The following is a 143,526-nucleotide window of genomic DNA, read 5'->3' on the forward strand; positions in this document are numbered from 1 at the left end:
AAGCTTCTGCCATGAGCGGAGAAGATACATGATTGAGCGAGATGGCTTTATGGGAACTTTCGGTACCCGCATGATCAGAGAAGATCCAGGCCAGAACCGCCGATCCAGCTTTCCAGGAGGCATCGGTATGACAGACGGTGGTGAAGGTTGAGATCATCGAAGGTCGTGGCAGACGTGAGATCAGAGGCGGAATTGGGGTCGCTGTTGGTCGATTTGGGTTGGCCGCCTCCCACTCCTTCATCGCACATATGGATTGGAGAAGAACATCTCGAGGGGCCGACGAGCGATTATCAAACAGGAGCTTGTTTCTTGAGATCCAGGGATGCCAACAGATCCAGGGGAATAAATTCCTTACAGTGCCCACAGGAGGAAGTATCTTCCATAAGTACGAGGCACAGAGTGAGGGCTTGCTGAAAGACGTCTCCGCCGTGATTGAGAAAGCATTGGTCCATGGTCCCATCCTCCAGACTTCTTTTGCGATGTTGCAGTGGAAGAGGATGTGATCGATTGACTCATGTTCTCCACATCGGGTACAGGCTGTGTTAGTTGAAAATCCCCTGTTTTGTAGATTCTCACACGATGGCAAAGCATTTTGTGCTACCTTCCAGAGAAAAAAAATCAGTTTGGGAAGAAGCGGTGGGTTTCAGATTTGTTTCTTCCAGTTCCGGTCATTATTCACAATAATGGGGAATGTGTGTTTTGTCTGGTGTAGAGAGAAGTAGCCAGACTTGACAGTGTAGGCTCTGTTCTTTGATAGCGGCCAGACGTAGGAGTTTGGGAGTCTAGAAGACTTGGTTGGATGGATAGGATGTGAGCTGCTAGCTCCGGGAGGAGGGAGTTTATCCATTGGATGTTCCACTCCCGAGTTTCTCTTGTGAGGATGTCGGAAACCATCAGATCTTTATCAGCGATGAATACTGGGCCGTAGGGCTTCAGGTTTGTTTCTGGATCAATCCATGAATCATTCCAGAGACTTGTAGTTTCTCCGTTACCAATAACTTTGCCTAAATGTTGTAGGAGGAGGTCGCGGCCTTTGAGAATTCTTCTCCACGTGTGGGAGATGGATGAGTTCTCTGTGACTTTCAAGAAGGACGTCTTGTGATAGTATTTGCCTAGGATGATCTTTGAGAAGAGGCAATCAGGAGCAATGATCAAGTATAAATATAAAAACAAAATTGAAGAAGCTCTTAGTCGAATTAGTATGCTCTGTTGTTGTGAGCCAAGCAACGACTTGTTTACAATTATTGATTTTGCAAATAAAAATTAAAGATTAAAACTGTTTGATTAAAAAACTAGAGATTTGCATGCAATAAAAACGGTGAGATTTTACTGAAAATATAGTTAAATTTTCGATCTGACGAAAAGAAAATAGATTTGACCAAAAAAACATAGTCAAATTTTTGTTTTCTTTGAAAACATACTAATATTTTATTTGGATTATATAGTTTAGGGAATATAATTTTTCAATCTTTGTAGATAGTAATGTTTTGTGTTATTTTTATTTTATTTATATATTATGTTGGTATATATATATATATTATTTGTGTAATACAACACTATTGACGAATCATTATTAAGTTATCAAGTTGGTTCGCATAGTCTTACCTGAGTTTATATGTTGATGACAAAAAAAAAACAAATCATTATTTTGAAAACAGAAAATTAAAATTGCACATACGTGATTGACATTGACGAAGTGTAGTTTACTTTCTAGATATATTTTTTTTATAAACAATAGATAATGATGTATATATTTTACGCGTTTTGATTGATCTCACTTTTTCACTATCAGTTTTCCATGTTCTTAAGATCACAATTTAAAATCTAAATCTTTTAAAATCTAAATTAAGATTTTTATTAATAACATTTATTTCCAAAAGTTAATGGAAGAAATTATAGAAATTATAGATAGTATAGGGAGGGAACAAAAAGAACCCACCACCCATGTGCACCCATCTTCTCCTCGTTAAGTACCCAATGGACCTTCTTTCTCCATGATGTGACTCGCTTTATCTCTTTTCGATTCTACCCTTTTCTTTTCCGCTTTCTCTATTTTTCTTATATACACATATAAACTAGAACGCTGATAGGAACATGAAAATGTATTGTCTCATTTATCAATTATATATACAAATAAATAAACGCAAAAGCTATAAAAATAAGCAGTATAAATTTTGTATTGGATGGTATGGGTTTGGCCGAGGGAATAAGACATCAACACATTTCGTAAGTATCTGATTGCTTATGTACAAAATTTCACTATCATCTGTTTTGTTTTAGCCTTTAGGCTTTTAGAGGTAATGCAAGGATTTTTATTTATTTATACTATCCACCCAACCTTTTTCATAGATAACTTAAATATTTTTGACCAATCGATTAATTATTTAGTGTTATTTTCAGGTATAATAATAACCAATAATGACAATAAAGTAAACGTTACAAATTGAAAAAATGGGTCACCAGTCAAAAATGTGAAATCTTTTTGGTGAATTTGCCAGATGAATGTAGGAAGACTTTTCTTTTTACGCATAAATATAAAGAGAACTGTAAATATGTTTTTTTTTTGGCAACTGCAAATATGTTATATGTTTCTTTTGCATGTAATTTATAAAATAACTTAGTAATAGTGTATAATCGACTAAATGACATCTTATTTTGTAAGAACTCATAAAATTTATCCAGAAAACACACATAAAACAATTGGTATCTCTTTTTAAAAAGGCATGCATGATAATAATCTGATTTTATTCAAATAAATAATTTAGTGAATATACTCAAAATTAGTTTCTTTTCCTTTCCCCAAAAAAAAACTCGTTTAGTGCCAAACTTTGGCTGTAGCAAACCGAGTTGGTCTTACTTTTCAGAAATTAAAGATATTAAACCATAACATACCCAAATCTTCATATATATTACAATATGATGGTCTACGACTACAAGAAGCATTACAAACTGATATTACTGCTTCTTTACTATAACAGGCTTGACAGCAGAACTCTTAGCATCCGCTTGACTGCTTCAGCTCCTACTTTCAACAAACTTCTAATCTAACCCCAAAAGAAAACTCATTGAACATTGAAGACCCCACACGCTAAAAACCACCAGCCATTCACACACCCCAACGAACACGGTAGAACAAGACAACAACCCATCAGAGGTAGAATATTGGAATTTCAAGTGGTCTTAGAAACATGAAAAATAATATATTTATATATATAATTTCTCAAATTACTAGCTGCCTTCGGCTTAGTAATCAGAATAAGTAGGATTAGGAATACTAATAAAACTGATATTTTGATAGTGAGTTCCCGAAATTGCCCTTAGACTCTGAAATTCTTTCCCATGAAAGTCTGACCAAACTGCCAATGGGTCGGAGCAATGTTCCATGACGTGGATGATCTACGGTCACTGGCTGTGACTCTAAACGAAAGTGCCTGACCAACCAGAACAGAGTTCGATTGCCAGTTTTGTCCCCAGTTTCGGCTCATGCTTATCCACGATGTTCTTGTTCCCTTCACGCTCAGCCGCACGATGTTTCCGGCGCCGGCGACGTTTGTAACCAGAACCAAGTTAAAGTAACGGAAACCGTTGATCGTGAACCTCATTCCTCCTCTCTTCCGGCATGGCACTCTGAAGTAATTTAAAAGAAAACAAAAGGGTAGTGTCGTCATTTAAGGTTTATGTAATAAAAAAGCTAGAAAACGCGTGTTGACTAAAAACACAACATTCATTATTATTATTACCCCATTACTTTTATTATTTACGACAGTAGTACTGATAGTTGTTTAAAAAGGAGATTGTGTGAAAGACAGATTCGTTCTTTTGTGTAAAATAAGATCTTTAAGATTTGGTAAATTTCTGCGTACGAACCCCAACATAAATGCTGCACCGACTCGCGCCAATAATCAAAGCAAAAACACTTTTCAGTTGTAACCGGATACTTCTATAATGTTGAATTTAGACCCCCAAACTTTTAGTGAACTCGACATTAACCCAATCCAAATGCAAGACATTTCATCTGGACTCCCTATTATTCTAAAAATGTTAAGTTTAATACTATTTAAAGTTTTAATTTGGGAACAATAGCCCTAGTTTTGCATACGCAACTTCTCGACCTAAGCATTAAACCCTGTACTTCAAAAATGTTATGTTTCATACCCCAAACTTTTGGTTGTGATGACATCAACCCAAGCCATCAGAATCTTTAGACGTGGACTTCTTAACTAGACCCCTAGATTTCTTAAATGTTGAGTTAGTGCAGCAAAACTTTTAATTGACCGACACTAACCCTAATCATTCAGAATCGAGAATTAAGACTTCTCAACTGCACCCCGAAACTTGTACAATATTACATTTCACACCCCTATAATTTTGAACCTACCAATCGAATTAATTTTAGAGATTATCAAGTAAACAAATAAATTCATTTATGTTGAACAGTGCAAATTGCTTCTCTTACCGGCGGAAAGAGACGGGGACGATTCCGGCGCGATACTCGGCGATCTTGAGGAACATAGGCATCGCGAGATCGAAGTGAGGCCTAGGAGGGTTGCACCATCCGCCATTGTCACTTGGCTGAGCAAAGTTTGGAGGACAGAAGTTGGTGGCAGTGACGAAGATGGAAGGGCTACCTGAGTGGCACCACTTAGGATCACTCGCGCATTTGAGCTCGAAACAAGCACCGCAGCTGAAACCGTTGTTGAACAGAGCCGTGCTTAGAGCCGCCGTGTTCACACCGTAGCCTTGGCTGTACAAGTTCCCGTACCCACAAGCACCTCCTGGTTCAAATTAAACAGAGCAGGTTTTAGATTGTCTTAAAGTTGAAAGTTGAAACCTTGGAGGGTACATTTAAAATCAAGAACCTACAATATTCAGATATTTTAACATTTTATAGAAACGTTAATTTAACAATGTGGTAAGTTTTTTTTTTTTTTTTTTTTGCAACTAACAATGTGGTAAGTTTCGTTAGTATAGATGAACAAAATTTAACAATGTGATGTGAATATGAGAAATAAAAATAATTTTATTTGGTGATTTTGGTGGAAGAAAAGAGATTGATAGATTACACATACCCATGGTGCCAGAAGCATCAGAACCACCATAGAAAGTAGCATGAGCAGTTTCCCAACCACCTCCACTGTAAACTCCTGGGATTCTTGCTTCAGAAATTGTTGTGAAATCAGCAAGAATTGTAAGAAGACATAACACCAAACCCAACATTGCCATTTTTTAGAGGGAGAGATGGACGCAAGAGGAAGAAGAAGAAACTATTGGAGTTTTCTCATGTGTGCAGGGAAGGGAAATGGAGGTGTTTATATAAATTACATTATGCATAAATAATGTTTTTATTTTACTTGACTCGTAATATTCTCTATCTTTATCGTTACAAGAGTTAATTACATTCTTTGCTATTTTCCTCCTTATTCAAACTTATTTATTCAGTTTCTTTTTGAAACTTTTGTACCTTCGTGACTTGGATCATTGACAACCTAAGAAAAAATTAAAGTTTTTGTATGTAAGTGTAGAATATGGATCATACTACAAAGTGAGTATGTTTCATGTACAAAGTCCTTTGCCCCAAAAAAAAAAGTCATTGAGTTCAATACAATAATTATGTTTGGGTATTGCTCTAAATGTCTATTGCCAATGCCACCCGCGGGGTAGATAGCGTGAATCATATCACCCAATCATACTAACTGTGGATGGATAAAGCCGATGTTGCTTGCTCCACTCAGATTTAATAAAGCTATCTCTACGCTCCCCTCAAGCGCGTTAGGACGACCACTCTCTTGTTGCTATCAGTATTTCCCCCTCTAAAAATGACAAGTTTATTTTCACTCGCTATGGACGAATCTATCATAAGTTCATAACTATTGATATGTATATATTGTACTGAATTTCTTGTCTCTTTTTTTTTATAACTGGCAGGATTAATTTATTAAATTGCAACTGTAATTGCTAGGTTAGTTAACAGCTGGAGCTATAATCATGATTATACCATTTTTTGGCGGGGCTATAACTAGGTTAAAGTTTTTCTTTTTTGGTCAAGTAGGTTAAAGTTTTAAATATATTATCAGTTAGTAAAAGTGAATAAATTTATATAAGTAGAAATTTGGACATGAAACACATTAACAGACAGAAAAACAATAAAAGTTGAATATGCATCTGAAATAGCACGAATACTTTTCTAAACACTAAACTAAAGAGCAAAGTTAAAAACTTTTTTTTTTTAAACTTTAATAAATTTTAAACATTTTCTGGCTCTAACGATGATAATGATGATGAAAATATTACGTAATTATGATGATATGTTTATAATGGTCACAGGTTTGTGTATAAATACATATTTTTCTACACGATACACTCATAAATAGTCACCAATATACTTTCAATACTTTTCTATTTTAAATCATACATTATCATAAGGAAAATGTTATCGTTTCTTAGATCATAAATTAAAACCAAAGACAAAATTATTGTTTTAGTATCAAAAATAATACCTTTCTTAAGCATAATTTCCCCTTAGTTGCAAGACATATGATTATTAGTCCGTAGGTAACGGACATAATCAAATAAAAGGTATTTGTTACTTGGAAGCTAAAGAAAACACAATTATCAAACTTCATGAACGAAAGCTTGTTACCCATAGTTTTTAAAAAGGAATTTTGTTAATAATCCATTATAAATAACAAAAGTGAATGTTATTTCGAGAGATAATTCATTTTTATTATGATAATTTAAGAAATTTTAAGCTTTATATCAACAAGCTTTTCAAGTTAGATAAATCTTTGGTAACATAAGTAAAAAAAAGAGTGTGATTGGTAAACAAGTGGCGTAACTAGGTGGAAGCAGAAAAAAAAGTGGAAATGGAAAAATGTGTCACGCTCCTTTCCTCTTTATTTTAGTAGAGAGAGCTAGTTCATCAAAACCAAGACATTTTTTCTTACTTTTTATTTTCACTTGATTGGTGAAGAAAAGTTGAAATGAGAGTAAATATCAAATTCAAAGTAAAATTTTACTCTAATGAGTGCATCATAACCGGTATATCTACAAGACTACAACTAGACATGTGCGAAGTTTGGTATAAGCAGGACTCCTACATACATATAGAAAATAAAATTGACATATTTGATATAAATAGATGACTAACGAGAGAAGATAACCTAAAAATATGCAAACAATGTCAGTAAAGAACGAATCCATTTTTGACCAATGGAGCCTCAAGCAGTCGAGTGAGCAAGAAGCGTTTTTGGTGTTCTGAAGATACATGATTGAAGGCTGGGATTGGAGGATGAGTTATGACTAGCATGGGGACCACCACATGGAATCCTGTGAAGTGTAATTGTCCGACGTAGAACTCTGGGTCCCATTTGATTACCGTAATCATCGGAGCATGTAAACCGGCGAATCTGTTAAAACTGAAAAATAATTATAAGCTCACATCACAAGTCACACCTGAACTAAACATAATATATTGTTCAATAGTTTAATGTTTCTTGATATACTCGAGCCGCACGCGCCAAACAATATACAGTATATGTCCCGTGATCGTGGTCGTGGTCGTGGCACTTCTGTTGTTGGGTTATAATTATTGTTTTGAATTTGTAAGGTTCTTTTTAATGGTTGCTGAACATGTTGTGGAGCCTCACTGTGAATTCAGTAACAGTAAGAGGACTATAGTAAGGAAAATCACATGACTCTCAGGCGTTAGAGCATTTGCAATGGTTTGTCTCTCAACAATGAATCTCTCCTAATATAATATTATTATAGTTAACTATGAAAATTAAATGTTTAAACATAAATATATTAGACTATGGAGACAAGGCCTAGGTAGGTAGTGACGTCTCTTGCTGGGTAAGTTCAACTAAAGGGGCGTAGCGGAGTGACTCCTCCGTAAAGTTCATGAGACCGCGGCGGAGTGGGCGACACTCTTTTTCCTTAGCTGAATACTCTCGACAGCCCTCCGCACTTTAGCCTAAAAATCTGATTGCTCGTCCCCCCGGTCATTACCGGGTACCCTTCCGCAGTCCAACTGAGCAAATTAGGAGCGCGATGCTTCTGATCTGCCGATTCCAAGGTCAGGGATGAAGATGTTAAATATCTCTCTGATGGCAGTGTGGAGAGATACAAAGCTCGTTTGGTTCAGCTGACTTGAACTGATAGACCCCTATTGTATTGGAGACAAGGCTTGCATAACTTTTAGTCGACTAACTGGATAGTAATAAAACAGTTGTTAGAGCAACCTCTCAGAATAGCTCTCGTGAAAGAGCTACTCTCCTCCTTCCATTGTCTCATTCTCTCTTTACTTTTTTATTTTCTTTGATTATTTTAATGAAATGAGCTTTATTTAGAGCTTGTCGATTATGATGCTCTAAAAGCATTTCAATGTAAAATTCAATTTTTTCCTTTAAAATGGGGTAAAAGTGAATATGATGTAAATATACTCAAACCCTACTCCATTTCCTACTCCATAATGAAGTGATGAAAAAAAAAAAATAGATTACTCAATTTATGGAGTAAATTCCATTATGGAGTGAGATATGAAGTTGGGTTGGAACATTCCTTACTCCATATTTATTTTTACTCTATTTTAGAAGAAAAAATGGAGTGGGGATGGAGATGTCTTTATGCGTTCATAAAATTAAAACTATATATCTCCTAATGGTCTAAATTATACACTTTTAATACTATACGAATTCGAGCACAACAATGGGAAAAGCAACTATACGAACATTGCTCTTATTTTCTCGACCGAAAAATAATTGGAGGTTTGGATCCGAACTTCATGGTCATTAAGTTTATAAAAGGAAAAAGAAAATATTGCAGTGAAAAAACCCATATGGTTAAATAGGAACGTGTATTACAGACGGTAAGTAGTGAACTTTTGAAGGTCCATCAGCCCATGCCACTCTTCAAGACATCAAACCTCCCATGTGATCATCTCCACAACCCTTAAATCTCACCTCTTATGAATTTATCAAAGCAATAACGTGGAACACTGACATGTAACCGCGTGTACATAGAAGATTTCTTAGGTGAGGTTTACGAATCCAATGCAGTAGTCCCCACAGTATGAAGCTGAATGCCATGTGATTATATCCAATCATATCTGACGTTAACCTTGCTTCATCAATCAAATTTTATATTACTATCACTCTATCAGAAATCATCTCGTTATTGTTCTACATGTTTTCTATTTGTAAGCTTGTTTCAAATGTTTACTGGCTTAACAGTTCACACCAGACAAAAATGCTGACATGGAAAAATAGAAAGATATAAGTAATAAACAAGTTTAAGAGAAGCTGATTAGAGTAGTGGTTACTAAAACTTCATATATGTAACTACAAAATAAATTGTCAAAAAAGTAGACAAGACATCAATGATTTTGTTTGTTTGACTATGTTATACGTACCACGAGTATGAGAAGAGTGATAAATAGATAGAGAATTCACTAATTATAATTAATTGCGTTAGTTACACTTAATTTTATATCATATCTAATTACTTCCGTATATCATTATGCGATCACATGTTTGTTATTTCAACTTTACAAATTGAACCCACAACTTCGATTGGATTTGTTTCTTTAATGTCCTCAAAGAAAAAAAAAACATCATGTGAAATGTTATCCAAACTACACTTTTCACATTTTGCTTCTTCATTCCACCTCTAATTAACTAATACTATGATAAGAAAAGAGATATTCAGTTTCTTTTTTTATAGTTTTGTTACAAGGCATTAAGTATGCTCGAGACGTTAACTTATCCATGCATTTTCAACGTGTTCACACACATAACCCTTTCTCAGTACTAGAAAGTAGAAAGAATACAAAATAGACATACTAGGAGATATTATACATTGAACTGGAATCCAGCTAGGGGACACTTATCAAGGACATATATAACAAATAAGAGAAGTTACAAATTTTGTATATGCAACGTTACCGCGTGACCGTCCATGTTATATCTGGGAATGAAACATAATTTTTATTCACCTTTCGCTTTCATGAACTTTGATTATCATATATTTGTGAATTGGGTTTGGCTAGTGGATCTGTGGATGCAATGCATGCCAGCTTTGAGTAAATTCATAGGCATGTACGTAGTTAGGCGAAAACTTATTATATTGGACACAACGTAATATTAATACTGGTCTATTTACTAAACCTCTAACATTGATATCCGATGGACCTGCAAGATTTTCATCATAAGTAAGTTTCGTTTCTAGCTAAGAAATTAGTTTGGAATGTGGCGTGACCTAATTGTTTTCCTTACTTTCTATGATTATGAATCCTAAATGTTTGGTCCAACCTATGTTAGAGCACCTCCATTGATAAAGGATGAGTTGAGTATCAAACAATATTATATAGAAGTATTGGGCTGAATGAATATTATTAGAAGTATATGAGACAGTAATTATACTGTATGTACAACGTATTCTAGGTATTATACAAAGACTGAAAGACCCTTATTATACATTATCTTGACACACCCCCTCAAGATGGAGGGAGCTTGATCACTCCAATCTTGGACATGAGTTCATTGAATCTTGAACGTGCCAATGGTTTGGTAAGAGCGTCGGCGAGTTGATCGCAGGTGGAGACGTGTTGTACGCGAAGAGCACCTGACCGTACGTTGTCACGAACGAAGTTAAAATCTAGCGTGAGGTGTTTCATTCGCGATTGGAAAACAGGGTTGGCGCTTAGGTACATGGCTCCTATGTTGTCACAGTACACTGTGGGCGTCGAGGGCTGTTTGACACCAAGTTCCTTGAGTAAGGAGGAGATCCAGCATAGCTCAACGAATGTATTCGCGACCTAACGGTACTCAGCCTCCGTTGACGATCGCGCCACACCACTCTGTTTCTTAGAAGTCCAGGCAAAAGGAGCCTTACCCAGATAAACAATGTATGCGTTTGTAGACACAAAGTCGTCTGTGTCACCGGCCCAGTCGGCGTTGGAGAATGCGTGAAGGTGTAACGGCGAGCTGGTGCTGATGAAGACTCCGTGAGAGAGGGTGCCAGCAAGATAGCGCATGATACGTTTCGAGGCTTGCCAATGAACGTCCGTAGGACGATGCATAAACTGCGATAACCTATTGACACTATAAGCAATATCCGGACGTGTATAAGCTAGATACTGTAAGCTCCCAATAACCATTCTGTATTCCTTTGGATTGTCAAGAGCAGTACCCGAGAGCAGAGAGAGCTTAGGTGAAGTCGCTTGTGGCGTAGATACTGGTTTCGCATCCAGCATATGCATCTTGGTGAGAAGATCGACAATATACTTCTTTTGCATCAAATGAAGGCCTTTGCTTGTATGTGTGACCTCGATGCCAAGGAAATAGTGCAAGTCGGTAGGTTCTTTGAGAGAGAATCGCGAGGCGAGGACATGAATGCAAGCGGTGACCAAAGATGAACTACTCCCCGTAATGATGATGTCGTCGACATACACCAAGACATAAAGAATATGAACGCCATGAAGGTAGATGAAGATTGATGTATCAGCTGTGGAGTTATGGCATCCCATCTGAGTAAGAAATGTCTTTAGCTCGTCGTACCACGCCCTCAGAGCCTGTTTGAGGCCATATAAGGCTTTATTCAGGCGGCATACATGAGTTGGACGATCTGGATCTACGAAACCCGGCGGTTGCGAAACATACACTTCCTCGTGGAGAGTTGCGTGTAAGAAAGCGTTGTTCACATCAAGCTGTTTAAGTGGCCACGACCTTGTTACAGCAAGGTGCAAGACAATGCAGATGGTGACAGACTTGACAACCGAGCTAAACGTTTTTGCGTAGTCCACACCATACTCTTGATTATATCCACAAGCGACCCACCGTGATTTGTACCTGTCAAGTTTACCATTAGACAAATATTTTAGTGAATGAATCCATTTGGAGCCAATAACATTTTGACTTGGCGCTGGAGGAACCAAATCAAATGTCCTATTTGCAATCTGAGCATTATACTCTACACTCATGGAACGTCTCCAATTCTCATCTCGCATGGCCTGGTGGATAGTGGTTGGGATTTTGATGTCTGAGTTGGTGGTGGTGACAACCATGGTGAGCTTTTTACTGGGTTTAGAGATGTTATTTTTGGACCGGGTTCGCATAGGGTGAGCAATTTGTGGTTCGGGTTGAGGAGCTGCGGGTTCCAGAACATGGTTGTTTAGAGGTTGGTGAGCTATCAGGTTGGTCATTTCTGGTTCACTGGTTTGTGTTTGAGGCTGCGTTGTCTGCTCTGCCTGCGCTGTCGCCATTGAAGACTGTCCTAAGCCCGTTGCTGGACTCTGTTCTGCGGTAGTAGAGTGAGGAGTCACAGAAATTTGAGGAGAAAAATCTGAATCCGGGGGAGATGGAGCAGGCGAGTGTACAGTGGTGGCGTTCAAACTGGAATAACCATGGGAGGAGAGAAGACCAGCTGAGTTGCTTCTGTAGGTGGAGTATCAGGTGGGGAAGGAGTTGCAAAGGGAAAATCAGACTCCACAAATGTCACATGTCTGGATGTATAGATGCGGTTTGTTGGCAAGTGTAGACATAAGTAAGTACTATGCATCAGAGAATAGCCAAGAAAGGCACACCGTAAAGAGCGAGAGTCCAACGTGTGAGCCGTATATGGCCTGAGCCAAGGGTAGCATGCACAGCCGAATATGCGCAGCTTTAGGTAGTTAGGTGGCTTGCGGAAAAGCATCGCGTATGGGGAGCCTTTAGTGAGGACATATGAGGGTTGCCGATTTATCAGGTATACCGCGACGGCAAAAGCATAGGTCCAATACGTAGTTGGCATAGACGCTTGATGTAAAGAGTCAGTCCAGTTTCTACGATATGGCGATGTTTCCATTATGCAATGCCATTATGCTCGGGTGTATGGGGTGGTGAGGTGAAATGGGAGATGCCGTGAGTGGCTAGAAACTGGCGAAGGGTGATGAACTCTCCTCCATTGTCGGAGTTGAGATTTCGAATGGGCAGGTCAAAGTGTTTCTCGACAAGGGTTTTGAGCTGGATAAAGGTTTCTCGCACTTGAGATTTCTGTTTCAAGGGATAAAGCCAAGTATAACAGGTGTAGTGGTCAACAAAGATGAGATAATATTTGTAGTGATCAACTGAGAGAATGGGAGAAGTCCAGACATCTGAATAAAGATATTAGAGAGGTTGAGAGGATGAGATAGTGTTTGTGTAAAAAGGAAGCTTGTGACTTTTATTAATAAGACAATGAGAACAACGTAATTGTTTTTGAGAAGCAACAGAAACTGGTAAAGAAAACTGAGAAACAATAGTTTGTAAAGTAGAAAGAGATGGGTGTTCCAAGCGAGAGTGCCAGAAGGTGAGAGATGTTTTTGGTGTAGGTGAGGCGAAGAGGGTAATGGTATTACGGGATGAGACTGGCCACTTGTACAACTCGTCTTTAGTTTTGCCTTGGAGCAACCAGACCCCTGTGCTCAGATCCTTCACCTGAAAATGGGCAGGAAATAATTCAACAGAGACATTATTAGCATTACAGAAACGATAAACCGATATAAGATTTTTCTGTAAGTTTGGGACATATAAGACATCATTTAAAGAGTAGGAACGAGTCGATGTAGTAAGGGAAGTGGAACCAGTACGCGAGATGGGAATCGTTGAACCATCAGCGATGGTAACTTCTTCTCCTCCAGTATAAGGCTGGTGTAAGGATAGGTTGCTCAAGTCAGTTGTAAGGTGATGTGTCGCGCCACTGTCGAGAATCCAGTTGTTTGGATTATACACCTGCGTCGTCGCCATGTTTGCTCGTGGATGCCACGAAGTAGGCGCAAGAGTGTCATAGCGAGGCGCAGACTGAGAACCAGAGGACAATGCTTGTAACTGAGGGCACCGTCGAGCATTGTGGCCATGCGCTATACACAGCTGACAACGTCCTTGGTATCCACGCGATTGTTGAGCAGGCCGGGGTGAGAACTGTTGCTGTTGTTGCCAGGTTTGGTGACCTCTGTTGGTGTTGTTGTTGTTACGACTCTGGCTCGAATAGGAGTGGCGATGGTTATTGTTGGAGTTGCCTCGAAACTGAGCTGCATTCGTTGTAACTGGGGAAGCCGGAGGGGTGGGATTCTTGGTTAGAAGCTTAACCTCAAAGTTGAGAAGTTTCTCATGGATTTCGGTGATAGACGGAGATGTCTCACGGCTTTCGATCTGATCAATCACTTGCTTGTACTCTTCAGGTAACCCTTCGAGCACGTAATCGATTTGATCCTCCAACTCGTAAGGCTTCCCAAGCAATGCTAGCTGATCAAAGCGAGTGGTGAAACCTTACAGATACGCATCAATAGACATGGTACCTTTCTTCCAAGCTTTAACTTGTTGCCGTAGCTGCTAGATGTGGGCTCGGCTGGGCTTAGCGTATGTAGCAGATATAATCTCCCAAATCTGAGCAGAGGTCGTCGCGGTGGATAGGATGGGCTGGATGGTCACCGTGATTGCGCCAAGAAGAGAGATGTAGATCAATCGATCTTGTCTCTTCCAAATAGCAAAGTCAGGGTTGGGTGAAAGAACGCCATCGTTATTGAGCGTCGGAGACGGTGGAACATTAGATCCATCTATGAATCCGGCGAGATCGTAGCCATCGAGTAGAGCGTGGACTAGACGGCTCCACATCAGGAAGTTTGACGATGTGAGCTTGGGAACATTCGCCATGTTAACATTGAAGAGGTTCTATGAATCAGCCGAGATGAGGACTTTTTCTGCATTTGAAGCCGGAGAAGTCGCCATTGGTGTCGCGAAAAGATAGAAGAAGAAAGGCTACGCCTTTGAATTTTGTTTTTAGCGGCTAAAGAAATATTTTGAGATCCCTAGGTATCACTGCTCTGATACCATATAGAAGTATTGGGCTGAATGAATATTATTAGAAGTATATGAGACAGTATTTATACTGTATGTACAATGTATTCTAGGTATTATACAAAGACTGAAAGACCCTTATTATACATTATCTCTACATATTATAATGATAAAAACAAGTAAGTTGGAAGAAAGAGAGAGATATAACATCTCTGTTCCGATATGATAGAAACGTTTTAGGATGCCCTTAATACAAATGGCATTGTATCATTGGCGGTGGCGGAGCTACGTTAGTGGAGAAGGGGGCAGCTGCCCCTAACAAAATTTAATATTTATCAAAATTGTTAGTTAATCACCAAATTTTCACTAGATTAGCTGCTGTAATCCCTGTTGAATTTTTTTTCCTGCCTCCAACAAATTTTTTCTCTTCCTCCGCCGCTGATCATTGGTTTAAAACTATTAAGAAAAATAAATATTCAAAACTTTTAGAAAACTGTAAGAAAATATTAATAAAAAAATAAGAACCTATTGTCAGTTTATCACCAATAAGCTTGCTCTGACATCTCAATATAAAAAAAAAGAGAAAATCTCAATATCTCATAGCAAAAGCCAACTATATGATATTAAGAATTGAACTATGCGAACAACAAATTTATATATTTTTACGAGGTTATTTAGGTCCAGAGGCAGAGATACTCTAATGAAAAAAACTGTGTTAGTGACTCGCCAAACTGATTGGTGGTAACAACCAACTTGTATGATAATTATTACACAATGCACATTTTGGAGGACAAAGAAAGACCAACTGTTACAGCTTATTGTGGCTGCAAAAGCCAGTTTGCACAATATGAATTAAGAAAACTTCCGATTTTTTCTTTCTGTTAATATATTTTTACAATTATTTTATGTGAATTGGAATAATAGGATAGAGACAGACACTGTAGGTCATAAGTTGTGCAAACTGGCTTTAAATGTGAATTACAAACTGGAATTATATGAGAAAATATAAAAGAAAAAAAAAACATGTGAATGAATGATTAGTTGACTTTCAGGTCAATAAGGTTTGGGCCTTGCAGAATTGATTGGGGGAAGAGAGCTAGAGAACTATTCGAAGCCCATAAGGAACATGAGAGAGGAAGCTGTTAAGTTCGTTACAAAACAGAGATTTTCATTATCAGTCTTCACATCTTCTTCGTCTACTACTTTTCCGTAAAGCTTCATCTCTAGATTCACGACTTTTTCAGAGTACCCTTGTATGGTTTTGGTATGAAGCTTATACAAAGTTCTTCTAAACCCCCCCCCCCCCCCCCCCCCCCCCCCCCCCCCCCCTGTGCTAGGGTTTGAGGTGGTGGGTTCTAACGCCGTGACAGACACCGGGGAGGAATGAAAAAGAGGACACTTTTATCGGTTGCTTTATGGCACTCGAGGAGAGAGAAAGTCAACTTTTTTTAACCAATGTATATATTTATGTAATATATAGAACTACGTACATTTTGATTAGTTTGATTCTGAAGTAATATAATGTGGCATGAATGACCACAAATATGGGCTAAACAAGTTATAGTTTTCGTATCTATTGGGACATGTACTGATTGTATTATCATTAGAGGCTCATTAGTTGGATTAGAACGTTTAGCCGGTTTACTGCGATGTCTTTCCTGTGATTTACTATGTTCGTTTTGGGGTCTAATCTTAGGGTTCAAGAGCCGGTTTATCTCGAGTCGTGAGATGAACTCGGTTAGATGTGGTGAAAGTTACAGCGACAATTCCAATTAGGTAGCGTAGAATCCAACTTAGTGATTCTAGGTGTTACTAGATTGCGTCGGGTGAAAACTTGTGTGGTTGTAATCCCGTGTTCACGAATTGGATAATGAAAGTTGATGTTGAGTTAAAAAAAAATAAAAAAAATAAAGAAGAATAGGTCCATACGAAAGAGAAGAGTTAGCCATGAAAGGAACCTTGTCATATCTTCGTGCCTAGAGTGTTCGTTTACTCGTGGCTGGCGACTAAATGATGACTTACCAAATATTTGTTTTTTATTACTCAAGCATTTTTAGCAGAGTCGAAGTATATAATATATCAACTGGAGATTAACATACATTAGTAGTACAGGAAATATTCCTAGGCATAACGAGTCTCCACTCGTACAACAGTAGATTCAACACCAGAAGGACTGGATACACGATCTTGTCGTCGTCGTGGAATGTGTGTCTAGCTATGTTTTTTTATACAACTCTGCATTATTTAATTTTCTTGCCGAATTTGACTTTTCTTGATTATTTCGTCCAATCGTATACATGATGTATATCTTATTTTCATATATGCCGAAGTTTTCACTAAGCAAGTTTTGTATTGCTCTTGATTTTATAGAAATTTGAAAGTCAGAGACAACATGAAGATTCATCTTTTGTTGGTCATCATTGGAACCTATGCCGCTATAGTTTTAGCCCAGACACAAGAAGGTACATACGTCGACAATAATCTTCCTTTGACTTTATTAGATATCTAATATATGTATCAATTTTCCAATTTTTCTCTTCTTTTTATTAGGATTCATCAGTTTGGATTGTGGATTACCTATTGAAGAATCTCCTTACGATAATGAATTCAATGGATTGACATTCACATCGGATTCCACATTCATCCAAACAGGGAAAAGTGGTAGAGTCCATAAAGATCTCAACGACGTATTATCAAAACATATTTGACTCTGAGATACTTTCCTGAAGGAAAGCGCAATTGTTATAGTCTAGATGTCAAGCCTGACACAAAATATCTCATCGCAGTTAGCTCCGTATATGGGAATTATGATGGTCTTAATCTTGATCCAAACTTTGATATCTATATTGGTCCTAATAAGTGGATAAGTATAAATTTGAAAGGAAGACCAAATGGTACTCTAGATGAGATCATACACAAATCTATGTCAAACTCTTTGGATATATGTCTTGTTAAGACAGGAACAACGTCGCCAATAATTTCAGCCATCGAAATACGGCCACTCAGGGACAATACTTATGTTAGCCAATCTGGTTCACTGAGGCTGTCTTTCCGGGTGTATCTTAACAATTCCGATGGATTTATAAGGTAAGTAGCTCCATTTGAAGTATTCAATGTGATTTGTGTGTCGTACTATTCTTTTATCCAGTATATTCGGATATCAATCCAAAGTTCATATAAAATTTAAGATAAAATGGTATAATATATAAGTTATCTACTCCCAGTTAGTACAAAACTAGAGAAGGATAAACATCCAGTTTGAATTACACGAATCCAAAATTTGAATATGTATCCGATCCAAGATGTAAAAATACTCGAATACATGATCTAAGGTGGTCTAGAACATATTTGAATCCAAAATGTTTACTAAAGGGACTCGGACTCGGACTCGAACGGATAACCAAAAAACTCAAAAATCCGAATACATATTTAAAACCTAATAAGTATTTCAAATTAAATACTTAATTACATGTTTATTTGCATATAATATCCAAAAATAAATATTTAAAACTTAAATAGTTACCTAAAATACTTAAATCCATATCTATTTTAATATGATATCTAAAAATACCCACTCTGAAACGCAATAACCCGTAGACAAAAAAATGGTTACAAAATGAGTTTTAATTTGGTATGAGCTACAAATTATTTCTGATCCCAAAGTGTTATTATTAAATCTCTTATATTTTAATTGAGAAACATTACAACATTTAAGTGTAGTCACGTGTCATCACCAGAATCAAATTCAGAATCCTTAGAAAATATGTTGGTCCAATTAAGTATATATTATACTTTTCATTAAACTAATTATAAAATTAATTAAAGTGTACAATTACTATTTTCTTTTCTTTCCTTAAATAAAAGCTACGGAATTACCAAATATAACTAATATATATATATGAAAATTAATGATTCTAATAATAAAGATTTGATAACAATTTATATCGCATCCATCGTTTTTGTCTAATTTTATATTATTAAAATAAATTAAACAATCAAATTAGCTATAAAATTAAAATATAGTTTTTTTCCGTATATGTTATATTTTAAATTAAAAAAACAAAAAAATTACTAAAACTGTTAAAATTATTATGTTAAAAATTAATGATCAATGGTTTAACATCCCCTATATATTAATAGAGAAACATTTAAAAGTTTAAAACATGTAGTTTGTACTAATTAAAATTGTGTTATGCTGAGTTGTCACGTACAGTAGAAGCTCTATAAATCAATATTCGATAAATTAATAATCTCTATAAATTAATAAATTTTGCTGGTCCCAACTTAGGCTGGTTCAAAATTTGACACATATCGATAAAATAATAAGATGCTAATTTCTTAAAAAATTCGATGTAAATATATGGTCCCATTTAAATGATTAATAATTTATATGTATACATATTTTATATAAATAAGAATCTATTATTATATTGCTTGCTTTATATTCACAATGAAACTATCTTTATATTATCTTAAATCACATTTAAGTTCTATACAATATATATTATATACACCAAATAATGCAATAATATTAATATAAATGTCAAATTAAAAAAAAACAATTAATGTGTATACATTAAAATCGGATATTTTTCTTATCTTAGAATAAATATATTTAAAATAAAAATCTAAATAAGGAAACTTTTGTAAATTAATATCTCTATAAATTAATAAATTTCAAAGCCCCAACATTATTAATTTATAGAGGTTCTACTGTAATTGGAATGTTAATTTGTTTACGTGGCGGATTGAAAATCAATTGAGAATTTTGTTAATCCAAAATTAAATTGTTAGGGAATGTTATATTACATAGTATGTCCATTATGGACCATTCATTTATAAAATTGAAATTTATTATATATTATTTCCTTAAATAAAACCTACGGAATTACTTAATGTGATTATGATATATATAGTAATTAATGAATTTAAATAATGAAGATTTGCTAATAATCTGTATACTTTCTATCATTTTTGTTTAATTCTTTATTATTAAACTAATTACACAATTAAATTAATTATATATTAAAAAATTCGATTTTTTGTATATGTTGTATTTTGAATTTTTCAAAACGAGTATAAATTACTAAAACTGTTAAAAGTCTCACATAAACTTTTGTGATCAATGTTTAATTTTTTCGATAGTAAGATACAATGATAATAAAATCATATAAATAAATAATTTTATTTTAATAGATGTTTATGTTAATATATATATACTTCATATCGTTTAAATTTAATTATATATCATATACGATAGATAAGATTGATTGTTTTGATTTATTTATCCTAAAATGATTGCGAATAAACAAGAGAGGTCATTTGATTTATATGTGCAAGCCAATTTATTACATAATAGTAATTGATTTCTTAGTTATTTAATATATAATTATTATTTTATTATTCCATAATATGCAGAAAAATATAAAATAAGTAATAAATATAAAATATTTATTCTGCACAAGGCGCATATCTTAACCTAAGTATGTATCTCTTTAATAATTTTGAATCTTAAACATTTTCTAAATCTCACGCCAAAATAAAAGAAAGAAATGAGAATAAACTAAAAAATCAATACTTATATCGAGCAATAACTAAAATGACACAAAAATGAGAAAACTATCGAAGATAGATAGGATTGGCACGTAAACGTAAACTTCTCATAACCATAATTAACTTTTAAATTGCTAAATCATGATATAAAAACGATCTGGCATAGTTTCATCGTTACCAAATAGTAGGCATGAGATTCTTCGGCCTAAACGTTAGGTTTTTATGCGATAAATAATTTTTTGACCTAAAATATTTTTAAAAATGAGATCAGTTCATTAGTAAACAAATTATGCAATTAACAAATTTTTTTTAAGAAAATGGTTTAAAGGCCAAAAATATTGATTCGATTAATAATATAAATTTTATTTTTCATACGATATTTCTTAAATAATTTTCATATAAATTTACCCTGTGCAAGGCGCAGGTTTTATCCTAGTCCATATTAAAATGAAACCTAAATGGGACTTACTAGTTTGAGTCTGAAAATCCAAAAAGCCCAAAATATATAATCCAAACTTCCAGGCCTATACGAGAAATTTTGAAAATGACATCAAAAACAAATCTTTCCCGGCTTTATTTCTTTAACACAAAATGGAAAATATAGCATACTAACTCATAAGTGAGAAAACCAAGGCTCAGTCTGCTTGAACTGACCATCCGCGCACTCTCACGTATGGGAGTTTTTTCTTTGTAAATAGTGAATTACCAAAGAGACAACCAAAACTTCTGGTTTATTAGATTTCTGGCAACCTGTATCGGTCTTACCAACAGACACATTCCCTTTTTTTAATACCCATTCAGTATTAATTGTCCAACCGTCTCACATGCTTGGTACATATAGTACAGTCCAAGACATCAACCATAACATTTGGAAGATGATTACAAGAAGTGTTCTCATTCCTTGTCAAATGTGACAAGGACTATAATTGTTATGAGTATTTGTTATTAAATTTTATCTGTTCAATTCCTTTTGGCTAATACAACTCCGTGCAGGTACCCTGATGATGTTCGTGATCGTATTTGGAATCCATTTTTTGGTTCTTCATATTCACAAATAACAACCAATCTCAACATAAACAATTCAAAGGCATATGAGGTACCAAAAACTGCACTCCAGAGTGCTGCCACGCCTAGAAACGCCAGTGGACCGCTGGTCATCACTTGGAATCCCAAACCCTCTAATGCTCAAGTGTACTTGTACATGCACTTCGCCGAGATTCAAACCCTTGAGGCCAACGAGATCAGAGAATTTGACGTTATCTTGAAAGGGAACTTTAATCATTCAGGTTTTAGCCCTACCAAGTTAAAGGTATTTACATTATTCACAGAAGTACCTATGCAATGTGATTCGGGAGGTTGCCGTTTAGAGCTTGTAAGAACTCCAAAGTCAACTCTTCCACCTCTGATTAATGCTCTCGAAGCTTACACGGTTATCGAATTCCCAAAATTGGAAACAAGCCCAAGTGATGGTACCTTGCATAGCTTTCAATTATTACAAGAAAGTTATTTATATTCTGCCATAAGATATACTGACTCCTTTGATTAACATTTGTGTTAGTTGACGCTATCAAGAACATCAAAGTTACTTATCGACTGAGTAAAATCAGTTGGCACGGAGATCCGTGTCTCCCTAAAGATTGGTCGTGGGAAAATCTTAGATGCAGTTACGTAGATCTCTCCACTCCACCACAAATTGTTTCCTTGTAAGACCATTGACAAACACATTTTCTAATAATTAAAATTATTGTATCCAAATATTTCTAAAGTGTTTTTGTGCTTTTATAATTAGAAACTTGTCAGAAAGTGGATTAACTGGTAGCATAGCTCTAGCTTTACAGAATCTCACACAATTACAAGAACTGTAAGTATCTCCAAGTGTTGAGTAATTAAACCAAGAATGATATATTTTAACACATGTAAGCCAATCATTTGTATTTTCTGCATGCAACTGCAGGGACTTATCGAACAACAATTTGACTGGACCAGTGCCTAGTTTTCTTGCCAGCATGAAATCGCTGACCTTGATGTAATTTTATAGAAAGCATAAATCCTAAACATCTTTTTCAATGTATTTTTGTTGGATTTGCGTATGTTTGTAATTATGATAATTTTTTGTACAGAAACTTCAGTGGGAACAATCTCAACGGTTCAGTTCCTCAGGCTCTTCTTGATAGAGTAACGGAAGGACTTGTATTAAAGTAAGTTTTTTCATTCTCTGTATCATTTGCTAATTATATAGAAATGGGGTAGAAATGGTAGTTCTTGTACAGAAACTACAAAGCCTAAAAATACTCGGTCTGAAGATAAAACATAATTTAACATCTTCCATTGCGTGTTCCTTAACATCTTCAATATATCGCATGTACTTTGTAGACTTGATGGAAATCCAGATTTGTGCAAAACTAGTTTATGCAATCCAGAAAAGCAGAAAAAGAAATTCTTGATACCTGCTTTTGCATCAGCTGCCTCTCTGCTTGCTATACCGGTTGTGGTGGCTCTTATTTTTGTTTTCCGAAAGAAAAAACTGCCTTCAGGTACGTCTTGAGCCATACAATCATCAGAGAAATTTCATAAAATTATATCCTGCAAAACCAAGTATTTTACTGTGTAGATTCACCTGCTCCACCAAGTATATCCGTACCGGATGTTGGGCATACTAGCCAGCCGGAATCGTCATTCGCTTCGAAGAAGATTAGGTTTACTTATACTGCGGTTCAACAAATGACAAATAACTTTGACAGAACTCTCGGTGAAGGAGGGTTTGGAGTTGTTTATCACGGTTGTGTTAATGTTACCCAACAAGTAGCTGTCAAATTGCTGTCCCAATCATCATCTCAAGGCTATAAGCATTTTAAGGCTGAGGTCCTCTTTGGCTCAGTGATTTAATTGAAACATATCTCTTGTTATTACTCTTAGCTGATGGATGGTTGGTTTAGGTGGAACTGCTTATGAGAGTGCACCATATAAATCTGGTGAGTCTAGTTGGGTATTGTGATGAAGGAGACCATACGAGTACATGCCAAATGGAGACCTAAAGCAACATTTGTCAGGTAATAATAGAAGCATAATCAGTGATTACAGCAAATATTGGAAAATAATATGATGTCTTAGCCTTTCTATAGAAAATATCGTATTTTGAGCAATTTTGCACTAATGTCTGATTAATACAGGGAAGCGTGGTGGATTTGTTTGAGCTGGGAAAACAGACTAAGAATAGTTTTGGATACAGCTCTAGGTATGTACTGTGTACAAAGTTACTCTCGAGTGAATAAACAAGGAACCATTACGTTTCCACTGGCGCACCTAATTTTTTGACCTCTGGCGTATGCAATTGATACTAAACCTAAGGCACTATATGAATTACTTTAAAATTTGCCAAGAAATTACTGGATTTTTAATTTGCAATGAAGGACTGGAATACTTGCACACAGGATGCATACCACCAATCGTTCATAGAGATATAAAAAGTACTAACATACTTTTGGACCAAAATTTCCAAGCTAAACTAGCTGATTTTGGTCTTTCAAGATCTTTTCCCACCGGAAATGAAACACATGTGTCAACTGTTGTTGCTGGCACTCCTGGATATCTTGATCCAGAGTAAGTATTGTTTCACTTCATATAGTATAAATTTACAGTCCCTTTTGATACTTGATCATGGTCACAAAGAATATTTTATGTTTTAATTTCTATGCCATGCTTTTCAGGTATTACCAAACAAATTGGTTGACAGAAAAGAGTGATATATACAGTTTCGGAATAGTATTACTGGAGATCATTACAAACCGTCCTATAATTCAGCAGTCCCGCGAAAAGCCTCACTTAGTAGAATGGGTCAGCTTTATGATAACAAAAGGAGATATTGGAAGTATTATGGATCCAAATCTCCATCAAAACTATGACATTGGTTCTGTCTGGAAGGCCATTGAAATAGCAATGTCTTGTCTGAGTCCTTCTTCCATAGGAAGACCAAACATGTCTCAAGTTGCTAAAGGTCTAAAAGAGTGTCTAATATCCGAAAATTCAAGGATAAGCGAAAGCCGAGATGTTGAATTAAGAACTTCTATGGACTACAGCAAGGACATGTACACCGAGGTGATCCCTGAAGCTCGTTAGCTCGCCAAATATATCCTTGCTAGTTTATTTTAAATGAATCTTCCCATTTGTATTTTCCAAAAGTTTGTTGTCAATGATCGCTAAGGTTTTTTTTCACAAATAACATGTGATACTGAAGTTGAGTCGTCGTCGTTTGATAAATATATATGTTGTGATGTAAACGCTTCCACTCCTTATGAGCTACCACAAGAAGTCAATAACAAAACGTGAGCGAGAATTAATATTTACACTGAAATGTTGATACCGATGAGGATCAAGCACTCATATAACTTTATTTTGCTGCTATAAAAACACTTCGAAGCAAAAACACCAGAGAATTTGACATTTGATGAAAAGAACACGATGAAAATGAGGTACAAGCTTGCAGCTTTGCTTTGGCTCGTGTAAATGGTGTCGCTGTTGACCTAAGGAAAATGCAGAGATTAAACTATAAGCTTCATTTAATTTAACTTCATTGTCACTGTCTTTTTTTTGCCAACTAGAGAGAGAGAGAGAGAGAGAGAGAGAGAGAGAGAGAGAGAGAGAAGGACAAGAGAGCAAGAGTTTATGACTTTTAGTATGATATCCTAACCATACACAACCAAAGATGTTACACAATAATGTTGTAACCAGTTTCTGATTTAAGGAATAACTTTTCCAACAAGGTACTCTTGTTTATGGTTATAATACATTACATGTCTATTTCTGTCACAATTTTATGCTGTTGTTCAAACATAGGATTGCAGTTAATTAAATAACCTGTAAGCACGTTGTGAGGTCATGGTGACCAGTTATCCCGGTTGTTTCTCTTCTGTCAACAACCTTTTATAATCAAAAAGTCAAAGTAAGGATCAACCATAATCTTGACTTAAACTGAACGAGGAACTAATCCGAGAGGCGAAAACTGTTTTCTATTTTACTTAAAAACTGTCCAAAAAATGGAGAATCTTCAAGGTCTTTTGCTAGCTCTGATCATTGTGTCTTTTGCCACTACTGCACATCTAATTCAAGCTCAATCTGATCCCAAAGGTACACTCTCTCAAACAATTTAAATTCCCTTTTAAGAAGTCTTGAATTTAAATTCCCTTTGTTTCTTATAATATGTTTGACATGAATTTATGTGCAATCTCTTACCAGAATTCATCAACTTGGATTGCGGATTACACCCCGCAGCATCTCCTTATACCGAACCGTTAACTGGAATAACATACACATCTGATTCCAACTTCACGCAAGGTGGTGGTCAAAGTGGTAGGGTAGAAAAGTTTTGGGAAGAAGCCTCTAAGGCATTCAACGTACTAAGATATTTTCCAGAGGGAATACGAAACTGCTATAATCTTAAAGTCACTTCAGGCACCAAATATCTTATCAAAGCTCAATTTCTCTACGGGAATTACGATGGGCTCAATGATGGCCCGGAATTTGATCTTTATCTAGGTCCAAATAAATGGACAAAAGTTGATCTTTCTTTCTCTTCTAAAACAGAAGAGATCATACACATCCCAAACTAAGACCCTTGAGAGATACTACACCAATCATTTCAGCCTTGGAACTAAGACCCTTGAGAGATGACACTTACATCACTACAAATGGCTCCTTGAAGCTCATAAAACGAGAATACGCTGGCGACGATTCTCTCGGTCAATCCGTCCGGTATTTTTTTCTTACGGGCTGTTTGTTTCACCATCCAAAAGGAGTCATTTGGATTGTTTCACCATCCAAAAGGAATCATTTGGATGGAGACAAGAATTTTGTTTGTTTAGGCATTAATAAAACAAGTCATCTCAATAGATTATCAGGATGAGTTTTCAAAATTTAGGCTTAATTTTGAAAATCAACTGGCTGATCCAAATTGAACCGTCTAGATGGTTCCGTCAAAATGGTATAATATCTATTATACCCCTGATATAATTCACAAATTACAAACCTAAATCTAATATCATTTTGTCACTTATGAAAAATGACAAAACCACAAAAACGTATTTTTCTGTCAAAACCTAAAAACACATTTTCCCGTCAAAACCACAAAAACACATTTTTCCGTCAAAATCGCAAAAACGCATGTTTTCCCGCTAAAGCCGCAAAAACACATTTTTCCGCCAAAACTGAAAAGTCTTGTTTTCCCGCTAAAACCAGAAAATCACCTTCCCTTCGTTTTCCCGCAAAAACAGAAAATCCCATTTTCCCACCAAACCAGAAATCTCATTTTTTCCGCAAAAACCGAAAATCTTATTTTCCCACCAAAACCAAAAAAACTTGTTTTTCCGCCAAAACTGAAAAATCTCATTTTCCCACCTAACGGGAAAACCGGAAATCGCGTTTTCTTGACCAAAACCAGAAAATCGCAATTTCCGTCGAAAAAGAAAAATCACGATTTCCGTCGAAAACGAAAAATCGCGTTATCCACAAAAAAATGCAAAACTAATTTTGGATATATTTATTTGAATATTTTAATCAGTTTATTATTAATCATGTTTTAGTTTGAAATTTCAAAGTTTTTTAAAGTATATGTTTATCAAACTTTTTGTTTATTAGAAGTTATTATTGTAGTTAATTTTTAATACAAATCTAAATAAAAATTTATAAATTTATGTGAAATAATAATTTATGAATTTCAAAATGCTAATTATAAAATAATTTCAGTCTAAATATATTTTAGACTAAATAATAAAATTTAATATAGTTAAAATTAACATCAAACATATGATTAAAATAAAACAAGAGTATTTTAGTAATTTATTTACTACTCATCTGGATGAAAATGTAGATAAAGAAACAAACATAAGATTCATTTAGATGATTCATCTAGATGAACCATTTGGATGGACAAACAAACAGTCCCACAAAATTTGGATGGATCATTTGGATGGATCATCTAAATGGAATTGGATCATCTAAATGGATCAGCTGGATGGAGATGATAGATGGTGAAACAAACCGCCCTTACTTTACTTCAGAAGCAAGCAAGTTTTGTAAAACATTACAAATATTTGAATAGGATTTATATTTATTTCAGGTATCCTAAAGATGCATATGATCGTGAATGGAATCCAAGAAGCAATTCTGGGTTTAATTTTATAAACACAAGCCTCAGTGTAAACTCTTCTGCTCCTTATGAGCTACCACGAGATGTAATTTCAAAGGCAGTCGTTAACAAAAACGTCACTGAAAATTTATCTTTTTATTGGAGTGTTGATAACCGTGACTATCATGCACTCATCTACCTTCATTTCGCTGAGATACAAACACTTCAAGGCAACGACACAAGAGAATTCGACATTGTGTGGAAGGGAAACGACCAAAACATTACAGTTTCATCTTATCGCCCTCCGAAGTTACAGCTAGAGACTCTATACAACACACCCCCTTTGAAATGTATGTATAGTACTCAATGTACAGTGGAGCTTGTTACGACTCAGAGCTCAACCCTCCCACCAATGATTAATGCTATGGAAGCTTACATCATTATGCCGTTCCCAGACGCAGGAACTAATCCAGAGGATGGTTAGTCAACTCAATCATCATTAGTATCGATTTCATGCACGTGGTATTAACATTTATGTTTGTGTATATCAATTTTGGTTTTATTTTTAGCTGTGGCGGTCCAGAATGTTAAAGATACTTATGAGCTGAATAGAATTGATTGGCAAGGAGATCCATGCGTTCCTCGACAGTTTAAATGGGAGGGCGTAAATTGCAGCTACACAAATGCTTCTGTTCCGCAAAGAATCATATATCATTGTAGGATTATACAATCACAAATTAAACTATATATTTTGTAAAGTTTAACACCTGAAAATGTGTGTGTTTATATTACCAGAGAGTACTTATCATCGAGTGGACTAAACGGCGTCATAGCATCTAGCATACAAAACCTAACCTATCTACAAGAACTGTGAGTTCATAGTATGTTTTTTTTTTTGAACCTATTAGATTGCTTCTTAACTTTTTTATCTTCATCAAATACTAGGGATTTGTCGAATAACAATCTATCTGGAGGAGTGCCAGAGTTTTTAGCCAACATGGAGTCATTGTTGATCATGTGAGTATATATATTTCTTGGAAAGCAATGTAACACATTTTCACCAAATATATGTGTGAATGATTTCTATATAATAATGTTCTCTGTTTCGACAGAAACTTAGGTTGGAATAGCTTAGCCGGTCCAATTCCTCAAGCCCTTCGCGATAGAGAAAAGAAAGGCCTGAAATTGACGTAATTAAGCTTCTCCCTAAAAAATTAATATTTTCCTAACAATTTTTGTATATTTAGTAACGTTCTTGTTCTATAGTACTCAAGGAAATCCAAATCTTTGTCTCTCCGGCTCATGCAATAATAACAAGAAAGTCTTAGTACCAGTTATCGCATCGGTTGCTTCAGTCCTGGTTCTTATCGCCTTGCTGGTTCTCTTTTATATTTTCAGAAAGAAAAGACCCCTATCAGAAGGTAAATAGACAAACAGAATCATCCATGAAGAAGCATACACAGACTTAATAAAATATTAGGTTTCATTGTATATGATAATGGCATTGCTTATGATCTCGCATGTACAGGCACAGCTGGTACACGAGAGTTACCAAGAAAGTCATCAATCTTTTCCAAAAAGAAAAGGTTCACTTATTCAGAAGTAGTAGAACTTACGGACAACTTCAAAAGAGTTCTAGGAGAAGGAGGATTTGGAGTTGTCTACCACGGTTCTTTGAGTGATACCGAACCCGTAGCTGTTAAAGTTCTCTCGGAGTCATCAGTTGAAGGTTATAAGGAATTTAAGGCAGAGGTACTTTAACGTTATTCCACTTGTTTGATCAAGAAAACTTTTTTTAAGTCGTATTGAGAGTTTCAAAAGGTGGAGCTTCTTCTAAGAGTTCATCACCTAAACTTGGTAAGCCTTGTTGGTTACTGTGATGAAGGAGGTCACTTGGCACTTATCTATGAGAACATGGAAAATGGAAACCTTAAACAACATTTATCAGGTAACTAATCACTTATACAAACCGTGTCTTTATTAGTCTATGAATCAATAAGTCTTCAATATTTAAGGATTTAATTAGCATTTTCATTTACAGTACAATCTGCTGGATCTACTTTGAAATGGGCTAGTAGACTAAAAATAGCTGTGGAGGCAGCACAAGGTTAATTCTTGCTAACATAACAATTTTAGTTGCCCTTTTTATAACATTGCAAAGATCATATATCTCTCAACTTTAAGATCTTACCAAATTTTGTGTCAAAATAGGTTTAGAATACTTGCATGTGGCATGCGAGCCGCCAATGGTTCATAGAGATGTAAAAAGTAAAAATATACTATTAGACGATCGGTTTGACGCCAAACTTGCGGATTTTGGGCTTTCAAGATCATTTTCCGTTGGAGCTGAAACTCAGGTAGCAACAGTAGTGGCAGGAACGTCGGGATATCTTGATCCGGCGTAAGTTCTCTCCAATACATAGAAAACTAATGTAACTTAAAACTTTTTTCAATCATTAAGTTCCATAAAATACTTTATTTTTCAGATACTACCAAAGAAATAGGTTAAATGAGAAGAGCGATGTCTACAGTTTCGGTATCATACTTATGGAAATCATAACAAACCGATCTGTGATTGAGCGAACTCGAGAAAAAACTCATATAGCAGAATGGCTAAAGGTTCTTATAAGCAGTGGAGATATTGAGAAAATCGTTGACCCAAACCTTGGTCGAGATTATGACTCTAATATAGCCTGGAAGATTCTTGAACTAGCAATATCATGCGTGAGTCATTCTTCATCTGATAGACCAAACAAGTCGAAAGTTGTGAACGTGCTTAAAGAGTGTTTGGTCTCTGAGAATTTGAGGACAAGAGGAGAGATTCAAGATGATGACTCAAAGAACTTCTTACAATTGACTGTTGATTTCGGGACACAAGTGACCCCTGCTGCACGCTAGGCTGGGACATGAATCGCATCTGTTATCTTGTTATGTTGTATTTCTTTAATTTTTGTTTGTGTATGTTTCTTTTTCAGATTGGTCTGAATCTCTGGTTTGTTTTTTCTTGTTCTTTGACTTGTCTTCGTTTTATTTGAGCGAGTAGTCTTCTTTACACATTGATATTTACGTTTATACAACTTAATGATCATGGTTTGTTTTCTTTTGGGGTTTTATTTTTAAAAGATAGACAATGCAATTAAACACGTTTTAGTATTAATATCGTATCCTTATTCTTTATCTTTTTTTTAACACATATTTCATTTAAACTTAAAGAGTTAGTTGGGATTAATAATAACTCAATCAACCACCAAAGTTCCACCTGCAATCAAAACAGATTTTGCTAACATATTGGCTTGACCATTCCTCTTACGAGGGATCCAAGCAAAGGAGACAAACTCGAAAATAGACACAAAAGATAAAATGTCTGACACCACTCCATAGAGCTCCGGTATACAAGCCCCAGAGCTGACAGCCTTGATCACAAGCGCATAGTCCGATTCAAAGCACAGCATCCTCCGTTCCTCTTCTACTCCTGTCCGGACAGCTTCCAACAACGCTAGTCTTTCTGCCATTAGAGCTGACAACACATGGGTTACTTGTTGAATAATGCGTTGAATCTGTTGGGCCTTAGTCTTTTTTAGGCCCACTAGTGCTAGGGTTTTCTGGGACACAACTATATATATCTTATGTCTCCTCTAAACCTAGTTAGCAGCCGTAGAGAAACTAGATCTGATCTTCTTGTAGACAGAACTCTGTAATTCCTCCATCAATAAAATCTCTCTTTGCCCGTGGACGTAGCCTTTAGGGGTGAACCACGTTAAATCTCTGTGTCTTTCTTTATTGTTTATCCATCTGTTAATCTCTATCTTCTCACATCCGTCACAACAAACTGGTATCAGAGCTTCGGGTTGAATCTGGTGAGAAGATGTCTGGGATGAATATGAAGATCGACAAGTTTACTGGAAGGAACAGTTTCAGTCTCTGGCAAATCAAGATGAAGGTGTTGCTGAAGCAACAAGGTCTTTGGGCACCGTTGTCAGGGAAGAAGGTTGAACCTGTTATTACTGAGATGGAGGTTACTGAAGAGAAGGCGTATTCAACAATTTTGCTGTGTCTGGCAGACGAGATCATCATCGAAGTTTCCGGTGTTGTTGCTGCAGCTGATTTGTGGTCGAAGTTAGAGAGTCTATACATGACGAAGTCTCTGACTAAGAAGCTACTTCTGAAACAACGTTTTTTCGCTCTGAGGATGCAAGAAGGTACACAACTCCAAGATCATCTTGACAGTCTAAATTCCATCTTGTTGGATCTGAGGAATATTGATGTTAAGGTGGAAGATGAGGATGCGGCACTGATTTTGTTGGTATCACTACCAAACTCCTATGAGAACTTTGTTCAGTCATTCATAGGGAGTAAGGATACAATGAGTTTGGAGGAAGTCAGGTCAGCACTTCATAGCAGGGAGTTGCGACACAAGGCATCTGGTTCTGGTACAGACGACCAAGCTTCTGGGTTGTTTGTAGGTGGTGGAAAGAACTTTGGAAAAGGCAAGAAGTCGAAAGACAAAAGGTCATTTTCAAAGGGTCCTAAACCAACTGATATTTGCAATTACTGCAAAGAGAAAGGACATTGGAAATCTGATTGTCCTAAGAAGAAGAAGCAGACTGGTTCCGCTGCGGTAGCCGAGAATGAGGCTAAATCTGATGAAGATATTGCGCTGGTTGCTCATGGAAAAACACATCCTAGAGATGTGTGGGTCCTGGACACATGCGCATCTTATCATATGTGTCCAAGGAGAGAATGGTTCTCAGAGTATGAGGCAGTGTCTGATGACAAGATCAAGATGGCTAATGACTTTGCTTGCGATATTGCAGGAATCAATTCTATTAAGCTCATGACACATGATGATAGAGTATGCACGTTGACTGGAGTTAGACATGTTCCAACTATGTCCAAGAACTTGATCTCAGTTAGTCTTTTGGATAGCACAAGTTTCAAGTATTCAAGTGGAGATGGAGTTCTGAGTGTCTATAGAGGTTCAGATGTGATTCTCAGAGGTTTCATTCATGGTACTTTGTATTTGCTGGAAGGTTCTACGGTTTCAAGCTCAACACATATTTCATTTAAACTTAAAGAGTTAGTTGGGATTAATAATAACTCAATCAACCACCAAAGTTCCATCTGCAATCAAAGCAGTGGTGGGAATGGGAGATTGTCTGAGGATTCTCTAAAGTTTGGTGATTGGATAAATGATATGTCACTGATTGATATGGGATTTCATGGCAATCAATTCACATGAAAAAGAGGGAAAACTGAAAGCACATTTGTAGCGAAGAGACTGGATAGAATATTATGTTGTGCCCAGTCTAGACTCAGGTGGCATGAGGCAAGTGTGAGGCATTTACCTTTCTTAGCATCAGACCACACTCCTTTGTATCTACAGCTCACACCGGAGGTTAAGGGTGATGCACGTCGACGTCCATTTCGTTTTGAGGCGGCATGGCTACAACACAATGAGTTTCTAGACTTGCTAACAGCTTCATGGGATCGTGATATTGATACAAGAGAGGCTTTGCAGAGGTTGGAAGTGACACTCCAAAAGTGGAACAGAGAAGTTTTCGGAAATGTCCAAAGAAGGAAAGAGGACTTGTTGATGGAGATTACAGAGATACATGACAAAATTGAGCAAGACCTCTCTGATGAGATCTTGGTAAAGGAGGGAGAGCTATTAAAAGAACTTGAGATCGTCCTCGAGCAAGAAGAAGTGCTCTGGCTCCAAAAGTCGCGGGAGAAGTGGTGTGTGCATGGAGATAGAAATACCAAGTTCTTTCATATGTCGACAATCATTAGGAGAAAGCGAAATCGAGTGGAGATGCTAAAGAAAGATGAAACTCAGTAGGTATCAGATGCAAAAGAACTTGAGAAGCTAACGGTGGATTATTTCAGAAAACTATATTCTCTGGAAGACGTGGATACAGACATACAAATGCTAATGGAGAGGATATTTGTGGGGGCTTACAAGACAATAGAAAATGGATCTTGACAAATCGTTTTCTGCGGAGGAAGTAGAGAAAGCGGTGAGAGCTATGAGCAGATTCAAGGCACCAGGTCCGGATGGGTTTCAACCAGTTTTCTATCAGAGGTGCTGGGAGACAGTTGGTGCATCTGTGATCAGGTTTGTCCTTCTTTTCTTTGAGACAAGGAAGTTGCCAGAGAATACTAATGATGCACTCGTGGTGCTAATTCCGAAAGTGACGAAACCTGAGTATATTACTCAGTTTCGACCGATAAGTCTCTGCAACGTGTTGTTTAAAACTATCACGAAGGCCATGGTAGGGAGACTGAAGAGTATTATGCCTAAACTGATTGGTCCTTCTCAGTCTAGTTTTATCCCGGGTAGATTGAGTGCGGATAACATTGTTGTGGTTCAGGAAGTTGTTCATTCGATGAAAAAGAAGCAAGGCCACAAGGGTTGGATGCTGCTGAAACTAGATTTGAAAAAAGCATATGAAAGGCTGCATTGGGATTTTCTAGAAGATACACTAAGGGCTGCTGGTTTGTCTGAGAATTGGGTCAAGAGGATTATGGAATGTGTGTCTGGTCCATCAATGTGTATTTTGTGAAATGGGGAAAAATCTGAGCCGTTTAAGCCATCAAGAGGACTGCGACAAGGTGATCCACTCTCCCCGTACCTGTTTGTCTTATGCATGGAGAGATTATGCCAACTGATTGAGAAAGCAGTGGAGGATAAAAGATGAAAACCGATAAGATTGTCGAGAGGTGGTCCACATCTATCTCACATTTGCTTCGCAGATGATCTAATCCTATTTGCAGAGGCATTGGTCACGCAGATTCGAGTGATCAGGAAAGTGTTGGAGAAGTTTTGTAAAGCCTCTGGTCAGAAAATAAGCCTCCAGAAATCAAAGATTTTCTTTTCTAATAATGTCTCTTGAGGAAGAGAAGAGAGAATAAGCAAAGAAAGTGGTATTGCATCAACAAAGGAGCTGGGAAAATACTTGGGGATGCCGATACTACAGAAAAAATTAATAAAGATACTTTTGGGGAGGTACTGGAGAAAGTAGCTTCACGGCTAGCAGGATGGAAGAAACAAACATTAAGACTTGCAGGAAGGGTAACATTGACAAAGTCGGTTCTGTCATCAATCCCGGTGCATACGATGAGTACGATTAGCATGCCAGTTGGTATACTGGAGAAGCTTGATAGCCTAGCGACGAGCTTTGTGTGGGGAAGTGGATAACACTTAGTCTCTTGGGATAAAATATGCAAACCGAAGGCGGCTGGAGGTTTGGGGATCAGGGTGTCGAGAGATATGAACAAAGCCTTGTTAGCTAAAGTGGGATGGCGTCTGTTACACGATACTGAGAGCTTATGGGCCAAAGTTTTACGAAGTAAGTACAGTGTGGGGGACATACATGACACAAATTGGATGGTAGGGAGTAGCTCTAGCTCGTCAACATGGAAAAGTGTGGTGATGGGGATAAGAGAAGTGGTTCTTGTGGGCCATAGCTGGATCACTGGTAATGGGAGAAATATCAGGTTCTGGACGGATAGTTGGATAGCAGGCCAACCACTCATGACTGAAGTGATTGCAGGGCTTCCAGAAGGATATGAAGATATAACAGTTAGAGATATGTGGGGGGGGGAAGGTGGAGGTTCGGATTTTGATAGAATTACCCCGTTGGTAACAGCCGAGAGAAGACTAGAGCTTGTGGCAGTAGTAGTGGATACTGTTACTGGAGCAAAGGACCGTTTGGCATGGGGGCAGACTCAGAATGGGCAGTTTACGGTGAAGTCTGCATACGCCTTGCTTACAAGAGATGAGAATCCAAGACCGCAGATGGGGAGTTTCTTTCGATCTATGTGGCGCGTTGTAGCACCTGAGAGAGTTCGAATGTTTCTCTGGCTAGTGGAAAACCAAGCAATCATGACGAATGCAGAGAGACATAGAAGGCACCTGACTGGGACTGACTTATGCCAGGTCTGCAGAGGAGGAATTGAGACTATAATACATGTGTTACGTGATTGTCCTGCGATAAAAGGTATATGGGAGAGATTTGTTCTGAGAACGAGAAGGGATGCTTTCTTCAGAATGCAGTTACTGGAATGGTTATATAAGAACCTATGTGACAACAATGCAGGTGGTGGTATTCTGTGGGCTACTATATTCGCTTTGACTCTATGGTGGGGATGGAAGTGGAGATGTGGAAATGTATTTGGTGATACCCGACTGTGGAGAGATAGAGTCAAGTTCTTACGTGACTTGGCTAAGGGAGTTATAGCAGCGAATAGAGCAGAGAATGCTCACATAAAGGAAAGACATATGGTTGAGATAATGGTGGGATGGAAGCCACCTTGTGTGGGGTGGATGAAACTGAACACGGACGGTGCATCACATGGGAACCCGGGGCCGGCGGCTGCAGGGGGAGCAATGCGAAACGGAGAAGGCGAGTGGTGTGGTGGTTTTACGATTAATATAGGTAGTTGTACGACACCATTAGCGTAGTTATGGGGTGTGTACTATGGTTTAGTGGTTGCTTGGGAGAAAGGGGTGAGAAGGCTGGAGGTAGAGGTCGATTCTATGATGGTGATGGAGTTTCTTACAATAGGGATTGGGGATACTCATCCGCTGTATTTCCTGGTACGCTTGTGCCATGGCTTCTTGACAAGGGACTGGCTGGTCCGATTCGTTCATGTGTATAGGGAAGCAAACCGCTTAGCTGATGGTTTGGCTAACCTTGCATTTTCTCTTCCGTTTGGTTTTCATAGTTTTGTTGTGGCACCGATTGAGGTCGCTGTTTTAGTTCATGAGGATGTTGTTGGACCGTTGCGGCTACGACAAACTTGTCTTGTAAGCTGAAGTTTGAGTTTCTTTTTTAAATAAATTGGGAGTCATTCTCCCATATTCTTACCAAAAAAAATCAAAGCAGATTTTGCTAACATATTGGCTTGGCCATTCCTCTCACGAGGGATCCAAGCAAAGGAGACAAACTCAAAAATAGACACAAAAGATAAAATGTCTGACACCACTCCACAGAGCTCCGGTATACAAGTCCCAGAGCTGACAGCCTTGATCACAAGCGCATAGTCCGATTCAAAGCACACCATCCTCCGTTCTTCTTCTACTCCTGTCCAGACAGCTTCCAACAACGCTAGTCTTCTGCCATTAGAGCTGACAACACATGGGTTACTCATTTTTTGAAATGCCGTATATCAGAAGGAGTATGGACGACCCATCCTAAGCCCGCTGCCGTTCCCTGAAGGCTCCATGCTGCATCCAATCTGATAACCACTGTACCGGCGGCTAACGTTTCTTAGGGCGGTCTTCTCAATAGGTTGGAAGAAGCAGAAGGTTCTTTCTTCTGGTTTGAGCACCACTCTTTTGCTAGAGATATATCTTCAGGGGGGATTGAAAGACCTTCAAAAACAAACTTGTTACGTGCCTTCCACAGGTTCCAGAGGATCTAGAGGGCAAGCGCGTATGAGGTAACTCCCGAAGGAGGGTGACATGGTCTTGCGCAAAGAGAAGCCCAATTGACTGCTAAATCTACCATTCCGTTGCACTCCACTTCCGATACGAACTGTGCGAGACTCCACACCTTCCTCGCATTACTACATTGGAAAAACAGATGAGTAATAGATTCAGAATCTCCACGTCTCTTACAGAGCGGATCCACCAGTACGTGTCTTTGATTAAGGCGTTCCCCCACCGGGAGAGCTCCCTTGAGCATCTTCCAAGAGAAGAGCTTAATCTTCGGTGCATACTCAAGCTTCCAGACATTCTTCTTCCAGTTAAGGTCAGTATTGTTACCAAGTCTATCTCTGTTCACGGCGGTATAGTATCCCGATTTTGTTGAGTATTCTCTTGATTTTGTTCCTAGCCAAATAAGCTTATCCGGAGCCCCGGTTTGGCTTGGTTTTATGTCCATCCTTATTCTTTTATCGATATTGTTGAATTATACAATATTTTTCAATTGATCCTATGATTTTCTAAAATAAATTTATTATAGTTATTCACTTATTAAATGTTAATTTCTACGGTGTGTTTATATTTTGTAGTGCATTATGTGTCGCTCAGAAACTAGATCGGATCTGAATAATCATTAGATCGTAGACAGCGATGAACAGATCCACCACGAAAACAGTCACGTAAAAAGGAAAATAATTATTATATTTTTCCCGGTGGTCGTAGATCGGATCTGAATAATCAGAATTCACGACTCATAGAGAAGAAGTTAAATCGCAGAACTCATATTCGATCAACGAGATTCCAGGAGTAAGCAGGGTTTTACCATCACACCGACAAGTATGAAAGAAAGGAAATCTGCGAAGTTGAATCATCAAGACAGCGATGAACAGATCCACCACGAAAACAGTCACCTGGGTTCCTTCAAGTTCGCCAAATTGTTCGACTCAGAAGCTTCCTGGGACAAGGTAATCTACTCTCTTCTGTGCGTTCTAGGTCCAAAGTTCGTTCCTTTAAGAACTTGCTATGGAGAAACAGTGAATGTGATTCCGTATTGAGGGGAGATTAGCTTTAGATTCTGATGGGTTTTTGCCACTATCTTAAAGGCAACATTCACCTCTTTGGTTTTTTTGAAGTTTTGTGGTTGTTGTTTGTTGTCTGATTGGTGACAGGATCAACTAGGAGATGTGTTGCATTGGATCAGGCAAGTTGTTGGATTGCTCTGCGGATTGATTTGGGGTGCTATTCCTTTGGTTGGTGGCATTTGGCTTCTTCTGTAAGTTCTTCTCTTCTTAAATGTACAAGTTTGGCCTTAAAAGAATGTAACTTTACCCCCTTAGCTCAATAGTCTTGACTTTGAGTTAAGTGTATGTACAAGTGTTTTAGGGGACATTCCATTCATTTGAGTTGAGTTTTTATCTAATTACAACCACACTACATAGGAGGCATTTGAATGTTACTTAAGCTGATTCCTCTTATCAAGTTGACTATGAAAAATGTGGCAGGTTTCTGGCGATCTCCTCAGGCATAGTATATGGTTACTATGCGTTGATTCTAAAGATCGATGAAGAAGACTATGGGGGTCATGCAGCTCTTCTCCAGGATGGTTTATTTGCTTCTCTTAGTGTATTCCTGGTATATATCTACATTTTCTTCCCCTCTCTCTCTCTCTCTCTCTCTCTCTCTCGACAGAGTATTTATGGCCTCCTACCCTAAGATAATGTCTATTTATGTTTCAGCTAGCGTGGATTCTGGTGTATAGCTTGTCTAGCTTCTGATAGAGACACAACTGTCTTGTGCTTAAGTTTGCTTAAGCCTCTGCTCGGAAGAAGTTTAGAAGAATGTGCCCTTTCATGGTTTCTCCGATTACAGTCTCTTCTTTACGCTGCTCTTGATGCTTTTGTGTTTCTTAAGATGGGAACTAGCATTGGTAGATCTTGTGGGTTTTCTTAACTGTTTTCTTTTTATTTTGTTTAATAAACTAAGTATTATGTGTTTATGCTACAAAGGGAAAAAATTTCCAGGGTTTCTCTATATTTTGGTCAAGTAATCACTGGTATCGAACTATTTCCACCTGATTCTGTATAAGGTAATCAAGAAAATATTTCAATAGATCCTACACAATCAAACAAGAAAAAAAGACTCAAGGGGCAAAATTAATTGCGTCTGCCGGGAGTCGAACCCGGGTCTATTGCTTGGAAGGCAATTATCCTAACCGTTGGACTACAGACGCTTTGATGTTTGCTTCAACAACAAGAACCATAATATTCGTTAAATATATTAGAACAAATGCTTAATCAAGAACTTAGTAGTATTATTTTATCTGATCACATTACTAATTCTAAAGCCAAAACGATAATTTTACAGAACTTCAACTCAGATTTGCTTTTTTGTTGTTCTTGTTGAACATTTTTTCAAGTCACAACTAAAACTCACAGAACATTAAGACAAAAATTTAACATGCCTTAGAAATTTTGTGAACCTAACAAAACCAGATAAAAAAAACTACGGCCTTGTGACATTTCTACATACAGAACTTAGGTTCACCCCATCCTTTAAGACTATTCTAAGTGACACATAGATTATTAATTAAAAAATATTAAATTAAATAAAAAAATAGCTACAAAAAATAAAAACGCTAATTTTAACGACGTTAACGCTTCCAGAGAAACCCTAAACCCTAAATCTTAAATTCTAAACCCTATACCCTAAATTCTAAACCCAAATTCAAACCCCTAAACCCAAAACCTATATCCTAAACCATAATCCTAGATCCTAAACCCAAATTATATACCTTAAACCCAAAAAATAGACTATAAACCGAAATCCTATACCCTAAACCCAAATCTTAGACCCTAAACTCAAACCGTAAACCTTAACCCAAACCATATAGCTTCTAAGTTTGGGGTTTGGATTTAGGGTTTACCGTTTGGGTTTTCGGTCTAGGATTAGGGTTTAGTTATAGGTTTTCGGTTTAGGATTTACCGTTTGGACTTATGGTTAAAATGGATTTAGGGTATATAATTTGAGTTTAAGATTTACGGTTTGGGTTTAGGGTCTACGACTTGGGTTTAGGGTATAGAGTTTAGGTTTATAGTCTAGTTTTTGGGTTTAGGGTCTAGGATTAGGGTTTAGGGTATACGGTTTGGGTTTAGGGGTTTGGATTTGGGTTTAGAATTTAGGGTATAGGGTTTAGAAATTAAGATTTAGGGTTTAGGGTTTAGCTGGAAGCATTAGCGTCATTAAAATTAGCGTTTTTATATTTTGTAGCTATTTTTTATTTAATTTAATATTTTTAATTAATAATCTATGTGTCACATTGATTGGTCCTAAAGGGTGGATCACATTGATTCATTTCTCTCCCAACAAAAAAAAAGACAAAAGAACAATCTAATATCAATCAATCACTCAACGCCTATCGAAGTAAGAATCCCATTCATGCTTCTCAACATTCCCAACACATTATACTTCCAAGAAAACCTCTCCGGAAAATCAAAAACCTCCTCATTCCCTTCCTCAATCCTCTTCCTTAACCCCTCCACTCTCTCCAAAACCCCTTCCACAGCCACATCAAACGCATCTTCAAACCTCCCCGCGTCTCCTCTCTTACCCGAGGGGTTAAAATACATCAACCTCGGTATCAACCTTATCACCTCTTCTCTCATCGCCACAACTTTCCCCCTCGGAATCCTACTCAAAACCCTCTCTATACTTGCTTTACCTTCTTTAACATTCTTCCCCGGTATAAAAACCGAGTACTTCCCTATATCTTTCGGTAAATGCCAAATGTACTGCGCGTAAGCCGACCCTGGGTGAAAAAAAACAGGTATACAACCAGCTAAGATCGAGTCGAAAGTGGAGCGTCGAGTGTAGGAGTCACCGGGAGGTTGGAGACAGAACGTTGAGCTCAGGAAGAACTTCATGATCTGGTCGGGTTTGTAGCATTTTTGCGAGCCGGAGACGCATTCAAGAAGCTTGCATTTTCTTCTGGAAGCTTTGCATTGGTCCATGATCTCGCTTCTTATGCTGTCACCGAGGTTTGGACGCGGTGCACCAACGAAGGAGAATAGGTAACGACGTTTGATTCTTCTCATGCGGTTCTGCCATTGGAGAATCTCTGCGTTTGTTGAAGGGTGGAAGTAGGTCGGGTAAGGAACCGCGAATCCGTGGTAGTTCCATGGGCTTGATTCTATTAGTAACATCGTCATGTTTCTTATTTCCGGTAAGATCATTAACCTGGCTAGTTAGAGAGACATCAATGAGAAAGCTTGTCCAGTAAAAAAAATTCATAAATGCTCTCTATTATCAGTATTATGATTTCTCCAAAATTAGTGACAAATATATACCTATATATAAGAAACTATGTAACAAATAGTTCTTGAGGCAAGTGAAGTTGTTCTTGCTTAATCATTTTTTAACTACACTAGTTTTATCCTCAATATTACAGAAAAAACATTATAAGAATTTTTTTCATACCCTAACGTTTCAGTCAACTTACGTTTTCCACATTAAAACATTTTGTCATACCTTTCTACATATGGTTTCAATTTTCACTCTCATTCCGTAATGATTATCAATTGAAATAATCACCCTCTAAAATCATCATCCTCACATATTAAACCACTATTCACATTTTGACAATTTGAATTGTTATTATGCAACTATATTAGTATATTACATTCACATAATTCATCAATCTTTTATATGGTTTATTTTGAAGTGCTAATATAGTAAGTAACTAGCAAAAGTTAGATGTTATCATATACTGAAACCAGTCTTTTAGCCTATCATGACTATTCTTCTGTTGCTCATACTTCATTATTATACTATTTAGCTATTCCAATATTTCATTTGATATACGAGTCACTACCTTAGTTTTAATCAACGAATAGGATTAGCGACGCACCTGTTTCCCCAATCGGATTCATTCCCTGGTGTACGCATAAAGTCCCAAGTGGTACGACCAGCAACCATGAAATGATCTCGACCGTCCATTCTCTTCCACTCCGGTCTCTCTCGTAGCCACTTCATCAAATCAAGTGCCGCCGCATCTCTCATAAAAGGGAACGGTCCCCACAGAAACCTCATCAAGTCTAGACCCGGATAGTAAGGAACATACACAGCAGAAGCCAGAGACGAGTCTTTGGTCAAGCACTTGTACTGCTTCATCCTGTTGTGGAATATCACTTCCAATGTGAACTGATTCGTTGCAAACCAACCAGAAACTCCCTCCATGTTTGGTAGACGAGGGCCTAAACCGAAGTTCGACGTTAACTCGCACATATCAGTCCACCTACTCAACGTCCAGCAGTTCTTGAGAAGCTCCTCGTTGAATAAAGAGGGAACATCGTGCATGTAAACGTATTTTTCACGACATGGATCGTTACGTCGCGTTGATCTTGGCCGTACCACAACTTTAGGTCGGTTCCTCTTGGCGCTTATTCTCCTTTTGACCTTGGATGTATTATTATTCGACGTTTTTTGCTTACTCTCCACAACGTTATTGTCATCAACTCGCTCTTTCTTTGATGTAACATCGTTCCTAGGCTCGAAAAAGTTCGGTTCCTTGTCGAGTGATCGATGATTTTCATCACTATTATCCACATTGCTCTCGTCGTCATCATTAGGTCGAACCATTCTCTTATCCGAAGATCTCGTCCTTCGTGACTCACGATGTCCTCCCCTAGACCTCGTGGACCGACGACTCCAAGCCGTATCACCTCTCTTCTTCACATTCTCAACGTCTTCTTTCTCAAGTTCCTCAACGAGATCAGTCACAACCTTGGCATCTTCCGAAATCTGAACCTCTTGAGAGGAACCATTGGCGGTAACAGGAACAGTGATGTTGTTGACGTTGGAGACAACAGTTTGGTCGGATTCGTGGTTTTGTTTTGAGACGTGGACGGGAAGATCGATGACGTTTATTTGCCGGAATAGTCTCTCGTTGTTATGAACGGTTTTTACGGAGGAGTTAAAAAAGTAAAGCAAGACAAGCCAGAGGAGAAAAGAGACCATTGCCACGTACCAAAAATGTGTTCTGTACTTTGAGCTCGACTTGTCCATCGCCATGGGTCTTCTCCTTTGTGGTTTTCTCATGCATTAGCCAGATCCCACCTCAAAACCCTGGTTTTGTTGCGTGTGGCTAAAGAAACCGCGAAAGGATGTGATGATTCTGAATCTGAATGAGAGATTTAAGGTAAAAATGGATCTCTTGCAGATTCAGAATAGGAGTGGAGGCTGTGTGAGAGAAGTGAGATTGTGAGGGTGTTGAAGCGTTCAAAGGTTTTGTAGTAATTAATAAAAAGATGTGTGTTTTTCAGTAAACCAAAGTTAATTAGTAGTAACATTTGGGAAGATGTAAATAATCAAAGATTCTCTCACACAAGTGTCCTTAATAAGAAGTGTTCATACTCCCTAATTAAAATCTTCTTTGATTAATGTTGAATACTTTCTGTTAAGATAGTAACACGTTTATTAAGAAAATACTTTCAAAATACTGAATCTTATGCAATGGCAATTTATGTAAATTACACATGAAATAAAGGTTAAATCTTGTGAGTAATTATATAAATTACACATGAAATAAAGGATCACTTCTTTAATCCTTTTGCAACCGGGATATACTGTTGGACTCGTCGTGCTTCTTAGAGGGACGGATTTGAATTGTTCATGGTGCCATTATCTCAGCTGTATTCCTACGTCGCTATGGAACTGTAAATCTCAAAATGTATACTGTGAGGTGAATTCAGATTTTTCTTTTCTTCCTACCTGTAAGTTTATGAAGATAAGAATAATTGTGGGATTGGTGCAGTCGAGCCAAATCGGGAGGCAAATGAACTTGACGTGTAATGCGTATGGGAGAACAGAGATGTATAGGCTCAGTAACGATAACCCGTCTCATGTTCAGCAGTTGTGTTCCCAATTATGCAGCTGATACTAGTATAAACATCTAACTGATATACTCTTTGTAGAAAGTAGGAATATCTTGGAAAGGGACAAAGATTGTTTACTTAATATGATTTTTATTATATGCACTTTTGATTGTTCTTGTTGATCATTTGTCTGGTTTCACTTTTTGTTTCATTGCATATGTAAGAACACATTCAGATTATTAGAATCAAGCTGAGGATAAAAGACAAGTGCAGACACCATTGAACTCAACTTGTCATTGCTACACCAATTTCAACTCAATTCTCCTTGAAACTCCAAACCGTGCCAATAAACCGTGGTTATTGAACCTGGCCCAGTATCTCATCAGTTCTAAACTGATATTAGTCATTTTAAGAGTAAAACATTCACACGAAAATTAGGAAGTGCTTGTTTGCTTTATATATGGATGTTGCATCTAGATTCCTGCATTTAGATACATAAGCTTTCCAATTCATGATTTAGATGTTCATTCCCTAACTAGTTTTGAATAAAAAATTGTGTTTAGAGCCCCTAAAACACACAGACACAACACTGAACTTATTCCATTTAATTATCTTTCTTTTCATCTTCCCTTCTCGAGCAAACCACCAAATGTTTTTTTTTCGTCATTCATTACTCTCCTTCAGTTTTTTTTTTCATTTCCGGCAACTTTTAATAAATGGTGTATATAATAAATGGTGAAGAATTTAGTCAATATTATTCATTCGTTTCATTTTAATTGTCGTCTTATATTTGTACACATAGATTAAGAAAATATTTGATTTTGTATATTTTCTAACTAAAAACATCTACATATACACCTAATTTTATTTCAACTAAAAGAAAAATAAATTTGAAAATATAATTAATAAATTTACATTGAAATTATAAAATGACAATTATTTTGAAGAGAAACTTTTACTCTACAAAAACAATTAAAATGAAACGAAATGAGTATTATATAAAAAAAATAAAAAAAAAACTGATTACAAAAAAAAGAAAAAAAAAACTTTAAATGTCCAAAGTTTTATATTGAAATCACAAGAAGTTTAAATAATTTAGGACAAAAGCTGTCAAAATGTTGTAAAACATTGTACCGAAGTTAGAGCATCTCCAATGTACACCTCTATAATTTCTTCTAAAATAGAGATCACTATTATAGAGTTTTTCTATTTTAGAGAAAAATATGGAGGAACGGTATTTTTTGCCTCTATATTTAAAGGTGAAAATAACATATTTCTATATTTTCCCCTATAAATAGAGAAACTATATTATACATGCATACATTGGAGCATTTTCACCTCTATAATAGAGTTTTTCTATTTTAGAGGAAAATATAGAGATAGAAATAGGGTTTGGTTGGAGATGGTCTTAGGGTTGGACTTGTATCAGGTTTAGAAAATCACGGTTTAATCATTTGAAAACCCAAACCGACCATGTGATAGAGAGAAAGTTGTACCGTATATTAAACGTAGAGATCAGATGAACGTTATAAAGTATCTCAAAACGTCACAAGCTCAAAACCAATGTTCCATGGCCGTTAAGATGGACATGTCGAAAACCTATGACTGTGTCGAATGGGAATTTGTTTCACAAGTTATGCAACGGCTAGGCTTTCACGAGAAATGTTTCTCGATTAAATGGATTATGCAATGTATCATTTACGTGTCCTACCCCTACCTAATAAACGACTCAGTATATGGAGTAGGCTTGGGCATTCGGATAACCGGTTCGGATCTGGATCGGGTTTTTCAGATTTCAGATATTTCGGAACTAGAGAAATTGGTACCGGTCGGATAATTTAAAATTTCAGTTCGGATACGGTTCGGTACCTGTCGGATCCGGTTACATCCGAAGTAACCAAAACATTAACGGATTCGGTCCGATTCTTAGTATATACCAAACCATTTAACCCGATAGAACCGAATATAATGCAAAAGAACCGAAGATATTCTAAATATCCAAAAATCATAAACAAGTAACTAAAATTACAATACAAAACATAACATAACTATTTTAATATAACCAAAGCAAAGTTTAATTTCCAAAATGAAAACAAGCATACTAGATTACTAGGGTTATCTTAATCAAGGTTTAATTCGGGTCTTTCGGATACCCATACATATTCTGGTTATTACCCGTATCCGACCTGGTACCCGACCAAATTTTAAACTTTATCCAACCGGGTAATTTTCTGTATCCGAATCCGATCTGAAACTCGATTTTTGGGTATTACCGGTTAGGATCTTCGTATCCGGGAAATATGCCCATGCCTAATATGGAGCAGTTAAACCTCACCGTGGCATTAGACAAGGGGATCCGATCTCTCTCTATCTATTCATTCTCTATTGTGAAGTTCTCTCAGGGTTATGCAGGAAGGTAGAGCTGGATGCATCTTCGTGTGGCTAGAGGAAGCCCCCGTGTAAACCATCTTCTGTTCGCAGATGATACCATGATGTTCTGTAACTCCTCAGCATCGAGCTGCCACGCCCTGGTACACATCCTACAAGATTATGAAAAGGTTTCAGGACAGAAGGTCAATAGTTTGATATTCTATTACTTTCTCCTCAAAAATGCCTCAAGAGATTAAGACCGCAACAAAAGATATACTTGAAATTCAGAAAGAGGGAAGTGTGGAAAAATATCTTGGACTTTCTGAACATTTCGGAAAAAGAAAGAAAGATCTGTTTTCCTCGATTGTAGACAAAATCCGACAAAGAGCCGCCAACTGGTCAACACGATTCCTCTCGAGGGCAGGAAAGCTCACGATGCTCAAGGCGGTTCTCACAACCATTCCCACCTACACCATGTATTGTTTCCAATTACCAGTAAGCCTCTGAACAGAATACAATCTACACTTACTCGCTTCAGGTGGGACAAGTCTGCAGACAAGAAAAGTATGTGTTGGGTTGCTTGGAATAAGTTAACAAAACCCAAAGCAACATGCGGCTTAGGACTGTAACATAGTAGACCTTTTTGGAAGTCTAATATAATAATTTCATTATTGTTGTTTATTCTTTATTATTTTAATAATTTTAGTATATGATTTCACTTTTTTATTCTTAAGGAACTTAACTTAGTTTAAATATAATGATTTTTTGTAAAAAAATAGAAAAATATAGACTGAAAAAGACGTCTTCAGATAAATAGACTTTATTGTAGGTCTACGAAACTCTAAACCACAAATCTCAAGCTCTAAATGTTTTGCTTGATAATAAAAAAGTCTCAATTATACAAAATATAAACTATTAAGCATTAATATGCAGATTTAAGTTAATAAAACAAAAAAAAAATCTAAAATCTAACCCTATGAAATCAACCACTAAAAGACATAACATATTAGAACCTTTTGTTTCTAAACTATGAACATTGTATAATACATGATAACCAAATTAGTATACATTCTTCAAAATTGTTCAATTATATGAAATTTTAATTTATTTACTTCATATTATCCATTATATTGATGATTAGTTAAAAATATCACAATAATTATTTTTATACATTTTCAAAATTAAATTATTAGATCAAATTAGTGTGTTGACTACAAAATAAGTCTATAAGGTAGACTTCGTAGGAAGTCTATATATATGTAGACTTCTTTTATTGCGTGTAGACTTCTGAAAGATAGAAACGTAAAATACATTTCTGTTTTTTTTGTTTGATAATAAAGGTTAAATACTACTTTCACTACCCCTTTTAGGTTGATTTTGCATTTGACTGAAAGTGGAGTACAATTTTAGGTTTGACTTGAATATTTGGGTTGGTTTTAGCAAATGTCCCAAGAAAAATTGTGTCTTGCCTTTGTCTGTGACATATTCAGTTTTCACTTTCTACCACTAATCAATATTATATTTAATAATTGATTGAATACAAATTCTGTGATAGTTGTCTTTATTATATACTAGTGGTTTGTCCGCGCTTCGCGCGGAAATATTACATTCTTTTAATTGAAATTTGATTTCAATATTTATTAATATTTTGATCTTTTATGTAGTGTTTCTAATACTATTTATTTTAGTACAATAATCGGAAGACATGATTTAACTATTAATATATAATTAAAAATGATTTTGTCATGTAGTATCAATTTTTCCATGGCGTATAAGGAAAAATATGAGGAAATTTTAATTTTATTTTACTTTCGAAACATTATATTGGGATGTTTGAAAAATAAGAAAAAATTTAATCTTTTCATAATTAATATATCAGTATCTTAGGTGAAGTTCTTATGTTGTGAACACCAAATATCTCCTACATATTCTTTTCTCTACTTAATTTTCGTTTCTATCTTTAACAAACCTACTCTAAAATCTGTTTTTTTCTTTCTTTTTTTACTATTGTGACTCTTTATGAAAAATATAAAAGTGAAAACCAATATTAATAGTAACGTTACAAATCTTAGCTAGCTTCACCGCAAAAGTAAATGTTCGTCATGAGAAAACAATATATTCTTTCTTTTCCAAATGCAATCAAATTCTTTTATCAGTTATAAACATCTCTAATAGTGTTTTCAACATCGTACATTTCTCCTTGAGTGCTGCAATAAATAATTAAATATTTTTTTTTTTTTGCTGGAAACATATGAACTTTATATGTTTCTCAGAAAGCAAAAGGACATATTTATTCATTCATCATAAATGTTTTATACGTCAAGAACACCAATAAGGAATTTAAATGATAATAGAAACAAAACTCAAAAAAGTTAGAGAACAGACACGGTTTGTTCATAGTTTACTATCAGAGCTTCGATTACCATAACATGGCTTCCATTACACCATATCAAACATTGAATAAACGAATCTGGTACGCATTTGAAGCAGAGTAGCTAATATCCCTCGTCTAGTTCCTAGTAAATATAAGTTTCCAGCTTAAAAAGTACGAAAAAATTAACATTGGGTTGAAATAATGGGAGATAAAGTGAATAAACAATAAATTTGTCTAAAATATAGATGTAACTGTAGATCGATGAACACAAAAGCCAATGGTATATCAACTACCATCTTCTATGCATTCAACTACCATCTGCTTAAATTTCGATTCGTTAGGTGCAACTGGATATAATCAGATGCATTCACAAAAACAGATTGGCCACTTCGAGATCTTAACGTAAGTATTACCTGTAAGGCCTTTGTCATATAAAGAATAGTTGCTTCTTTCAAAGTTCCATCAGACTGAAAATCTCAAGCAAATAGCCAACACAGATCAGACTCAATTTAAGCAAATAACCAACACAAATCGATACATGAGTCTATTGGGTGTGTACATGTACTACAGGCCATATGCTCTCCTTGAGTTACATACATCCATACATGAGTCCCTAGTCTCAAGAAAATAGCCAACGCATATCAGACTCAATTTAAGGCCATACTGAAATTGCAACATGATCTTCAAGATAATGCAAATGTTATTGTGTGCAATTATGTTCACTTATAAGACCCGATTGACTCATATATCGATCCAGCTTGACTACTGTGTCATAAATGGAGATTATTAGAATTCGCTAAACAGAAAACTCAATCTCAATAACTTGTGCAAATATATACAATGTGATTACTCATGTTTACCTTAACTTTATCGGTTCTTAGAGCTGAACCATAGAGGGTATCTCCTGTTTTTAGCTGAGAGGTCGCATCCTCCATAGCAGAGTTGAGCTGAGTGAATTTCCAACCCAGTACCTTCCAAGTTTTCTTCATTTACAGTACAAATCTTTGTTAATAAGTAAATCAACAAAGAGGCGGGAAATGCGAAAAATGTCATATTAGTGATTATTTTCAACTCACCTCCAAAGCTTTGTCCTCATCATGTATGTATTTAGGGAATTTCCTCCTGAGATCCTTTCGGTCTGCTCCAGCTATAGGCTCTAGCCTTGTTGATCTGATTTAGTTGATAGAAGTGACATCACACATCGACATATGTAATTCAAGGAGAGCAGATATTATTGTACTAATGAAACCAACCTGTTAGTGTGATCAACTAAATAGAATATTAGCTGTTGTGCATATACGCAGCCAAGAGCATATGCCGAGTACACCTAAAATAAACCCTCCGACGAATAAGCAACAGAAGCCAGACATGTGTACTTCTGAGACTTCGGAAGACCTCCGTTTGAGAAATTCTTAAAGCTGCTGACTTTACCAGATATCTTCACCAACATATGAGGCGAAGTCTCAATCTCTGTTTTCAAACCATCTCTAGATCTCAAAGCCTCGTCAAGCTTCTTCAAAACCGACCATCTTTGCTTTTACTTACACTCTCAAGCTCGTTTGATAGATCTTCTTTTTTTCTTCAAGGCTTCGTCTCGCTCTCGCTTGGACTCGTTGCGCTTCTTGATTGCCTCGTGAGCAAGAGCTTTGAGCCGATTGAACGGCGCTTGGAGATCCGATTTCGAACTCTAGGCGGCTTCTCGAGCTTTCTTCTGGCGATCGAGCTCCTTGATTAGCTCCCTTAGCCTCTGGTCTTGTGCCTCTTCCCGAGGCGGATCGTTTAGAACGACGGGCGCGCTGGTTCGTCGGACTTGACATCAATGAGGACGACATCAATGAGGATGTGTTAATTACGTAAAACCTGGGAGCAAAGTAGAAATCAATGCGCCGTTACGGAGAAGAAATCGTAAAAGCTATGGTCGATCACAGAGTCTGGAACTTTCGTCGGAAGAAGCTAAAGTGATGAAGAATCAAATGTTATCACTGGGCCTGGAATGTAAAAACCCAACCGTATCAGTAAACCAAAACACATCGTTTAAATAAAAGTGACACGTGGCAGCAATTGCCCAAAAAAAAAAAAATCTACTTTATAGTATAAGATGACTAGGACGTAAAAGCTGAATTATTAGTTAAAGTTTCTAGTCATGTTTTTAAGTGTCGTACATGGTAGTGCGAATATTATAATCCTACCACCAAGGACTTTTCCAAACAACAGATATTAACATTTAACAAACAAGAAATAATATTGGGTACTATATTGTTTTGGTTTTTCTTTTAATTTATAATAATAAAAGATTACAACTAGATCTGAGTTGATATCTTTATGTGTCGTCGGGCTTGTAAATAATATACTTGGAAAGAGTTCGCAACCCAGATTCAGTGATAAGAGGATTTTAGGGAAATTTAGATTCGAAATAATCTTACGACACTAAATCTATGCGGTCATACGGACGTAAAATTATGATTTTAATCTCATTTGAATATTCAGAAAAACTATCCGTAAGCTACATTTCATTTGAAGATTAATCCGGGTACTTTCACAAGCTCAGTATACCATTATAATAGTAAAACATTTTCATCATAACAATATAGTAAATATGCTGCTACAAAAAAATAGTAAATATGTAAATAGAAGAAAAATTGAAGATTTGTTTAAGAAAATAAGAAAAAGTTAAAGACAGAATAAAATAATAAATTTTTAGTTTTGTGGATGATAATGGAATACTTAAAACAGCCTTAGACTGAAAACCTAATATATACAAAATATTTATAACTAATAATTGGACAATAAGACGTCCAGTCCGGGTTTGATTCCTAAAAGGAAATTTCTACAGATTAATGAACATAAGTTTATAGGAAAATATATAGTATGCGTAGATTTTTTCATCACAGTATGGTGTATGTTAAATTGTCGTTATGATAAATTTATGCTGGGTAGATAAAATAGTCTAAACAATTATCGTTAAACAGTAGTTGTTTTACAAAATTATAATTGAGTTCTATCATTCAAGACGACAAAACAATTTAGAATTTGAATATTAATCTTTTTACTATTCAACCGAATTTACAGAATATTTTTTGGGAAGATTTGTCTACCCTTTTCCTAAATCATTAAAAATTATAGGTTTCCCTATGTATGATCCATTTTGACCAAATATAGATCCATTTTAGATCGAATTTGTATTGAAAACATGGAGAAATGATATCAAATTAAAAAGTACTGTACATCCAGAAGCCAAACAATTAATTTTTTTTGATAAGGGATAAGGATATTCAAAGAGTATATGCCATAGTGAGTAACGTGTTATCAATTTTTTTAGTTACATGCAAGTGTCAGATCATTTTCATATAATAAAATTCTGTTTTAATAAGATATATTATCTTTTAATTTATTAAAGCCTAGAAATATTTTAAATGAATTTTAGTAAATTATAATTAAATTTTATAATTGTGTATTTTAAATTATATAACATGTCCGTCTCGCAATGGAGATTAATTATTTTCGATCTGTCTCAAATTGATAAAAGTTCTTTTAAATATTTTTATTAAAAATGCGAAAATATATTTGGTTAAGTTTTTGTACTTGTGTAAATATTTAGCATGCTTAATCGAATAATTAAAAAATTACTATAATTAAACTTACTATAATAAAAATCAACTATAATTCAATACAGAAATAATCAAATAATAGAAACATAGCTAACTCTTTGTGTTTATGAAGTGAAAATATATTGATGTATAAAAATCAACTATAATATTATTATACATTAATATATTCAGTTATCGTTTATAATAATGAAAAAAATATTCTATAAATTAATTATTTTCGGAAATAAAATTTAAAATGACTGAAAAGATTTTCTTAGATTTTTCTTAAGCCATATTTATTTATATTTCAAATTAGAGATAAATATATTAAAAGATATTATGATTAAATTATGTAAAATTTGCTAAACATTCTAGAGGATGGTAAATTTAAAAATATCACACATGAAAAAAATCATGATTTCTATTTTAATAATATAGATGCGTATAAAAACTGAAAATAGCAATCTAATTTATTATTATTTGACATATTTTTAAATATCTATATTGGTTTGTTAAGTTTCATAATTTTATTGAAATGTAATGTTGAAAAATATAGAAATATTGTGTATTTAATTTATTCAAGTAAGATTTAAATGTTTAATAAATAATGTAAATATTAAATGTTTAATAAATAATGTAAATAATTCTAACTTCATCGCATATACAAAATATATAAACATACTCAAATATGTAAGAAACACACAAAATAAGTAAACAAAACATAGAGTGCTGACTCGTTATGCAAAATATTTTATAAATTAAATATATAATCAATATAAAATACTTAATACCTCAAATGCGAAAAACGAAAGATTCTTACCGCTACGTTTTGAACAATGGACCAAGTCCATTTGAAGTTAAACTAATATACCATTATATTATATATAAATTCTTGTTCAATTTAGACAATTTAAGATTTTTGTAAAGCCGCATTATTGATTTGAAAAATATTCTTACGAAATCTTAGATAATTTAGCATTTTAATATTTATATATATACATGTATGTTATATCAAATTTAATATAGAGAAATGTTTAACAAAGGTAAAATTTCAGTGATATTTTTTTATAGTATTCTATGTGGGATTAATGTTAGTTTCATAGGTGTTATATTAGATTTTCACATGTTTTTAAAACATAAAATTATTTTGATAAAATGTCAGTTCATTTTTTAACCCCTTCATATTGGTCAAGACTTATATTTAATTTTTTCATAATTGAAATGTGATAATCTGTTTTTAACATTCGCATTTTTTTATATAAATGTCGTGTATGTTTAAAAAATGGCCTTTTGTTTGGGTCTTTGTTCTCTGGGAAAACATTTTGCTTTCGTCAGGCTTTGTTACCGGAGACATATGTGTTGTGCTGCCAGCTGTAGAATCTCATCATGTATCCCAAAAATGTATTTCTCCAATGATAATCTACTTCTTATATATTAATTCAGAAGTCACCACCTTGATTCATGTGTAATTTTTTAAAAATAGATTTAATAGACATATTTATACAAAATCATGTTACATTTAATTTCTAATCTTATTATTTAAATTTTAGGTATACCATAATTTTTTATTAGGCTATCAATAATTAGATTTAAACAATAAATGATCCATTGGATTTATAGATAGTATAAATTAAATATATATAATTTAATGTTGTAATACTATACATCCATATGTTAATTAATTAAATATTTGTCGATGTTAACTTTTAAAATTATAAGAATTTTTTTTTTAAATATCAAAAATCATATTATCTAATAATGATTAATTTTTACTACCTTAAACCAATGAAAACAAAATTTAAACTATATAGTTTATTTAAAAATTAAACAAAAACTAAATGTTTAATTATTTACTCGATAATATAAATCTATGAAGAAAATTTTTTAATTTTTTTAAGACTTTCTAAATTTGTGAAATGTTACAATATCTTTTATATGACAATAAAATAATATTTTACTAATCTTTATATATATAATTACGATTTTAATAATGAAATAATAATCCAAAAAAATATATATAGAAGAAGATACAAATACATGTGAAAGTTTGAAACAATCTATTCAATGGAAAAAATATACCGTAAACTTATTTTATTTTAAAAATTAATAGACACATATATATTATAATATATATCTATTTAGAATTGAAAACAAAATGTTTATATAAAAATAAATGAAAACAAAAATCTGCGCAAGTCGAGATCTAGTTCGATGTTAAAATAAAAAGTTTAAAAAATATAAAAGTTTCCTGACCTAGTGGCTTTCTGACACACATAAACAAATAAAACGTACTTTATAAAAATAATTGAAAATTGTACCTTTCAACCACTTGTACTTCTCTATAGTTTACAGTTTAATTATGATTACATAAAAAAAATACATCTCGACCACGTACACAGCCATTTCCCCCCAAGAGAAAGCTTCCTTCCATAGTATCTGAATCTGACGCATCTTAATCCCAACAGGTACGCTTGCAAAAATTTGTTTCTTACCAAACACAAAACATCATTGTCTCATAGGGATTAATAAAGCTTAGTGTTTAGGTTATCTGTTATTCTTTTGCTGTGTTATTAATTATCCTGATCAGGTAGAGAAAAAAAAAGTTTCAACCTTCAAAACGTATTATCTCTCAGAGACTAAGGATTTGTGTTTTCTTGTTGAAAAAGTTTTAGGGTTCTTGAGACTAGCGATGGGTTCTTACTCTGCTGGATTCCCTGGATCATTTGACAACTTCCATTTCAATTGCAAGATTGACTTTTCCAATTTGGGAAATGGGTTATATCTGGATGATCAACCTTTCTTGAGAAGTCCATCTCCCTTTCCTCCTCTTCCTCTCCCTCCTCTTCATCCTCCTCCTCATCCAGAGCCATATTCTCAACAGAATCTTCATGCTGCTGATGCTGATGCTGATGTTGATGCTGATGATGATTGCACTGATTCTGTTCTGCAATACATAAGCCAAGTTCTTATGGAAGAAGACATGGATGACAAGCCTTGTATGTTCCATGATGCCTTGTCTCTCCAAGCAGCTGAGAGATCTCTCTATGAAGCTCTAGGCGAAAAGTACCCGGATTCTACTAGCCCTATTCAATTGGCTCATAATCCTGATGAGTTGAGTGATATAACTTCTTCAGGTTATACCTCAAGAACCACCACCACCACCACCACTTCCTCTGATTGGAGTTTTGATAGTTTGGAAAACAGTAGGCCTTCTTGGATGCAAACATCGATCCCGAAAAACTTCGTCTTCCAGTCTACCCCCTCTACTAGATCCAGCCCCACTAGTGGCCGTAACACGGGCATCAGGTCAAGTTCTAGTAACGATTTGGTTTCTAACATGTTCAAAGATAGCAGCTGGGCGTTGCAATTCAAGAAAGGTGTGGAGGAAGCAAGCAAGTTCCTCCCAAAGAGCACTCAGCTGGTTATAGATGTGGAGAATGATCATCACTATGTTCCTTACAGAATAACCGGAGAGAAATGCCATTGGCGCGAAGATGAGCATTTGCCTGAAGAAAGAAACAAGAAGCAATCAGCTGTCTATGCCGATGACCCCGAACTATCTGAAATGTTCGATAAGATCCTCTTGTTCGGAGATCCTAAGGAGAACCCTAAATGTATTCTCAACGAAACCTCCCAAAAGGAGCCTCCCAAAGCTTCACCAAGTCCCAAAGGCGAGACAACAACATACCCGAGGGGACAGAAACCAACTGCTTATGTGAAAGAGATACCTGACTTGAGGTCCCTTTTGCTATCATGCGCTCAAGCCGTGTCCGTTAACGATCATAGAAGAGCTGAAGGATTGTTACGACTGGTCAGGCAACATTCTTCGTCTTACGGAGATGGAACAGAGAGGTTAGCTCATTACTTCGCAAACAGCCTCGAAGCACGTTTAGCCGGTACGGGTACGCAAGTTTACACAGCCTTGTCTTCCAAGAAAACATCCGCTGCCGACATGTTGAAAGCTTACCAGACGTACGTATCGGTCTGCCCGTTCAAGAAGATCGGTATAGTTTTCGCTAACCATACCATTCAGCAGCTGGTTAAGAAGACTATGCCTAACACCATCCACATCATAGACTTTGGGATATCTTACGGTTTCCAGTGGCATTCTCTCGTTCATCGACTTGCATGGAGACGTGGCTCCACGTGTAAGCTTAGGATAACGGGTATTGACTTGCCTCAACGTGGGTTTAGACCAGCTAACGGAGTTATTGAGACGGGACATCGCTTGGCTAAGTACTGTAAGAAGTTCAACGTGCCCTTTGAGTATAACGCTATTGCGCAGAAATGGGAAACGATAAAGCTTGAGGACTTGAAGTTGAAAGAAGGCGAGTTTGTGGCGGTGAACTCTCTCTTTAGGTTTAGGAATCTTCTTGACGAGACGGTGGCGGTGGACAGCCCTAGAGATGTGGTTTTGAGACTCATACAGAAGATAAAACCGAACATCTTCATCCCTTCTATCTTGAGCGGTTCTTATAATGCGCCTTTCTTTGTGACGAGGTTTAGAGAAGTTCTGTATCATTTCTCTTCTCTGTTCGACATGTGCGACACCACTCTGACGAGGGAGGATCCGATGAGGGTTGTGTTTGAGAAGGAGTTCTACGGGAGGGAGATCATGAACGTGGTGGCTTGTGAGGGGACGGCGAGAGTGGAGAGGCCTGAGAGTTATAAGCAGTGGCAGGGGAGGATGGTGAGAGCCGGGTTTAGGCAGCTTCCGGTTGAGAAGGAGCTGGTTCAGAAACTGAGGTTGATGGTTGATAAAGAATACAAAAGCAAAGAGTTTGATGTTGATCAAGATGGTAACTGGTTCCTTCAAGGCTGGAAAGGCAGACTTGTTTATGCTTCTTCTTTTTGGGTTTCGGTGTAGTGTTGTCTTTTACATTCCAAGAAACTGATTATCTCTAAGACCATAATTATCGCTGTTTCTAAACAGAGTTTTTAAGCATTAAAGGTGATTTAATTAAATCAAAACTCATTAAAAGCAAAGTAACCAATCTTAAACTGGGCATTTGGAAACCGATTTTGAAAGAGGTTTCACAACCACGTGTCAGCGAGATGAGGGGTTTAATTTTCTTTTTCTTTTTTTCTTTTTCTTTTTTTCTTATTCTCTCTCGATTCTTTCTGTTTCTTCCCTCGTTTTCTCCGCATGCAGCGATCGAAATCCACAACCTCTGCTCTCGTCTTCTCCGTGAGAGACGATCGAAGCGGGTGTCGGTACACAGGGCGTCTACTCCGTGTTCTCCGTCCGACGGTGTATCGAAACCCACCAAAGACGACGATTGAAACCCACCAAAGACGGTGTCTCCTCCGTGTTCTGTCGGCAAGTGACGGCGTCTCCTCCGTCGTCTCTCGGCGATTGAAACCCATCACCGCCGACGATCGAAGCGGGTGTCTCTCCTCGCAGCGTCTCCTCCGGCTTCTCTCGTCTTCTCCCCAAGAAGAGCGATCGAATCCGACAACAGAGGACGACTCTGTCGGCAAGTCACGGCGAAAACGGCGGTCTTCTCTCGTGATCTCCGTCAGAAGAGCTATCGAAACCCACCCACCACCGACGACGCCTCTCTCGATTCTTATCTTTGGAAACGTTGATAACTGTGGTGATTTGGATGATGATTACGTTAATTAGGTGATAATAGCTTTTACTCTTTCTGTGTTCTTTGGTTATGACTGTGTATACTTTGTGTTAATGATGATGGTTTTCAATTCAACAGGACGCCAAGGAACATCTTTCTGCATTGGCTCCGTCTCTATCAGACATAATGGTGACAATCTAATGTGAGTCTTTTTAGTCATGTTCTTTAAGTCATGTTCTTTAAGTTTATAGCGAGAGAGAAGTGTGAGTCTTTTTAGTGATGTTGTTATCATCTTTTTCTTGTTCCATAACTGGTGTTTCTAAACTGAGCAGTTTTCGGCAAGGTGAGGATGTACAACAAGTGATGCAGCCGAGCAAGCTCCGTAACCACAACTCCAATTTGAAACTGTCGGTGAGGTAAAACTTGATTTCATTTCCTTGCTTTTTTGTTAAATGCTTTTGTCTGGATTGTAGTTAGGTTAATAAATGCTGGTTAGGTTGTGGTTAGTGAGTATGAGAAGATGAATGCTTGTGATGAATGCTTCTTTTACTGTAAATGGTTTTTAGATATGTGTCAACTCATCTCAACTGATAGAGTTAAGATATGGTTTGTAGATATGTGTCTACTCATCTCAACAAGACCCATATCTACACCGATTTTTCTCTCTTTTCATCTATTAAAATCGTTGCTTTCTCTTTTTCTTTTCATCTTATAACACTATCTCCCTTTTCATTCGTCTTCAAACACATCTCTTGTTCTTTCTATCTTCTCTGAAATTTTAGGATATGGATTCTCCGAATCCATATACTCAGGCCTCAAATTTTCGTGATCTGTTGAACAGTCAACAAGATACTGTCCATGAACCCTTTCCTTATGAGAGGTTTTCACATGGTGGGGATGTCGGGTCATCAGAACGCCCTTTCTTTAGTACTCAAGCAACAGAAACCTCAAGCTTCTGCGAAGACTCACCTACAGATCGGAGAGAAAGGAAGAAATGGAGCGTCTCGGATGATGTAGTGCTCATTAGCGCATGGCTAAACACCAGCAAGGACCCGGTTGTAGGGAATGAGCACAAAGCAGGTGCCTTCTGGTCACGCATTTCTGCTTACTTTGCAGCTTCTCCAAAGGTTGGAAGAGGTGAAACGCGACAGGCAATTAAGTGTAAGCAGAGGTGGCAAAAGCTGAATAATCTCGTTTGTAAGTTTTGTGGAGCCTATGAGGCTGCAACGAGACAGAAAACAAGTGGCCAGAGTGAGTCTGATGTTGTTAAACTGGCCCACGAGATTTTCTACAATGATCATAAGAAGAAGTTTACCCTTCACCAGGCTTGGGATGAGCTAAGGAATGACCAGAAATGGAGCGAATTTACAACTGCTAAGATGGATGTAAGCGGTAAGAAGAGAAGGTGTTCGGATGGAGCACAATCCGAAAGCTCTCAAGCAACTACGAACCTAGGTGATCAACCAACAAAACGTCCTCCTGGTGTTAAGGCGGCGAAAGGAGCATCTGGTAAGAGAAGTGTAGTGGATCACGCGGCTGTCTCTCAGCTTCAGAGCATGTGGACTATCAGAGAGAAAGACTTGGCCATGAAAGAAAGACTCACGAAGATGAGACTGCTAGATCGTCTCTTATCAAAAAAAGAGCCCCTATCTGAAGTGGAGGAAGCTCTAAAGACTCAGCTAATTACAGAGATGTTGGGGTAGAAAACGAGTGTCTTTGGGCTCTGTGTCTTCAGTCTATCATGTTCTGTTTTAGGTTCTGTTTTATGTTCTGTTACCGGTTATGTTTTATGTTTTTCTGCTCTAGGTGTCTTCGGACTATGTGTTATGTTGCATAATGTATGTTTCAATGGTCAGTTTATGTATAAAAGCAGTTTCTATGTTCTTGTTTCAATTTTCTTCTGTAAATGTTCTTGTTTCAATGGTGCAGATAGACAAGAGAAGTCACAGGTGCAAGAGAAGTCACGGGTGCTGATAGACAAGAGAAGTCACTTCAGTCTATCATGTTGTGCTTTGGTTGTCTGTATGTGTGCAGGAGAAGTCACAAGAACTTATGTGCTTTGTTGTTTTGCATGTCACAAGTCACGAGTGTTTGTTTCCTTTGTATTATTATGTACGTGTCACAAGTCACGAGTGTTTGTTTCCTTTGTATTATTATGAACTTATGTCAATTGTGCAATATGATATCACCAACTCTCCTTCTCTATATTTGGAAGTCACCAACTCTCCTTCTCTATATAAACACTCTATCGTAAACACTCTATCATAATACTCACCATACAAGCTCCAAACAAAGATATCGAAAACACTCTATCTCTCATTCTCCAAAGATATTCACAAAAGATTCAATTTACCTCTTATCAACTCTCCTTCAAAGTTCCATTCTCTCAATCTCCTTCTCCTTGAACACAAATAATATTCACAAAAGATTCGTAAACACTCTTATTTGTCAATCTCCTTCAAAGTTCCATTATCTCTATCTCTCATTTTTCTTCTTCAAATTTTTATTCCCAAAAGAATCAAAAAAAAACTTTCTACAATTTGATCAAATATATGGCATCTTCTTCTCATAACACGTTTGAGGGAGTAGATGATGAAAATTTCGATCAATATTTTGATCAACAATTTGATCAAGCTTTCGAGAATTTTTCATTAATTACGGTGATCAAGAAGATGCAAGGAAAAAGAGGAAAAAAACGAGTTCACATCGAAAGAGATCGTGAAGAAGGCAATGTACGTTTATGGAATGATTATTTCAGTGAGACTCCAACATATCCCGTAAATCTATTCAGACGACGATTTAGAATGAATAAGCCATTGTTCATGCATATTGTTGATCGACTCTCCAATGAAGTTGAATACTTTCGACAAAAGAAGGATACTCTCGGAAGGATTAGACTCTCTCCACTGCAGAAGTGTACGGCAGCCATTCGTGTCTTGGCATATGGTACTACGGCTGATGCTGTTGACGAATACCTCAGACTCGGTGAAACCACGACTCGGTCATGTGTGGAACATTTTGTGGAAGGAATAATATATTTATTCGGCGATGAGTACCTAAGAAGACCAACCTCCGCTTATCTTCAACGTCTGCTTGATATTGGTGAGCGTCTGCTTGATATTGGTGAGCGTCGAGGATTTCCCGGGATGATCGGAAGCATCGATTGTATGCATTGGGAGTGGAAGAATTGTCCCACCGCTTGGAAAGGTCAATATTCACGTGGTTCGGGAAAACCCACAATCGTTTTAGAGGCGGTTGCTTCGTATGATCTATGGATTTGGCATGCGTTTTTCGGACCCCCAGGTACCTTAAATGATATAAATGTTCTTGATCGCTCACCTGTTTTTGATGACATAATAAACGGTCAAGCTTCTCAAGTCATTTTCTCTATCAATGGAAGAGAATATCATTTGGCTTACTATCTCACCGACGGTATTTATCCGAAATAGGCAACTTTTTTCCAATCTATTCCAATACCACAAGGGCCGAAAGCGAGATTATTTGCTCAACATCAAGAAGTTGTCCGAAAATATGTCGAGCGTGCTTTTGGAGTCTTGCAAGCTCGTTTTGCCATTGTTAAAAATCCAGCGCTTTTTTGGGATAAAGTCAAAATCGGAAAGATTATGAGAGCATGTATCATACTCCATAATATGATAGTAGAAGACGAACGAGATGGATACACTCAGTTTGATGTTTCAGAGTTCCAACAAGGAGAAGACACCGGAACTTCACATGTGGATCTCACGTATTCTACAGATATGCCTACAAATTTCGTCAATATGATGGGTGTTCAAACAAGAATTCGTGATAGACAAATGAATCAACAACTGAAAGCTGATTTGGTTGAACATATATTGCGTAAATTTGGACGTCAAGAAGACAATTACTGAACTCGGATGTGTTTCCAAATTATTCTCGATTATTGTACTAGTCTTTATTTTTATGTTTTTTTTTAAATCTATGTTTTAAATGTTTTCTTTTAATATGTTTTATTTAATAAATAAATTTTATCTTAAAAAATTTTAATTTTAATTTTTTTTTTAGAAACCCTAATTAAAAAACTCCTATTGGACCACTCAAAATGAAAATTTCTTAACTAGAGTTCTTAACCCCACTTAATTACATTTAAAGTTAAAATAATCATTAAGAAATCGCCTTAAGAGTCATAGGATAATCATGCTCTAAGGTTGTTGTCTCTTTGTTAACGCAACGTTTACAAATAACACAAGACTATTTCAATAAATAAAAAATACAAAAGAGATCATATTTCATGAGAGAAAAATAAAATAATCCCAAAGTTAATTAATAATTTAAACAATGGCCCAAAACTCTCAATTTAGCATAGTTTATAAGAATGGGCCAAAATTAGTTTGTTGTGTAAATAATGATTAAATTTGCAAAAAAATATGGTGCATATATGAAAACGGACCCAAACTTTTTTTTCCCCGAGAGATTTCAATATTGATGGGTCGTAAGTGTCAGGTGAAGATGGTTAATTTATAAAAACAATATTGGTTTTAAGTACAATTTTAAATTTATTTATAAAAATTGATATAATTTTAGATTATTATAAAATTTCGATTGTTAATTTTTTTATTCAGTATCTTTTTCCACTCATATTATCGTTAATATTAGTCCATCTGTTTTTTAAAGTTACATATTCTAGATTTTTCACACGTTTTAATAAAACACATTAAATTTACATATTTTTTTGTGTTTATCTTTTTCCATAATTTTAAGCCCATAAAAATTCAACTAGAACAATTAAGTTTTTTGAAGTTTGCAATTAGTTAATAAAATATGCTTAGAAAATATAAAAAATGGATTTTTTGAAACAACCTGTTTTTTTAGAATATGTAATTTTAAGGACCGAGTATTATGTATGTTGCCCTTATAATAGTTAAAGCCCAATGGGCAAACGTAAATGATCCAAGGCAAAGGAGGCTTGTTTTAGGACTAATAATAATTGTATTAAACGTAGTATTACCTGAGTCCAAAAGCCAATTACTGTACGCCACGTATAAATAAATGGTTCCTTGTACGATACTTGGTTAAAAAACCTATAAAAGAATCAAAACAAACTTTCCAAAATCTCAGCTCCGATCTGCTGCCTGCCTTTGACTCCTCCTTGATAAGAAGAAGAAGAAGAATCCAAAGCTTCTCCGATCTTCTTCAACCTCCCAAAAACCCTAAAATTAGATCGTTTGCTTTTGTTTTGGTACGGTTTGTTCAAAGTAAAACTTTAACTGATCTGTTTGGTTTAAACGGTAGGACTGTCCCGATCATCTTTTGAGCTCGTGTTAAGCTCTTTTAACTCAAATCTAGATTCATCGACTAAGGTTTAATTAGACTTGTTGGATCGAGCTTGTTTTAAGGTTTTAGATGATCGTCTTTTTGTGTTTAAATTGGAAACTATAATTTTTGTTAAGTCGGATTTATTTATTTATAAAAAAGAAAAAAATTCTTTTGATTGCCCCCAAGGTGTTCGATGATTTGTGTCAATGGGTTGCGCTCTTGATTATTATAATAAAAGATTATTCATAAAGTTAGTTTTGAGTTTTTGTTCTTATTGACTTTGTAGATTTGTGGTGGCAATGGAGTTTAATGGAGATGATGAGTCTAGCTTCGAGCAGTGTTACCGTTGTTACCCTGTCACATTCATTGAAAAGGTTCGATTTTTTCTTAAATATCATGTTTTTATGATGAATGAAAAAAAACATTCTAATTTCAGAAATTTTTTTTTTTATAAATGCAGGCACATCTTGACAAGGGTGACAAAAGTAAGTTTTACTCTCTCTTCTGTTTCCCTTAGATAGTTTTCTTTACCATGTTTCTCTGACATTACTTATGTGTTCTTTGTAGTTATAATGCCTCCTTCCGCTCTCAATCGTCTTGGTAAGCCAGTGCTCTAATATTAGCTTCAGTCTTTCTTTACTTTAGCAATGATCTCTGAGTCCATCTTTTTTTTCTTTCTCTCAGCTTCTTTGCATATTGAGTACCCAATGCTGTTCCAGCTAATTAACGAGTCTGTTGGAAAGACCACACATTGTGGTGTACTCGAATTCACTGCAGACGAAGGCATTGTCTACTTTCCCTATTGGGTATATACTTTCTCTTCTGATAAACTTTATTTTATATTTCTCTTTCACTGCTTTCTTCATCTGACTTTCTTTGTTTTCCTTTGTCTTGTAGATGATGCAAAACATGTCTCTTGAAGAAGGAGACATTGTGAGAATCAAGAACATGAGCTTGGTGAAAGGGACTTACATCAAGCTTCAGCCTCACACTCAAGATTTCTTGGACATTACCAACCCTAAAGCCATGTTTGTACCTTTTGAAAAACTGAATCTTGTTTTTGGTAATTTTTTGAATAATCTTCTCTTTCTTACATTTCTTTTTTTGTGCAGCTTGGAGACTACGCTTAGGAGCTACTCTTGCTTGACCACTGGCGATACAATCATGGTTCCTTACAACAACAAGCAGTATTTTATCAATGTGGTTGAAGCAAAGCCTTCTTCAGCTGTGAGTATTATAGAAACGGACTGTGAGGTTGATTTCGCTCCTCCTCTTGATTACAAAGAACCTGAAAAGCCGCAAAAACTGACTCCTCCAAAGAAGCGAACTCGCCAAGGTTTGTCTTTGTGCTTATTTCGAAATTCTCGTTACTTTCGTGAGATAATAGCTTTCTAAGTTTGTGCTTTCTGTCTTTTTTTTTTTTTCTTGTTTGGTTATTGCAGTTGAGGAGGAGGAACCAGCAAGCAAAGTTCCCAAGTTCACGCCATTCACTGGGTCCGGAAAGCGTTTGGATGGGAAGACACAAACAGAATCAACTGAACAAGAAGACAAGCCAACTGTGAAGGGAAAAGATGATGAGTTGTCAACCCCAACGCCACCGCAAAAATCAGGGAAGCTTGTCTTTGGCTCAAACAGCAAACAAGCTTCAAAACCAACTGTGAAAGTATGTCTCTCTTTTCTTGTTTTTTTTTTCCCATTCATGTGATCTATCCATTAGAGAAAAACTAATTGTGTTGTCTATTTTATTAATGTATAGGTTGATCCCAAGAACGTTGAGCAAGAGAGCTCGACAAAATCTGATGAAGCCAAGTTTAAAGTGTTTACTGGGAAGAAATACTCACTCAAAGATTAAGAAAAATAGGGGCTTATTAATCATCTGCTGATGAAATTTATTTGTTTTTAATATTTCTTTTTCACAAAAATATTTGGTTAATCTTTTATGGAGTATTCATATTTTTTCTCACCAATTTATATGGGAACAGCTTTAGATGGAACCTAAACGACAGGTTAACACATATGTACCTGAAACCTACACAGGGAGCATCCTTTTAGGTTAAGCTATATGACCCTATCTGATTCATTTTGAGACTAAAAAATGATCAAAATTCTGATATATCGATTTTCAGTTAATATGCACAACTTTCTCTTACAGTACAGAGTAGAGTTTGGTATTATTAGGAACATCGACAAGAATAAATTTATGATGGTTAACTTGTATCAGATCGGTTAAACTAGATCAGCTCGGTTCTTTAATTGAAACGGGTCAATGTCCAATTAAGAACAACAAAAAAATCTAGTTTTGATGTAAAATATATAACACATTGTCTAAATATGTTGCCTGATTTATAATTAGTTATACACCCATCATTCTCAGTTTTTCTTAATATATAGGAAAGGCAGTAACAATGCCTTTTATTATTAGTTGATTACAAACGCACAAACTATTAGCAGAGTGAAACTATATAAAAATCATCTCATTCAGAAGCAATAAATTCAGAAAAGAAATAAATGTCATTGCTAAGATGACTAAGTTCATTGAATCACAAGACACTGCCTTTTGTTGTTGTGGTAACTAGTAACTGTGTTATTGCATTCTTAATTAAATGTACAATCGTAGCAGTGAAAGTCACTCACTCTCTTACGTGGGAACCACCTGCGGTTCAAGCGGCGGAGGACCTCCTTCATCCACCACAGGCGTAACCGTCGTGGCCGCCTCCTCCTTCTCACTATCTTCAAACCCGGACTTGAACCGGTCATAATTAGTCACCTCGGCCGATTTAAACGGACGCTCACCCAAAACTTTCAAAAGATCCTCCTGATGCAACACTTCTTTATCCAGCAAAAGCTCAGCGATCTCAGCCACTTGCTCTTTGTGTTCCTCGATGAGCTCCACGGTCTTCTCATAAGCTTTCCCCACCCATTCCCTTACTTCCTCGTCTATGATCGCACCGGTTTTGTTGCTGTACGGTTTATTAAAGTCGTAGCCGTCGTCCCTTGGAGGGAACGAGAGGAGCCCGACCTTGTCGCTGAAACCGTACACAGCTACTTGCGCGTATGTCATCTTTGTAACTTTCTCTAGATCGTTCTGCGCACCGGTCGAGATTCTTCCGATCAGTACCTGCGTTAAACAGACCAGAAACTTTAAACTTCTCGAAAGTGTAACAGGGATCCCTTAGGTAGCACAAAAAATATAACAAAAATAACACACAAGTGAAATCCCCCAAAATAGCATTATTTTAAAATTAAAATGATTATATTAACTCCATAAGTCCATCTACATGGCAAAATTCCCCAAATAGCATTAATTTAAAAGTAAAATGATTAAATTACTACAAATACAAGGGAAAATTCCTAAAATAGCATTAATTTAAAAGTAAAATGTTATAAAAACCCCATCCGCTAAATACTAAACCCAAACTCAAATATATATAATTTTTCTTCAACTTTTCATAAATGTTATTTTAGAAAATTTTCTCAGTACTATTTTTGGAACAAAAAAAGTGTTTCAAACTTTTAATGCTATCCTATGGTATTTTCTCAATGCAAGGACTAACAAGATTACTATATTTTATATCCAAAGGTAGCAACCAGTTTACCTGCTCGGCTGCACGGCCACCGAGAGTCATGCAAGTCATGTCAAAGAGCTGCTCTTTAGTCATGAGAAGGTTTTCATTCGGAACGTACTGCGCAAACCCGAGCGCCGCTGTGCCACGTGGCACAATGGTCACCTTCAGCAACGGCTCCGCATGTTCCAGGAACCAACCAGCAACCGCGTGACCAGACTCATGATACGCAACTGTACGACGCTCCAACTTACTTATCACCTGTTTCACACATCAAAAAACATTCAGACACATCACAAAACCATTGTCTGAAAAAAAAAACAAGGAAAGAGAAAGCTTTTTTTCTTTTTAATTACCCTGTTCTTCTTCTCAAGACCACCAATAACACGATCAATCGCAGAGTCGAAATGCGCCATCGTGACGGTCGCTCCTCCACGTCTAGCCGCAATAAGAGCCGCTTCGTTACACACATTCGCAATATCAGCTCCAGCGAAACCGGGAGTGAGTGCCGCAAGCCTCTGAGAGAAATACGACGGCTCGTGATCAAGCTTAATCTTCTTCAAATAAATCCGGAATATCTGATCCCTCCCTTTGATATCCGGTTTATCAATGGTTATCTGCCGATCAAACCGGCCGGGCCGTAACAAAGCCTTATCCAAAATATCCGGTCTGTTAGTCCCAGCGAGAACCACAACACCAGCCGTCGTACCGAACCCGTCCATCTCGACCAGCAGCTGATTCAAAGTGCTCTCCCTCTCGTCGTTCCCGCCTAACCCCCCGCGTCCCCTCGCCCTACCGATGGCGTCTATCTCGTCGATAAACACAATGCTTGGCGCCGCCGCTCTAGCTTCTTGGAACAAGTTTCTAACCCTAGACGGCCCGACGCCGACGAACATCTCCATGAAATCCGAACCGGAGATCGATAAAAACGGCACGCCGGACTCTCCGGCGGTCGCTTTTGCCAAGAGGGTCTTCCCGGTGCCGGGAGGACCGACTAAAAGCGCGCCTTTAGGTATCTTGGCGCCCAAGTCTTCGTACTTTTTAGGGTTTTTGAGGAAATGCACAAACTCCATGATCTCCTGCTTCGCCTCGTCGCATCCGGCGACGTCCTTGAAGTAGATCTTGTTCTTGGAGTTTTTGTCGGCTCTCGTGATCGTGGCTTTGCCTATGTTGAAGATCCCGCGGCCGTTCTTCCCCCCGCCGGTTCCTCCTAATCCGCCTAGCCCGCCTTGCATCCGCCTCGCGCCGTAGACGAGAGTTCCCAAGAGGAGTAGAGTCGGCGCGAAGCGCAGGAGCTCTTGGAACCAGGCCATTTCGGTTACGTAGGTGACGGGGACGAACTCGTGAGGGTCCACGCCTAAGGCTTCTTGAGCTTCTTCGAGTTTCTCCTCGAAAGAGTCGACGCTACCGATGTTGAAGTAGTACTTATACTGACCACCGGTTCTCTTAGTTACAACATCTTGAGTTGTTGTTCCTTGGTTTCTTGGTGTGCTTCTCACGTAGACTTTGGCTACGGATTTGTTTGAGACATCTATGTGGTCGACTAGACCGGGCTCCAGGAGCTTGTTCTTGAACTCTTGGAAACTAATCTGTAAACAAAGATGATATTAGTAAAGGTCCAAGATATATCACAATTTGTTTTTTTTATATTATTAAATAAGCTTTGCCTGTTGCTGGTCTCCAGAGCCGAATGAGAAAGAAGAGAAGAAGACAGCAAGAGCTAGCAGAGGAATTAGCAAATTTTGGAAACGGTTCATAAACATATCTCCAACGCTCTCTTGTTCGTTCTTGTCTGATGAGCCCTCTGTATTGCAGCCAAAAGAAAAAAAACATATTTTAAATTAATTAGAATCCACAGTAGCATAAAGCTTAAAGCTTTTTCTAACCACCAAAGCAACACACTTCTATTGATATAAATAAATAAATCAGGAAATGGAAGTAAAAGGAATGACCTTTAGAGTCGGACTTGTGATCATTCTTTGGTTTTTCCTTTGTAGCTTTAGGGAAGTAGGTCTCATAATCTGCAGTGAACAAAACAAATTCTCAACAAATTTGATTCAGTAAGAACCATCAAGTTAAACACTTTACATACTCTTCTTCTTCGGAGCTTCATCGGAGAAGAACCGACGAAGTATTGGATTAGCGAAAGCACCAACCAAATCACTGTTGTTGACGAGTCCCTTTCGAGCGGATAAAGAGTTAAAGTGCCGCCTCAGAAACCCTAATCCACCTTCGACTTCGTTCGCCTCAAAAGCCGGTGAAGCAAGCAGCCTCGCCGATCTCACACCACCGCCGTAGAGAAAACCCTATAAACATACACAGAATAATCAGGAGAGGGGAAGAAAGAACAGAGCGAATCTGAGAAGGAATCAACAAAGTGAAACCACCGACCCTTGAGCGAGAGACGGAGGAGCGACCAAGCTTGGAGAAGATCATCATCGTCATTAGGAAATCACTACAAACAAAAGGGTTTTCGCATAATAGTTTAAAGAAATGGAGGATCGAAGATCTGTTTTCTGATAGCAAAGGGGAGAATAAAGTTTGGGTTTTTAATGTTTTTGTTTATCTGTTTAGTTCGATGGAGAGCGAGATAGATATGCGAAGTCAGACTCAGACCAGACAGACATAACGCGGTTTTGTACCTTGTTGTTGTACCGGACTTTGGTTTCTTTCCTGAATCCACTTGTTGATTTGCGGTTTACACAAACCGGTTTCTGGTTTTTGAACAATTAAACAGATTTACGAAGGTGTGGGCCTAAGGGCCTTCACGGGCATATGGGCTTTAGCTTTGTCCATCGAATAATAATAGTGGCATATTTTGAAAAACATGAACAAATGTCTTTTTTTCAACTTTGGCTTAACTTGAACAATTGTTCTCTTCCAAAATCTCTTACCAATCATAATATCCATACGATTCTCTACTATGTTATCCTGAAGTTGAAACGCAGCCAGTTATATAGGATAATGGAGTTATTCGAAGTCATCGCTCCATTTGATCCAAAAAAAAAAAAAAAAAGTCATCGCTCCATTTTTCTCAATTACCTTATCAACCATTCACATATTACGTAGTCGTTAACCTATCAGTTGATTTTTTTCGATTAAAATATTATCAAATTATGTAATAATGATATGTAATTTATGATATGTACCACTGAAAATCTTTGTATTTTTAGAGAATTTAGTTGATTGCAAGGAGACTGAAATGAAACTAAAAACAGTCACAGTGGCTAGAAACTGTACAAATTTCTCAAAAAACAAATAATAATATTTTGACGGTGTGATTATGTTTAATTTTTAATAATAAACTAGATTCTGCGGGTATATTTTTTATTTTTTATTTTTGTCAAAAAAATTAATTTTTATATTTGCGTTATTTTCAATCATATTTATGTTTATTATTAATTTAATTTAATATAATTATTGGTAACTATATTAAATATGTCAAATTGTATAATTATACACTTAACCATATACATTTCAGAAATTATTTCTAAAGTTTGCAACATATTATATTTTTTTAATCATTACCTAACATAATTAGTCAACAATATTCGTACTAAAAAACCCGATTCGGAATCGATCCGAAAATCAAAATTTCATACTCTATTAGATCTGGTCTATATCTTCGAACCGTTCTTAAAATGTTATGTCCAAAAACCAATATCAAATTCAATCCGCACCTAAAGTCAAGCAAAATTCTTGAAAAATGTTTTGAAATTTTTTTTTTATATATTCTGTTATATATATATATATATGTAGATGGGTTAATATGGTTTTTACTAACTTTAAGTAAAATTATATTTATTAATTGTTTTTACTTAAATAACCTATTTAAAACCCGTTAAACTAAAACCCGTGGAATATATTAAAATAAATAATACTTCCATAATAGTATCAAATATACATTAAAAATATACTCAGAATTTAAATTAACAGCCTATTAATTTCGTTTTAAATAATACTTCCATAATAATATAAAATACACATTAAAACTATTTATCTCAAAAAAAAATAAAACAAAAAATACCAGCCTATAAGATATATTTTAAAGTTATGTTTTTTTATGAGGATATATTATGATAATAATAGTTATATCTTTAAAAAATTTGTTTCATAAATATTTGTGTTCAAAGTGAGAATTAGTTTGCGTTGATGATATTAAATCTCTCGACACTTTAACATAATCTCTTGAAGAAGTACCGCTCTCTTCCCTCTCTCCTGACTTTCTCTATTTTTGAATTAGACACCCATGAGATATTTTCATTAATGATGGCCTAATTTCTTAGCAATAAAAAAATTTCAACGAAATATGCGGATAAAAATAAAAAATCACCACATAAAATAATGTTTCACATATAATATAAAATTAAACTCTTCAATATAAAACCAAATGTTAAAGAAAAAATTAATGACAAAAAGTTCTCTCCACGAAGCATCGGATTAACCAATAGTAATTTATAAAATTCAATAAATTGAGTTTATTATAATTTCAAAACTTCAAAATTTTAATCCAAAAAAAGTAAATGTACTTCTTAATTTTATTAGAAGAAAAAAAATCAAAACCGGTTCACAAATACAAATATAAAAGAAGGTATTTCATTAAATTAAAAAATTTGTCAATTTTATTTTGAAAAAATCATTTTGATTGAGCACTTATTTTCTCTAGTTAAACTCGGCGCCATCCGATCTGCAGCATGGCGCAAGGAGTACCGTCGAGCATGGATCACATAGGACGGCTAAAGTAATGCAGTCAGGCGTGAATCCTCATACGGCAGGTAGAATTGTTGGCTGTAGAATCGTTTGTAATATTTCTCATAGTTGTAATAGCATAATTATCCAGCGTTAAAAAAAAAAATTCGGCGCCATCCGATCACTTTATTTCCTATTCTTTTAGTATGAGTTTTAAGGGTTTGTGATCATTATTCACACAATTAACAAAGAAACTCTAAACATGGTATTTCTCTTTTTCGTCTTGTTCTGTTTTGGATTTTCTTCGTATTATTTATTTCGTAGTTTGAAAACACAGGCACAACTAAGTGATGTAATATCTGGTATTGTTTGGATAGCGCCACCATCGGTTTTTTTTCAAGAAGTTATATCTCAGCCCAACGTTTCCGGCGGTATGGAGTCACGTGCCCCCTATTAATTTTTAATTTTTTTCTTCAATGTTTTAATTCAATTTATTAAATATCATTAGTTATAGTGAAGAAAAATGTAAAAATGTTCCCATCAAAAAATTTTTTTTGGTGTTTATAATATAGTTCTCCCGATTAAAAATATTTCTAGATCTGTCCCTGTCTCTAGGACGTCGTTCCACAGATCTTGTGTGCGATACACTTTGTGAACCATTCTTATAAATCGAGGTCTTTCTCTACTTCAAACTGGAAGCTGCAGAGCCTGATGAAATTAAGGTTACACACTATTAATAACTCACCACGTGCTTGTAAAGCGTGCATGGTAAATTTTACAAAAATAATAGGGTACAGTTTAGGATGCAAAAGAAAATTCCATTAAAATATTTAACATATAAATAATAACAGGATCCGTATTTCAAATTTTGAACATAATCCAAGATTTTTTTGTGCAATCCACCACTGAAACCATCAGCCCACTTAATGACAACGTTCATGTTACAAGTTTAACATATATGTGTTTGTCAATAAAACAAACAAAAAATCTCTGATTAATCTTCGCGTAATTTCTGATTTTCTGATTCGCTCTAGATCAGGGACAAGAGTACGCGTTATCCTTATTAGCGCAATTTGGTGTCAAAATTATTTCGGATAGACTTTATCCACTACCAAGTAAGCATACATACGTGTATGTACATGGTCACCTGGAGGTTTAATTCACCCCCTCAGTTACAATCAGACTACATCTCTTGGCTACGCAACAGTTAACTTTGCATTCTTCCAAGCTAACGTTTTTTTGTTCTTCTCTCATTTGCCTAAGTTTAAGTAAAACAACACTTTCCCCTACCGGATAGATGGCATGATTAAACAAGGGTTTGTACTTTCAAAAGAATTGTTGGAGATTGATTATTTTATACATGTTTATACATGTTTATTTTGTTTTCAATATTTTAATCATTCACTAAAAAGGATTACTAACCATCACCGGAAAAATACTGTACTTGCATTTGATGAAACATAAGCTTTTAGGTCTGAAAATACTCTTCTCCCTATTTTATCAAAATATGTAAGATTTAGATATATTATTTTCCGTGCTATAAAATCATTTAGAATTTACTTTAATAATTAGTCAAAAACTACGTAATAATAAAAAATTATAAAAAATTTATATAGCCAAAATTTCTACAACTAGATAACACCAAATAATAAGAGATAGACTTAAAAATTAGATAACTTATTTAAAAAATAATTATCTTAACCTAAAATAAATATAAACAACCACAATAATTACATATTAAATATGATAATTAAAAGCAAATAAATCATATTCATCGGTTTTAAAATAATCCATGTTTTTTTTAAATGTATTTTTATTGGTTAATAATGATAAATTATAAATTTCAAAGAAATTAATTGTGTTTATTGAACTTATATGGTTAAAATTAGTGGGAATCAATTAATCACAAAATAATATATTTATAATTAAAAATTAATATATTTTCTTAATACGTGTGAAAATTGTAAAATATACATTTTTGAAAAATATATAATATGTTTGTCAATAAAACAAACAAAAAATCTCTGATTAATCTTCGCGTAATTTCTGATTTTCTGATTCGCTCTAGGTCAGGGACAAGAGTACGCGTTATCCTTATTAGCGCAATTTGGTGTCAAAATTATTTCGGATAGACTTTATCCACTACCAAGTAAGCATACATACGTGTATGTACATGGTCACCTGGAGGTTTAATTCACCCCCTCAGTTACAATCAGACTACATCTCTTGGCTACGCAACAGTTAACTTTGCATTCTTCCAAGCTAACGTTTTTTTGTTCTTCTTTCATTTGCCTAAGTTTAAGTAAAACAACACTTTCCCCTACCGGATAGATGGCATGATTAAACAAGGGTTTGTACTTTCAAAAGAATTGTTGGAGATTGATTATTTTATACATGTTTATACATGTTTATTTTGTTTTCAATATTTTAATCATTCACTAAAAAGGATTACTAACCATCACCGGAAAAATACTGTACTTGCATTTGATGAAACATAAGCTTTTAGGTCTGAAAATACTCTTCTCCCTATTTTATCAAAATATGTAAGATTTAGATATATTATTTTCCGTGCTATAAAATCATTTAGAATTTACTTTAATAATTAGTCAAAAACTACGTAATAATAAAAAATTATAAAAAAATTATATAGCCAAAATTTCTACAACTAGATAACACCAAATAATAAGAGATAGACTTAAAAATTAGATAACTTATTTAAAAAATAATTATCTTAACCTAAAATAAATATAAACAACCACAATAATTACATATTAAATATGATAATTAAAAACAAATAAATCATATTCATCGGTTTTAAAATAATCCATGTTTTTTAAATGTATTTTTATTGGTTAATAATGATAAATTATAAATTTCAAAGAAATTAATTGTGTTTATTGAACTTATATGGTTAAAATCTGTGGGAATCAATTAATCACAAAATAATATATTTATAATTAAAAATTAATATATTTTCTTAATACGTGTGAAAATTGTAAAATATACATTTTTGAAAAATATATAATATTTTATCTTGAATATGTTATGCATCAACATTTTCATTAGTGGAAGAGTTATATGGCATACATTATAACAAATAAAAGTGATCATTGACAATTTATATGAAATAACTATAAACATACATACGTAATCTGATGTCTCCCTTATAGACACTGTACATGAACTGAGGAGCAAAAAATCAATAGGGAGTGATAACTACGACTGAGAACCGGAGTCTTATATATCTTATCTTATATTCTTATTGGCAACCATACCGTGGTGGTCCGGTGGTTTTACTAGAGGAAGAGTTATTCTGTTGGTTTAGGCCAGACATCGATTCTCTCTAGTAAGCAATTATTAATTCCACGTGTGGCCACGCGAAAATAAATCTATTGTTTACGGTACATTTGAATACCCGGAAAAAAAATTCATCTTTGGGTTACGCATCCATTTTAATAGACTCGGATTTAATTCATTTTATGTCAAAAAAAATCCTTATTGGCGATAGACTGTGTATATTCTTTTGGCACATTTTCGTAGGAAGAATTATGTAGTGTATGTTTTTGAAATAAGCATCTCCTTTAAGTCCATTATTAGATTGAAAATATAGGTCAAAACTGAAAGAGTCGGCTATTTACGTATCTAATCCAAATGAATATCTTGTTAAATACACGTTTTAGTCGTCTCACATCAGATCCCCTCTTGTTTAAAAAAAAAAAAAGAATAACAAACAAAAAGATTGAGAGAGACACTTCCAAAAACAAATCATGTGAAAACTTTGAGGTGGGGTTTAATCAGAGAGGGAGACCAAAGAGATAAGAAAGGGTTGGAGCTTGTTAAATCTGTATACCAGACCCTCGCAATAGCCTAGAGACTCTTTAGTTTGGACCAATGTAAAATCATTTTACTCTGAACAAATCTCTGACATAGACAGAGACAAATCGGGGACAATGAATCAGATTCTTTTCAATCTTTTCTGTTTATGGAAATCAAGAGTTCCACGTAAGCGTAGTTACAAGGTGTGTCGCATGCACGTACCCAACTGTTGACACGTCACATGTGGCTATTCGTTTTTTCACGAGACTAAAAACATTGTAGGTCTTGTCTCCGTTCAACAGCTCAAACCTTGATTTAGCGAAAATTATTATCTAATCTGATTTTTGTAGAAAGTATCTGATCTGATTATATTAAAGTACATATACATTTATACAAATAAGATACGTTTAGTGATTCAATATGGCTGTATAAGTTATTTCATTAATAGTTTTTTGAAAAAAATATTTCATTAATAGTTTATACTACTAATAAAAACTTTACAACTAAGAAAATAGAATACGTACGCTTTGCTCCCATACAAAAAAAAATTGCGTGTACCTCTCTGGTCGTTATGTCTGAACAGAATCTTAAAATTTTAAAATAATAATACTGTATCGTAGAAAATGTAACATAAGCGAAGGAAAAAAAATTTCAGTTCCAGACAAGTTTAGATAAAATAATCAGGATCCGAGAGAGTTATAATCTCGGGTCATAATCGATTTCGGAGGGACAAAATATTCATCTTAATCTCCAAAATTAAATAATTAATATGTATATATCATTTTTTTCTAAATTAGATATTAATTATTAATTTTGTATTCGTAATTGTTTTAGAAAATTTAAGAACCGTCCATGCTTCTATTAAGATATCGAAGTCTTTGGATATATCCTGATCCAGACTTGGATTAGCATTGCTATAACTTGGAGTTTGCTTTGGATCCAAACATAAATAACAAATATTTCAACGCAACTGTCACAACATGATAGCAATAAGCTAGTTTGGAAATGTATAACATGCAGCAGATAAAGTTCAAAATGATATTTCATTATCAAAATAAAATTTAATTGAACTGCAACTTTACATACGAATATACGCTATTGGGAATAATTCATATACAAAAGAAAAGGGGCCAAATTGGAGGCCAAATTTAAAATGAGAGATATTTAAAGGTAAAAATATATATATACCGGTAGAGCAACTATATTAGATTAATAAAAAAACTCCAATTATGCCTTTGGCTCAAATTGGAGTCACTCTTATTGGTAAACCCTTCTTGGGCACAGGGAAAGGACCATATTGTATACCTTCCTCACCTCCTACCACTTTCCATCTGCAAAGTATAACCCAAACTTCATCAATCATCAGTATTTTTTTGAATAATAGTAGTAGTATAAAATTGATATTTTACTATTCACATCTTTTATGTTGGACATATATAGCGTAAGTACTAATTTGCCAGATCGCCGATTCACATGTTTTGAAAGTTATTTGGGCCACCACTAATTATTGTTTATCAAAAATATCTACTCATAAGCCCTTTTCGAAACTACGCCAGGCACTAGTCGGGCGGTAACCCCGGACCTAGCGAGTTACCGAAAAATCGGAGATTAATCGGGGTATACGCGGGGATTAGTTTTTATTATTTTTTAATTATAAGTATATGTATATATATATTAGTACATGTAAATATTAGACAAATGAACAACGTAGGCCAGTGGTACGGGAGTCATGTCTAGCGGTAAGATGTCCAGGGTTCGATTCTTCTGAGTTTCAATTTTTCTGTTGTTTTTAATTGCGCGAGACGAAAAAAAAAATTTAGAAACCAACTGCACTTGTCCCACATCGACTAATTTTACTCTAAGGGGAGTCTTGAGTCTTCTATAAATACAAGGAGAAAGTTTCCACTCTTTCCAGACAACCGGACTTCTTCCATGACCCAATAATTTGACACCAAAGTCCAAAATTCAATTGAGTAAATCGGTTTATATCCGATTAATCGGTTTTCTAAACGATTAATTGTGTTTTCGATTAATTTCAACGATTTGGTTAAAATCGAAGCGGGCCTTCGACGCCTAGCGCCCAGGCGGTCGCCTAGGCAGCTAGGCGGCCGCGTTTTCGAACAGGACTCATAAGTCATATGTTCTCAAGAATAAAAACAAAATCCAAGATTGATTCTTTTATATTAGCTAGATCCCATTTACAGCTGGCAATCTCTTTCAAACTCTATCATCACAAGTTTTTTTTTTGTTTTCCTCGCCTTTAGTCCCAATGACCCTTTTATCATCACAAGTTCAACTAAACATCTTCAATAAATAAAAATAATTCTTTTACTGCACATATGACATCATGAAGTTATGACGTCTTAAATTAGATCTCGAGTCATGTAGTATATATAGATAGAAATATGCAACAAAAATGGTTATAACTTCTTCTATCAATTAGTTGATCAAAAAAAAAAAAAACTTCTTCTATCAATTGAATAGACATTGAGACAAAGGCAATTCTGACCTCGTCATCAATATTCGAAATTTATAGGAAAACAATATAAATACCTGAAGGAGGTGGTAAGGTGGTGAAGGAGGACTAGCATCTCAAGTTTAGCCAGCTCGCTTCCTGGACATGAGTGTGATCCACTCCCAAAAGGCATGAACGTGTAAGGTTTTGGCGCCACCTGTCGGCATTACAAGATATCATCTACATGCAATGCAAGTCCATCAAAGCCCCCACTTAGGCCATGCGCATTAGAGGTTTAAAGGAGAGGATCACACGTTTTACGAGAAAAAAAAATATTAAAAAAAGCAAAAGCGATGAACTCGGTTCGTCTCGCCTCTTCTGCGTGATACCCTCTCTCCTAAAGTTCATCACTGTAGCGCGGACCCCACGACACGTGACGGCCCGCGATTGGTCAATTTTTTTTTTTTTTTCAAATCAAAAAAAGAAAAAAAAAATTTAATAATAAAAAATTAAGAAGATGAACCCCAAAGGGCGGTTCACTGATGCTCTTGCTCTAAGTGACTAAACCCTAGATTTGACACCGAGTTCAATCATTGTTTTTTACTCTTCATGCAATTTATATCTTTCCAGAATAAATTGTTGGTAATAAACTGAAGCATAGACATTAACATATGATTACGTTTAACTATCCACTATTTATATGGATATAAGTCTTATCATTTGTTTTGATGTGACTTATAGGAATGTATACCTCGAATCTTGAGGGCTCGAATTTTTCGGGTTCCGGGAAAAAGTTGGAAGAGTGATGTATGCGTCGGAAAAGAGGAAGAACCTTCCAACCTTTTGGGATCAAGTAGCCTTCAAACTCGACGTCTTGTACAGCTTCTCTAAACGTAAAGGACAATACACTTGCTGCTCTTAGTGTCTCTTGAATCACCTATCAAATACGTGTATATACATTAATTGATCATATATGGTCAAATATGTTGGCATCATTAGCTATGATTAATATATCAAAAATAGAATATACCCTTGTGGTCAGTGGCATTTTTCTCGTATCCTCCCAAGATATTCCTCGGTTTTCTTCCCTTATTTTCTCCCGGATGCAGACTTGTTCTCGCTAATAAAAAATTGAATACATCTGTAGAACTAAATAAACTGTGATAAAATAATATAGTATGATCAACAACATATAATATAAAAAAAGATGGTCTGACTGATTAAAAAAATATGCATTTTTTAGTTCAGTAGATTTCTATAATATCTCCAGTTAACATGCAAATAACAAAGTTAAAGAATAAAAAGTATATAAGGTTGCTTACGGAGACTTCTTGGAGGACATTAGGGTGGTCGTGTAAGTACTTGAGAAGCCAAGTTAAGACGGAAGCGGTGGTGTCGGTGGCGGCGAAGATAACGCCGATGATGTTGTCAGCGATCTGTGAATCGCTTAAACCGTTGCGTTTCTGATCCTTAGCGCCAAGAAGTACTCCCAATAGACCTCCTCCTTCTCTCCTACTTTCTCTTCTCTTTTCTATCAATCTCCTTAATTCATCGCTTAATTCCCTCCTTGCCTTCATATTTTAGTCACACAAATCAATTATCTCTATAAGAAAATATTATAACATGAATGGCGTATTTTGAGAAGCATCATCAAACATCTACACTTGAAGATGACTTTGGCTTCACGATTTTGCGAAAAAGAATCTAACAAAAAAGTCAAATAGTATGCTTTGGGGCAAAAAAAGAGTCAAATAATATCGCACACGTACCGGTGGTCCCCAAAAATTAAACTGCACAACTTTTTTTTTTTGTTTTCCAGTTCTGTGGTATTTTACAATTCTACAGACTTGTCACGTTGTACGTACAATTTCCTAAAGAACTAGATATACATATTAGTTCAGCAATTATCACATACATACCTTCATGGATTTACGAAAAAGTGTGCCAGGTAGGTTGAGAGGCATGGAGTTGTAACCCATTTCGAGACGTTGATAGAGAAGCTTAATTGCTTCAATTTCAGTGGGCTCCTCTTTGTCCCCAAACGCTGACATGATCGCCACATCGAATGCATACTACACCCACAAATCCAGTTCCCTCTCAAATCAATTTTTGTTTTTCGTAAAGATCCCACACAAAATCAGAGCCCATTCCTGAAAATTATATTCTAGGCGGATTCCAGAATTACAACGTTAATTTTGAACTACGTTGTTATAGAGTAAAAAGATAAGTTCCTATATAAAGTTAGAGCATGTTTAATGGAAGTTCTTATGGTGGGGTTACTAACGGAATATAAGAACCCGTCTCTTAACTTTTAATAAAAAAGCTAAGAACCGATTCTTAAAGAACTCAATCTTAAGAATCCCTATTAAACATGTTCTTAGTCCCGGACTTAAATTTTGTTTTCTTTCTCCAACACGTCAACATATTTTATATATATATATATTCCTATAAAGTGGACCCAAAAGAATTTTCAAATCTCTTATCGTTTTACTTAACCATAGAGTTTTTTGTTACTTTAATTACTTTTCTTGATAAAGTGAGCCCCGCAAAAGTTAAACTGGAAATCTTTTGTCAATATATCTTTTGGCATGCCTCAAAGACCATACACGCATATAACCCAAAATAGAGCAAAGAAACATACACGTTTCATGTGTTGAAGGGTGTTGATGGACTTTTGGGATGTCCAAGAAGCGAGGATTTTAAGGACGAGGAGTTCGATGTGAGAGACGGTTGGTCTAAGAGCAGAAGGCATGAAGGACGACTGAACAAGGCGCTTGAGTGTGGAATGGTAAGGACCTTGGTGGAAGAAAAGAGCCTCTGGTCCAATTATACGCTCTTTGCTAGCAGGATAAGTTGGCTTGAACATATGTGCTTTGCTTATTAACACCATTCGAGCTGCCTCTGGACTGCTTATCATTACACATGGACATCCCAATATGTGCGTCTTGAATATCTCTCCGTATCTGCGGATACTCTTTTAATTCAAGATTTGACATATAATATATGTAGATTGCTTTTTTTTTTGCAGGTGACAAAAAATCATGTTTTTGCGGTCTATAATTTACTCGGATTAATTAGGACTAGAACGGATTTATTAACCAAAGAATTTGAAAAAAAATAAATGTCCAGTACATCTTAACTTAATATATCCATAATTCATGTAAGAGCAAAAATAAAATACTTGTTTTGGCGGGTGGCGAAGAAGGAATTAGGGTTCTCTGTGTAGAGGCGGAGTGTCTCTCCGATGTAAGGCCAACCCATGGAACCGGGCGGTAGCTTCCGTCTCTGCTTTTTCCGGTGCAACCGCCATTGAAGAAACACCACTAGCAACGCTACTACTGCACTAGTTATTGTGATCATTAGTGCCGATTCATCAGAGGAAAAGAAAACTGAAAATGGTGTAATTTGCATTACTCAAAAGTAATTCAAGGGAATGATTATGCATATATAGCTAGTTAAGAGTTGTATGTGTTGGTTCTTGTTAGTGACTTAGCTTGAAGAATATTGAGGGGCTATATATAGCTAGTCGAGGTAGAGAGACACTTCATTCCTGACCTTTCTTTTTCCTTATTTAGATTTGTGTGGATTTAGCAATTACATACATAAATAATTACAAAATTGCCGCCATAGGAATATATAGAATATATACGAGGCATTGTGTTGCTAGACCATAGTTTCAATTTTATTTATTTATTTATTTCTGTTGGAGATTATTCAAAAATTGTCAGACGATTCTTTGGTCCAGTAAACAGAAACTTCAATCTGCATATAGACTACAAATATCTTAAACACAAAATGATTTAATTTTTTTTCATTTTTATATATGGATATACACAAAGTTTTCGGCGCAGTATTCTTAGTGTTATCTCTTCCTTTTCTCATTTTCTTTCTTCTTGTGGTTATAGTTTGCTTGTTTTGCTGTATCTTTGGATGATCTACAACTATTTCTTAGGATGGTTTATATTTTTTGTTGATAAGAAAAACCTGTACGGAACTTCAGAATAATATGTTAATGTCTGGTGTTTGTGTATTTGGATTGTATTAGCGTTTTTTATTTTACTTGCCCTTTGGCAAACCCCACAATACACTTTAGTGACCACAAAAACAAAGACCTTAGTTCATAATTTTTGTTTTGAGAGAAATGGGATTCCACTGAAAATATTGTATGGTTGAGTTCTCTTGTCTGGAGGAAAAAATCTAGCAAAATTAAAAACATTTTTTTTTGGAAAATGTTAAAGATTCCGATAATTAATCAAGGGGAAGTTTTGACATAAATTAATTGTGTTATTACTAGAATAACTCATATATTTTGAAAATTATTAGAATATTTTTCTGGTCGAAATTACCCTTGTCCTTAGTTATAACAAAAAAAAATTATTACCAAAGTGCCTTTAATATTTGATCGACGGCAGATTTATTTTCAAAAAAATAAATATGTCGAATAATAAGTTTGTTTATAAAATCTGTATAGAAAAAAAAAATCTACCATTAAGGTGGTGTCAAACTTTCTTAGAAATGTCAAATTTATTTTCACGGCAGAGTTAATTGTCCGATTTGAACAGAAAACAGAATTTTAAGAATATGTCTGTCGAATGAGGTAGCAGATTTGTTATAAGTGGTAGATGTTTGTGGTCAACTTATTTTTTTATGTACCGACATATTTTCTTATGTTCGATTTATTTTTTTATGGCAGACACTACAAGAAAACGTTTCCAAAACAACGAAGATTTACGACGAAAATATTTCGTCGTAAATTTACATGGTGTTTACAACGCAGTTACGAGGAGACCAACTTTCGTCGTAAACGCCATGTAAATTTACGTAAAATCCATGTAAGTTTACGACGAAAGTACGTGGAATGAGAAATACGTCGTAATCGTTACATCGACATTACAACGAAACATGTTACCGTTATATTTAGGTGAAAACATGTATTCAATGTGCTTTAACTTACCTAATTTCGTCGTAAAGTCGTTGTAAATATTATGTTAAAACCATGTAAAATCCATGTAAAACATTCCTTGCAAAATCGTTGTTATATTTCAACTACCCAATTCAAAAATTTCTCTATATATATGTTATTTCCCACAACTCTCTTCCTCACAAAACACAAACGGAAAAAAAAATCCGAAAAAATCAGAAAAAAAGATTTCAAAAAAAACTCTAAGAAAAAAATGGCCGGTGGCGGTAGTATTTACGAGTTACGGAGTTGGATGTATTTGCACAAAGATTCCGACGGGAGGGTGACGAACACATTTCTGAGCGGGCTAGAGACATTCATGCACCAGGCGGGCTGTACACCGATCACGCAGGAAAGCGGTAAGATGTTCTGCATCTGTCGGAAATGCAAGAATTCAAAATTTACACGTAATGAAACTGTATGGAAGCATTTAGTAAACAAAGGATTTACACCACAATACTACATTTGGTATCAACATGAAGAGGGTTATGGGGGAAATGAAGCTAGTAGTAGTAATAATAATTTTGAGGATGCTCATCATAGTGAAGAACCGAATCATTTGCATAATGAATATAATTATCATCAAGATCAGGAGCAGATGGTAGATCATGATAGGGTTCAAGATATGATTAGTGATGCATTTTTAAAAACAACTACAACAATAGCTGATAGAACTGGAAATGTAGAAAAACCTAATTTGGATGCAAAAAGGTTTTATGAAATGCTAGATGCTGCAAATCAACCAATCTACACTGGTTGTAGAGAAGGTCTCTCTAAATTGTCTCTAGCAGCTAGGATGATAAATATTAAAACGGATCATAATTTACCTGAGAATTGCATGGTTGCATGAGCGGAGTTGTTTAAAGAGTATTTGCCAGAAGACAACGTGTCTGCTGAATCTTATTATGAGATTCAGAAATTGGTTTATAGTCTTGGGTTGCCTTTGGAGATGATTGATGTTTGCATCGACAACTGCATGATCTACTGGAAAGAAGATGACAAGTTAGAAGAGTGTCGATTCTGCAAAAAACCACGATTCAAACCGCAAGGCCGTGGGAGGAATAGGGTACCGTACCAATGAATGTGGTACCTACCAATTACAGACAAATTAAAAAGATTATATCAATCTGAGAGGACTGCTGCATCGATGAGGTGGCATGCGGAACATGTCCAGAGAGATGGTGAGGTTGCACATCCATCAGACGCAAGAGCGTGGAAACATTTCAACAAGGTACACGCAGATTTTGCTACAAATATTCGGAATGTCTATCTTGGGTTATGCACCGATGGATTTAGTCTATTTGGAATGTCTGGTAGACAATATTCTTTGTGGCCAGTCATTCTTACGCCGTACAATTTACCGCCGGATATGTGCATGGAACAAGAATTTCTATTTTTGACCATATTAATCCCTGGACCGAAGCATCCAAAACGGTCTCTTGATGTTTTTCTTCAACCGTTGATAGAAGAGCTAAAACAATTGTGGTCAGAAGGGGTGAGGACGTACGATTGTTCTTTGAAAAACAATTTTATGATGCGAGCAGTTCTGCTGTGGACGATAAGTGATTTCCCTGCTTATGGGATGTTGTCTGGCTGGACAACACATGGAAGACTATCTTGTCCATATTGTCTTGGATCGACGGATTCTTTTCAACTGAAGAATGGTAGGAAGAGTTGTTGGTTTGATTGTCATCGTCGCTTTCTTCCACTTGCCCATCCGTACAGAAGAAATAAGACATTGTTTCGGCACAAAAAAATTGTCAGAGACAGTCCTCCTCCATATCTCACCGGCCAGCAGATCGAAGCAGACATTGATTATTACGGAGCTCAGGAAACAGTGAAGGTTGGAGGTAATTGGCATGTTCCTGGAAATATGTCTGATGGGTATGGTGTCTCTCACAATTGGCAAATCAGTATTCGTTGTAAATTTCGTCGTAAATGGAAAAACGCGGGCCTGGTAACTTCGTCGTAAATGGAAAAACGCGGGCCTGGTAACTTCATCGTAAACTGACGTTTCGACGTAATTTCGTCATAAACCAAAAAACGCGGGTCTGGCAACTTCGTCGTAAATGGAAAAACGCGGGCCTGGTAACTTCGTCGTAATATTAAGTCGCCGAGAACGAGGTTGCCTCGTTCATTCCTCCCAAACTCCTCTGCTCTTCCTCTAAGGTACACTCCCTTTCGTCTTCTATTTTTTTAAAAGTTAGTTTAGGTGATTAATTAGTTAGATAATTAGTTTAGGTGATTAGTTAGGTAATTAGTTTAGGTGATTTGTTAGATGACGGAATACTATAGTTTAGGAGATTAGTTAGGTAACGGAATAATTTTTTAATTATGTCGTCATAATTGATTATATTTATTTTAATTTTTTTTAGACGGCTCCTAGAAGGAAACCAGCAGCACCTACTTATGCCCAGTTGTTTGACGATGGTTCCGGTACATCTTCTTCCGGTCCATCGTCTTCCGATGCAGTTCCAGACTCTCAGACTTCTCAGAGAGTTTTTTCGAGTCCTCCTCTTCCACCGCAGATGCCTCCACCTCCTCCTCCAGCGGCTGCACCTCAGCCTGTCCTAGAAGGTGCAGTTCATCCGGATTTGCGTGTGCCTTCATATGCTCCATTCGCGAGATATACGGTGGAGGATTTGCTTGCCCAGCCTGGACGGGAGGGTTTGGATGTTCTAGACCCCGATAGACCCCGAGAAACTTATTAGTAAGTAATTAATTTTTATTACATTAAAATTTAAATTATTTTTATTTTCTAACGGTTAATTTTTTTTTTTTTTTTCAGGTTTGGGGCTAACAACCGTGTTAGCCAGAGCGTTTCGGCGACGATTAAAGGTTACTACGACGGGGCATATCCGAACTGGAGCAAGACACCAAATCACGTTAAGATCACGTGGTTTAAATGTTTTGCGGTAAGATTTTTAAATTTAATTAAATTTTCACTTTTAAATATATATATATATATATATTTTTTTAATATTTATTATTAATTGTAATTTTTTCAAAATTTTTGTGTTTCAGCAAAAGTGGCATTGATCTTTGGGAATCACCGAGAGGGTGAAGGCGGAATTCTTTGCAAAGGCAAAGATCCGCCTCTGCAACACAGTCTCCGATTGGAAGGACAAGTGGGAGATCTACGGGTATGAGGGAAAGCCTACTGAGCTCACGACGGATGTGAGGGATGGCCTCATCGCCTATTGGGAGCACCCCTCTTCAATCAAAAAGGCCAATTCGTGCTCGGCTTCTCGAAGGACGAAGGAAAAAGATGGTCATTTTCCCATGCTTCACAGAACCGGACAAAAACCTCATGCAGGAGTCCGTCTAGAAGCTGTAAGTTTTTTTTTAAAATATATATTTTAAATTATTCAATTAATATAATTTTTAATATTTAATTTAATTTTTTTTTTGTAGTTCGAGAAGACGGGAGTCTTACCATCTCTGTCTGACCTATTCAAGATGACTCACGCCACATCCGACGAAGTTTTTGTGGATTCTGCATCTGAGAAACTCTTCCAAGCAGTGGCTGGTCGGATTGAAGAACGGGAGACGCAACTAACTCAGGAGTCTCCCGATGGATTACCAGTCACATTGGCCCTGAAGAGGCCGACAGAATCTTCGAAGAGGTACAACTTAAAAATTTTGTTTACATTATTTTAAATATTTTAACATAATTAACTATATTAATATATGTTTTGATTTTATAGGTGGCTCCTAAAAAAGAGGGACGAATAGTCGGTATAGGCTCTGTTAACGAAGTTGCAAGGGCAACTTCGTCATACACTTCGAGACGGGATGAAGAGACTGCTCAGATGAAGGCTCGAATGGATAGCCAGCAGGTTCGTTTAGACTCTCTTGAGGATTTGCTAGACGTGATGGCCGTGGGAAACCCGGTTATGCAGAGAATGTTGAGTGAGAGACGAGCCGCTCTTGGGTTGCCAGTACGAGATCTCCAAGAGTCCGATCCAACCCGTCAACAGCCGAGCAACCCCACCAACTACTTCGAGGATATGTAGTTTTTTTTAAATTTCTGTTTTTATTATGAATTTAAATATTATTGTATGACTTTTAAATGCCTTTTTAAAATATGTTTTTCAATTTCATATTTCTTTTTAAATTTTAAATTATTTTAAATTCTGAATATTAAATATAAATTAAAATTTATTATATACTAATTAATAATAATATAATAAGAATCGATGTAAACTCCTCGTAAACATTACATGGAGTTTACATCGAATGTTTACGAGTGATTAACATCGAAAGATTTACGAGGGTTTTACATCGAAATGTTTACGAGTGATTTACAACGAAAGTATTTACGTGTGCTTTACATCGAAATCATTACGTGGGCTTTACCACGAAATCTTACGTGTCGTTTACGACGAATTCTTTCCCTGCGCTTTACGAGGAATATATTTTGTCGTAAACGTAATGAGTCTTTTACGACGAAATCTCCGTTACGACTGACGTTTAACAACGAAATGTCTTTCGAGGTTAATTCGTCATAACACCCCGTTTACAACGAATTTACAACGAATACTGCCCTAGTAAAAAATATGTTTTCTTGTAGTGAGAGTTATATATCCGACTTAAAATTGTTGGTAGACTTTTTGTTTATGTGGTGGCAAATTTTTTAATTTATGTTGTGACAGATTTATCAACGGAAATCTGGGTTTATGTAAACCAGATTCAAAATAATGTTTGATTAAACCTGGTTTATATTAATTTCAAATCTGGTGTATTTATGTGGAGACTCCGCAACACTTCATGAGCAACTATCCAAAAGAAACCAGGGGGAAAGTGAACTGAGAGCTCAATACAATCATCATTAGACCTATGTTGAGACATCCTAAACCTCATAAAAGGTTCTCATTTTGATTTCTTAAAGATTCCAAGAATTGCCAATGATGTAGCTGATAAACTAGCTAAAAATGGTAGAATGAAAAACTCTGGCTATGTAATAAAGTGGAACTCTTGTATGTTTTAACTTATGGAACGAATCAAGTAAAATATTGACAAAAAAAATCAACTAGTAAAATCTATTTTTTTATGTAGAGAATCTGCTTGTGTTTCTATTGTGTCTTGGTTCCTATCGTATTTAGTTCTTACAATTTCATATTTGGTTAATAACACATATAGACATTGCATCACTTCCTACTTTATTTAGTGATATCATATGTCCATAAAAAGTCAACAGCATGACATTTGACCAGTATTTGCAGTGCGAGTCTACTTTGGAGCCTGAGGCAAAACAGATTTTTTTTATTCACAATATCAAGATCAAAGAGCAGCTGGACAGCAACCAGCTTACTACATTTTAATATCATTCTGAGAAAGAAAAAACAAAACAATGGAGGTGTTTTAAGCAAGAAACTGAACTGTCCATGAAAGATTTTTATAACCTACAAAAATTTGTTTGAAATCACAAAACAATGGAGGTGTTTTAAGCAAGAAACTGAACTGTCCATGAAAGATCTTTATAACCTACAAAAATTTGTTTGAAATCACAAAACAAAGGTTTTTCAGAAGTAAAATGTTCAGTAAACGGTCAAATCTTTAAGCCTGCTTCCTCTCCTTGGGACCAGACTTGGCGACTCTAAGGCCTTTTCTGATCACGCTGAGCCTAGCAAGTGTTGTCTTCTTCAAATCAGGTTTAATACCTGGTTGGCAACAGCTTTGGCCATCATAGGGAACTCCTTGAGGACAGACTTGTTAACATAGAGCTTAAGCTTGCTTTGTTTCTTTGTCTTGGTGGTTTCAAGTACCACACCTTTCTCCTTGTCAGCTACCTGAATGGTGGTCACCGTCTTCCTGTTCGCCAAACCCGAAATTAAAGCAAAAAGATCCAACCGTTAATCACATGTAAACCAACAAAATTCAAAACAAAACATCCAAACTTTAGACTGTGTACTACCTAAATGCAGTAACTTGTGTCCGTAAACAACATTCTATCCAACGAATTAACAAGAATTTAGAGGAAAAAAAAAGAATTGTGTCGTTACCACAGTGCTTGTAAGAGTTGAGTTTGCAGAGGTTGTTGCTCTCTTTGCTAAATTAAACCTTGACAATGAGTAAATGGCAATTATTAAATACAACCCTTCACAAATCTCACATTTTTTGAATTTAACAGATTTGAAAGTCGAAGGTTAGATGAAATTGGAAATTAGGGTTCCAAAATTTCAACGTGCAATTAATTAATCTATGATAATAACAACTCTAATAGCATAGATTAAAGACTCACAGATTAGAGTAACTTGCAATTGAAGCCGGATGTGACTGTGGTGAAATCGATTTCGAGTTTGTCGAGTAGGAAAGAGACGAAGGTGAATTATCGTGGAGGATGCCGGAGACAAAGTCGAATTACAGTAGAGGTGACGGAGACAAAGGCGGTTGTGAGGAAAAAGGGACCGTCGGAGATGGAGGTGACGGAGACGACGAAGAGAGCGTTTGGTGAAGAAACCCGACAAAGTTTTTTTTTTTTTTTTTCCTTTCATAATATTAAAATGTATTTCTTTTTCTAATTAGGCTTTATTTTACTGATAGCAAAACCGTAAGTTTGTATATTTCAAGAGTTAGTTTAGTAATTTCAAAATTATATGAGTTAATCTAGTCATTTTATGATTAATTAAAGTTATTTTAAGTAATTTCTCTTAATCAAATACAAAATTTTTCTTTTTTTCCATTTATGTTTTTGGAGTAGGGATCTTTTCTGTACGATCGATATGATAGTTTTTTGATAGTTTTTTTTTGTTGCCGTCTGAAACTTTCCATTAACCAGAAGAACATGTACAAAGTCAACCCAAAACAACATAAACAGACCAACCTATCTGAAAGGATCTAGTCTGCAACCAAAAACGTGAAACCACCATCTAGGACATCCCCTTGCAACATAAGACTGATATCTATTACTAGTTACGGCACTATCAGCGATAAGACGGGGTCCTCGATTGGCTTCAAAGGACACATAATCTAACCGCCATGTCAAAAAATCATCAAGTAATCGTCTGATCTCCTTTACTTCAAACTTGAAAGAGGGCCAAGCATTTGGCCTGTTGATAGCGTTTACCAAGTTTCCTCCTTCAAAGACGAAGTAAATCTTCAGACATTTGTGTGAGATCATACTTTCGATAGCCCAAGCTAAGGACAAGAAGTATGCCACATCCTTTGATCCCACTGCTCCAAAAGAACGTCGACTATGGAGCAGGACTTCACCACTTCCATTTCTGAGAACCCATGCAGCCCCTGCAATTCTTGCTTCCTTTACCCATCTCATACCAATATTACATTTTAGCTCCTCTCCATCCCCAGGGTTCCAAAAGTCTTCATGTCGTTCTATCTGTGTACAGGTCCCATTGACATTCCCCAACTCCAAACTTTGCGCTAGAAACCAAAGATTGGTTTCTTCACAAACCTTTTTACACATTTGATCTCAATCGAAGAGAAATCCATCAAACAGCAGCAAATTTCTATTTTTCCATAGATACCAAAGCGTCCAAGGGAACCTTTTTGTTATCTCTTTCTGTTCTCTGTTGTGTTCCAAATAATAGATGAGATAACCCACATTCTGATACACAGACTCTTCACTAAATCCTCCTCTCGGTGTTGGAAAGCCTGATAGTGCCCATACCTGTCTTGCTAATGGGCATGAGAATAAAACATGATTGATCGACTCCCCATCATTCCCGCAGGTTTGGCACACTAAGTCACATTTCATTCCACGACTTTTGTGGTTATCAAAAACCGACAAAGAACCAGAGAGGGCCTTCCAGATAAAAACCTTGATTTTTGATGGCGCCTTTAAACTCCATACCTTTTCTTTTAGCTGATTAAGGGATGGGCCATCGTTTGAATTCTGATGAGTTCACTATGATGAATGGAAAAAGCCAACTCATAACCTGATCTCACCGAGTAGGAGCCACTTTTATTGAATCTCCAAATCCAAGAGTCATTATCCGAAACTACTGGTTGCTTCATTAAGAGCCTGTTGACATCAGCAGGGACAAAAAGCTCCTCTAATTTCTGTCGATCTCACCTTCTTCTGTGATAATCAATCAAGTCCGATACTTGAAGGTTAGCATCAAAACATCTTTGTTTCCTCAAAGGGGCCCCCAAGTACCATCTTCGTCTTCTAGCCAGGCTTCAGACCATACTTTGATGCTTCTTCCATTTCCCACCAGATGCTTCAATCCTTTTTTCAGCAAGTCCCTGCCATACATGATACTTCTCCAAGCGTAGGAGGGTTTGCTTCCCAACTGTGCATAAACCAACGAATCATTCTCAAAGTACTTTCCTTTTAGAACCTTCGAAAAGAGACTATCTTCATATTGAATGATTCTCCAAGTTTGTCTAGCCAGTAAAGCTTCATTGAAACATTCCAGATCACGAAAACCCATCCCACCATCCTCTTTCGACATGCACAGTTTCTCCCAGCTCATCCAATGAATTCTTCTTTTATACTCCACATTACTCCACCAAAAGCTGGCCATAATACTGTAATGACCCACCATCTCCACTATCCCCACCATCTCCACCATCTCCACCATCTCCATTATCTCCACCATCTCCAACTTCTTTAAAGAGAGAGAGAGAGAGAGAGAAAGAGAGAGAGAGAAAGAGAGAGAGAAAGAGAGAGAAAGCTCACCTGAGCTCGTCGCCGGAGCAACCGTGTGCCGTGATCACGTTGAGCTCGCCACCACCATCATCCGCAACCAAAGGTAACCGGAAACCGCCATATTTTTGAGTTTAGTTTCGGCCGTTTTAGTAAATCGACCATAACTTCTTAACCGTTGCGAATCTCGTGCATCCAAGCCCATCATCATGTTCCTCTCGTCGAGACGAAGCCGTAGACACCAACCGCGTCACGATCGGAGCCCGGACGAAGCCGTACGCGCCTCCAGAAAACCGCCCTTCGCGCGCGCGTGAAACGCACGCGCCGCCGCCGGAAATCGTCGCCACCGCAGCTCCGCCGCCGGACCACCGTCCGCCGCCGCAGCTCCGCCGTCGCCGCCGGCCAACTCCCCGGTAAGCCGCCGCAGCTCCGCCGTCGCCGCCGGTGACCGACACCGGTGACTCACCGGCGACTCGGTCAACTCGGCCGAGTCAACTCAGTGAGTCAACTCGGTTGACTCGGTTAACCGATCGGTTAGCCGGTTTAAATTGATTTCAATTCGGTTAGGTTAAACCGGTCGGTTAAAATCAATTGGAAATCGGTTAGGATAAACCGGATTAATTAATTTATTAATTAATTAATTAATTAATTAAATAATTGATCTTTGACCAGCGGGTTGACTTTTCCGTAAATACCCGTTTTAAACCGTTCGAAAGGCGTTCTGACTCGAAATTTCGATCTAATTTCAAATTTGGAGTCCATTTGAGCAGCTGGAGTTCATATATACCACTTCTCTTCATTGCTAAGGTGAGGGCTACTCCGTTAAATCCCGAGCTAGTTTAGTACTACCATTATGAAAAGTTTAGTTTCGAAACATGGATCCGTCTCTTTGAATCGAGTCTGTTTGAGAGTCTTGCTTGCTCATTATTGATATTGATTGTTAAACTGGAAATAGGATAATAGAGGATTCAATGGTTGATTGAATTGATTGATGTTAAGCATTGTTATATATATATATATATATAATTGAGTCCATGTGTTGAGATTGCGGGGCGCAGAAATGTCTGCGCTAGGCCGTGGGATTTGCGGGGTACAAAGATGTTTGTACTAGGCTGCATTGTTTGAGATTGCGGGGTACAGAGATATCTGTGCTAGGCCGTGGGATTTGCGGGGTACAAAGACGTTTGTACTAGGCTGCTTGTTTGAGATTGCGGGGTGCAGAGATTTCTGCACTAGGCCGTGGATTTGCGGAGGGTACAGAGTGGACTACTGTACTTACGACGCTCGTAGAATATATTCATATATATATATCCTTATGAAGGAAATGCGGTATGATATCATCGCATTGGTTGTAGCATGTCTAGTCCTCTAGACATATGTTGATTGTTCTGTGTGGTGTAATCGACACCGTGTTTGTTTCATGCTAGAGCTAGGCCTACATTTTAGTAGTGCTATGAACTCAGTCAGTGGTTTGCGGTTTAGCATCCCATACCTCACTGGGCGATTCCCCTGTCGCTCACCCCTCCTTCCTTCCCCCTTTCAGGTGAGACCGACGAGCAGGAGTGATTATACCGGACCAGTGCTTTTGGGCTTTTACTACTATTGGGCTTTTGGGCTTCTATCGTTTTATCGCTTTTATCGTTATCGGGCCTCTAGGCCTTTGGGCTTTTATCGTTTATGTTATTTCGTATTTCGGACTCTCGGTTTATGTCGTATTTTATGTTTCAGATTTTATTTTATATTATGGAATTCAAGCGTGGATGTGGACTTTCAAATATTTATATATGGATATTTCAGATATTTGTACTTATCGAATTATTCTTACTATTTCAAAAGTGACGGGTGTCACAATTTGGTATCAGAGCTATTTACTTATCGTAACATTTTATTATATAAATCGGGGTGTCACAATTTGGTATCAGAGCTATTTACTTATCGTAACATTTTATTATGTAAATCGGGGTGTCACAATTTGGTATCAGAGCGGGTTCCGTCCCGGCTCCGACCCGGGATGGCGATTTTGGAGACCTTGGTTTATTCGGTTTAAACGATTTTAGACGATTTCAAAATATTTTCGGGGATTTGGGAACTTTGAAAATAAAAATAAATAGCACCTTTCCATTCCGTATCACTCCTTCTTAAATGTTGGTAACCACAGATCGGCATAAGTTAACTTTTTCGCTTTTCCTTCAGATGGCGCCCAGGAAGAGAGTTGTTCGTACTCAGACTCCCAGAGTTGCTAGAGGGGCTGAGGATGAGCATGTCCAGCCCGCAGTTCCGCAGCAGGCGGCTCCGCCTATTGATCAGGATGCTTTGAGACAGATGGTTCAGGATGCGGCTAGGCAGGCTGCACAGGAGACAGTCCAGCAAGCTGCCCAGGAGGCTGCCCGAATAGCTGCTCAGGAGGTTGCCAGACAGATGGCTGCAGTACAGCAGGGTCCGCAGATTCGCATGCAGCAGGCTCCACCAGTTCAGGTTCAGCATTATCATCAGGTTCCACATCAGCCGGCTCCAGTCCAGCAGTACCCTCAGGTTCCTGTTCAGCTGGTTCCAGGAGTTTTTCAGGTTCCACCGCCGCCACCTGCTTTCCCAGTTCAGGTGCCCGAGGTTGATGAGACATTTATCAGGGTGTTGGGACAGATGAAGTATGTGAGTTTGGAGCATTTCACTGGAACGACGGAACCTACAGTTGCTCACGATTGGAAGCACAATTTGGATAAGTGTTTGAAGACCATCTCGTGCCCACCAAGGCTCAAGCTAAACATCGCTGAGTTGTATTTGCGCGGAGATGCATCAATCTGGTGGGATGGAGTGAGATTGATGCACCGTGGCGAGCTGACATATGATGATTTTCTTTACGCGTTCAACAAGAAGTATTTTCCGAGGGAAGCTTTGCATGAGAAGAAGAATGATTTCGAGCATTTGAGGCAGGGTGCAAAGTCTGTCAGGGAGTATGAGCGGGAGTTTAACCAGCTCCGCAGATTTGTGGGTAACAACATAGATGAAGAGGATCTGATCAGGAGGTTCTTAGATGGGATGCGAGTAGAGCTTCGTGGTAGGTGCAGTGTGGTTACCTACACCAGTTTGGAGGATCTGGTAGAGAAGGCGGCTGTGCAGGAGAAATGTATGGGTGAGGAGCAGAAGTTCTCCAAAGCAGTTCAGCCTAAGGCAGGAGGGGCTTCGGGGTCGCAGAAGAGGCCTTGGGAGCAGACTGTAGCACCCCGTTGTGGGCGTTGTCGTCGCCAGCATTTTGGAGAGTGTCTCCAGTGCTTTAACTGTGGTCTGGTTGGGCATATCTCGAAGAATTGTAGGAAGCCGCCACGTACTCAGGTTGCAGCGCCAGCAGCAGCAGTAGCACCAGCAGTGGCAGCGAGGAACTGTTACGGCTGCAACCAGCCGGGTCACATCTACAGAGATTGTCCGAGGAGAGGCAATGCAGCGCTTCCACCACCACCGAAGCATCCAGCCATCGCTCCACGGGTCTTTACAGTTGGAGATCCCCAAGGAGTTGAACCGATAGCGGGTATGTGACTTTTTCATACTTGTTGTGTTTGAGTATTTTGGTTTGTGGTTGTCATGTGTAGTTAGCAAAATCTCGTGTAGGATCGGTTTCGGTTGGAGGAAAGTCAGCTCACACTTTATTCGACACGGGAGCCTCTAATAGTTTTGTGAGTCCACGCTTAGCCCAGTCTTGGCCTTTTCGGGGTGTCTTCGAACCGAAGGCTAAGAAGATTCAGACTGCCGGCACGGAGAAGATGGGAGCAGTCGGCATTCATCGCAATGTACCAGTTATTCTTGGAGGAGTTGAGTTTCTCGGAGATTTGACGGAGCTGGAGATGAGCTGCTACGATGTTATACTTGGAATGGATTGGTTGTCACGACATCAAGTAGTACTGGATTGTCCGAGAGCGAGAGTCCATATCCCCAGAGCAGAAGGGAAGATCATATTCCAAGGGATTCAGACGCACCATGGAATTTCCATTGTCTCCATGTTGCGCGCAGATGAGCTACTGGAGAGAGGAGCAGAAGGATTTTTGGCGACCATTTCGATGGTTAAGGAGGATGGTCAGCAGGAGCTGCATGACATTCCAGTGGTTTCCGAGTACGAAGACGTTTTTGAGGCTTTAAAAGGGCCGCCACCAGCTAGAGCAGACGTTCTTGCGATCGAGGTGGAGCCAGGAGCAACACCAGTTTCACGAGCCCCATACCGCCTTGCACCAGCTGAGATGGCGGAATTGAAGAAACAGTTGGAAGAGCTATCGGATAAGGGATTTATCAGGCCGAGTACTTCACCGTGGGGAGCACCAGTGTTGTTCGTGAAAAAGAAAGATGGGAGTTTCAGACTTTGTATCGACTATAGAGGTCTGAACAAAGTGACCATCAAGAATAAGTATCCGCTTCCGCGTATTGACGAGTTGTTGGACCAGTTGCAGGGAGCTTCTTGGTTCTCTAAGATTGACTTGGCATCGGGATACCACCAGATTGCGATAGCTGATGAAGATGTGCGGAAGACGGCCTTCCGTACACGCTATGGGCATTATGAGTTTGTGGTGATGCCATTTGGATTGACGAACGCACCGGCAGCGTTCATGAAGCTTATGAATGATGTGTTTCGGGAGCACTTGGATAAGTGTGTGATCGTTTTCATCGACGACATTTTGGTTTATTCTCGGAGTAAAGAAGAGCATGCTGAGCATTTGAGGATTGTGCTGGATAAGCTTCGGGAACACCAGTTGTTTGCCAAGCTGAGTAAGTGTAGCTTTTGGCAGAGGAAGATTGGATTTTTGGGCCATGTGATTTCAGAAGTAGGAGTTGCAGTAGATCAGGAGAAGATTACCGCCATTTCAGAGTGGCCGACGCCAAAGAATGCTACGGAGATCCGCAGTTTTCTCGGTTTGGCAGGGTACTACAGGAAGTACGTCAAGAGTTTTGCTAGCATTGCAAAGCCGATGACAAAGCTGACGGGCAAAGACGTCAAGTTTGATTGGTCAAACGATTGCTCGAGGAGTTTCACTGAGTTAAAGCGACAGCTGACCCATGCGCCCGTTTTGGTACTCCCGAGGCCAGGGATACCATATGAGGTTTACACCGATGCTTCAGGCACTGGTTTAGGATGTGTATTGATGCAGGAAGGTCAGGTCATTGCATATGCATCACGTCAGTTGAGGCCTCACGAGGTCAACTATCCTACGCATGATTTAGAGTTAGCAGCAGTTGTATTTGCACTGAAGATCTGGAGATCATATTTATATGGGGAGAAGGTGAAGATCTTCACGGACCATAAGAGTTTGAAATATATCTTCACTCAGGCGGATTTGAATTTGAGGCAGCGTAGGTGGGTCGAGTTGTTAGCAGACTACAACCTGGATATTGCTTATCATCCGGGAAAAGCTAATCAGGTAGCAGATGCCTTGAGCAGGCGCAGGAGCGATGTTTCAGGAACCAAGGAGGTTCAAGAGTTTACTAGGACACTTGCTAGTCTCAGATTGTGTGCCACTACCGTGGAAGGTGAGGCAGTTGGCCTCGAGGCTGTGGAGCAAGCAGATTTGTTATGGAAAGTGCGTAAGACTCAGGATACTGATGAGGCTTTGTGTAAGCAGATCGAGATTGAGAGTATTGGATATCATACAGCTTCGAGTGGGATGTTCATGTATTGAAACCGGGTTTGTGTGCCTAATGATGAGTTGTTAAAAAAGGAAATCTTGCAGCAGGCACACCACTCGCGTTTCTCTATTCATCCAGGAAACACCAAGATGTACAAGGATCTCAAGCGTTATTATCATTGGCCTGGTATGAAGAGGGATGTTGCTTCATTTATATCGCAGTGTCAGACGTGTCAGATGGTCAAGGCCGAGCATCAGGTGCCTAGCGGGTTATTGCAGAACCTGCCACTGCCAGAGTGGAAATGGGACATGGTAACTATGGATTTTGTGACGGGGTTGCCAACCACCTTAGGTGGAAAGAATGCCATCTGGGTAATCGTGGATAGACTTACCAAGTCAGCCCATTTTCTAGCTATTAAGAAGACGGACAGAGCTGATCAGTTAGCACAGACTTACATCAGCGAGATTGTGAGATTGCATGGAGTTCCTGTCAGCATTGTATCAGATCGAGATACAAAGTTTACGTCCCAATTTTGGAGAGCCTTCCAGAAGGCGCTTGGGACGAAAGTGCATATGAGTACGGCTTATCACCCGCAGACAGACGGTCAGTCAGAGAGGACGATTCAGACTTTGGAGGATATGCTTAGAGCTTGTGTTTTGGATTGGGAAGGAAGTTGGGCAAAGTACCTACCCCTAACAGAGTTCGCCTACAATAATAGTTATCACTCGAGCATTAAGATGGCACCATATGAGGCTCTTTATGGTAGGCCTTGTCGCACACCGCTTTGTTGGACCGAAGTGGGGGAGCGACGTGAGATAGAACCTGCAATGGTTCAAGAGACAGTTGAGCAGGTTGAGATGCTTAAGATGCGGCTTAGGGAAGCCCATGACCGTCAGAAGAGTTATGCAGATAAGCGGCGTAAAGATTTGGAGTTCCAGGTTGGCGACCTGGTATACCTGAAAATGAGGACATTTCAGGGAGGATCTAAGACTCGGAAGCTGAAGAAGCTTAAACCGAGATATATGGGACCATATCCCATTTTGGAGCGAATTGGAGCAGTTGCTTACCGATTGGATTTATCCGAAGAGTTATCAGATTTCCATGACGTGTTTCATGTTTCTGTTTTGAGGAAAGTCGTGAGAGAACCGGAGCTCATTTTGCAGCAGCCGCCCAGTGACCTTGGTAGGAATTTGTGTGCGCCGTGTCAGCCAGTAGAGCTATTGGATCGCCAAGTGAGAGCAGATGATGGTATGATGACTATGATGGTCAAAGTTTGTTGGGGGAGAGATGGTATTCAGGAGGAGACTTGGGAGTCCAAGCCCCAGATGAGGATTGATTATCCGGAGCTTTTCCGGGTTGACATTGGGCATGACAGCTTATGAATTGAATTCGGGGACGAATTCCTTGTAAGTAGGGGAGAATTGTAATGACCCACCATCTCCACTATCCCCACCATCTCCACCATCTCCACCATCTCCATTATCTCCACCATCTCCAACTTCTTTAAAGAGAGAGAGAGAGAGAGAGAGAGAGAGAGAGAGAGAAAGAGAGAGAGAAAGAGAGAGAAAGCTCACCTGAGCTCGTCGCCGGAGCAACCGTGTGCCGTGATCACGTTGAGCTCGCCACCACCATCATCCGCAACCAAAGGTAACCGGAAACCGCCATATTTTTGAGTTTAGTTTCGGCCGTTTTAGTAAATCGACCATAACTTCTTAACCGTTGCGAATCTCGTGCATCCAAGCCCATCATCGTGTTCCTCTCGTCGAGACGAAGCCGTAGACACCAACCGCGTCACGATCGGAGCCCGGACGAAGCCGTACGCGCCTCCAGAAAACCGCCCTTCGCGCGCGCGTGAAACGCACGCGCCGCCGCCGGAAATCGTCGCCACCGCAGCTCCGCCGCCGGACCACCGTCCGCCGCCGCAGCTCCTCCGTCGCCGCCGGCCAACTCCCCGGTAAGCCGCCGCAGCTTCGCCGTCGCCGCCGGTGACCGACACCGGTGACTCACCGGCGACTCGGTCAACTCGGCCGAGTCAACTCAGTGAGTCAACTCGGTTGACTCGGTTAACCGATCGGTTAGCCGGTTTAAATTGATTTCAATTCGGTTAGGTTAAACCGGTCGGTTAAAATCAATTGGAAATCGGTTAGGATAAACCGGATTAATTAATTTATTAATTAATTAATTAATTAATTAAATAATTGATCTTTGACCAGCGGGTTGACTTTTCCGTAAATACCCGTTTTAAACCGTTCGAAAGGCGTTCTGACTCGAAATTTCGATCTAATTTCAGATTTGGAGTCCATTTGAGCAGCTGGAGTTCATATATACCACTTCTCTTCATTGCTAAGGTGAGGGCTACTCCGTTAAATCCCGAGCTAGTTTAGTACTACCATTATGAAAAGTTTAGTTTCGAAACATGGATCCGTCTCTTTGAATCGAGTCTGTTTGAGAGTCTTGCTTGCTCATTATTGATATTGATTGTTAAACTGGAAATAGGATAATAGAGGATTCAATGGTTGATTGAATTGATTGATGTTAAGCATTGTTATATATATATATATATAATTGAGTCCATGTGTTGAGATTGCGGGGCGCAGAAATGTCTGCGCTAGGCCGTGGGATTTGCGGGGTACAAAGATGTTTGTACTAGGCTGCATTGTTTGAGATTGCGGGGTACAGAGATATCTGTGCTAGGCCGTGGGATTTGCGGGGTACAAAGACGTTTGTACTAGGCTGCTTTGTTTGAGATTGCGGGGTGCAGAGATTTCTGCACTAGGCCGTGGATTTGCGGAGGGTACAGAGTGGACTACTGTACTTACGACGCTCGTAGAATATATTCATATATATATATCCTTATGAAGGAAATGCGGTATGATATCATCGCATTGGTTGTAGCATGTCTAGTCCTCTAGACATATGTTGATTGTTCTGTGTGGTGTAATCGACACCGTGTTTGTTTCATGCTAGAGCTAGGCCTACATTTTAGTAGTGCTATGAACTCAGTCAGTGGTTTGCGGTTTAGCATCCCATACCTCACTGGGCGATTCCCCTGTCGCTCACCCCTCCTTCCTTCCCCCTTTCAGGTGAGACCGACGAGCAGGAGTGATTATACCGGACCGGTGCTTTTGGGCTTTTACTACTATTGGGCTTTTGGGCTTCTATCGTTTTATCGCTTTTATCGTTATCGGGCCTCTAGGCCTTTGGGCTTTTATCGTTTATGTTATTTCGTATTTCGGACTCTCGGTTTATGTCGTATTTTATGTTTCAGATTTTATTTTATATTATGGAATTCAAGCGTGGATGTGGACTTTCAAATATTTATATATGGATATTTCAGATATTTGTACTTATCGAATTATTCTTACTATTTCAAAAGTGACGGGTGTCACAATTTGGTATCAGAACTATTTACTTATCGTAACATTTTATTATATAAATCGGGGTGTCACAATTTGGTATCAGAGCTATTTACTTATCGTAACATTTTATTATGTAAATCGGGGTGTCACAAATACTATGCAAACCGGAAATAACCATCTTCGGGATCTTATAGACAGACATGGCATGTATTGGTAAAGCCGCTCCTACTGCCTTAATCAATACCTCTGTCCCACCTTGAGATATAGTTTTTGCATGCCATCCTGAGACCTTTTTTGCCATACGATCCTTTAGATAGGTGAAGGCTTTGACCTTCGAACCCTTTAGCTCTTCCGGTAAACCCAAATATTTGCCTTCACCTCCCTCTGCTTCAATGCCCAGGTTGTGTTTAATTCTACACTTCAACTCCATCGAGACTCCACTACCAAAGATGATAGAAGACTTTCCAGGATTTATCATCTGCCCAGTTACATCTTCATATTTCATTAGGATGCCCTGCAATTCACTGCTCTGTTCTTCATCAGCTTTGCAAGCGAAGAGACAATCATCAGCAAATAGCATATGATTCACCGCAGGTCCCGTTGTCCCAAACCTGATCCCATGAATTCGTCCTTCTCTTTCAGCTCTTCCTTGTAGATGAGAGAGGCCCTCGGTACATAAAACAAACAACATAGGAGAAAAAGGATCTCCCTGTCTAAGCCCTCTTTGTGGTGAAATCATTCCATGCGCTTGATTATTAACCAGAACAGAGTATGTGACCGAAGTAACACACTTCATTATCTATTTGATCCAAGTTAAATCAAATCCCAAAGCACAAAGAAGGGACCTGAGGTATCCCCATTCAACACGGTCATATGCTTTTGACATATCCGTTTTAACCACCATCCACGCAGCCGCACTATCGTCCTTTTTCCCTTAAGAATGGATCATCTCATGAGCAATAGTTATATTGTCGAAGATTTGACGCTCTGATACAAATGCAGACTGCGTCTTAGAGATTAGTCGCTGCATCCAAGGTTTTAGCCGCTTAACCATTATCTTTGACACGGTCTTGTACATGACAGAGCATAAACTTATCGGTCTAAGGTCAGCTATCGATGTTGGTTCCAAAATCTTCGGAATCAAACAAAGGTGAGTGTAGTTCCACTCCTTTGGTAGCACACCCCTCTCAAAAAACAGCTTAACCTCCTTTACAAACTGCTCTTTGATCACACTCCAGTATTTTTGGAAGAATAGAGCGGACATCCCATCAGGCCCCGGTGCCTTGGATGGGTCGATTGAGAACACAGCTTCTTTTATCTCGACCTCGGAGACAGGCCTTACCAGATCTTTATTCATCTGTGCCGTTACTCTTGGTCTCATATCATTGAACCAAAAAGTGAACGGAGGAGGATTAGACGATTTAAAAAGGTTAGAGTAGAACTCTATTGCTACCTCGCCTTTCGCAGCTTCAGAGAATACCTCGACTCCTTCAGAGTTTAACAGCTTGTCTATAGAGTTTGTCTGCCTCGAAGCTTTAACTGAGTTGTGAAAAAACCGAGAGTTCTTGTCTCCTCCATTCAACCATTTATCTTTACTTTTCTGCCACCAATACATCTCTTCATCCCTCTGTGCTCTCATCAGTTCTCTCCTCAGGTATTGGATTTTAGCCGTTGATGGAATCATTGTAGATTGCTCCTGCTCCAATGCAATCTCCGCTTGCCGTATTCTATCTCTCGAATTCATATTCGCGTTCTTTTTCAAAGAGCTCAAAGACTTCCTGCACGCTTTGATTCGAGAAGATAACGATAGATTACCTCTACCATCACCAAACTCCCATGCATTAGTAATGTTGTCTCGCACACCATCAACCTCCATAATTCTCTTGTCGAATTTGAACCATCCTCTATATATTTATTGGGCTTCAATGAGATGGATAAGCACTGGTCGATGATCAGATCCTCTTTTGTCAAGGAATGATTGGTTAAAACATGGGAATTTCTGAAACCAAGCCCTGCTTCCAAAGCACCTATCCAATCTTGTCTGAACCCACAAATTGTTGCGCATTCCACCCCACGTAAAAGCATTACCCTGGCTTTGCAGTTCTTCAAGCTTGCACACATTTATCATCTGATTGAACGGATCAAAGGATTCATCAGCTCTCCAGACTCCTCCAATCTTTTCACCATTGTGCAATATATCATTAAAGTCTCCAAAAACACACCAACTTTCTTTTCTATTTACCCCAAGTCTACTGAGTCTTTCCCATAACTCTACCCTTTTTTTTACACCCGTAGGACCATATATACAAGAGGCAAAAAAGGATATATTACCAAACTGAAAGATACAGTCGATCAAGTTCCTACTTACAGACTCGACTTTGATATTAACAGACTTCTTAGACTTTATAACCTTCGTCTTCTCCACCCGAGCCCTTTCTCTTGGAGCCAATCTTTGTTGTTCCATCACCTTTCCCATACAAATCATGAAGTATGTTTGACGAAGACCCCTTCTGCTCTTGTCTCTTTTTAATGTAAGGTCTGCGTCTTGGATTTGGACTCTTCTTTACAACCCCGGATGTCTTAGTTACATCGTAACCAGTGTCATATTCCGTAGAGTTGGCTCCCACTTTGAAAGAGTCACTTCTCGCCACCTTATTAACATTAACTTCCTGAGGACCAGTAACTGAGGTAGCACCACTTTGATACACTTGCTTCTTGATCTCCTTCCCACTAATGCTCAAACCTTGAAGCTGGTGCACCTGTGATTACGGTCCTAGAAGCTTTGATAGCTGAGGCCAAGAGCTTTTCACCCTCCTTGTTCCCACACTCCATAGCTTCCACCGAGGTATTCAGATAAAAATCAAATATCCTTCCTGAGAATAGTTTTCTTCAGAATTGGATCTTTCTACACATCAGCCACAGACGAACGTACTCTGTCTATGCGCACCAATTTATCTTCCTCATTTGCCATAAGAAGATATCTTCTCATCTCATCTAACACCTCTTGAGAATAGCTTCTGACTGATTCTTCTCTTGAAGAATTCTCTGTCTTCAAGCAAGGGCATCGTCTTTTCTCCTCTTTACCACTAACGGGCAGACATCTTTCTCATGGTTTAGCCTTTGAAGTATATCTAACACGATCAATCGCCAAGGCCCAATCATTATAGGTGTGAACTCCTTTCTCTAAAACATCTAAGAGATCATGCTCATGATCAAAGATGAATTGGAATCTTTCTTTAGATAAAGCCACTCCTCTGACTCTTCCTTGTTTCTGCCACTTCCTTGGCATCTTCTGACAATCAGCAGGGTTCAGAATTCTCCAATCAAGCTTCTAGCGTTTCGAAATTCAGGGAGATCAGGCATCACGAACGGAACATCTTCCTCTTCCAAAGATAGCGCCATCATCTCTTTATCCATCGCGTGAGACATCTTCACTGCTATCAAACGATAAGATCAAACCCTTTTGAAGATTAGACGCAAAATAGGATTTTTTTTTGCGGTGTTTTGTGTATACGTGTCACTTTTAATTCGACAGCTAGGCTCCACCCACTAACGAAGGATAATATTAGCGAGAGAGAAACTGGGCCCAAAAGAGGGAGTCTTTTTTTATAGTTAATTTCTACGTTCCTTTTTATGTACATAATTTATTTTTATATACTTTCTAAAATAATTCTGAAGGATATTTAGACTTTTATCCCATTCAAATATGTAATGAATAATGAAACCAGTCATTTTATAAAATAGGAAATAGGAAACTACTATTACAAGTTTCCAAGTTTAGTCCCATTTGGTGATGTGAGTTGTGAAATATGCAAAGTAAAAAGTAAACTGACAAAATATAAGCTTGCTACTATCACATTAATGGAAATATCGGTTTAATTGCCATTATATTTTTGGCTACTGTGAAAATCTTAAATAGTAAGAATACTTGATTTTCTACCAGATTTGGATATTAAGTATCCAATTTCTGTAAACTTAGGAGATTAGTCTAAGTTTTGGTCCAGTATTTATCCTAATTATCAAAAATAAAAATAAAACTTTTAGTAAATTTGGAGATATAGTGACTTCCTCTAAAATATGAATGAATGAATAAATAAGGAAAGCGTGCCCTTCTTTCTTCCAAAATATCCACAAGGAATCTTATTCTTTAGTTATATGCTCAGAGGGGAAGACCATCTGAGCAACGCTGGATACTAGGCTAAGGCTTGAAGTTCAGTAACGAATAGCAAAGAAGCAGCTGCAAAGGCTACATTAACAATCGTCCTCCTCGGCGTTGGAGATAACGAAAGTTTTAGAAAAATCCTTGAGAAAAACAATCGATTATGCCAGTAAGTTTATAACACTTGTTTCTTAATAAAACAATAGTAAAACTTATTGTGTATGGTCGTTGTTGTGGTGAAAGGGCTGAGCGATGGATTAAGTTAGAATATAAATCAATAATATTTGGAGGTTTGAAAAGAAAAAAAACTATCCCGTGACGTGCAGAAACTCAGTCTCAGAGCACCCCTATTAGTGAATTTATGGAGGATTCACACATATTTCAAAAAAAAAAAAATATTAAAATAATGAATAGTGATGAACCTGTCTCTCTCTACCTTTTCCCAGTGAACCGGGTTCATCACTGTAACGCGGGCTCCACGTAAAAAACTATCCAGTGACGTGCAGAAACTCAGAGTCTCAGAGCACCCCCATTAGTGAATTTATGGAGGGTTCACACATATTCTAAAAAAAAATATATATTAAAATAATGAATAGTGATGAACCTGTCTCTCTCCACCTCTTCCCAGTGAACCGGGTTCATCACTGTAGCGCGGGCCCCACGGCACGTGGCGGCCCGCGATTGGTCCGATTAATTTTTTTTTTTTTTTTTTTTTTAATAAAAACAAAAATCAAACAGAAAAAAATATAATAAAAAATACTTTGTGAACTCCTTTCATGGAGTTCACTAATGGGGGTGCTCTGAGACGAACCACTGATCCTGCAAAATGCAGTAACCGCTTGGCATTAACACGTCAGCTACTAACACATCAGTTTTCCCTCATCCTTGAGGAAATTTTACCCTTTTCAATCATTTTATTTTATCTTCTTTTAAGTATACTAGAGATTCTTCCGGACTACGCTCGGATTTCGGTCAAATATTTTTTATTTAATATATATATATATATATATATATATATATATAATAATATATATTGTGGGCATATTATAAAAAATATAAGTTCATATCGAATTTGAAACGAGTGCAATAAAACCTTTTTCTATTTTTAACTTGAATTCTAATCCAATTCATCATTCCTATTTAGGCGTCCTTCAGGGACATTAGATAAAAACTATTCATAAATTAAGTTCCATGAAAATAAATCGTTAATAACAACTGGTTCAAACTTTCAAGCTTTGTTTTTGTTTTTAGAACTTTTGAGTTGTTTTTACTAACTTATTATTTACGGTATTAGAGAATTTTATGGGGTTTCAAAATCTATATGAAATGCCACTTATGGTGATGTTGATGACTGGTGTGCGTCATTCTCATGCCATGAATACTGGCGACTAAAGTCTTTTTTTTTTCGCCAGCTATTTGAGCTGAACTTCTAAAATCAGAAGGTACTAAAGCCAAATTAGAGAACATCATATTTTCTTAGTATCTTTTCACTTATTTTGAAATGTTTTTGAACACAATATCTCATAAATTTTCTTCAAATCTATAACAATACCCATAACAGAGTAAATCATAATAGTCTTTTCATGGATTTGATATAAAAAGATGACAATGTTTCTCTAACTCATGTTCCAGCAGCCAAATGATAACTTAAAACCCAAGTAACAAAACAAAACTTCCCGCCACTGCTAAGCTAACGTCGAAGTGAATAACGCAGACATGAGGCAAAGATAGGCCGCATCAAGATGGTTCCATTTTTTTTTATTTTGTTCTGCAGAAGAAGGGTTTTCCCTTCCATATTTATCTAGCATAGTGATGTTTTCTTGCTTGTTGATGCCATTCACCCGTGTGAAAGCCATCAGAAGAATCTGCACAAATACTTTCTTTAGGCAATAAAAAAATAAAAGACTTCGGAACAATTTGAGGAGTTGTATATGAGCTTACCAGTTTATATTTTTTAACACCTTTCGGTGTTATATTCTCACGAATCCTTCTTTGACTATATAAAAGTGAAGCTCTGCATCTGGAGCTATTTTTCCCCCTATATCTACACATTCCTGCTTCTCAGATTGGAATGATCAAGGGAAACTTACGAAGAAGTTAAACCTAGAATTCCTTTTATTGGGGATGACGCTTCTTGGAAGGAAGATGTTGCTAGCCATGGATGCAGTGGGTAACAGTAGCTTCTTTTGATTCTTACTAACACTACACTCAATCAAGAAATTTGACATTTCTGCCAATACACAGTATCAAAACAATAACAAACAAAATCTATCTGTCAGGAAAATACTCAGGTGGATGACATCAAACATTCATCTATTCTAGCAAACATATAAAGAAGACATGAACAGTGATTTTTCATGCTCTTTAGATCATTTAAACATAACAATCCGATGATGAGGTTCAAACTCTGCTTCCACACCCTTGGCCAGAGAAATGTTTGATGTTAAGAGTTTTCAAGCTCCTAAGACAAATGTTGTAGTATAGTGATTGTCGAACCAGTTCTGAGGGATATCAAAGCACTGAGAATGCAAGTATTCACTTAATCTAAGTGCAACCAATGATTTAGATGAGTTTTAAGCTATGACTAAAACTAGAAAGCAATAACAGAATGATACTTTCTTGACTAAGGGTAAAGAGAACTTATGGGCATAGGGATTAGACCTTGGGTGATCAAGTATCAAACTAAGGATGGCAAATGATCAATCAAACTATCAACCTTAAGCCTAGACACAATTCTAAGCAAGCTCTATGTCTAGATGAATGCTCATTTGCTAACATATCTCAAACATCAAATGTCTTTGGTTGAATAATATGAAAGCAATCATTACTAACAAGTCTATTAGCTATTTTAGCATCTTTAACAACAAATGTCTTTGGCAAAGTATACTAAAAGCCTAGGAGAGTTGTCTCAGGCATTTCATCAAACACCTTTTTGGGTGGGAAATGTCTATTGATCAACTTTTGAGTGGCCAACTCAGAAGATGCATTATCAATACTATACTAGCAAGGAACAAGAATGATCTACACTAAAACATCATAGAACTAACCTAATCACCCTTGATCTCCCTAACCCATGAATTCAAAAAAGGTGATTACTCACTAATCTCCATGATTCCTCTTAAACTAATATTGGATTTCAGATTAATCATGTAGAGAAATAGATAAGAAATCAACAAGAACACAAACAATCAAAATCCAAGAGATGAACTTCTCAAGAGAGTTTTTGTGTATTTCTCAATAGATCAAAAGATAATCTGCCTGGTGGCTACCCAAGAGTACTTAACTTAGGTTTTTGCAATCTAAAAACAATAAAACAAATGACCAAAAGGCCCCTGAAATAACATAAAAATCGTACAATCAAACACGCGGAGCGACCTAGCATAGTCGCTCCCAGGAGGTCGCTCCCGACGCTTCTTCGTGTCTCGCCCCGTCAAAACGCGAGCGACTTGAGCTGGTCGCTCTGGCTGGGAGCGACCTTGGTAGGTCGCTCTGAGGGGTCGCTCCAGGATGCTCGACTTTGGTGTCTCCGGACAAGAGGATGCGAGCGACCTTGGTGTGTCGCTCCAACAAGTCGCTCCGGACTTCGGGAGCGACCTCAGTGGGTCGCTCTGAGAGGTCGCTCCGGGCTTCGTTTTGTGTCGTCTCGCCATGGAAACGCGAGCGACCTCGGAGCGTCGCTCTGGCAAGTCGCTCTGAGAGGGGTGTCTCACGATAGAAACGCGAGCGACCTCTCCATGTCGCTCTGGCTGGATCGCTACGGGATGTGTGTCACAGCGACTTCACGGCGTCGCTCCGGTGAGGTCGCTCTGGTGCGCTGCTCGTCCGTTGATCGCTTTAAACACTTCTTTTGAGCTCCAAATGCACCCAAATGCCTCCAAGAACTCCATGTGGTACTCCAATACCTGATAAAGACTCATGTATGCAAAATGCAACCTAAACATGGCTAAATCCTAGTCTATATGATCAAAATGCACATGGGTGAATGGATAAAACAATGTAAATATGCAAGATATCAACTCCCCCAAACTTGTTCTTTACTTGTCCACAAGTGAACTTTCTAGAACTCATAGGGAGAGAGGTTCGAAGGTGGGAGCTCATAGCCAAAAGAAACACAACTAGCAAACACGATTAGCACACTCTCTTATTACACTCTAGCTTCTCTAGGCCTATCTCATCTCCTTTTGTCCATACACTCATCATCAAGCATCCACACATTCAAATCAACCAACTCTCACATTCATTAAGCACAAAACATCTAGTAAATTCTTGCAAATGGTCAGTCGGTCCAAGTCATTTGGGTAAGGGAAGGCTTTTATTCAAGTGATTCAAAAGGTTCGAAACATAAATCTTTACGGTGGTTTACTCTTGAAACAATTAGCCTTGACATTGCACATAATATATCTAAGAAAGGGACCAACTCATGCATACAATGCTCAATCTCCATTGTTCTACCCTTTTCCCAGACATACAATTACACAATTTTTCCCAAATGTCAAACCCAACTCACATCTCTCACCAAAAGATCCTAAGAACATTAACTCCTTCTCTTTGAAATCTACAAGAGATTTTTCACAACCTCAAAACATTACTTAGCTCCTAACAACTTTGCTAGCCCCCTTTTTCTTTCTTTTTCTTTTCTTTTCATTTTTTATTTCTTTTTTTTTTTTTTTTTTTAAATGGGGGCCAAGACTTTTCATAACTTGAGCTAGAGGTTTTTTTTTTTTTTTTTTTACTTATCCCAGTAAGACAATTCACTTAAACACAAAGAGTTATTTCTTTTCCTTTTTCATTGCTCCCAAATCATAATCACAACTCTCACCCCCCCCCCCCCCCCACCTATAGCTAGACAATAGAGTGCCCAATCTAGCAAGAATGAAGATCAAACATTGTCATTCCCGATACTCTCAACATTATGCACATGTAAGACTTTCCGAAGAAGGCCTCACTCATCAAACAACGAAAGCTTAAAAGAAGGGAAAGGTTTTGGGAGTGGTCTACCACTAGAGTTTGTCAAAATAAGATTGACATAAAGGATGTGACAACTCAAGTGTGTATAGCCATGACTCAGTACACAAGGGACCATGAGCAAGAAGTATTAAGTTCGTTCAGTTCAAATAAGGTTGTAGTTGGCTTCAAAGATTGAGTTTCAGCAATCAACAAGTTTCAGGAAGAGTCTTCAAGGCTCGAAGCATACAAGTGTTTTTTGAGAGGTGCATAAGCTATTCAGGTGCAAAGTAATGTTTTTTACAAGACATTTCAAATCATTGTTCCCAATGCAAGTAAATGCAACCTATATGCTCTAGACTCTCCTAGAAATGCTAATGATGCAAACTAAATGAATTTTTTTTTTATGCAAATATATATGTATAATGCAATGCATGAGACTCAAAATCATCAAAGAAAACGTGATCAAATACTTGGTACCTCCCCCAAATTTAATTGACACAGTCTCTGTGTTGTCAAGCAGAGAGAGATACCCAAAAAGAGAAAACTAATATGCAAAAACGAAATGGTATATACAAGGGAAAGTAGTGGGTTACCTTCTATGGAGAATGAGTAGAGGGAGATGCTCCCTCCTCGTCGTCCTCAGGTGGTAACTCTTCAAGGTGCTCATCAGTAAGAGTGCCCATCTCTTCAATGTAGAAGGCTTGCCCGAACACAGTTGGTTTCTTCATTTTATCTTTGATGTCAAAGTGGAGAACATGCCCTTTACCCAAATGGAGATCAATCGTGCCCTCTTTCACCTTAACAATTGCTCCTGCTGTAGCTAAGAATGGCCTTCCAAGAATCAATGGGTCTTGAGCCTCCTCACCCATCTCAAGCATCACAAAATCTGTAGGTATCTCATACCTTCCAATCTTCACAGGTAGGTCCTCTAAGATGCCCACAGGGTACTTCACTGAACGATCAGCTAACACCAGAGAGAGTTTACACTTTTTGTACTGAGTGAATCCAAGCTTCTTTGCGACAGACAAAGGCATCACGCTGACACTAGCTCCCAAATCGCAGAGACATTTCTCAAATACCATAGGTCCAAGAGCACAAGGTAGTGTGAAGCATCCTGGATCCTCTAACTTCTCTGGAACGTCAAGCCTTTGGATGATGGCACTGCACTCATGGGTAAGAATCATCATGCTTTCCATTTCTTTTTTCTTTGCAGCTGCAACATCTTTCAGGAACTTGTTGTATTGAGGAATCAACATGAAAGCATCGATGATGGGCATTGCAACCTGAGCTTCACTCATTTGCTTGTCAAACAAAGCCTTGTACTTCTCTAGCAGCTGCCTCTTGAATCTACCAGGGAATGGTAGTTTGGGTTCATAGGGAGGAGGAACAAAAGAATTCTCACTTGCTGGAGCAAGAACTTCACCATCTTTCACTGTTTTCTTCTCTTCCCCCACCTTTCCTTTACCTTTGGCTTCCACAATCTTCTCCAAGATTTCATCATTGATTTTCTCATCAACAATCACCACTTCCTCATCTAAGTTGATGGCCACTTCATCACCTAGTTTCTCAGCATCCCTGGTGAGGGTTGTAGGAGGTAACTGCTTACCACTCCTAAGGGTGATAGCTTTGGCCTCCTTGGGGTTTTGGTCAGATTTTCCAGGTAGAGATCCTTGCTGGCGAGTCTGGTGAGTGTTCATGGAAGCAAAATGATTCTCTAAATTCTTGACTGTAGAAGCAAGATGTGAGAACTTGTTGTTGAGCTCATTGTAGCTCCCATCAAAATTTGGAATGAAGGTTCTTCAACTCATAACCAACATGCTTCTCACTTCTAGTCTGAGACTCCAAGATTTGTTTCAGGAGGGTGTCAGTGCTGCTCTCTTGAGGAGTAGAGGAACCAGATGAGGGGTTTTGCTGAGGTTGATAGCTGCCTTGCTGGTTGTTTCGAGGCGGATAACCACTCTGTTGGTTGTTGGGATATGATTTCTGTTGGTAGTTGTTGTACTGAAAGTTGGGCTCTTTTTTGTACCAGCTACCATTGTTGTTGATGAAACACAGCTCTTCCTGACCTTCCAAACCCTCAACCTCATGGACAACAGGTGGTGTCTCTTGGCTTGGGTTACCAACAAAGTGCAGCTGCTCTTGTGTGGCTTTATCAGCAAGGAGGATGTCTATCTTATCCTGTAGAGCTTTCAACTCCTTCCTCGTCTGCTTATCATCTGTTCGACTGTTTCTGTCGTGGTCTCCACTGTAGACTGCATCACTCTTTACCATGTTGTCAACCAGCTCCTCTGCATCTTCCTCAGTTCTCCCCAAGAAGAACCCATTGCTAGTTGTATCCAGTCTGGCCCTGTACTTAGGAAGAGCACCACGGTAGAATGTGCTCAGTAAGCTCTCCTTAGAGAAACCATGGTGTGGGCATTGAGCTTGGTAGCCCTTGAATCTCTCCTAGGCTTCACTGAAGCCTTCCAAGTTCTTCTGTTGGAAACTGGAGATCTCATTTCTCAGCTTAGCAGTTCTTGAGGATGAGAAGAATTTCTCCAAGAATGCTCTCTTGCACTCATCCCAAGTAGTGATCGAGTCGCTGGGTAGAGACTTCTCCCACTGACGTGCCTTATCCCCCAAAGAGAAAGGGAATAACTTCAGCTTTAAGGCATCCTCTGACACACCATTGGTTTTTGACAACCCACAGTGGCTGTCGAACCTGTCCAAGTGATCGAATGGGTCCTCTAAAGCCAAGCCATGATATTTGTTGTTCTCGATCACGTTGAGGAGTCCTGACTTGACCTCAAAGTTGTTGGCTGCCACAGCCGGTGCTCGGATTCCTAGTCTATGACCAAGAATGTTGGGCCGGTCATAAGTACCAATGGGTCGAGCTGCCTGCGGTTGGTGTTCTGCCCCTTGCGGTGGATCTGCCATATCAATATCCAAGTGGGCCTGGTGTTCTTCTTCTCTTCTAGCTCTAGCACACTCCCTCTCAAAAGCTCTGATGTCTGCTACTATTGGAACTAGGTTTGATGGACCCCTGCTCCTTAAGTTCATACACCTGAAAGTGAAAGGTAGGTGAAGAAGAAGAATCAGTAACAAAACAAAATTAAAATGACTTAGTCTCAAGCAAGTGACTAAATCTCAATGTTTAAATCTACTCAGAATTTGGCAACGGCGCCAATTTGATGTTAAGAGTTTTCAAGCTCCTAAGACAAATGTTGTAGTATAGTGATTGTCGAACCAGTTCTGAGGGATATCAAAGCACTGAGAATGCAAGTACTCACTTAATCTAAGTGCAACCAATGATTTAGATGGGTTTTAAGCTATGACTAAAACTAGAAAGCAATAACAGAATGATACTTTCTTGACTAAGGGTAAAGAGAACTTATGGGCATAGGGATTAGACCTTGGGTGATCAAGTATCGAACTAAGGATGGCAAATGATCAATCAAACTATCAACCTTAAGCCTAGACACAATTCTAAGCAAGCTCTATGTCTAGATGAATGCTCATTTGCTAACATATCTCAAACATCAAATGTCTTTGGTTGAATAATATGAAAGCAATCATTACTAACAAGTCTATTAGCTATCTTAGCATCTTTAACAACAAATGTCTTTGGCAAAGTATACTAAAAGCCTAGGAGAGTTGTCTCAGGCATTTCATCAAACACCTTTTGGGTGGGAAATGTCTATTGATCAACTTTTGAGTGGCCAACTCAGAAGATGCATTATCAATACTATACTAGCAAGGAACAAGAATGATCTACACTAAAACATCATAGAACTAACCTAATCACCCTTGATCTCCCTAACCCATGAATTCAAAAAGGTGATTACTCACTAATCTCCATGATTCCTCTTAAACTCATATTGGATTTCAGATTAATCATGTAGAGAAATAGATAAGAAATCAACAAGAACACAAACAATTAAAATCCAAGAGATGAACTTCTCAAGAGAGTTTTTGTGTATTTCTCAATAGATCAAAAGATAATCTGCCTGGTGGCTACCCAAGAGTACTTAACTTAGGTTTTTGCAATTTAAAAACAATAAAACAAATGACCAAAAGGCCCCCGAACTAACATAAAAATCGTCCAATCAAACACGCGGAGCGACCTAGCATAGTCGCTCCCAGGAGGTCGCTCCCGACGCTTCTTCGTGTCTTGCCCCGTCAAAACGCGAGCGACTTGAGCTGGTCGCTCTGGCTGGTCGCTCTGGCTGGGAACGACCTTGGTAGGTCGCTCTGAGGGGTCGCTCCAGGATGCTCGACTTTGGTGTCTCCGGACGAGAGGACGCGAGCGACCTTGGTGTGTCGCTCCAACAAGTCGCTCCGTTCTTCCGGAGCGACCTTAGTGGGTCGCCCTGAGAGGTCGCTCCGGGCTTCGTTTTGTGTCGTCTCGCCATGGAAACGCGAGCGACCTCGGAGCGTCGCTCTGGCAAGTCGCTCTGAGAGGGGTGTCTCACGATAGAAACGCGAGCGACCTCTCCATGTCGCTCTGGCTGGATCGCTACGGGATGTGTGTCACAGCGACTTCACGGCGTCGCTCCGGTGAGGTTGCTCTGGTGCGCTGCTCGTCCGTTGATCGCTTTAAACACTTCTTTTGAGCTCCAAATGCACCCAAATGCCTCCAAGAACTCCATGTGGTACTCCAATACCTGATAAAGACTCATGTATGCAAAATGCAACCTAAACATGGCTAAATCCTAGTCTATATGATCAAAATGCACATGGGTGAATGGATAAAACAATGTAAATATGCAAGATATCAATGATAACAGGAGTTGTAACCCTCTTCTTCTAGTACTTACTATTCTCATTGAACACCTAGAATGGCTCAGTCGATGGTAGACCATTGAAGACAATATCATCATATCCCTAACAGCTTTCTGCACATTCTTCAAAACTTTCAAAGGACATAAAGAAGTCTTGATCCCATTCAAGCATATAGAACCCTATCCGTTAATCCAGTTTCCACATACCTGAGATACGTACACCTTCCCATCAATGTCCTAAGCACATCATCTCTCGAGTTGATCACTTCGAACAAATGTTCAGCTCTGCTTTTGACGATTGCTAAATATTGTAACTTGTAAGAGGCAAGTGGACACAAAAGGGCTGTCGAAAAAAAAGTCATACCAAGTTGTCCTGGGAGGCATTATAGTAACAGCGCTGTAATAGAGTAAAAGAAATAAAGGACAGGATCCTTAGCGAACAAACCTGGATTATCAATGTTCAGTGAAAGCTAAAGCGACAGAGACTACCAATACGGAGAAAGATGTGGATGCGAGCTCATGCATGATATTTACCTTAACCATGTCACTCAATTGTTGACAGTGGTTGTTAAGAAAGAAGATAAATTCAGAAACGGGATGAGAGGTTGCTGTGAAAAGCCTGTCACACATCCTGCTGAATGAAAAAAAAAACACTTACAAAGACAGAGACTGGACTGAAGGTAATCATCATAATCTATGGAGTGACGTGTTGTGTTGGCACCATACTGTCAATGTCATCAAAAACTGAACTTTAGAATATAAGAAAGTACATGAACTATGGAGGTCATTAGATAGGCAACATAGGGTTCCCATCAACATATTCAGACTTGCTTTCATCTATTGCAGATAGAATCAAACGAAACAGAACAACCTAATATGATTATTGAATTTACATGGAGCGGAGATCACAACTTTCGTGCTCAGATACTGGATGTTCTTCTGAGAGGCAGAACCAGCGATCGGCTTGGCTTTCTTGAGATAAGAAGGTGAATCGTAACTCAGAATACTCAACAGTTTATATAATGATCATGAAGCAGTGGATTAATTGAGAAGCCATAAAATATCCTCTTCAGTTTCAGAATTGATTTCGATTGTGCATTTACATTTAGAAAAGGTGAGAGATATCACGGTTTTGTGAGAGAAGATGAATCCATAAAATTTGTTTTTTGACGGAGGCGAATCGACGTGCAGAAATCATGAATGCATTTGATGACATGACACATTCTTAACTTATGATTGACTGGAATTTCCATGCCTACGTGGACACTCTAGGAACTCTAGCTCAATCCCTTTTATATATTGGGATAGCTAGATTTTAATCCGTACGTCCGTGCATATATTTTTTTCATTTTATAAATATATTTGATATTATTACAATTGTTTTAAATATATAATTTCCACTGTTATTAAGTTTTATTACTTACTAATATATTTTCCAGTTAGATACAATAAAATAAGAATATGAAATAATCAAATAGATAACCTCCTACAAAATATGTTTTTTCTTTGGTTTATACATTTTGCTATAATACATTTTTAAAATTTATTTATTTATATTATAAAAAAGAAATGTGTCTAAGATAACTTATATTTATATGTTGTTTTTAAAAAAATATACATTAACATATACTCCTTCCGTTTCATATTAAGTGTCGTTGTAGAGATTTTTTTTCGTTATAAAATAAATGTCGTTTTCGACTTTCAATGCAAAATTTATTAGTTTTACTCAGTAATTGATTTTTCTATTGGTTGAAATATGGTTAGTTGTATTGGTAATTGTGTTTTTATATAAGAAATGTACAAAATTAATGGTTTCCTTAATTCGTGTGCACAAATCCAAAACGACACTTAATATGAAACAGAGAGAGTATTATTTTAATACTATGCACCGTTAGCTATAATAATATCAAGATACAATAAATATAGGTTATATACATAAAACTAATAACTGTAGCTTACAGTACATTATTCATTTTTTCTACTTCTCTCTGTCACTCAGCTCCGGATTCAATATCAGATACTCCAACTTTATCATGTTTTGGTTGCGTTCTGAAACGTTCTTCGCTCATAACAAAACATGCTTTTCTTAGCTCAAACTCCCTGCTTAAAGACATGCTCCGTGGCCATGGTCTGATCTGCAGAGTCAAATGGCTCGGAGTGCACTGAGTAATAGGTGAGCTCACGTTATGAACGGCACTGCTCTTGAAAGTGTGCGACCCTATGTCTTTCTCATCGAAGATTCTGAACAAAGACTTTAGCTTTCTCCATATGGAACCTTCGGGGTTACTACATAGTGTGTGCCTATGTTCGTACAAGAAGAGGGCTACAAAGACGAGAAGTGTGGGAACCGAAATTCGCACTGTCGATTTCCGTTTAAATAAGGAAATCAGGAAAACCCTAATTTCCTAGAGGTCACGGATATCTGCTAATACCACACGCCAAGCAATCAGAACACGAAACGAGAACAAAAATAAGAAATCGAAAAGAGAGCAAGATAGTTCTTATTCCGAATCTGCGTTTGAGCTTTTACAACAAGGTAAGTGCCTGGGCTACGATAGCTGTCGGCGAGATTCCTAGTTCTAAAACCCTAAGACAGCATAAACCTAATTGAGTCGCAGCTCGAATAACAAAAACGGAAAATTGCCTAAAATCGCTCTAAGTGCTAAGTTTGCTGTGTAAAGTCCTCTCCTATGCCGCTCGCCTAGGACTCCTTATATACTGGCTCCAAGGTCGGTTTATGCTTTTTCCCTTCTGCACCTAAGCCGCCATAGCATAAAAATGGAGATATTCTATTTTTTCCGATCTTCGTAATTATCTTCAAAATTTCGTATTTATCCGCGGAAACTTGACATTTATCTTTCTTTGCGAACCAAGCGTAAACCGTCATGCGGCTTACGGGCTGTTGGTTAAGAAATCGTAAGTTGGGCTTCGAGTCATGTCTTAGGTCCCTTTCGGCCGTCTTCCGACTCGAAGCGTTTATTACGGCTTCTTTTGATAAAGAATGAACTTTCCGCGGTTTTTATGGTAATGTTTGATCGATAACTTAGAATGGCGGGGAATCGTGAAATGGGTTCGCTACAGTCTTCGGGAGATAGCATCGAAGGGTAGACGAGAACGCATGGACTAATGTCGTATTGACGTTTCGGAAGAGCTCGGTCGCTACGTGGCGACCGAACTTTGGCTCGAGCTCGGTCGTTACGTAGCGACCGAGCTCCTGCTCGAGCTCAGTCGCTACGTAGCGACCGAGCTTTGGCTCGAGCTCGGTCGCTACGCAACGACCGAGCGGAACATGTGTTCGGTTGCTGCGTAGCGACCCTCTTCGATCTCTTGTCCGATGACTCGTGTTTCTTCCGCAAAGCTTTTCGTAAAGAAGAATCTATTTCGAAAAAGTATTTGTCGAAGAAGGTTTCTTCGTTTTCTTCTTCGGGGATTTTGACGTTAACTTCGTTGCAACCGTTTTCGACCCCAACAAGAAGTGCCAAGAAGGAAGCAACGCCTGCTATCAAAAACAGTCCCCAGAAGCTACTGACACTGAGGCGGTTAGATGAAAGATCAGCGGTATCTGGATCAGGACAATCACTAGGCTAATACGACGGTTGAACCACTTGTTCTCTATGAGTGACATATCTTTGCTTTGAGTCACTTTCAAGATAGCCCTTGAGATATCTCCTGTTGCAGAATTGAAATGCATTTTGTCTGGTTGTGGTTCATTAAAGGATAAGTGGAGGACGTCGAGTGGTTTACTAAAGACGAAGACTCGGAAAGATTTCCTGAAAGAGAAACACTATTTAGAGAATGGTTTTATTTTCTCAAACTTGTGAATTTTTAGAGCTACAACATAATATATTGAATTGTTGGATCTTGTTGTTGAGACGTAGGGATCACTCAAAAACAAAAACGTAGTTCAGGATCGACATTTCTAGTTTCAAAAATCTCAGAAGTTAGATGTTCAATTGTAAACATTTGTATCAGAACACCATGTTATACAAGCGATGTCCGGCACACGTATACAGATTTGTTTTATGATATGTTGTGTTTTTGACACATTATATGTATGTGTTACTAATAGTTTTCAAGGTTTTATCCAGTCTTTTTAGTCCTTCTGAGTCATTTCAGGTCTGGAGTTGCATTGGATGAGAGATAGACCAGTTGGAGGAAAAGAGGAGAAAAAGAGTGTAATTTGAAGTTTTTCACGCAGAACAGTCGAGCGGAGCAACCCGAGTGCCTGTTCCAGCGGCAGAGATTTTGAAGGAAGTTTCAAAATATTTTGGGATTTTACCTAGGGCTTCCCCCTTTTACTCCCAGGCCGCGGCGCCAAATTGATATTACGTGTATACGCACACCAATTAACCTAATGTGCACACTACCACAATCGAATGGTATGTCGATGTAGCACTTTAGGATCGAATCCTCCACAATCGAATGGTATGTCAATGGGTCTATTCTCTCTTGCCATTTTGTGTGATATCCTGCATCCTCTACAATGAAATGGTAGCCCCTAAACACTCTTAACTCCACCACTAAATAGCTTGTTCCACACCTAGACCGTCTACCCTGAATAGTGTCTATGATGAAAAGCTCACGCTACTCTTAATTGAATGTAAGGAGCTTTGTCTGGAAAGTGTAGCTTTTGCAGGTTTGAGATGTAGTGTATGGAGCCGATCTTGAACAGCAGTCAGTGGGGTTTTGGTAAGGGTGTCTTGTCCTAGTTTTACTACTTGTATGGTTCAGAGATTCGTGGTTAAAGTATGGTTGCTGAGAATAGGAGAGTTCCCACACTTATAAACCTTTCTCTCGGTTCTTGGTACTTGATTTGGTTTGAGGACAAACAAGGAACTAAGTCTGGGGGAGTTGATATATTGTGTTTTTGGCACATTATATGTATGTGTTACTAATAGTTTTCAAGGTTTTATCGAGTCGTTTTAGTCCCTCTGATTCATTTCAGGTCTGGAGTTGCATTGGATGGGTGATAGACCAGTTGGAGGAAAAGAGGAGAAAAAGAGTGTAATTTGGAGTTTTTTCACGCAGAACAGTCGAGCAGAGCAACCCGAGTGCATGTTCCAGCGGCAAAGATTTTTAAGAAAGTTTCCAAATATTTCGGGATTTTACCTAGGGCTTCCCCCTTTTACTCCCAGGCCGCCATAGACCTGCATATATATCTTTTCTTATTTTCTATTATTATTCTACGCTAGTTTTTACACAAGAAACCATTGGAGACTTTTGTACTTGAAGATTTGCTACCTTGAAAGGGAGAAGGCTTCATCTCTCTCTACGTAGCGACCGAGCGGAACATGTGTTCGGTTGCTGCGTAGCGACCCTCTTCGAGCTCTTGTCCGATGACTCGCGTTTCTTCCGCAAAGCTTTTCGTAAAGAAGAATCTATTTCGAAAAAGTATTTGTCGAAGAAGGTTTCTACGTTTTCTTCTTCGGGGATTTTGACGTTAACTTCGTTGCAACCGTTTTTGACCCCAACAGTTAGCCCCCCAGCTCGTTAGAGTCGAGACTCTTGCGGGCGGTTTGACGATTTCGGCGAAGTTAGGCGTATTGAACGAAGTTTACTTCAAACTCCGCGGAAGAAAATTCTCGAGAAAATGTTTATTAAAAATATAAAATTCCGAGTCCATACTTCTATAAGTAGTGAGCTCTTGTCATTCATTTTCTTCACACATTCCCTTCTTCAAACCTTCAAAAACTTTCTTGGAGAGGGCTGTTGACTCTATGCCGCCTCCTCTGGCCAGGAAGGAGATCGTTCTAGCGCTGCACGCTCCTAGTGTTGTTCCGGTTACTCAGCCTAAGGGCCGGAAGAGTAAGTTTACCAAGGGCGGTGACGGGGAATCTTCGTAGCAAGGAGGCTCGAGCATAGCGTCGGGGCTTCGCGGAAAGGTTTGTCGCTCACTTACTTTTTTGATTGTTATATATTTTTCTAAAAGACAAAGAATCCCTAACTTTCTTCTCGTTTCGCAGTTCATGTCGTTGATCGACGGGATGATCAGCGAGTGCGGTTCTGAGACCAGTCGTCTTGCCGGGGAGTTGTAGGAACTTCAGCGTAGATGGTCCGAAACCGAGGCCATGCTGACGGCTGTCAATGATTCTCACTCCGTGAAAGTGTCGAAACTTGAGGTCGCGATAGGGGAGCTCGAGAGGGACCTCGAGAGGGACCTCGGGAAGACGGCGAGTTCATTGCTTAAGGAGAAGAAAGCCAGGAAGGCCAAATCTTTGGAGGTGCGTCGTCTTCAGCGTCAGATCGAGGGCGATGCAGGATTAGTGAGCCGCAAGATTCGAGAGGCCAAGGACGCTCTTTGTTCTGAGTTCCAAGCTTGCTTAGCGAAGATCTCCGCCTTTCTGGGCTCTCTCGAATGCATTCGGAACATGGATTTAGCCTTGGCGACGATCGAGGGCGGGATGGCCGTGGTTCAATCGTTCCAAAGTGAGACTCCTCCGACCTTAGAGGCCGAAGAGGCCCGACTGTCCGGCTGCAAGGGAGATTTGGCAGTCGTGGATGGAGATTTCGATCTCATCCTAGCTGACCTGAAATCCGCGTGCTTCCTTCTGACATGTTCAGAAGGCCCGGAGTGGAAGAATCTGGTACTCGGAGGTGACGCGGCTCCAGGTTTAGATGAAGTGACGGGTGAAGAGGGTGCGTGAGCTCTAAGGATGACTGGTTAGATCTCTTGCGGGAGATTTTTTTTATGTTTGATGTTTCGGCCTTAAATGGCCTCATTTCGTGTTTCGGGACTGGCCGTATGTGGCTTTGAATCCCCGCCGCTCTGCGGCTTTTTATGACAAGATGATCGAGTTGCATTTTTCATAAGCTTACGTATGGCGTGGTAGAAGGGTGATGAGCTGTCGTCTCATATCCTTTTTTGATGCGAAATGTTTTGTTCGAGATCTGTTTCGAGAGTTTTTCCGCGAGATATCGACTTCGCGGGATATCTGAAGATATCGAATATAAACATAGAGGCATGGTTTTGGGATCTCGTATCTTTTGGATATCATGCCTTGAGATGTTAGAGACCAGTGCACTGGGTTTAGGGCAAGACCTAGGTTTACTTTCGGTTTAAGATTTTATGCGGTGACTAGCCGACTATCGATTTATCTGTCGCGATTTTAACCTGATTCGTACCGATTTAAAGTCCGCGATAGGTTCTCGACTTATATGACTTGTTAGATACGAATCGAACATCTCTCTGGAGACAATTTTTAAGCCAACCGGAAGTGCTGGACCAAAATTTCGATTTTCTTTTATAGCGCTATTATCCTTGTGTCGGATGTACGAGAGTCATCTTCGTGAGGTGGCTATGTCTGCTTAGGACGTTCAAGAGTTCGATGTGATCAGCACCGAACTTGGGGGCAAATGCCGTCGTTTAGAGTTTTTGCGCAAGATATGTGTTAAAATGTTCATCATTTTTTGACGGAGTGTCCGTCTTCGTTGTTCGGAAGAAGTAACCCTCGAGGCATCTCTCGCGACGTCTCGCGATGCCAATGGCTGTTTCTCCCTAACGGCTGATTTATTTTCGAATATCAAAATGTTTCGCGGATAAAAGATAATTTGCTTGGTTAAGATATGCCGGAAACATCGAAGGCGTGGTCGGATGTTTTCGAGTTTGAGAGTATACGAGTATACGTATCCACTCCCCCCCTTTTTGATTAGGGGGGATAGCTGAATTTGCTGTTCGACAAACTGCCTACGTATCCTTATGGAGATCAAGCCGTCTCGTAGTTCGGTGATTGTGAGTTGGTTAGTGATAGTATTTTTTGAGATGCATCGCGTTCCAGGTCCTTGGAATTTTTATGCCTTGCATGTTGGCTATTTCATAGGAGCCCGGTCGGACGACTTTTTCGATTTTATAGGGTCCTTCCCAGTTTGCTCCGAGTTTTCCCGTGTTTCGTTCAGCGTTGTTTGGGAAGACTTTGCGAAGGACTAGATTTCCCTGATTAAATATGCGATTCCATACGTTGGAATTGTAGTGCTTTGCGGCCGCGTGTTGGTAGTTTTGGATTCTGATGAGCGCTCGATCTCGGCGCTCGTTAATGAGATCGAGATCGTCGAGGAGCATTGCGTTGTTGAGCTCCTCTCGTTCGGGAAGTAATCTTCTTCGAACACCGGAGAATTCTACTTCTGCGGGAATCATGCATTCCGTTCCGTACACCAGAGCGAAAGGGGGTTCTCCTGTTGCTCGCCTCGGGGTGGTACGGTGGGACCAGAGGACTCCCTCGAGTTCGTCGGCCCACCTGCCTTTTTTGGCCTTTAAGCGTTTCTTCAGTCCGTCGAGTATGGTCTTATTAATCGTTTCAGCTTGTCCGCTACACTGCGGATATCTGGGCGTTGATTTGTTAAGCCGTATCTTTCATTTTTCGCAGAACGCCTCTTGTTAAGCCGTATCTTCCATTTTTCGCAGAACGCCTCGAACGGGGTGGAGATAAACTGTGATCCGTTATCGGTTACGATTTCGTAAGGAACTCCATGCCTACAGATGATATTTTTCCATACGAAACTTTCGATTTGGACATCTTTTATACTTGCGTACGAATCTGCCTCTACCCATTTTGAAAAGAAATCGGTGAGGACTAAAAGGAAACGCTTTTGCTTTGAATTATGATGGGGACCGACGATGTCCATGGCCCAGCACATAAAAGGATAGGGCGATGTAATGGAGGAGAGAACATCGGCTGGTTGTCGGATGGTTGGAGCATGCCTCTGGCATTTTTCGCATTTTCGTGCGAACTTGTCGCAATCTCCGATCATCGTCGGCCAGTAGTATCCATGGCGCTTGATTTTCACTGCCCGTGATTTTCCGCCGGAATGATTGCCGCAGGACCCAGAATGTACTCCTTCCATCACTTTTTTCGCTTCTTCCCCTTCCAGGCACGTCATTAGTGGTCCGGAGAATCTCCATTGGTAAATTTCGCCGTCTACTGTTATGTAGCGCGTGGCCTGTGTTCGGACTTTGCAGGCTGCCCATTTCTCGGTGGGCATGCGTCCGGCGATAATGTAGTCTCGAATTTTCTGCAGCCATGGGGTATTGCAGCCGTAATCAGATTGCTCTGATTGCGGTTGTATTGTAACTTCTTCTTCTTCGTCATCTTGACCTTCTATGAGGTTGATGACGATTGGTGGTCCGATGCTCGGGTGTTCGATGAACTCGACCGGAATTATCCTTTTAAGTCCTGGATAAGAACTTAATGCTAAGGCCTCGAGAGCATCTGCCTGGGTGTTTTCGGTACAGGGAATTCGCGTAAGGGCAAAACAGTCAAACTTTTAAGCTAGTTTTCGGACCAGTTTGAGGTACGCATCCATACGTTCGTCCCTGGCTTCATACTCTCCGTTGTACTGACTTGCCACTAACTGGGAATCGCAGTAAGCGTGGATGTTTCGTATCTTCAAGCCGTGAGCCAAACACAGTCCTGCGACGAGTGCTTCGTATTCGGCTTCGTTGTTTGAGGCGTGGAATTCCAGCCTAAATGATTGCTCTAAGATCTCGATCGTTGGAGATGTGAGGCGAATTCCGACGCCTGATCCCTGCTTGGACGAGGATCCGTCGACGTGAAGGAGCCAAGTGGAATCTGGTTCCTCGTTGGTTATGGTCTCTGTCGTTAATTCGACCAAGAAGTCCGCAAGCACTTGTGACTTTGCGCTTGTTCTCGGTCGGTACTCGATATCATATTCGCTCAGTTCTACCGCCCATTTGGCTAATCGGCCCAATTGACTCGGGCTATGCAGGATCGTTCGTAGGGGAAAAGTCGTGAGGACGACGATCGTGTGGGATTGGAAATATGGTCTTAGTTTTTGGGCCGATGTTACGACCGCGCATTCTAATTTTTCCATTAGCGGGTATCTAGATTCGGTATCCAGCAAAGTTTTGCTTATATAGAAAATAGGTTTCTGTTCGCCGCGTTCTTCCCTGATTAGCACGCCGCTCACAGCTGTTGCTGATACAGCGATGTACAAGAACAAAGGTTCCCCCTCCACTGGTTTTGCGAGGACTGAGGGGGGGAGCCAAATACTGCTTCAGCTGTTGGAAAGCGTTTTCGCATTCTTCCGACCATTCGAATTTTTATTTCCCCGTAAGACATCATAGAAAGGCAGGCACTTGTCTGTTGATCACGAAATAAACCGGTTAAGTGCCGCGACTCTACCGGGTCAACCTTTGGACTTCCCGCTTATTCTTCGGCGAAGCCATCTCGATCAGTGCATTTATCTGTTTTGGATTAGCCTCGATGCCGCGGATGTGACTAGGTAGCCGAGGAATTCCCCTGATGCCACGGCGAATCTGCATTTTGTCGGGTTGAGCTTCATGTTATGGGAATTTAACTGCGCGAAACATTCCTCGAGACGTGATACGTGATCCTTTGCTTGGAGGGATTTGACGAGCATGTCGTCACGAGTCGTTGGTAAGTTGCGCCAGCGTTTTTGAGGCCGAAGGGCATTACCCTGTAGCAATAGGTTCCGCGATCTGTAATGAATGCAGTCTTTTCGCGATCGTCAGGGTTCATCATAATTTGATTGTAACCTGAGAAGGCGTCCATGAAAGACAGAAGTTCGTTTCCTGCCGTTGCTTCTACCAATCGATCGATGTGTGGCAGGGGGAAACTATCTTTTGGACAGGCCTTGTTTAGGTCGGTAAAATCCACGCAAACTCGCCATTTTCCGTTTTTCTTTTTGACTACTACGGGGTTGGCGAGCCAGTCTGGATACCTCACATCCGTTATTGACCCGACTTTAAGCAATTTTTCGACCTCGTCGTTGACCGCGGAAGCTCGTTCAGGTCCTAGCTTCTGCCTTTTTTGTCTGACGGGTTTGAAAGTCGGATCGATATTTAATTCGTGACACGTTATGTTAATGTCAATCCCTAGCATATCTTCCGCGGCCCATGCGAAAGTATTGAGGTTCTTTTTTAGACAGGTTACGAGCTCTGTCCTCAAAGGCTCGCGGAGATTGGCTCCGATTTTGACGCATTGTTCTGGAGATGCTTCGTCGAGACAGACTGTGACCACAGGTTCGCAAGTTAGTTCGCGTTTTTCCTCTAGGGCCATGATGTTACGAGACTGCCAGAAGAGTTCAGCCGAATCTTGACTTCGCGAACCTTGGCCGGAGACCTTTTTCTCCGTTTTTCTAGGAGTGGTCTCGAGGTCTGGTCTTTTTCGTTTTTGTTCTGCGGCGTAACACACCTGTGATACTCTTGGGTTTCCCCATATTACCTCGATTCCGTTAGGGGTTGGAAACTTGAGGCAAAGATGGTACGTTGATGGGATGGCACGCATGACGTTCAACCATGGCGTTCCCATGATAACGTTGTAAGATGCAGGACGGTCAACGACTAGAAACTCTGTGACTCTTGTCACGGTTTCGGCTTTGACTGTAAGATTAATCGACCCGTAGGCCATGGTCGTTTCTCCCGAAAGTCCCAGTAGTGGGCTAGGGTATTTCATGATTTCATGATTTCGAATTGATCGATCCCCATTTTCTCGAGAGTATCTTTGAAGATGATATCGGCCGAACTTCCGGTGTCGATTAGCACCCTAGCGACGTTGATATCTCGGAACATCAGTTCGATAACAAGGAGATCGTTTCGAGGTTTGGCTCGATCGACCGTTGCTCCCCCTTGAACAGTCGAGCAGAGCAACCCGAGTGCCTGTTCCAGCGGCAAAGATTTTTAAGAAAGTTTCCAAATATTTCGGGATTTTACCTAGGGCTTCCCCCTTTTACTCCCAGGCCGCCATAGACCTGCATATATATCTTTTCTTATTTTCTATTATTATTCTACGCTAGTTTTTACACAAGAAACTATTGGAGACTTTTGTACTTGAAGATTTTTTACCTTGAAAGGGAGAAGGCTTCATCTCTCTCACCTTGAGAAGCTTCCTGAACCCTATATTATTTATATATTGATTCAGCATGTTTTCTTCATATATTGTCTCAGTGATTTCTCTGTTCATGGCTGAGTAGTCGCTTGTTGGGTTTAGGGTGTTAGGGATCATGGATCAATGAGCTAGACACAAATAGGATTGTTATTCCTTTGATATCTCTATCTATTGTTATGCTTACTGCTTATGTTAAACTGACCATTTATCATCTGATCATAGGTTTAATCTAATCATCAAAAGTGTTTTAGATTGCTAGAAAAATCATACATATGCGATTTTTCCTTAGACAACGAAAGCTGATGTTAAGGCAAATCGTGAACCAATTAAACCCAAACTTAATGATTGTCATCATTCTCTAATCCAAACGACAGTTTAGGTATTAGGATTGCTTGATAAATTGGCAGACACCACGACAGTGGATTTATTTAATCTTGTTGTTCAAGTTCTAGATTGGCTTGTATTGTCTTCCTGAATAGTTGTGTGGCTTATGATCCTAAGTATCCCGATGAATCACCCTGAACTTAGCTCTCTTAATCATCTGAAAACCTTTAATTAATCTTGTTATTTGCTTGTCACGAAACCCTCAAATCTTAAAACCTCCATATTGTTTTAGCTTGATATTGATCCTATAGAAATAAAGTGTAATCGTTGGTCTATGTGGATTCGATCCTAAAGTACTACATCAACATACCATTCGATTGTGGTAGTGTGCACATTAGGTTAATTGGTGTGCGTAATATCATTTTACATACAGATACAAGACTTCAACCTTGATAAGTTTAAAATCAAACATATAATCAACAAAAGCATTACTATTACAACCGGAAACAAAGCAGGAAACAGTACTACTCTAAGTTCTAACCTTTCATGCACTTTTGCAACTTGTCTCTATCATAAACCTTCGCATTAAATATAAGGTTCCTCATGTTCTTTTGTTTTTGGATAACCTAGGGATGTCTGGCAGACCGATGCACAACCGATTAATCCCCTGGAGATATGTCTACCAGCACTAGATAAATCCGGTTACTCGCAATGAGAATTAAATATCCATGTCGTATGAACATGCAAGCAGATATATCAGAAATGATAAGTTTCGAATTTAAGGTGCTTAGCACCTTTCCAAACTCGCCATACCATGCACTCTCCGAAACATGGACAAGTGAGATTTTGCCCACCCATGCTACTAATTCTCCAACACATGAACATTATAATAACCAAAAGCATAAAAAGATTTATACCAAATAAAATGACAGAAAGTTGTATAACTAAATAATTAACATAAATCGTTCTGGTATCCAAACTAGTCAATTGCTACTGAATGCGTCAAGTGTACACCGTTGAGTTATATTAATATCAAGTACAATAAATACAGCTTATATACGTAAAAGTTAATAACAACTTAAGCTGATGACTTACAACGTAACTTTCTATTGAGTTTGTTTAACTTCTCTCTGTCTTTCAGCTCCAAATTCAATATCAGATTCCCCCTGTTTATCATGTTTTGGTTGCGTCCTGAAACGTTCTTCACTCATGGAGAAACATGCTCGTCTTATCTCAAACTCCCTGTTTAATGACATGCTTCGTGGCAATGGTCTGATCTGCACATTCGAAGGACTCGGAGTGCATGGAGTAATAGGTGAACTCACATTATGAACCGCATTGCTCTTGAAAGTGTGCGACCTTGTGTCTTTCTCATCAAAGATTCTGAACAAAGACTTCAGTTTTCTCCATATGGAACCTTCGGAGTTACTACATAGTGTGTGCCTATGTTCGTACAAGAAGAGGGCTACAAAGACGAGAAGTGCCAAGAAGGAAGCAACGCCTGCTATTAGAAACAGCCCCCAGAAGCTACTGAGACTGAGACGGTTAGACGAAAGATCGGAATTTGGATCAGGACATTCACTAGTGACACGGTTGAACCACTTGTTCTCGATGCGTCGCATTTCTTTTCCTTGAGTCACATTCAAGATAGCGATTGAGACATCTTTTGTCATAGGCGAATTCTTGGGAAATGCCTACACATATTGATCATGGAAACAAAATAAGTGAGCAATCAAAATAAGTACTTTTTTTTTTGTTGACATTTGGTAAAACATTAAAAGAACTTACAAAGCCAAAACCAGCCGTCTTAAAGGAAGGTTCAAAACCAACAGTCTTAAAGGAAGGTTCAACCATGGCATATTTGGAGCAGTTGTGAGAAACGATATCCTTAAGGTAGGCCACTTCGTCAAAAGCTGCTGCTATACCACCTTTCCATGTCCCTTTGGACAAAAGATCGTCGCATTCTTCGGCAGAAGCAAAAGGCTTGAGCTGTGTTTCAGAAAAGTTCAGATTTCTTAGAAAATCTCGGACGAAAGTGCCGTGTTGGTACCCTACAGACTCCCCATTTCTGATGAGATCTTCCACATTAGTGGCTGATGGTTGTAAACGTTGAACAGTCAGAAAAGAGGTGAGATTCGCTGTGTAACTCTGAGTGAGCACAAGCACCACAAAGCACCATACCACCACCACAAACCTTGCTAAATTGCTTACCACCTTCTCACCTGTATAAACACGCAAATTTCACCATATCACTACAATCCTGTTTCTTGCTAAAAAAACTACTCCCCTCCGTTTCAATATATGTATAAAGAAGTTGACCAAAAAAACAATATATATGATATTTAAGATTTTTGTTTCATAATATAAGATGTTTTAGAAATTGTATAACTAATTTTAGTGTTTTATATTTATAGTTAAATAAATTTATTTAAAATTATTTTTTAGTGATAATTTTGAAAAAATAAAATTTTAATATGTGTGCATTGATGTAACCAAAGATATATAAGTTATATATAAAACCAAAGTCCTATTCAAAATAAAAAATATCTACGAACTATCCGAACTACGTTTTCCCAAATGAAAAAATTATCTTAGACAGTTTTATTTTATAATAAAAAATTAACATCTAAATACTGATAAATAAAAATAAAAAACTACATAATTTTTTGTCAAAAAAAAAAATATATATATTAAATAGGGAGAAATTCTTGGGTTTACCCCCTAAGGTGAACCTCTAGGCTCACCATCCAATAGTGTTTGAGTATTTGATATTTGATATCTTTCTAAAAAGAAAATAAAATTAAATATCCAAATTAGATTATATTTTTAAAATAAAATAATAAAAATACATAAAAATAATTACAAAAAATAAATAAATTAATATTATTATGTCTTCACCAAAATACTAAACCCTATACCCTAAATTCTAAACCCTAAACCCTAAACGTTAAACATTAAACTTTGGATAAACTCTAAACCGTTGGAAAATCTTAAACCCTAAATCATACATTAAAAAATAAATTTTAATAACACTAAGCCCTAAATCCTAATCACTAAACCCTAAACCCCTGGGTAAACTCTGAACCCTTGGATAAATCATAAACTCTAGGGTTTAATTTTAAATATTTTTGATTTAGAGTTTATGATTTATCCAAGGGTTCAGGGTTTATCCAAGGGTTTAGGGTTTAGTGATTAGAGTTTAGGGTTTAGTGTTATTAAGATTTAGTTTTTAATTTATGATCTAGGGTTTAAAATTTTCCAATGGTTTACGGTTTATCCAAGATTTAAGGTTTATAATTTAGGGTTTGGAGTTTAGGATTTAGGGTACAGGATTTAGTATTTTGCTAACGGTTTAACAATATTTATTTATTTATTTTTTGTAACTATTTTTATGTATTTTTATTGTTTTATTTTAAAAATATAATCTTATTTAGAAATTCAATTTTGTTTTGTTTTTTAAAAGATATCAAATATAAAATAGTCAAACACTATTGGTCGGTGAATCTAGAGAACCCAATAATTTATCTTAAATAGGGGTTTCATTAGATGTTTCATGTTAATGGGTTCAGGACTCGCTATAAAATGTATACCAATCTTACTTATTGTAAATTGGTTTTGAGATGGATGGAATGGGAATGAACTTTAACATATGATCATAGTAGGATTCTGTAACAACTTACGGTGGGCAAAATTCATGGTAGAGAAGGAGAACCAGAAACTAGTGCCGATCTGGTGGTGAGGCGGTCCACGAAAGTCGGTGTTGACTCTGTGTTCTAACAGCCACACAACAAAACCAATGACTACGAAGAAGCAAACAGTGGTGACCCATAAGTCTAAGCTCCATGGTTGGAGGAACACCCATGCGTTCTTATTCTTGCTGTCCCTTAGCGGCACTACCATAGACACTCCAGACTCTGAGTATGGTAACGTAAAATCAACATACAATGACCTGTTCGCTGTGATTGTTATATCTCCAACAACTGCATCCCACTTCTGCGTCATTTATTAATAGTATGTTGGGAATCAGACATAAAAGAAAAATACCATTATAATTTTGTTTATTTATTTATTTTATTTTTATCTTTTGTTTAAAAGTAAAAAAAAAGATGTGCGGATAAAAAAAGAACTTACCCCTTCATAGAGTTGTTGGACCAAATGATTGTAGTTATTCTCTGGAGACTCGTAACCGTAGTATTGAGGAATGACTGAATATGGTAACTTCTTAAGAGCAGCTTCAAAGATGTCTATGGCGTATCCCGTTGTGGTTGTTACCGTACTGATTGGATCTGTCTTTATCTCCACATAATTGATGAATCCTTTCTTTACTGGAACACCCACTTTAATCTTCTTCCCGGTTGTTGGAATCTCCCAACCTTTTGGAACAACGGTCGAGTTCCCAGGCCATATTACTGGCCCAAACCTCTTGCCCAAAAATAATGTCGTTTTGTTTGATTTTGCATTCACAGGTCCACTGCTTGGTGTCCATGATCCGACAATCCGCTCTTCATCTCCAACAACATTGATGATCTCAAAAGTTGATGACTCGAGCTGCCTGTTAATGAGTTTGAACTCTCCTGCTAAACCCTTGAATTCTATATCCGAGAGAGCCTCTATAAGATGTGAACCGTAGGTCTTCATATATGTCTTTGTGTTGGTTTTCTCCACGGCCATGGCCAATGCAGTGACCGAATCATACGCCCGCAATGCGAAAACATTAGGCTCTGTACCATCCCCCGTCCGGTTCTCCTTCTCGAGTTTTCTTTTCCATCTCAAACTGAAATCTTCACGCTCCTTAGACTGAGGGACATAACTCCTCACACCTAACAAGCCCTGCATAGTCTCTAAGCTACGACCGTTGTCTCTCATCATATGGGTCATTCCATTTGATAGTAACCAAACATACCCTTCCTCCATCATCCCTATTTCTCTAGCTTTCTTCAAAACCCGGAATCCGAGACTTGCGTCCATGTTGATAACGAATGCCCTCGTCTGCTCTGTCTTGAGTTTATAAAGTTCCTTCAGAATCTGATCATCGCTAGCCTCTTGAGAGATCGCACTTCTTTGGACTTCAACGTCTTCTAAAGCGTCTGACAAGGAGTGCATGATTTCTTTACCTATCTCGTTGTTAACATAAATGGCGACGACGCTTCTCCACCCAAATGATTTGACAATGGCTGCAATGGCTTCGACCTGGAATGAGTCGTCGATAGTGGCTCGGACGAAGTAAGGATTGTCGATAGATTTAAGAAGAGGGCTCGTTGCAGAGAAAGTGATGGTCGGCACTTGAAATTTGTTGGCCACTTTAATCATAAACTCGGCTTGCATAGAGCTTCTTGGTCCGATGATGGCGCTCACTTGCTCCTTCTTGATTAGGTCATAGGCTGTTTACACCACAAGCAAACAAAAAAGGAAAAGAATGGTTAATCCTTTGTTTGGACCACTGAGAAGATAATGTACGCTTGCTTACAGATAGAACGACAATAAATGGAATTATATAGTTGTTCGTTTATGGATTTTAATATTTTTAATAGAATGAGCTGTTATTGGTTTATGCATTTAACATTTTAAATGTCTAATCTTACTAGTTTTATGAGTCTTTTATTATATTCAACATGTAGAGTTTTTCAAAAGCATATATTTTAATCAGTTTGTAATTCCGTTATAATCTAATGTTATTAGGATATTAATTCTTAATAATTTAAATATAGTGATAGGAATTTTCTCGACCATACGATAGTCACCACGACTTCCTGGATAGAAAGAGACTGAAGATTGTTAATCAAAAGATTTCTGAGTAGACTAATCTTCAGCAAGATTCTAAGCATATACCAGTAATCTAACAGACTCATTGCACATACTATACAAGAACACACTTGGGATTCGGTAGGCATCTAAAAGATTGTTTAGATTCAATGAAAATAGTACCTAATCATGTATGGACGTTACGTGACTTCATAGGTAATATTCATTCAACTAAAACTAAAAATAACAATACCAAGTTACCCTTACTTAAAAATAGTAACGGAGAAGCAAGAGACAGAAAAAAGTAAAGAACCTGCAACTGATGCCTCAACAATATCTTCCATGGAATCTCTGATGTGTAGCGCAAGTCTTGTGCGGTAATGAGGATGAGTTTGGTAGAAATCAGACAACGACATGTTAATAGAAGTGAGGCAGATCTTGGAAAAGTTTGTTTTGAGATCAAGAACTACACCTACTTTTATTTCATTACTTGTTGTGTTTTGTCCTAAACCAACATCCATCACCACAAATCCCAAAAGGAACAGAACAAAGTAACTAAGAAAGGTGTTACGAGTTTTTGTAGTGGTGTTTGTCATCATCACAAGATTTGAGGACGCGGATACTTTATGTAATTCTTTAACTTCCCTTTTCTGTTATATATATATATAGAGGAATAATTTGGTTTGAAAGATTCTTAAACCCGAAATTGGTTCTGAAAGAAAAGGTCTAAAGAATTATTAAGAAAAATATTAGTGTTGACTAAAGGACAATAAAATTGGGTTGGAAGAGTCGGATGAAATTTGAAGTATGACGCACACTGAACCTCTTTGCTTTGCAAAGCTACAAATTTTCCAGGTCTATCATACATGAATCATAGTATTGTATGTAGCAATTCCAATAACATAGTTTTGTTTTTCTGAACTTTCCAGTGGCATATTTTGTATGTAGTAATTCGAATAACTAAACATTAATCTCGAATGAAATGAAATGGAAAGGAAAAAAATATTCTTTATAAATAATATAATTTTATAGGAATAGTAAGAAATTGAATGATCTTCTTTCTATTGGTCACCATTCAAAGCTTCTACAAATTAATTAATAGTATTGGAATTACGATAGATTATTAATTTATAGCTTTACTAATTTAAAGAAAATTTTCTTATTTAGAACTATATATTTAAATATGTTTTATTTAGAAAAATAAATAAATATTTAATTTTAGATATTATATACAGAAATTGGTGTGTATACACCCAAATGAACCTCTAATTTGCATTCGACCCTCACATTTTTCGTACTAAATTTCGTTCCCATTTTGCCCATCTGCCATGGATCCATACATCATATAGGTGCGTCAGTTTGTGTCATGCAAGTGGTCATTTTTTTAATTTTCTTTCAGGCTCTCTCTCTTTCTATGTTTAACTCTTTTATTCCATCAGTTCCTAAAAGATCTATATTCTAGATAAAACTTTTGTTTCAAAAAGATACATATTTTATATTTCTAATGCAATTTTTATCAACTAATAATGAGAAATTGTGAAGTTCAAGAACATTAATTGCATTTCTTAAAATCTTATTGGTTTAAAAATATAAGAAATATAAAATTACAAAAAATTATGTACTTATAGTTAAATTTTAATATTTTTATTAAAAAGTGTGAAAATTCTAAAACATAGATCTTTTAGGAACGGAGGGAGTATTTCTCTTTTTCACATCCACGTGAAATCAATTCCTCTCTCTTTCTTTTCTCTATTTTTTTTTTCTCTTCTTATGTTTATGTTTTGTGTGTTAACCAAAAAAAAATTATTTCTTGTGTGCTGTGTATTTTATCTCTCTCTCTTTCTCTTCTTATATTCTACTTTTTTTTGGGCACACTTATATTCTACTTTGTCGCTCTTTTTTCCTATGTTCTAATTCATTGTAAATCCTCATACTCCATTGATCACCAAAATTTTTAATTTTTCATATCAATATATTTTTGGATTTTCCTTTGTATTAATATTGTTGAAGACCACTTAAATTAACTGTTTCAGTTGTTTATATAATAATACTAAAATTATTATAACTAACACATTTATATTACTCGCTATTTACTTAATTACCAGATATTATTTATCTTTAGCAGAACCTTACTTTTATATTCCATTTTTAGGTTCATGTTTTGTTAGCAGTTACTATTGGATACATTGTCTGGTACATGACATGTTATCTGATACATAGTTTATTATCTTATAAATTCTTTGTTAGCTAATATCGAATTTGACACCATAAATTGGTTTATAACAATAAATTTAGATCTTATATAATTGCTACATGTCCTTACATGTTAGTTGATGTCGTTCATTATGTAGAAAAATGGTTGGGCTTCATGTTGAACATATATTTTTGAAATGTCTCCACCATTTGGTGTGGTATTTCTTTATTAGTTGACGCTTTTTGTTGTAATTCATAAGAATTTTATTTTCAAATATTTTACTCTTCTAAAACTATATATACCTGCTAACAATAATTATAATTGCTAAATATAACTGTAGCATTTATACTTAGGATATGTATTTTTAGCTTTTCATTTGTATTCATATTGTTAGTGATCTTCCAACAGTAAGTATTTCTGTTGTGTACATGATACTATTAAATTTATGGATTTTTAATGTAAAACCCCCCCTCCCTCAATGAAGTTTATTTTGGATAAAAACCCCTAAATTAAAAATTCAATAAAAAACCCCCAACCTAAATTATCTTAGTGAATCAGACCCTCCGTTAGTTGTCCCGTTATAAATTTGAAAATCTCCATCTAAATGGAACGCATAGTTTAATAAATGCAAAAAAAAAAACGACGTGGTTTTCTTCTTCCTTATATCTGTATGGCGAGTCCCAAAGTTAAAATTAGGGTTCTTCAAATTTTCAAGTTTATAATTGTTCATCTTCTCCGTGGTGATTCGTGTACTTTATGCCTTTCGTTTTGTTCTCTTTTGCTTTCACTTTGTTATGTGATTTTTCTAATTTGTTTAAAGTTTTGTTTTCAATTGATTGTGCTATTTAGGCAAAATTTGAATGGAATTTGCTCCTGAAATACACAGAGGAGCTTTGGCTATTGTTTTGACATTGAGTGTTGAGATTGAACCTTGATTAAATCCTCTAAGAGAAGAAGAAGTGAAAGCAAGGAAGCTTGCCACACAAAAAGAGGAAGTGACCAAGGAGTCACGTAGAAGAAGAAGAAGCTTGGAGCGCAAGAAACGGAAGAAGAAGAAGAAGAAGAAGCGTGAAGAGCAAGAAAGGAAGAAGAAGTCAAGGAAGAAGACTTGGTTGTGTAGTTACACAACCAGAAGAATAAAAGTAAGTCAGTTTGGTTAAAAGCTAACTAAATTAAGTTGTTAAGATAGAGCTGTGGTTGCAGCTTGTTTTTGTGGTGAAAGTGTTGTTTTAAACTTGTTTCTATGACATTTTGATTGTGTTTCAAGTGTTGTTTTTGTACTTATTTTATGTCAAGAGTTAAGATTGTCATTGTGTTTGAACTCACGAACACAGCTTCTCTCAGATTCTCACAAGAACTAAATTAACGATAATCAAAATCTTTCTTTCGAAAATTAGGGTTCATCCCTCGTATCTCTCAGTAATGGGACTTTTACGACACTTAAAACTTTTAAGTTAAAAGTGATAATGGTAAACTACATGATATTTTTAGTTAAACATTGTGTTGTTTTTATTAACAAATCGTGTTGTTTCACGAACTTTAACGGACAATTAACGGAGAGTCTGATTCATTAAGATAATTTAGGTTGGGGGATTTTCTGTTAAATCTTTTATTTAGGGAGTTTAACCCAAAATAAACTTAATTGAGGGGTTTTTACATTAAAAATCCTAAATTTATTATCTTTAACACATTGTTAAAGTAAACTAAACTTGTGTCCATGTATATGCTTGCTAGATGGGATTGACATTCGTGCGAGCAATAATTTCAAAATTTATTATTTTGATTACACTACAAAATTTGTTATATGTACTCAATGTTATTAGGTGCTAAGAACTATGTTAGTTTTAAGGAGAGTTTGTTCTGGTCCAAGTACCCGCTAAGGCAACCCAAATAACAAAGTTATTTGTCTTTCTATATATATATACTAGGGGGGTGTCCGCGCTACGCGCGGGATTGTTCGTAATTATTTTTCTTGAAAAAATGTTTTTATTTTATTCTTATGTGTGCTATTTTGTCATTTTAATGTCATTTTTATTAAAGGTGGTATAGTACACTATCAATAAATGTTACAATTAGGAATTCACTAAATTGTTCGTTTTGTAAAGTTCATATTATTAGATTTAAATCATATTTAAATAGTATTATTTTTAAAAATAAGTCAAATGTAAATATAATTCAAACCGAAAAATGGATGGTTAATAATATAATATGATATATCAATATGGTTTTTTAGTATTTGTTCCGTCCAAAACCTAGCAATTATTGGTTTCAATATCACAATGCCTATGTTTTATATTTTATGTCAATAAGTTTACTGAGTAAATTCATTCTAGAATAAACTAAATATATAATTTGTAAATAAAATAATAGAAAATAGTAAAAACAGTAAAATAATAAAAATATATGTTATTCATTAGTTGTGAATAAACTAAATATTTAAAATATATTTCTACTATTTTATTTATTTATTTATTCATCTTGAATTTTAGTGAACAATAAAATAGATTATCAAACTTTATATAATAATAGTTAGTGCGGAAAAGATTAGATAGTCCACAATTATTTTATTTTATTGCTATTAACAGTATGACTTTTTGGATATTGTAATTTTGTGGTCGTTTATTTGTTAAGAGCATTATTTAGTGCTTTTAGTATGTTATGTAGTAGTGGGTGATAGGTTAATATATTTTGTGTTTCATTTTTCCACTAATGTGTTGTTGTGTGTATAGAACTTGTTAGTAGTGAATTGAGCATATAATGTAAAAGCATATTGAATTTCAATAACTTTGCATTTAGGCATTTGTCGATTTTAAGATTAATGGTTTCAACGTCAAAATTGTATTTTATTTTTTTCATATTTTTGAACATTATAACTTTTAAGATGTTTTTTTTTCTCTCCCCATATTTTGACCTTGAGCCGTCATCATCTCTATTTTTCGTTTACCTTTCCAGTGTGTGGTGCTTCTCACCATCACCGGAAAAACTCATCTTGTGCTCTTGTTCTTCCTCGCCTTCTTCGTCAGTGAGATTATACAGAATTTGTTGTATATTGACTTTATGAGTTCCAAGTTGTGTGGTTGTTTCTCACAATGTTGTAGGCTTTTCCAGTTAATATAGATTGCTCATATTCTTCCTTAGATTTCGGCTGATGTTAAGAACTGCATCTCCTTGGGTTGGGTCAGATTTTAGTCATGTTTGATGTTGTCTTCCTCGTCGTTGGTTTACATTCAATAGTCCTTGCTCGTCTTGGTTTTTAAGATTTAGTTGTTGAGGGTCTGACTTCTATGCTCTCTTTCATAGTTCGAAGACAGCTCCACAGTTTGCTGATTTTGTTTTGTCTCCCTTTCCTTCTCTGTTTTCTCGTGTCGTTGCAGTTTTCATCGTTGTTCGCATTTCTTGTAGCTCTCCCTTTCACCATGCTTACCACTCTAGGTTTGGATAATGTTTTCGTTTGTGTGTATGCTATGTGGGCTTTGGAGGTTATTTCTGGTCTCAAGCTTATTCTCTAATTTCGCGGTGGTTGATTTCTATTATCCCTCCCTCAGGTTGTTTCTCTTCTTCCCATGTTTCCTTTGGTATAGGTGTGCGGAGTTAGTCTCTTGAAACTTTGGTCCCTTCTATCCAGAGCTTTGTGTTTCTTCACTTGCATGGGTGCTTTGTCTGTTCTTATTTACTTTGTGAGGTGTTTCTTACTTTTTTGCTAGTGGTTGTGCTTCCAGTACTTAAGGTCTGTATCTTCCTGTTTCTTAGTGACTTTGGCCTTCCGATTATTATTCTCCCTGTGGTCCATTTTTTTGGTTCTTTGCGTTGGTGTTTGATCGCGCTTATTTTTGTTTGGGGGATTGCTTTGTTTCAGATTTTATCTTTCTATCTTTTTTTTTTACTTGTTCTCGCGAAGACACTTTATGGTACAATGAGGTAAGTTAGTCTTCGTTCTTGATCTCCTTTCAGCTGTAGAACCTCTATTGAATTAGGGTTACTATGACATTTTGTTTTCCCAGCGATAATGGAGGTTTTAGGTTTAAATTTTGTGTTGTGCTCTAGTTTCGTATTTTTAGTTTGGTTATTTTATAAATTTAATAATAAAATAAATATTTAATTTGTAAAAGAAATAATAGAAAATAGTAAAAATAATAAAATGATGAAAATTTATGCTATTTTTAGTTGTGAATAAATTAAATATTTAAAATATATTTATATTATTTTATTTATTTTATAAATTTTAGTGACCAATAAAATAGATTCTCAAACTATAATGATACTTAATGTGAGAATGATTAGATAGTGCACAATTAGAAAGTGAAGGGACAAATTGTAATAATCTAAAAGAAAAAATCTAAAATACAAAAAGAAGAAATATGTGGACACATGTCAACAAACCCCTCTTACACATGTCATAAGAAGAGAACAAAGTCTACTTTATATATATATAGATAGCAATCAACCAATTTGGTATTAGTTTTAGCTAGTAATGTATAGTCAATAAATAGAGAAATTGGCGTATATGCCCTCATATTGGACAGTAATGAAATAATGTCAATGATAACATTTTTATTGGTCGCTATCGATGAACATAGCATGCTAACATATAACTTAGCATATGTAATGTTTAATTTTTTTTAATAAATATAATTGTTTATTAAATGTTAATTTTTTTATATTAGATAATTTCTTTATTATTACCAACTTATTTCACATTGTACAGTTAAAGTTAATGTTTGAACCGATAATAATATATATTTATTTGTAGTTCTTAAACAATAATGTCATTAGTTGTAATAATTAATAAATTCTAACATTCTCATTGTTTGTCTAGTAATATTATACATATAATCTTCATCAAATCCAGTACAAAATCGAGACTTTATCCAGAGAATCTTTTGTTGTACTGCCTTTTATGAAATGGCCCACCTCTGCATAAAGACACCTGCTCTGAAATCCTTCATCTGACACCGTTTCTTTCTTTCTGCGATTCTTCTATTTTATAGAGGGACATAATCGTCACTTGTGAGACAAAATGGTAGACAGATTGGGCCTTATAATTTACTAGGGCAATCTACAAATTTGAATCTTATATGGGTATATTTACCTAAATCACTCTATTATATATTGGTTAAAATTTATAGATTTGATTGCTTATATTTTTATAATATTGTTTGATATATATATTTTCTATGTTGAATACATATTGTAGAATACAATTCAATTTATATGTTTTCAATAAAATAAAATTTAAAATTAGATATAAAATTTATTTAGAGGAAAATAAATAATTAAATGCTTTGTCTATGTTTATATAAACTTTTTATATGGCAGTTATTAAATTATGATTTTAATGAGACCATATATTTACCTAAATATGTTTCTAAATATATTATGTTATTATCTTATTGAATCATGTCATATCTTATATCAGCCCGATTTGAAACCGAAGAAACTTATTAATTTATCGTGTTTATTAATTTATATAGTTTCTACTATATATTTATTAAATAACAAGTATATTAATAATTAAACTTTTAAATGTAAATAGAATGCAGATGTTCTAAGACTTTATCACCAAACTTTCTAGTTTTAATTTTTCTCTGAAGAGAAAAAAAATAACAGAAAAGAAGAAGAGATAATGGTCTACATACTACTGCAAAGAAACTGTAACCAAATTTCGTTTGTTTAACGCGTCTGGGTCTTGCCGTATCTAATCAAACACGATGTGTTGGCCATTGGATTTGGAGGACTAAATTTTCTTACGCTTGTCCGTCAATAAGACATAAAGACTATTGATGTGGGTAAATCCAAAACAAATATTAATTTTGTCAACACTTGTTTTTTTTTCCAAAACAATGAAAAGGACATCAAGTCATAGAAGATTACCGCACATAAGATTTGTGTATGGAAATGACGAGTCTACATGTACTTGAGGCAAATAGTTTTCGATTGTGTTGCAGAACTGAAATGCATTTGGTCCGGCTGCAGTTCATTAAAGGATAAGTTGAGCTGTGGAGGACGTCGAGTGGTTTACTAAAGACGAAAACTCCAAAAGATTTCCTGAACGAGAAACACTATTTAGAGAATGGTTTTATTTTCTCAAACTTGTGATCTTGTAGAGCTACAATATGATATAGTGAATTGTTGGATCTTGTGAATGAGACGAGACGTAGGGATCACTCAAAAACCAAAACCGTAGTTCAGGACCGACACTTCTAGTTTCAAAAATCTCAGAAGTTAGATGTTCAATTGTAAACATTTGTATCAGAATACCATCTTACAGAAGCAATATACAGCACACGTATACAGATTTGTTTTACATACAAATACAAGACTTTAACCATGATAAGTTTAAACTCAACCTAGAGTCAGCAAAATCAATACTATTACAACCGGAAACAAAGCAGGAAACAGCACTATTATAAGTTCATTGACAAAAAAAAATGTTCATGTTTTGGAGAATTAGTAGCATACTATGTTGGGCCGGAAAAGAAGTAAAGGTGATATTTGACATATTCGGGTCTGTTTCTAATAGCAGGCCTTGCTTCAATCTTGGCACTGCTCATCTTCTTAGTTATGCCTGGGCATAATATCCGTAACCCGAAATCCGAACTGAACTTATAATAGTGCTGTTTCCTGCTTTGTAATATCTATAAATATCCTAAAACTAGGCCCCGATTAATCCCCGCGTAATTCCCGATTTTTTCGTTAGGCGCTAGGCCCGGGGTTACCGCCCGACTAGCGTCTAGCGTAGTTTCGAACATTGGTTACAACTGGAGCTAAGCTCGACGGTAAGACGAAAACCGGAGTTAATCTCAATGGTCAGATGAACAACAAAAGTACATTAAAACATATAGAAATATTGGTGGGAGAGGCTTGCTCAATAATTAAAATAACGTCATAATAACATTATAATAACAAAAAGCATAAAAAGGTTATAAAAGTTACATAAAGTTGTATATCTAAATAATTAACATAAATCGTTCTGGTATCCAAACTAGTCAATTGCTACTGAAAGCGTCAAGTGTACACCGTTGAGTTAAATTAATCCCCTCTATATTAACTCAGAAACATTACAATTTTTTTTGTACCCACGAGTCATCACTAGTATGATTCTTAAATCATTAGAGAAATAAGTTAGTCCAGCTAATTATATAATAAGCTTTTTATTAAACTAATTAACCATTAATTCATTATTAATGTTTTTTATTATTTCCTTAAATAAAGATTACGGAATTGCCTAATGTGACTAAAGTATATATGACAATTAATGATTTTGAATAATAAAGATTTGATAAAAATTAGTGTATCTTCTATCATATTTGTTTAATTATAAAATATTAAAATAAATTAAACAGTCATATTAACCATATAATAAAAATTTAGTTTTTTCTTTGTATGTTATATTTTGAATTTTTAAAGACGACTAAAAATGATAAAAGTCTCACATTCAAATTTTCTGATACAATGTTTAAATTTTTTGTTATGACAAAATACGCATGATTACAAAGTCGTCTAATTTAATTAATTATTAAGATTAAAAGAGATATATATATATATATATATATATATATATATATATATCATTTTTAATTAAAATATATACAATATAAAATACATAAATATTTTAATTTTCAAATTTACTTTGAACAATTTTTTTTGATAAAATATTTGAATAAAAATTGACAACTTAATTTTTAAAAAATTATAAATTACTAAAATTATTAATCTCACAGTAAAAAAATTTTTATCAGTAATTTAAAGATTTTACTATAAAAGATACAAATGATCGAAAAACCATATGATTAGAAAGCATCATTTAATAGACATTAATATTAAAAATATACTATGTATGTTAATATCATTTAAATTTAATTATATATCCTATCAAATAAAAAAATTGTTTGGATTAATAAAACTGAATTATATGTTCACACAAATTTAATTATATATGTAATAGCTCCTTTTAATTATTCAATTTATATTTATTATTTCATAATATGTAAAAACATATGATACATAAAATAATTTATACTCCCTCTCTATCAAAATGTTACATATTTTAGACTTTTCACACATTAATAAAACACATTAAATTTATATAATTTTTGTGATTATCTTTTTTCCATAATCTTAAACCAATAATAAAAATTCAATAAGTGCAATTAAATTTTTCGAAGTTTGCAATTAGTTAATAAAATATGCATTGAAAATGTAAAAATAAATTTTTTTGAAACAAATTTTTTTCTAGAATATTTAACTTTTATAAAGAGAGTATATATAATGTTCATTCTGCGCAAAGCGCAAATATTAATCTAGTGTCTAGGACAATAAATACAGCTTATAAACGTAGAGTTAATAATAACTTCTTTTTTTTTTGTCACAAAGTGTTTTTTTTTTTTTTTGTCACAAAGTTAATAATAACTTAAGCTGATAATTTACAACGTGGAGTTTGTTTAACTTCTCTCTGTCGTTCAACTCCAAATTCAATATCAGATTCTCCACGTTTATTATGTTTTGGTTGCGTTCTGAAATGTTCTTCACTCATGGAGAAACATGCTCGTCTTAGCTAAAACTCCCTGCTTAATGACATGCTTCGTTGCAATGGCCTTATCTGCACGTTCGAAGGACTCGCAGTGCAGGGAGTAATAGGTGAACTCACATTATGAACTGCACTGCTCTTGAAAGTGTGCGACTTTATGTCTTTCGCATCAAAGATTATGAACAAGGAATTTAGCTTTCTCCATATGGAACCTTCGGATTCACGACATAGTGTGTGCCTATGTTCGTACAAGAAGAGTGCTACGAAGATGAGAAGTGCCAAGAATGAAGCAACGCCTGCTATTAGAAACAGTCCCCAGAAGCTACTGAGAGTGAGGTGGTTAGATGAAAGATCAGCGGTATCCGGACCAGGACAATCACTAGCGAGGCTAAGACGGTTGAACCACTTGTTCTCTATGAGTGACATTTCCTTGCTTTGAGTCACTTTTATTATAGTATATAGAGTCTTTGTAAATACGTTTTACGTATATTGTCGTGTACAGTTAGTTGGATACAGTATATATACTCAAGTGTACAGTCAATTTTAATTAATGAGAATTATGTTATTTTACTAATATGGTATCAGAGCAAAATATCTCATTTTCTCCCTAACAAACTCTTCCGCCGTCATCGTTTTTGCATTCACCCCCGGGATCCTCTCGGATTCTCGCCGGAAATCATCCTTTCGTCTCTCGATTCACCTTCGTCTCGCTTTGCTCTTTCGTTTCCTGTGCGATTTCAGCCTTTCTCTCGACGATTCGTCGTTCTTCAGCTGAAATCGATCATCAATGGGAAAACGTACCTGCAAATCGAAGTATCGCTCCGCACCTTCTTCTTCGCCGGGCTTAGCATCTCCGATCTCTCCGCTAGCTCGTGGTGATTCTCCTCACGCTCAATCAGATTCGCCTCACGTCTCTGGCGATATCGCTCCTTCTCCGCCGCCTCGATCTACTTCTGTCGATCGATTTGAGGTATCGA

The 143,526-nt window shown here is 37.3% G+C and overlaps 11 protein-coding genes, 1 long non-coding RNA gene, 2 other non-coding genes and 3 pseudogenes across 20 annotated transcripts; 10 read left to right on the forward strand and 7 right to left on the reverse strand.

The window, feature by feature from the left end:
• Window positions 1-3,148: 3,148 nt before the first annotated feature.
• On the reverse strand, window positions 3,149-5,225 carry LOC106391217 (expansin-A6-like; the record flags this gene model as incomplete). Its single annotated transcript, NM_001316111.1, is given in 3 exon segments — window positions 3,149-3,627; window positions 4,457-4,775; window positions 5,070-5,225. Coding segments are annotated over 3 exon segments (783 nt in total).
• An 11,977-nt stretch (window positions 5,226-17,202) lies between these two features.
• On the forward strand, window positions 17,203-22,908 carry LOC106395216 (probable leucine-rich repeat receptor-like protein kinase At2g28990). The gene is made up of 9 exons (XM_048756010.1): window positions 17,203-17,272; window positions 17,361-17,471; window positions 17,540-17,897; window positions 21,357-21,832; window positions 21,922-22,066; window positions 22,153-22,224; window positions 22,318-22,389; window positions 22,484-22,561; window positions 22,737-22,908. Exons 1-9 carry the CDS (start codon window positions 17,203-17,205, stop codon window positions 22,906-22,908), a joined length of 1,554 nt encoding a protein of 517 aa, XP_048611967.1.
• On the forward strand, window positions 20,417-24,482 carry LOC111198379 (annotated as a pseudogene).
• A 1,044-nt stretch (window positions 24,483-25,526) lies between these two features.
• Window positions 25,527-26,701, forward strand: LOC125575543 (annotated as a pseudogene).
• Window positions 26,702-27,367: 666 nt separating this feature from the next.
• Window positions 27,368-27,975, forward strand: LOC125575280 (probable LRR receptor-like serine/threonine-protein kinase At2g28960). The gene has a single exon (XM_048754136.1). It carries the CDS (start codon window positions 27,383-27,385, stop codon window positions 27,965-27,967), a length of 585 nt encoding a protein of 194 aa, XP_048610093.1. The 5' UTR covers window positions 27,368-27,382; the 3' UTR covers window positions 27,968-27,975.
• A 505-nt stretch (window positions 27,976-28,480) lies between these two features.
• On the forward strand, window positions 28,481-30,381 carry LOC106395807 (probable LRR receptor-like serine/threonine-protein kinase At2g28960). Its single transcript, XM_048756011.1, has 8 exons — window positions 28,481-28,500; window positions 28,596-28,673; window positions 28,750-28,904; window positions 29,012-29,235; window positions 29,305-29,431; window positions 29,525-29,590; window positions 29,695-29,884; window positions 29,970-30,381. The coding sequence occupies exons 1-8, from the start codon at window positions 28,481-28,483 to the stop codon at window positions 30,379-30,381; spliced, it is 1,272 nt and encodes a 423-aa protein (XP_048611968.1).
• A 7,102-nt stretch (window positions 30,382-37,483) lies between these two features.
• On the forward strand, window positions 37,484-38,941 carry BNAC04G40200D (respirasome Complex Assembly Factor 1). The gene is made up of 4 exons (XM_013831824.3): window positions 37,484-37,875; window positions 38,080-38,183; window positions 38,413-38,542; window positions 38,647-38,941. The coding sequence occupies exons 1-4, from the start codon at window positions 37,750-37,752 to the stop codon at window positions 38,683-38,685; spliced, it is 399 nt and encodes a 132-aa protein (XP_013687278.1). The 5' UTR covers window positions 37,484-37,749; the 3' UTR covers window positions 38,686-38,941.
• A 127-nt stretch (window positions 38,942-39,068) lies between these two features.
• TRNAG-UCC lies at window positions 39,069-39,140 on the reverse strand. Its single transcript has one exon. It is a non-coding gene; the product is annotated as a tRNA-Gly (tRNA).
• A 973-nt stretch (window positions 39,141-40,113) lies between these two features.
• On the reverse strand, window positions 40,114-45,869 carry LOC106395860 (annotated as a pseudogene).
• Window positions 45,870-54,280: 8,411 nt separating this feature from the next.
• Window positions 54,281-59,866, forward strand: LOC106395084 (scarecrow-like protein 33). The gene is made up of 2 exons (XM_013835611.3): window positions 54,281-54,575; window positions 54,777-59,866. The coding sequence occupies exon 2, from the start codon at window positions 54,800-54,802 to the stop codon at window positions 56,975-56,977; it is 2,178 nt and encodes a 725-aa protein (XP_013691065.1). The 5' UTR covers window positions 54,281-54,575; window positions 54,777-54,799; the 3' UTR covers window positions 56,978-59,866.
• LOC106393968 (glutathione S-transferase T2-like) lies at window positions 58,469-59,386 on the forward strand. Its single transcript, XM_013834601.1, has one exon. It carries the CDS (start codon window positions 58,469-58,471, stop codon window positions 59,384-59,386), a length of 918 nt encoding a protein of 305 aa, XP_013690055.1.
• A 2,849-nt stretch (window positions 59,867-62,715) lies between the features above and the next one.
• Window positions 62,716-64,945, forward strand: LOC106391406 (ubiquitin fusion degradation protein 1 homolog). Of its 2 annotated transcripts, none has more exons than XM_013832033.3 (9): window positions 62,716-62,901; window positions 63,265-63,352; window positions 63,439-63,463; window positions 63,546-63,578; window positions 63,663-63,784; window positions 63,876-64,006; window positions 64,091-64,314; window positions 64,421-64,641; window positions 64,735-64,945. In XM_013832033.3, exons 2-9 carry the CDS (start codon window positions 63,278-63,280, stop codon window positions 64,828-64,830), a joined length of 927 nt encoding a protein of 308 aa, XP_013687487.1. In that variant the 5' UTR covers window positions 62,716-62,901; window positions 63,265-63,277; the 3' UTR covers window positions 64,831-64,945. The 2 variants fall into 2 exon arrangements, with proteins under 2 accessions (XP_013687487.1, XP_022557013.1); XM_022701292.2 differs by lacking the exon at window positions 62,716-62,901 and adding an exon at window positions 62,932-62,950.
• Window positions 64,946-65,437: 492 nt separating this feature from the next.
• Window positions 65,438-69,166, reverse strand: LOC106391220 (ATP-dependent zinc metalloprotease FTSH 3, mitochondrial). Its single transcript, XM_048753299.1, has 7 exons — window positions 68,933-69,166; window positions 68,634-68,847; window positions 68,494-68,562; window positions 68,209-68,345; window positions 66,898-68,130; window positions 66,575-66,802; window positions 65,438-66,096 (listed from the first exon to the last, which is right to left on the reverse strand). Exons 1-7 carry the CDS (start codon window positions 68,984-68,986, stop codon window positions 65,617-65,619), a joined length of 2,415 nt encoding a protein of 804 aa, XP_048609256.1. The 5' UTR covers window positions 68,987-69,166; the 3' UTR covers window positions 65,438-65,616.
• Window positions 69,167-76,070: 6,904 nt separating this feature from the next.
• Window positions 76,071-81,065, reverse strand: LOC106391221 (abscisic acid 8'-hydroxylase 2). 6 transcript variants are annotated; one of them, XM_013831829.3, is made up of 9 exons: window positions 80,916-81,054; window positions 80,683-80,839; window positions 80,143-80,464; window positions 79,421-79,573; window positions 78,824-79,072; window positions 78,532-78,621; window positions 78,253-78,438; window positions 77,600-77,718; window positions 76,071-76,377 (listed from the first exon to the last, which is right to left on the reverse strand). In XM_013831829.3, the coding sequence occupies exons 1-9, from the start codon at window positions 80,944-80,946 to the stop codon at window positions 76,287-76,289; spliced, it is 1,398 nt and encodes a 465-aa protein (XP_013687283.1). In that variant the 5' UTR covers window positions 80,947-81,054; the 3' UTR covers window positions 76,071-76,286. The 6 variants fall into 6 exon arrangements, 3 of the variants coding, with proteins under 3 accessions (XP_013687283.1, XP_013687282.1, XP_048610334.1); XM_013831828.3 differs by having other exon boundaries at window positions 80,683-81,065; XM_048754377.1 differs by lacking the exon at window positions 77,600-77,718 and having other exon boundaries at window positions 80,683-81,064.
• Window positions 81,066-87,823: 6,758 nt separating this feature from the next.
• LOC106394637 lies at window positions 87,824-91,545 on the reverse strand. Its single transcript, XR_001278938.3, has 3 exons — window positions 88,706-91,545; window positions 88,467-88,524; window positions 87,824-88,275 (listed from the first exon to the last, which is right to left on the reverse strand). It is a non-coding gene; the product is annotated as an uncharacterized LOC106394637 (long non-coding RNA).
• Window positions 91,546-111,542: 19,997 nt separating this feature from the next.
• LOC125586570 lies at window positions 111,543-111,649 on the forward strand. The gene has a single exon (XR_007323107.1). It is a non-coding gene; the product is annotated as a small nucleolar RNA R71 (small nucleolar RNA).
• Window positions 111,650-127,022: 15,373 nt separating this feature from the next.
• Window positions 127,023-132,460, reverse strand: LOC106391225 (glutamate receptor 2.8). Its single transcript, XM_013831834.3, has 5 exons — window positions 132,142-132,460; window positions 130,218-131,467; window positions 129,767-130,079; window positions 127,875-128,308; window positions 127,023-127,780 (listed from the first exon to the last, which is right to left on the reverse strand). The coding sequence occupies exons 1-5, from the start codon at window positions 132,425-132,427 to the stop codon at window positions 127,193-127,195; spliced, it is 2,871 nt and encodes a 956-aa protein (XP_013687288.1). The 5' UTR covers window positions 132,428-132,460; the 3' UTR covers window positions 127,023-127,192.
• Between the last annotated feature and the right edge of the window lie 11,066 nt (window positions 132,461-143,526).

Source organism: Brassica napus, chromosome C4 (genome assembly GCF_020379485.1).
Source record: "Brassica napus cultivar Da-Ae chromosome C4, Da-Ae, whole genome shotgun sequence".
Classification (NCBI taxonomy): Eukaryota; Viridiplantae; Streptophyta; class Magnoliopsida; order Brassicales; family Brassicaceae; genus Brassica; species Brassica napus.

Excerpts from the sequence above, each read along its gene's own strand:
- LOC106395807 (XM_048756011.1), top strand. The coding sequence starts at position 28,481 with ATGGAGTCATTGTTGATCAT. Across the intron at positions 29,236-29,304 it reads ATAAGGAATTTAAGGCAGAG|GTGGAGCTTCTTCTAAGAGT; the intron begins GTACTTTAACGT and ends GAGTTTCAAAAG. Across the intron at positions 29,432-29,524 it reads CCTTAAACAACATTTATCAG|TACAATCTGCTGGATCTACT; the intron begins GTAACTAATCAC and ends TTTCATTTACAG.
- LOC106393968 (XM_013834601.1), top strand. The coding sequence starts at position 58,469 with ATGGATTCTCCGAATCCATATACTCAGGCCTCAAATTTTCGTGATCTG.
- BNAC04G40200D (XM_013831824.3), top strand. The coding sequence starts at position 37,750 with ATGAAAGAAAGGAAATCTGCGAAGTTGAATCATCAAGACAGCGATGAA. Across the intron at positions 38,184-38,412 it reads GGTGGCATTTGGCTTCTTCT|GTTTCTGGCGATCTCCTCAG; the intron begins GTAAGTTCTTCT and ends AAAATGTGGCAG. Across the intron at positions 38,543-38,646 it reads CTTCTCTTAGTGTATTCCTG|CTAGCGTGGATTCTGGTGTA; the intron begins GTATATATCTAC and ends TTTATGTTTCAG.
- LOC106391220 (XM_048753299.1), bottom strand. The coding sequence starts at position 68,986 with ATGACGATGATGATCTTCTCCAAGCTTGGTCGCTCCTCCGTCTCTCGC. Across the intron at positions 68,131-68,208 it reads GCTCTGGAGACCAGCAACAG|ATTAGTTTCCAAGAGTTCAA; the intron begins GCAAAGCTTATT and ends CTTTGTTTACAG. Across the intron at positions 66,803-66,897 it reads GTCTTGAGAAGAAGAACAGG|GTGATAAGTAAGTTGGAGCG; the intron begins GTAATTAAAAAG and ends TGTGTGAAACAG.
- LOC106395084 (XM_013835611.3), top strand. The coding sequence starts at position 54,800 with ATGGGTTCTTACTCTGCTGGATTCCCTGGATCATTTGACAACTTCCAT.
- LOC106391225 (XM_013831834.3), bottom strand. The coding sequence starts at position 132,427 with ATGATGACAAACACCACTACAAAAACTCGTAACACCTTTCTTAGTTAC. Across the intron at positions 131,468-132,141 it reads TGTTGAGGCATCAGTTGCAG|CCTATGACCTAATCAAGAAG; the intron begins GTTCTTTACTTT and ends TGGTGTAAACAG. Across the intron at positions 127,781-127,874 it reads AGACGGCTGGTTTTGGCTTT|GCATTTCCCAAGAATTCGCC; the intron begins GTAAGTTCTTTT and ends CAATATGTGTAG.
- LOC125575280 (XM_048754136.1), top strand. The coding sequence starts at position 27,383 with ATGGTGAAACAAACCGCCCTTACTTTACTTCAGAAGCAAGCAAGTTTT.
- LOC106391406 (XM_013832033.3), top strand. The coding sequence starts at position 63,278 with ATGGAGTTTAATGGAGATGATGAGTCTAGCTTCGAGCAGTGTTACCGT. Across the intron at positions 63,579-63,662 it reads TTCCGCTCTCAATCGTCTTG|CTTCTTTGCATATTGAGTAC; the intron begins GTAAGCCAGTGC and ends TCTTTCTCTCAG. Across the intron at positions 64,642-64,734 it reads CTTCAAAACCAACTGTGAAA|GTTGATCCCAAGAACGTTGA; the intron begins GTATGTCTCTCT and ends ATTAATGTATAG.
- LOC106391221 (XM_013831828.3), bottom strand. The coding sequence starts at position 80,912 with ATGCAAATTACACCATTTTCAGTTTTCTTTTCCTCTGATGAATCGGCA. Across the intron at positions 79,073-79,420 it reads TTTTTCGTAAATCCATGAAG|GCAAGGAGGGAATTAAGCGA; the intron begins GTATGTATGTGA and ends TAAAATATGAAG. Across the intron at positions 78,622-78,823 it reads ATGTCCTCCAAGAAGTCTCC|CGAGAACAAGTCTGCATCCG; the intron begins GTAAGCAACCTT and ends ATTTTTTATTAG.
- LOC106395216 (XM_048756010.1), top strand. The coding sequence starts at position 17,203 with ATGAAGATTCATCTTTTGTTGGTCATCATTGGAACCTATGCCGCTATA. Across the intron at positions 21,833-21,921 it reads GGAAACAAGCCCAAGTGATG|TTGACGCTATCAAGAACATC; the intron begins GTACCTTGCATA and ends CATTTGTGTTAG. Across the intron at positions 22,067-22,152 it reads CCACCACAAATTGTTTCCTT|AAACTTGTCAGAAAGTGGAT; the intron begins GTAAGACCATTG and ends TTTTATAATTAG.